This window comes from Artemia sp. Qi Xiang Cuo, chromosome 5, assembly GCF_049724085.1.
Source record: "Artemia sp. Qi Xiang Cuo chromosome 5, ASM4972408v1, whole genome shotgun sequence".
NCBI classification, from domain to species: domain Eukaryota; kingdom Metazoa; phylum Arthropoda; class Branchiopoda; order Anostraca; family Artemiidae; genus Artemia; species Artemia sp. Qi Xiang Cuo.
In genome coordinates, this window is record NC_142798.1 from 36,275,013 (window position 1) to 36,419,191 (window position 144,179).

General features: G+C 36.0%; 2 protein-coding genes across 3 annotated transcripts in view; one reads left to right on the forward strand and one right to left on the reverse strand.

Moving 5' to 3' along the window:
* The first annotated feature begins 4,161 nt into the window (after positions 1 to 4,161).
* On the forward strand, positions 4,162 to 68,170 carry LOC148952097 (arfGAP with SH3 domain, ANK repeat and PH domain-containing protein-like). Its single transcript, XM_089089134.1, has 11 exons — positions 4,162 to 4,219; positions 5,358 to 5,485; positions 7,886 to 7,982; positions 24,579 to 24,810; positions 26,528 to 26,708; positions 31,079 to 31,348; positions 39,341 to 39,490; positions 41,376 to 41,565; positions 42,077 to 42,328; positions 59,104 to 59,489; positions 62,582 to 68,170. Exons 1-11 carry the CDS (start codon positions 4,162 to 4,164, stop codon positions 62,771 to 62,773), a joined length of 2,136 nt encoding a protein of 711 aa, XP_088945260.1. The 3' UTR covers positions 62,774 to 68,170.
* A 1,624-nt stretch (positions 68,171 to 69,794) lies between these two features.
* LOC148952098 (EF-hand domain-containing protein 1-like) overlaps positions 69,795 to 144,179 on the reverse strand; it is a 174,624-nt gene continuing 100,239 nt past the window's right edge. For both annotated transcript variants that reach the window (XM_089088845.1, XM_089088846.1), the window contains exons 4-7: positions 89,553 to 89,758; positions 74,897 to 75,120; positions 70,346 to 70,451; positions 69,795 to 70,030 (exon numbers count right to left, since the gene is read on the reverse strand). In XM_089088845.1, coding sequence (XP_088944971.1) covers positions 69,961 to 70,030; positions 70,346 to 70,451; positions 74,897 to 75,120; positions 89,553 to 89,758 — 606 coding nt within the window. In that variant the 3' untranslated portion in view covers positions 69,795 to 69,960. The remainder of the gene's footprint in view (positions 70,031 to 70,345; positions 70,452 to 74,896; positions 75,121 to 89,552; positions 89,759 to 144,179) is intronic.

Genomic DNA, 144,179 nt, shown 5'->3' on the forward strand with positions numbered 1-144,179 from the left:
TTCTACGTCAACGCTTTCTAAAACACCTTATATGCCCCCAGGGCATAAATTACAACCCATACCCTAAGGGCTGTGAGGGGGTCGTCATCCTCAAAGACCTTATTTCCAGAACTTTCAACTACGTTAAACAAAATGACTATCTCAAAATTCTGATTGGATGTGTTTGGGGAAATGGTGGGCGTGAGAGGGGCGCTAGTTGGACGCCCATCACCTTCGAGTGTTAAAAAAGCCACTGATCCCTTCAATTTTCAATCGAATGAACCTTTTTGAATTTTCTGCGACAGCACTTTCAATAAAAACCTAGTATGCCCCCAGGGCATAAGTTAAAATCCTTGCCCTGACGGCTGGGGGGGGGGGTGTCATCCTTACATACCTAATTTCTAGAATTTTTAGCTCTGTTTAAAAATTTGGCTATCTCAAAATTTTGATGGGTTGCGTTGGGGGAAATGTCGAACGTGAGAGGGCGATTAGTTAGCCTCCACTAAATGTTGAATACCGAAAAGAATTCGAGCCCTCTCGGTTTCTAATTAAAGAAGCTCCCTCTTAGGTTTTTACGAAAATGCGATCTATTGAAACCTTAATTACCTCCACGATATAGCTGAGCAACTTTGCCCTGACTGCTCTGGGGGGTTTGTCATCCTCAAATACATAATTTCCAGTTTTTTCAACTACGTTGAACAAAATGGCTATCTCTAAACTTTGATTGAATGTGTTTGGGGAAATGGTGGGCTTGAGAGGGGGGTAATTACTCTCCATTCACTTTTGAACATTAAAAAGGGCACTAGCCCTTTCAATTTCCAATCAAATGAGCCCTTTTTGAAATTTCTACAACAACTTTCTATATAAACCTTATATGCCCCAAGGGCATAACTTACAACCCTTGCACTAAGGGCTCTGAGGGGGTTATCATCCTAAAAGACCTAAGTTCCAGAACTTTCAACTACGTTGAACAAAATGGATATCTCAAAATTTTTATTGGATGTGTTTCGGGAAATTTTAGGCGTGAGAGGGGGGTTAGTTGCCTTTCAATCAATTTCGACTATTAAAAGGGGCACTAGACCTTTCAATTTCCAATTGAATCAGCCCTTTATGAAGTTTCTAAAACATCGTTTTCTATAAAAAACCTTATATGCCCTCAGGGCATAAATTACAAACCTTGCCCTAAGGGATTCGTGGGGGGAGGGGTTGTCATCCTTAAAGATCTAATTTCCAAAATTTTCAACTACGTTGAATAAAATGGATATCTAAAAATTTTAATTGGATGTGTTTGGGGAAACAGTGGGCGTGAGAGGGGGGTTACTTGCCCTCAAATCACTTTCGACTGTTAAAAAGGGCATTAGCCCTTTGAATTCCCAATCGAATGAGCCCTTTTTCAAGTTTCTACGGCAAAGATTTCAATAAAAACCCTAAAGGCCCCCAAGCATAACTTATAACCCTTGCCCTGAAGACTGTGGTGGAAGTGTCCTGCTCAAAGGTAAAATTTCCAGAACTTTAAACTACGTGGAACGAATTGGCAACCTCACAATTTTTATTGGACGTGTTTGGGGAAATAGTGGGCGTGGATGGGGTGTTAGTTGCCTTCCAATCACTTTCGACTATTGAAAAGGGCACTAGCCATTTCAATTTCCAAAAGGATTCCTTTTGAAGTTTCTATGATAACGCTTTCTATAAAAAACCTTATATGCCCCCAGGGCATTACTTACAACCTGTGCCCTGAGGGCTGTGGGGAGGGGGGAGGGGTTGTCTTCCTCAATGACCTAATTTTCCGAATGTTCAACTATGTTGAACAAAATGTCTATCTCAAAATTTTGATTGGAGGTGTTTTGGAAAATGGTGGGCGTGAGAGGGGGGGTTAGTTGCCCTAAAATCCCTTTCGACTATTAGAAAGGGCATTAACCCTTTGAATTTCCAATCGAATGAGCCCTTTTTGAAGTTTCTACGACAATGCTTTCTATAAAAGAAACCTTGTATGCCTTACAACCTTTGCCCTGAGGGCTGTGGGGGAGTGTCCTCCTCAAAAACATAATTTCTATCTGGAAATCAACTACGCTGAACAAAATGGCTATTTCAAAATATCGATTGGATGTGTTTGGGGAAATGGTGGGCGTGGAAGGGGCGTTAGCTGTCTTCCAATCACTTTCGACTATTAAAAAGGGCATTAGCCATTCCAATTTTCAATCAAATGAGCCCTTTTCGAAGTTTCTACGACAACTCCTTCGGTACGAAGTGCCCTGGTATGGAAGAAAACAAAACAAAAATAAATAATACATTGTGCCAACATTGTTATTTACTTAGGCAGCGCTATTGTGCTGCCTATGATATTGCGAGACACAAACAGCTATGCTAAAGTTTACATGAAAATGCGAGGAGTGGAGGATGATTTAATTCAACCCGTTGCTTCACTTGCTTGTACTAAAGCTGTGCCTTCTTAATGGCAATATTTTGTCCATGCTATTGTATGCCAGTGAGTGGTGGAAGCTAGATGTTGAAACAGAGAAAAGACTCAGAGCATTCAAAAGTATGTGCTTGAGATGCATGCTGAATATCGGTTGGCGTCAAAGAGTTAACAACATTGAGGTCCACAGAAGAACTGGCCAGCCGCTTATTACCGAAGTGATTAAGAAGAAGAGATGGTGCTATCTTGGCCCTGTCCTTTGGATGGAGGACTCCAGAATCCCAAACCAGGTTCAGCAATAGCATCCTTATGGGCATTGACAGAGGGGAAGACCAAGGAACACGCTCAGATGCACATACAATTGTGATCTATGCAGTGCTCACGCATCACTAGGTTTATTTTGAGGGGGTGAAATTACACACCAAAAAAATTGTACAACAACAAAATTGATGTATAAAATAGTGTAATAGGTCACGGTGATTATGAAAATCACTTTTATTTGAACGTAAAATTAAAGCTTTGGTTTTTTGAGGTTGAGGTTGATTTTCAGAAGGTGAAATTCATGCTTCCATGTAAAGGTGCAATATAACAAAATTTATGTCTAGAATAGGGTATTAGATCGTGGTGATGATGAAAATCACCTCTATATGAACGTAAAAAAATTGGTTTTTTGAGGAGGTGAATTCGTTTTTACATATAAAGGCGTATAAAGGCGTACATATAAAGCAACAAAATTTATGTCTAGAATTGGGTACTAGATCACGGTGATTATGAAAATCATCTGTATTTTAACTTCGAACTAAAACTTTTTTTTAAATGTACCATCAGTAATAAACCATTCTGAGTATCAAAGAAATTGGTTTTAAAATGTAGTGTTAGAATTATCACCAGTCGTTTTTACAAATAGAGGTGTACAAAAAAAAAAATTATGTATAGAATTGGGTACTAGATCATGGTGATTATGAAAATCACCTTTATTTTAATGTAAAATAAAAAATTATGTTTATTATCACCGTGATAAACATAAAAATATGTTACATGTTCATTGACAGCTGGAAACTACCAATCCCGACGTGTTTGACAATTTTCAGAACGGAAGATTTGTTCTCCGCAGAACCGAACAGTATTGGGCGGGTCTGTCGTCAGATTTTGTCCTCATGCGCTTGTTGAAAACTAGCCATGGTCTTACAAGGGGGAGCGGCATGAATGAGTGTCAGAGGCTGACTTAGTCACTTTCAGCACCAACTTGTAGTGCAATTTATTTGTCGATGCAAAATTTTGTTAAGGTCCAATACGAGACAAGCGAACAGCACAATGAAGTTACAGAGTCGAGGATTGAACACGACAACCATGAAACTAGCAAGCTTGTTTGGTTTCTTGCTGAGAATACCCCTTTTGCAGAAGACCCGAGCTTGCGAAACATTGCTTCTGGATTTACGGCTGATCAAAAAGTCAACGTGGACACAGCTAGATCCGTCGGACAAGAAATCATGGATAGCATGACAGGGGAAAACGTCAACACGTACAAATTCAAGAAAAAGTCGGTAGCCGTAATGCTTGCTGATAAAGCTGCACTAGTTATTAATGGGCAGTCAGTTGCCGTTGGACATCCAGTATTGATGTTTCAGTGGCTGGTGACAAATGCTGAAAATAGCCACAATAATTTGGAGTCATACTTTGAGTATGAATTGTGCTAACAGCCTCCGTCACCTTTTGAAGCAAACGGACTTCCACAATTAGCCGACAAGCTTACCCTCACCGATGCGATGTGGCGTTTAGTTGCAGAGCAGCAGCCAAAAACTGGAGGCTTCGTCAAAGATTTCAGTGACAAGCATAATTTCTCCGGTCCAATTAAATTACGACCTGTTCCTATATAGATAGAGGAAGGCAACCTATTTCATGTATAGCCGTCTAAAATATGGGATCAGGCATATACTCATGGTGTTTTTTCGAGGGTATGGATATGTTAAACTTCAAAATAAACAGAAAAAGGCGAATCATGTCAAAAATTCAAAATGAAACTGGAAAATTCCGAGATTTTGGGCTGGGGTACGAGTTTTAACCCCTTCAACCCTCTCATGGTCACCCATCTGGATAGGATGATATGGATGAATCTGGATAGCTAAAGGCCTACAACGACCTTTGATCCCATCTAAGGCAATATCTTTGGATTGTTGATAAACAATTTGTTCTTATGGCATGTGGGTTGTGGTCAAACATTCCCACATAAACATCCACAACACCGAAAACGGTATTGCTGCCGAAAATAGTTGGTGAAAAAGTCGATTAGGTGAGAACGTCATACGCAAGGAAACTGGGGTCACTCTAAGCTGCAAAAGCCTTCTTCTGCCTAGCTTGATCATCCCACTCAGCAAGTCTTGCATTAGACCTAATGCTAAATATGAATGCCTACTATATGCTGGTGATCTGAAAATACTATTGCCACGTTTAAGAAGATTAAAAATAGGGCCAATAGGGTAGGTTTAGTGGTTATCGTTGACACTCCAGTTTCTTAGTGAAATGTTCGATGTAAAGACATTAAGGCACACAGCTTGGTTAAATTATTTTAAGGTTGACGCACTAAGAACTGAGTACTTGAAGAATAACTTTGTTTGACGGTACATTTCGATGTGGACCGATCTTCCTGGGGACGTTTTCCCTAATAGTTTCTCTGCCGACAGCTTCAAAAGAAGATCAAATAGACAATTGCAATCACGTTGTTAAACGTGTTAAAAAAAAAAAAAAAAAAAAAAAAATAGCGACTTATCAGGTAAGTAAAAGTGCCTGGTACTGTGAATTTGGGGGGGGGATTTAAGGTGATAATAACGTCCATTTTTTTTGCCATATTGTTTCACAGCATTTTTCCTATGCCAAAAGTATCAACACTAATGAGTTGCGAGAAATTGGATTTAAATGCTTACTTTTTAAGTGACTGGTGAATGTGAGCTTTTTTCATTTTTAGACAACCGTACCTATCATTTTCAGACAGAGGATGACAAGGATCACGAAAGATGGATATCTGTTTTAATGAATAGTAAGGATGGAGCCCTTCAGAAAGCTTTTGACGACAACGGACGAATAGGTCCTAAGGTTTGTCTATTCGTTACTCTTCTTCCTGTTTTATTTTCGAGGAAATATAGTCCTGTCATATGTCATTATGTATAAACAATCATAAGGTCCACGGCCTTGAATTAAAATAACTAATTTAATGGAATTACGGTAGTTTTAAGTACCGTTTCTTAACTTGTGAATAAAACGATCTTTTAGTTATTTCTATAATCACTCAGCAATAATGTTTGCCTAGGTATATGATCATTAAAAATGTTTTTGAGATTACGAGCGAAGAAAAAATTCTTAAATCTCTAATCTCTTGAAATTACGAACAAACATTTATGTATGCTTCTTTTGGAAAGCTTTCTCCGGCATACTTTCGTTGCCCGTCATAAATAGCTGAAACTTTCTATTTTTCAAGGCTGATATCGGTATAAACATCAATAGTTAAAGATACACCTTGGTCACCTGACCTAACTAGCCCCCCCCCCTCCCCTCTTACCCCCTATAAACCAACAAGTAACGGCTTTTTAGTGGAAGAGGGAGATAATGACTCAGCGTTGTTTGTTCTTTGTCGTTATTTTTTTGGCTATGTTAGTTCTCAACTTTTATTCTTAAAACTGAAGTGTCTAATATTGCAGTGTGAACTGATGCATACAGAAAAAAAAGAAAAAAAAAAGACGAATTAGTCATGTGTCAAAAATATACGGGAAACAGGTGTTATATACTGAGATTTGGAAGACCATTCTCTGTGTCGTCAATCAAAGCAAATAAGCTCTTCCAATGGGGATCTATGGCAACCTGAGAGATATTGTGGTTTACTTTGCGGTCGTTGGATTTTATGATTGCATGTTAGATGTCTACTCCTAAAGAATTTGTAAATTGTTTATCCTGGGAAAGGATTTCCGATTAAAAACTTTGACCGTGGATTAAATATATATATATATATATATATATATATATATATATATATATATATATATATATATATATATATATATATATATATATATATATATATATATATATATATATATATATATATATATATATATATATATATATATATATATATATATATATTCCTTGTTGGTTAACCATCTAGGGCCGAACAAAAAACAGGTGATCTCCAAATGAGGTAGGAGGATGTTGTAAGGAAAGATTTAAGGGAAATGGGAACTGCTTAGGAGGATGTAAAGAGGGGAACTTTGAATAAATTGGGATGGAGGAGGAGTGTTTGTAGCTGTGTTGGCCTCAGGCCACTTTTGCTGCTGTGAGTTGTTAGTAGTAGTAGTAGTATAGACATTTCAGCTGTCGCGCATAACGGGCTTGCAATAAAACCCAACCCAGGTAGTGTAAATCCTGGTTGTTTCTGAACAAAGTATAGTCGATATATTTGGCTTCTCGAATCGCATTAACAGGGTCGTAGATATTGCGAGCCTATTTGATGTGCTCATTTTGAATAGTTCAGTTTATCCTTTTGTTGGTTACAGCATAAATGTAACTAATTAGAACTTGTCTACAATAATGAAAGGCCTAATTTTCTAGGGGCGAACTGGTAGGATTTGTTTTGCTCAGGTGTATTTTGACATTTGCCTTCCTAGGATCATTTAGAATGCAACAAATATTGTTAATTTATAACTTTAAGTGCGTTTTTTACCGGTTGCCTTTCAAAATATTTGATCACAGTATGTTTAAAGCAAATACAACTCGAAGCATTATGGAAAAGAGAAACGAAAAAAAACTTGTTCTTCGAGCATTCGTTCTTGAAGCGTAGGTCAAAGCGCAATGTAAACGTTCGGGGTTGTGATTAATGGGCAGCAGGCTCCCTAATATATAGAACAAGTTATGTTTTGTTTTAATTTTGATGACGCCCTTTAATTTTCTTTAAAAAAATACCTTTAGTTTCCTTTGAAAAATATATTTGTAATAGGCCTGCTACCAACAACTAACCGTAGCACCAAACCGCCTGAGACCAACACAGTTGCGCACACTCCTCGTCCGTCCCAGTCCATTGAAAGCTCCTTTCTTTACATATATATAAAGAAGGAATAACATAGGATAATGTCTTAATAACTGGGAATCGAAATACTTTACCTTATGTGAAGGCTCGACGAATATGAGGGTTGGATGAAATGTGTTCTTACCTGGAATTTCTAACGTTTTCACATTTACCACCCTTTTCAGTTTTTTAAGATTGGGAAGGGGAATTTGGACCTCTCGCTCTGAACATCAAAAGGGGGACGAAGTTTGTGTTTCGATTTTGTTATGTACCGAAAAGCTCACGAAGATACTTGCAATCGTGCCCCATCCTTTAAGATGGTTTTAAAAAGAAGGTATTTCTTTCTTAGTGCTTTAATGATATAGGCTATATGCTGACAAGTTTTTCATATAATTGTTTTCTCTTTAGTTTTTAATAATGCTGTTCTTATGAAACAGGTTAACCAAAATTTGGTAGAACTCCAGCAAGCAATCATCAAATTCATTAAAGGATTACCTGGAAATGATCGTTGTGCAGATTGTCTCTCTGCCAATGGTATAGTATTATATTTCGTATCTCTCATTTTATTTATTTTTTTTTTTTCATTATGATGGCCGTCAGCTAGTATTTTTAGTAGTTTTACTACAGGTTAAAAAGGAAAGAGAAGACATCGAGCTGACTATTACAACTGCTACCAACAAACTGAAGCGTTAAGTCACAGGCTAGGGAACACTTCATCTTCAGGCCACCTTGTTAAAAGATTCCATTTTGTCAAATTTGGAAGAAAATATCAAAGACTTTGTGACACAACATCCAACAAAACGAGAGTTCGACAAAATCAACGAAACATTTATTTTTACTTAGTCCTTCGTTTTTTTTTAGTCTTGAAAGTTAAGCTTGACGCTGCAATTTTACAAATAAAGACTGCCTTTAAGATGAGTTGGGCTATAGTCCCTTAAATTCCCCACTGTTTAAGCTAAGACTTCACTTACGCTTTAATGAAATGGATGTTTTCAAACTTGTTCTTTTTACCAAAATATTCTGAAATGGAATCTGCTCAATAAGGTGTATTTGCAGTCGCATCTAGGGTTTTTTCAGCATAACACAATCTGAAACGGCAAATTTATCGTCCCGTGATTGACTCTAATCCAAACAAGATGCAACGTGCTAACCTTTCTGGTGATCTCTAAATCAGTCCGTGGTATGAACTAGAATCGTTTTTACTCTGAGCCAGGTCTTAGGTCGTTTTTGCTCCGAACTAGTCTGTGGCTTGGACTTCACTCGTTTTGTACGGACAATAAATTCTTTGCATGATTCTGATTTAAATAAGGTGCAATAACCCTGCTTTTCTTCTAAAAAGCTAGAAAGAAGGGGGGGGGGGGGCTGAATTGGTGATGGACCCAATTTATACCTCCAATGGTTCGCATTTAAGTTCGTTGTATGATTCCCGTTTTAAGAAGGTGTAACATTTCAACTTTTTCTACTAAAATGTTCCTGTGTAGAATTGGCCAATTGCAAAATTTGGAATTGGGCACTCTCCTTGCCCTTGAGACTGTGCGGATTATGTCTTATCTTCCTGGAGGCGCATGTTTTGGACCTTTGATCATTTTGATGAAAGCAACAATATCAAAATTCCGGCCGGATTGTAAAAAAAGGGTTGAGGGATTCCCTGGAAAAAACGCCTAAGGGGAGTTGCGTTCCAGTCACATTTAACCCTTGAAAAGGTCACTAGAATTTTAGTTTCCAACCGAATAATCCTACCCTCAATTTTCTGCGACTGTCTCTTTTATACGAGAAGTCAGGAAAAAAAAAACAACATATAATAGGGGAAGCACACCTCTGTTTACCTAGCCAATCCAAATGCGTTGACTTGGATGTATTATTCTCAAACTTCTGTTTTGTCTAGAGATTCACTTTCTATGGTCAGTTGATACTCCTTACTTGCTGCAAATTACCATGAACTGTTTTATTGCTTATACCAAAGTTTTTTCCCAAAGACAATTAAGTGAATTATAAGGCTCTATCTCGGAAAACATAGATATGTCTTTCGGGGGGGGGGGGCAACAAGCGTAAAAAATTAAGAATAATTGCGCTGTGTTAAAAATTTAAGAAAATTAGAAGCGACCGAAAAAATATCAACGTTTGGGGAGGCAAAAACCCCTGCCCCAGCGTGCACGCCTTATCTATCTACTCTATAATTTTGCAGATAAGAATCTTCAATTCAAGCTAAAAATTATCGAGTCTGAAAAGAAAATTCAGGAGGCTATATACTCCTTCCTGTACTCTTCTCCCTCATTGAAAGGAGAGATACAATACTGGTTGTTTTATTCCTAATGTGATTCAGCATTGGCATGGAAAATTTAAGTCCAACGCTTCGTTGTTTAGAATTGATGTACAAAACTTTCCATTGCAAATTCAGCTGATGAGTTTTCTTCTAAAACGGCCGAATTTTCTGTCAAATCCCGATGGAATATGGAGAAGTTATCAGAATCCTGACAATTCTGTATGAAATTTCGGAAGAGGTTTTGAGCTCCATTTTTTCACCTTTCTAGACTTTTCTAGACACCTTTCTTCATCTTTTGAAGTAAAAGTTTGAGATAAAGAGCTTAAAATCTTCAAATAAATTTCATGAAGCTAATGAACTGCTTCGTATTTGAACATCGTCGTAATTACGATTTAAAATGTCGATCCGTAATATTGCTTTTGTTTATAAAATTGACACCTGAAATTTCTGTTGATTTTGCATAGTGTATAGTTGGCGGTGAATCTACGACTTTTGGGGGGGGGGGCTTATCGTCTGAAATACTATGGCGTTTTTCTATGCTTTTTTGCCTAACTGATTGTAGGCTAAAATATTGATTTTTTGTAACTGCCCCCATCCCAATGTTGAAATCCGTGAGAGCATGGTCATCTTAGTCTGGTTAATCTATCTTTACAATTTGAAGCTAAAGATGTTTTTCCATTTTGATGGTTTTAAGCTCAGTAATAATTCGAACTGCACAGTAGTAGCTGCCCGCAATCCAAAGTTGAAATCTGTTAGTGCTCAGGGTAATCTTAGGTTGGTTAATCTATCTTTACATTTGAAGCTCAAAACGTTCTTCCGTTTTGAAGGTTTTAAGCTCTATAATAATTCGAACTGCACAGTAGTAGCTGCCCGCAATCCAATGTTGAAATCTGTTAGTGTGCAGGTTAATTTTAGGTTGGTTAATCTATCTTTGCATTTGAAGCTCAAAACGTTCTTCCGTTACATTTATAAGCTTCCCACATTTTTATTCTATACATATTTGCGAAATACTTGTTTGGGAAAATCAATTTGTGTTAATCTTATTTAAAACTATGTACTTATCCAGTTCTGCTAGAAAGAAGCATGAAAATGCATGCCATTCTTCCTGTTTACACAGAGAGAAACAAGATGAAGCCGTAGCAATGCATAGCCTCCATATAGCAATGTAATTTTTACACATCTTTTTGTCCAACAAATCCCCAGTTTTTTTATTGCGTCAAAATCGTCAGACAAAGAGAATATTGTTGAATAGCGAAGGCAGAGAGAAAATCAGATACTTGTGCCTTTACCATGCCACTTCGCTTTACGATGTCCCTCCATATCAGATCGATCAATTTATTGCTGGCTGTTTAAGAGTTAAAACATAAATACGCCTAAGCTGTGGCGTGTCTGAAGGCCCTTGGATCAGAAAACAAATTCTTTCAACCTTCTGCATTTCCGTCTTTATTGGTTTATGCTTAGTTGAACCCATTTACCTAGGAGACAACGCCAGTGGTAAGTCTTATCTAGGTTGGAAAAGTATTACTAATATAACTCTAGCTGGTCATTTTATGACCAAAAAGTGCCATAAGGTCTCAGTCATAGTTGTGTATGTCCCTGTAGAACCGACTGACGAAGACAGTGGTGACTCAGATGAATTTTACATACAATTACAGGGACAAATGGACAGGATCCTAGGTAGAAATATGATATTTTTATTGGGGTTTTCAATTCCCAGCCTGGTAGAAATAGAGATAAAGGGTATTCTAGTCTTGGGAAGGAAAGTAACGATAGTTGTGTACTGCTGCAACTTTGTAGGTGTAATAATCTACTTGTAACCTATACGGTATTTGGTCATAAAATAGGTCATAAGTTAACTTGGTAACATTATGGTTAGACGGCCAGCATTGTTGGTTATGTTATTGTGAATTAGAGACGTCAGCATCTGGTAGTGTCTGGAGTTAATCTAATGGGAAGATTACTACCCTCTGGGTCATGGATAATATTACCGGTGATCTGAAAGATGCACCCAGACGGTATAATAGTAAAATATTGTATTGGGTTGTTAAGGAACTGAGAAGAAGTAGTCACCGTGGACTTCTCCCAGTTAAAGATAGGAGCGAGGCATCAGTAGCGACAAGGAAAGTGTTAAAGAAGGATGGGCAGAACAGTTTGAGAATCAATTGCACCGTGATAAAGCTGTAGGAAAGGATATAGAAAAGAATGCACAACTTTTTTGGCAATTAAGATGGAAAAGAAGATCTATTTTAGGAGCAGGAGTTGGAGACAGTTTAAGATGATCAAAAGATAATAAGGCCTCTTTGCTGATTGTGTAGTAAATGAGTTTTGAAATGTGGTGACTGCAAAGTTAAAGACAGGTTACTGAAGATCGTGAGCATAATTTTTGGAGAAGAGAAATGCCTAGTGATTCCAGGAAAACTTTGATTGAACCCCTTTTTAAAAAAGGTGATAAGGTGAGTGTGGTAATTATAGAGGCATTTGCTTGGTTTCTGTAGTAAGTAAATTACTTAGTATATTGATGCTTATTAGGCCGAAGGTGGAGGAAGAGTACTCGCAGTTTTATTGACCTTCGGCGGTTTTGTGCTGCCGTGGATTGTTTGTAGTAGCAGTAGTTACTGCAATAATTGCCTAGATAGTTTTTATTGAATCTCGATATTTGCCTCACTATCATGTTAACATCCGTCATCCCGAAATCTACCTGGACAGAGAATAAGATCAGAAACGAGGGTTTTAATAGCTGGTACGAAGATATTTTTGTACAGATAAGTAAAGAAGTTTGCCTACCATCGACGAGTGACATGTAACAGACCATAATATTGGAGCCAGGTTCCAATGTTGCCGTTTCACGTATATTTGACTAAATTGTTGTTTAACTATCGGTACTAAGTACTCCAAATAAATTGTACTTTTTTCCTTTTCTTTTTTTTTTTTTTTTTGCATGGTAAAGAAGGATGTCTAAATGAACTTTATATCTTTAGTAAAGGCAAATGGAGGTTTGACCCGAAACAAATTGCAACAGAAATGATTCTTACACAATCTTGTAGAGAAAAAAAACTGAACAGCATATCCATTTTCGCATATTCTGAGTCGACGCAAAATAACCGTTTTTTGGCTTTTAATGCGATTTTTTTTAGGTTTTCCAAAAAAAAAATAATATAATTTTAGTATCCGACCGTTTTTCTTGAAATGAAGTATGATTCTAATGGAGAATGACAAGCTGAGACAGAAAATGAAGTCAGATTGGGTGTCTGGTGCAAAACAAAAAAGTTTCACTATCATCAATATGCGTTGCGGTAATTTTTGTAAAGACATTCAATCGGCACTTGTTATTCAACAAATGATCGGTTGTTCGTAAAAATTCCTGAACTAGGCACTAGTATTAGACACTTCGAAGACTACGTAATGCAATAAAAATGAAAATCGTCACATTCATTACTCAGTGTTTTAAAGATTTCAAAGTTTATTCCCAAGATTTGACTGAGAAATCAATCAGACGAAGACCTCAAATAATGCCAGAAAGTCGAGTAGAAAGCTAGTTCCGGTCAGTGACAGTCATAACCTTTATTTAAATTCGCCATCTACCCCGAGGAAAAATTACCTCGAGAATCCCCGAGGACAACTGGTCTCTGACCTTGTGTTTTGACGAAAACGACAGGCAATCCAGATGACCACCAAGCAAAGTCCAAGCGGAGACTGCAAACGACTAGACCCGACTCTTCTTTTTCAGAGGTTTATCATGATCGCGAAAAGGATCAATCTAACGGAAACTGAGTACTTTCAACACGAACTGTGTTCCTACCCAATGGCACGTTTTGACAGCTCCTGCAAGCCCCGGACGACGAACAAACAAGAACTTGTAAAGACTATAGCCCAGGTATGCAGTTTTGAGAAGTATTCATGTCCCCTCCCCAAAAGCACTCGATAGATCTTAGACAGTTGAGCTATTTTGTATAGGATACCATGTACAAACATTTAAAGATACCTGGAGATTCTAAACCAATATACAACTTACGTGACAGGAAAGTATGCTTCTGTCACTATTGTTTTTGACCGCTACGATGTTGGGGCTTCCATAATAGATATAGCTCACTCGCAGAGGAGTCGTACAGTTGGCCGTGAGATCTTCTTCACAGCAGATATGCAGCTCAAGGTGAAGAAAGAATAGTTCTCATCTTGCAAGAAAAACAAAGCCAGGTTTACCTGCGCTTTGGCTGATCATCTCCGTGCAAAGGGTGTCTCTGTCTCCCAGGCATCAGGTGTCGCAGATGTCTCGATTGTGGAAGCTGCTGTTGCCTCTTCACGGTATCACGACACTTCCGTAGTTGGGGACGATACAGATCACCCTTCATTTTCTCCCTTTTATTTTACTGAATGGTTGGATTTTGTTTTTCTAGGGGGTTCTCTTATGCTACCACTGTGACTTGTCAAGCAAGAAACTATTCTTCGCACCTGAGCCAAAGTCGAATAAAGCACCCCGAATATGGGACATACACACCCTGAAAGAGAAGCTGGGACAAGATACTTGTCATCTGATCCTTTTTGCTCACGCCCTGTTAGGCTGTGACTACTTCGCGAATCCACGGTGTGGGAAAAGGTCTTGCACTGAAGAGGCTGATAGAAGACAATGATTTCCGAACATCAGCTTCGGTGTTCATGCAGAACTCCGCTTCGAAGGAGGAAATCAGACCGCTGGTGAAGACGCGCTGCTGATCATATACGGTTCGTCGAAAGGAGGGAACTTGAACAAACTTCGCAGAGAAGTTTTTGAAAAGAAAGTGACAAGGGCAAACTCTTTTGTTCACCCAGAACATCTGCCACCAACTTCTGATGCAGCCAAGTTTCATAGCTATAGAGTTTTTTTTATCAAGTTCAGGTATGGACCGGGGAGCCTGATCCGGAACTGAAAGCCGAGGAATGGGGATGGAAGAATAAAGATGACTTTTTGTACCCATTAACAACTGACCTCCCAAGAGCCCCGCGTATGCTCCTAAAGATCGTGAAGTGCTCCTGTCGTGTACAGTGTAGTTCAGCGAGGTGTAGCTGCTTTAAAAAAGGCTTAGTTTGTACTTCAGCATGCAGAACCTGCAAGGGAACAATGTGTTCCAACTACCCAAAAATCGACAGCAACAATGATGAAGAGAAACTAGAACCCTAGTCGTTAATCCATTACAAATGAAGAAGTTGTGAAACTAGTCGGAATCTGATTCTCTATTTTGTATTTTTTATAAGATTGATTCTATTTAATAGACTATGAAGATTAGACACTATGGGTTGACCCTAAATAGTACACGAAGAGTGTTTTAAGTGTAATTTACGATACTGACCCCCGAAAACCAGTTCGGTTTGTAATTCACTTTTCCTAATTATTTTCTAAAAAAAATATAGATCATTCATTAATGATTACGATTTTTTTTTTCTGGTTCAGTGAAAAAACTGTTTGATTTGATTTTCGGCCTCAACTTATGATTCCACGTCAGACCGACACTTTTGTTCAAGACAATTGGACTACAACAAAAATTGTATTTTTTAGGCAAAAAAAGTCGAAAAAATGCGTTTACTTTTTGTATGGTTCATCTTAGGCTAAGTCTAACTTCGTTTTCGATCTCGCCATGTTATTTTGGGTTAGAGTCATACTTCAGTTCAAGAAAAACCGATGTCCACGAAAATTGCGATTTTTATTCGAATAACAGAAAAAATAGCATTAAAAGCAAAAAAAACGGTTATTTTGCGTCGACTCAGAATATGCAAAAATGGATATGTTGTTCAGTTTTATTTTCTCTACAAGATGGTGTAAAAATCATTTCTGTTGCAATTTGTTTCGGGTCGACCTCTTTTTGGAGCTCATTTTCCTATACTACTTAGGAGCTATATCTTAAGTCTGAAGAGAAACTGCTTTAGTTGCCACTGCTTCCAGTGGAGGAGTGAAAAGGAACTTTGATTTAGTTGCACCTCCCGCAAAACAGTTTCAGCCATGTTATAAGAACTTTAGTATCAATAAGAAAACACAAAGAAACTGGCATCTCATTTATTGCATCACTTACACCAGTACAAACTTTCATAGCGGTTTTTATTTGGCGAACAGGCGGGTGACGTAACAAGCATAGCTATCTGGTGCCAATTAGGCGATTGATCATGCATTAGGGAAAATTAAACAACTGAGGTATACTTTTCTTACTAGTCTTCTTGCACAAGTGCGAACAGTGTCTACCCAAAGCGTAATTACTATGATAAGGAAAGAACCGCACTGGTTCGTATTTTAATTTTGCCGCCTCTGAGCTAGCCGTTTAGTATTTCTGAATATTTTTTCTACCAGTTATACGATAATAGTTCGCTACGTAAACAGGTTAAAATAAGCTTACGTCAAGACCGCCAGCAATTTTGGGATGAGGTTGCTTTAGAGATGGAAAAAGCAGCCAGAAATAATGACACAAGAAGGCTGTATAGAACCCTCAAAGAAATAACTGGAATAAAGTCACCCATCTCTGGTCCCTTAAAAGACGCTCAAGGAAGTGTGATCCCTGACGTGCAAGATAAACTTGATCACTGGAAGAATCACTTTAAAGACCTGCTTAATCCAAGTACAGATGGTCAAGATGCAACGCCGATGCTGCCACCAACAGCTGAAAGATCACCATATGAAATCGACATGGCACCACCTTCATCTTCAAAGATACTAAACATGATCAAACGGCTTAAAAATAATAAGTCTCCTGGAAAAGACGGTCTGCCTCCTGAGGTATACAAGGCGTCGCCCTACGTTGTAACGGAATAACTAGAAACCCTTTTTAGTCTGATATCAGAGAAAAAGACCTTCCCGTCTGATTGGAGGGTGTCAGTAATAATCCCAGTATTTAAAAGGGGGACAAATGCGACATCCGCAACTAACGAGGGATATCACTTATGGATACGGCTACCAAAGTATTTGCGATGATTTTGCTTAAAAGGTTCGAGGAAGCAAGGGATGAGAGGACACGTGAAAATCAATGCGGATTTCGAAGAGGGAGAGGGTGCATTGACCAGGTCTTCACTCTTTGCCTTATTCTCCAGCAGTTTAAACGCTGCAAATTCCCCATAAGTATCATATTCTTTTAATTTTTGGCTTATTTCAACTCTGTAGCCCGCGATAACCTTTGGCGAATCATGTTGGAGCATGGCATACCAGTTGAATTCATGGAGCTGTTGAAGGCCTACTATAAGCATTGCAAATCGACAGTAAGAGTGCTGGGCGAAGAAACTGAGCCCTTCAATGTTGAAAGTGGTGTGAAACAGGGGTGCATATTGTCTCCTGTTTTGTTTAACTAATGTATAGACTGGATTCTAGAGAGTGCACTCACGAGTCTTGATGGTGTTGTTATGGGATTGGGCATTAACTTGTCTGACCTGGACTACGCGGATGACACCGACGCTCTTGCTGCTGACCCAGCAACTGCCCAAGCAATGTTAAATGAAATAGCACATTTCTCTCAGCTACTGGATATGAAAATCAACACGGCCAAAACTAAAGTCATGGACCTAAACATGCAGTCGGATTATCAACTTGTACTTTACGGACAAGAATAGGACACCTTCGATAACTTTAATAATCTTTTCTCAATATCGTAGATGGTTTGACCATGACGTGCAAAACAGAATCAATAAAGGCAAAGTCATCTTCTCTCAAATCTACTGCCATCTGTAGATTTGGCGGGAGATCAGCATGAAGAAAAAACTTTCTGTCTATAATACGGCTGTTAGATCTGTTCTCTTCTATGCAGTCGAAACTTGGCCACTGAAGGCGATTCATCTCCATGATTTGTCTTTGACCACCGCTGTCTACGAAAAATCCTGAGGATTCGATACTTCAATAGAATCTCAAATGTTGATGTGCGCCACCGCTGCTGTAACATCGAACCTACCGCCATAATTGTCAAACAGCGAAGACTGCGTTGGCTTGGTCATGTCCTTAGAAGACTCAATGACCGCATCATAAAGCAAGTGCATCTAGCTGCCCCGTCGCTAGATTGGCTCAGGAGACCTGGCGGTCAATTTAAAAATTGGTGGACAACTGCCTGCCAATAACGACCATAGCCCCACTCGTAGATTTCAAAAATTTGGCACGAATTGTAAGAACTGTTGCATCCGGCTTGCTGAATAGATGGCACATGATCGCGACAAATGGAAGTAAATCATACGTAGTCTTCTAGATGGCAGGCGAGGCGTCCACATCTGTTCCCGCAACAAGTACAAACAAGTATACGGTAATAAGAACATTTTTAACTGTCTTTTTATCTGTGGGTGACTTTTGGAGAGTTTGAGATAGAGCTGTACTTGGTATTTAAGTGTCGACAAGTACAGAAAAAGTATTTAAGAATGCACCTAAAGCACTCTTTAAAATACAATTTAAGTTTGGATTTAAGTACCTAGGAATGTACTTAAGTAGGTCTCTGACATTGGAAAAAATATCCAACGTCAGATCCCAGGAATTTATTTCAAAGGGTCAAAGGGAGGGGGGTGTGGGAAATTAAAAAACAACAATTAACTATCAAATTTTACAGAAACTATTACGGATTAAGGGAAAATTAAAAACATCTTTAAAGGGGAGGGAGTAAAATAAAAAAAATCAAGAATAAAAACGAGGATAGTTTCAGCCGGTGACAAAAGGAAGAATAGTATGCAAATATTTCGGTCGAGACCTCCACTCAGCTGTTCTCTGTGGAAAAATGAAAATAATGAGTAAAAAGTACATATACAAGTAATCAGGACAAAATTAAAACAAAACTAGCAGTAAATTAAAAGAGGTCCTCTCAAAGTAACGGTGAAAGGGCAAATAAATGATAGTATTAGACGATGAATGGCTATTCAAACATGGGAAATTATTATGTGTAAAGCGTTTTGGAACACTAATCGTTTACCAGGGGTGATTTTTATCATATATGGCTTGTGAAATAGCTGTTTGTGGATACAAATATATAAAGGATAGGAATTTATAAGTTTATTATAACTGGGGTTTAGATAAGTTTCTCCGGTATCATAGACAGCGCAATGGCGCTGCCTAAGTAAAGAGGTAAGTGAGCTCTATGTATTAATTTTTTTTTCCTGTTGACAAAGGCACTTCGTTTTGAAGCAGTTATCTTGAAAGGAGGAGTTGCCCCCCTCCCCCACAACCCTTCGGGCAATAGCTGTGAGTTCTGCAATTTGCCCATTGTGGGTTCTGAAATTCGCCGTATTGAGGGGAGTGTCGAATTAAATCAAAACACACTATGTGCATGCAGGTTGTCAAAAGGGGATACTCTCAGGGACGGCTTAGGATATTAAGTTGGAAACTTCCAGGGAATGATGAGGAGGATCAATTGACCAAAGGGCAATACGTGCAGGCTACTACTTTAAGTACTACAATTGCCACTTCAGTTGCTTTTACTACTAAGGCTAAGGATATTAAATAAAAATTCCAGGGAATATTTCAGGGAAGTTGAACTAAATCCAAATACCCTGTGTGCATACAGGTTGTCAAAAGGGCGTGTCAGCAATATTTTAGGGATCGCTTAGAGTATTAAGTTGAAACTTTCAGAACACGATGAGGGGGATGTTCAACTGACCAAAAGGCAATATATCCATACTCTTACTGCTGCTACTACTGCTAAGGCTAAGAATATTAAGGTGAGAGTTTCAGAGAATATTGGCTGGGGGAGTAAAACTAGATGAAAACACATTATATTCTCGCAGGCTGTTACAAGGGCGTATCAACAATGTATTAGGAATGGCTTACACTATTACCATTATTGTTACTACTACTAATACTGCTACGACAACTATTACTAGTGAGTCGAAGGGTGTTAACGTGAAACTGTAAAGGAATGTTTAGGGGCATGTTAAACAAAATCGAAACACACTATCTGCATGCATGTTGTCAAAAGTGCCCATCAGCAATTTCTCAGGAGTAACTTAGAGTATTAGTCCGAAACTCCCAGGGCATGTTGAGGGGAATGTCGAACTAACCAAAACTTACTATGTCCATATTGCTACTACTGCTTCTCCTACTATGACTAATGTGTATATTTGATGGTTAGTTTTTTCATTTTTGTTTTTTTTTTGGGTTGTGTTGTGTTTTTTTTTTATTATTCGGGAGGGTTGAATAGTATTGAAAGGTAAGAAAAGAGTAAGTAGAGTGAATGAGTTTGGTTTATGATGAAAGATTGTGTGACACTGCTCAAGCCACAATAGTGGCTTAATAAAGCATCACACGTTCCTACCATTTTCTAAGGTTGATTGATAATGTTCTTCAGAAAAATGTGATAAGTGCCAGTTAAGTATGATATAATTATTAATTGAAAATAAAACCCATCTCATCTCAATGTTATTAATGAGGCTTATGGTATTAAGTTGAAACTTTCAGGGCATGTTTAGGGGGATGTTGAACTAACCAAAAAGCACTGTGGGTATTAAGTGCTGAACCTATGGGTATATGAATCTATTAGAATGTTTAGGGACATGTTAAACTAAATCGAAACCCACTATGTGCATGCAGGTTCTCAAAAGTGCGTATCAGTAATTTCTTAGGAGCAACTTACAGTATTAGTTTGAAACTCTCATGGCATGTTGAGGGGGATGTTGAATTAACCAAAAGCTACTGTGTCGATTCTGCTACTACTGCTTTTACTACTATGACTACTATGACTAATGCTATTACTGAGGCTAAGGGTATTAAGTTGAAACTTTTGGGGCATGTTTAGGGGGGTGTTGAACTAATCAAAAAGCATTATGGGTATTAAGTGCTGTGCATCTATGGGTATTAAGGGGAAACTTTCGGGAAATGTTGAATTAAATTGAAACACACTATATCTATGCAGGCTATCAATAGGGCGTAACAGCTATATCCCAGGAACAGCTTAGAGTAATAAGCTGAAACATTCAGTGCGTGTTGAGTGGGATTTTGAGCCAAACAATCGGTACTATATGCATGCTGCCACTACTATTACTAATGATATGTGTATAAAGGTGCAATTTTCAGGAAATGTGAAGGAGGATGTTGAAATAAATCAAAACACGCTATGTGTATCCGAGCTGTTAAAATCGCATATCAGCAATGTCTCACGAACGGCTTGTAAAGTTGAAACTTTCCAGGGCATTTTGAGTGTGATGTGGAACTAGTAAAAAGGCACTATGTGTATGCTACTACTACTTGTTGCTCTACGATTACTACTGCTACCAGTACTGCTATTACTAAGACTAATGGTATAAAGGTGAAACTTTCTTGGATTTTTTTAGGAGAATGTTGGGCTAAACCAAAACATACTATGTGCATGCAGGTTATTTAAAGGGTACATAGCAATATCTCAGAAACGGCTTAGGGTATTAAGTTCAAACTATTAGTGCATGTTGAGTGAATGCCGAACTAACTAAAAGGCACTATGTGAACACTACTGCTGCTACTACTTATAGTACTACTGTTATCACAACTACTACTACTCTCGTGTCTCCTACTGCATATACTGCTTTTACGAATACTACGATTGCTAATGCTAAGGATAGCCTATTAGGGTAAAATTTTCGGGGAATGATGAGTGCTGTTTTGAACTAAATCAGAACACACTATGCATGTAGGTTTCAAAAAAGTGTACCAGACGTATCTCAGGAACGGATTTGAGTATTAAATTAGAGCTTTTCAGTAAATTTTGAGGGGGATTTTGAACTAAATGTAAAAGGGGTGTATCAGCAATATCCCAGCAACACCAGAGGGTACTAAGCTAAAAACTTCAGGACTACTAATATTACTACCACTTGTTACCACTTGTTACTATTTTTATTACTACCACTGTTACTACTGAAAAAAAAAAAAAAAAAGTTTAAATGAAATCAGGTTGTCAAAATTGCATAAAAGGGAACTGGAATAGGGTATAAAATTAGAAAATTTCAAGGAAATTTTATGTTTGTATAAAACTAACTCTAAAGGTACTATATGTATGCTGGTTGTCAAAAGGACGTATCAGCAGTATCTAAAAAAATGGTTGAGGGCAATAAGTTTGAACCTTCAGGGCTGCCACTATTGCTACTGCCACTACTACTGTTGAACTAAATCAAAAGGGGTTAAGTGCATCCAGTTTGTCAAAATGGCGTAGACACAATGTCTCAGGAACAGAATAGGGTATAAAATTTATTTTTAGGGTAAGTTGAGGAGGGTGTAAAACTAAATCAAAAAGTGATATATGTATCCATATTGTCAAAGGGACAGTGCAATATACCAGGAGCAGCTTACGGTGAAATTTTCAGAGCGTTTTTGTGGGGATGTTAAACTAAATCAAAAGACACTATTTGTATCCAATTTTGTTCAAAGGGCATTTTTTTTTGTGATATCTCAAGAGCGGCTTTGGGTATTACGATAAAATTGTCAGGGCTTTTTGAATGGGAAATTTAACTAAACCAAAATGTACTATATGTATCCGAGGTTGTCAAAAGGGTGTATCTGCGATAAGTCAGGAAATGTTAAGGGAATTAAATTAAAGCTTTCAGGGCATGGGGGGGGGGGTAGTTTATTAATATTTGTCTATACTCTATACTTGTCTCTATCTCATACGATTACTTTTTACCAGTAAGGATCTTTTTTACCGTTAATTACGTGTTCGACTTCTTAATGCTACTATAACTGTAGCTGCTAGCTCCGGCTCCTTCTTGGAATTTTTTGTTTTTTTAACGACGGTAAAAAGTGCTTTTCGAATGACATTCTGTAGATATGTCAAGCTCCTTTTCCGTCTTCTCCTATGTAGCAAAAATGTGGCATATCGAAATATTACCATAATACAGACCCGTTCCGAGCTTGAAACAAGGCTATTAAAACTCAAAGATGATATCATTGAATCTGAGCATTCGTTGACTAGCCTTATTTATGTTCTGTTGAAGTGCATAACATTATTTCTCCTTTTCTCTTCTATTCCATCTTCTATATTTTGTTTTTCTTGGCGGGTAATAAAGGAAGAATAATATTCCTAGCAACGCCTAAAATTGCTTCCCGGGAAAATTAACCTCATAAATAAATTTTAGACCCAGCAATACCCCCACCCCCTCCTTCCGTGAGAAAAATAAAATTTTGAACGTTAGTAAACATTGGAAGTTATTGCTTAAAGTGATTTTAGGTTTGGTTGTAATAAGGTTCATGCCTTTTTTTTTCAATGAAGAGAGAGTAAAGCCACAAACTAGAGTAATGTAATATATCCTTGAATTCATGTGAACATTTGTAACTTGTTACTTTCTTAGATACTGGGAGATGTAGTTCCCCAAGGATAATATTTGCCTATTGGTAAAACTTGAAAGGCATTTTCAGATTGCCATATAAAGGATGAAATGAAGTAGAGTGGGATAGTGCTGCGAAACCGTTGAAAATTGGGAGATAGAATAGTTATGTGTGAGAATGGCCCCGTTTGAATGATGAGATAGCAAGTTATCACCGAGGGACATTCGATTGATCGTCAAGGCTGAAATGTTTGGAATAGTAGGCTACAGGCAACTAATAGCTAGGCTATACCCAGGATTTTTTTTCGGGGTGGGGGGGTTTTCTAAAAAAAAATTGGGAGGGGGGGTTACACAAAAAAACGCATACAACCTTGGTTTATGTCCATGTTTGTTACGTTTTTACGAGTCAGACAAACATTTCGGGGGGCGGGGGGTCAAACCCTCTACCCCCAACCCCTGGATACGGCCTTGGCTAAGACACTAGTGTAATTAGAAAGTTTAAGTGTATTTTAACTAGTAACCAAACATAGCTCAAGGCTCTTAAGAAAATTAAGAGCATACAAAAAATGAGTTGGAATGCTATGAAGCATTAAATAGACTAGTATGTAACGGGAATTGAATTATACGTATGTGGGCCAGATGTAATGAATCGGCAGTTGAAGTAACTTTTGCTTGGGCATCACTGACATGCTATGGACCGAGACCTTTCATTCACATCGCTTAAAGCTGCTGGAAAGCGGCAATAATCAAAATGAGCTATGAGGGCCTAGTAAAATTGCCATAAAAAGGTGGGATACAAACAAACAGAAAGGGATTCTGAACTTTAACCACACAGTGACTAGACATATTTTACGACTTAATAGGTCTGAAATATGAATGATTATTGAAGCGATTGCAGGTATTGAGAATGTTGCAAATTATCGCTTCGAATTTCAGAATCATCGAATAGGAAGGGCTGACTCTCCGGTTGGTCGAAAACGTGAGATGGCCGGGGAAGCAAGAAGGCATCTAATAGAAGAATGTTCGACCGAGATTTGATACCGATTGGAGGTATTGTCTTAAGCCAGTTGTTAAGCTGGGGGACATAATTGGGATGACAATGGCTGACAGCTTGCAAAATAAAGGGAGATGGGGAAACTGAACTTTAGTTCTCCCCGCCACTGATTAGGTTTTTTCTGTGTGGAGTCAATTTGGCTTTGTGGCCTGACCTTCTCTAGTTTGATGAGTCAGGCCTTGAATACATTGTCTACACTGTGTTCTAGAAAAAAAGTTCATAAAAAAAAAACATGATTCCTTGAAAAATTGGTTTTATACTTTGAATTTGTATTTTCTTTTGTAGACTTGGTCTTCTTTGATTTGAAGCTCTCCTATTTCAGATTAAAAAGAATGTGTTCTAAATGATACTAGTTGTGGTGATATTATTCGATCATGTATATGATACATAATTATGTGGGATTCCTTATGCAGCAAGATTTCCCGATAAATGGGATAATCATTCTTGGATGGACAAGCAAGATAATAGATGTCTAATTATCTGATTAAGTTAGTGGCTTTAAGTTTATTTGCTGTAACCACAATACGCTGGCATAGGTAATTATTATTTTGTCGGGATTTAGTTCGTAAAGTCCCATCAATTATGCTAATTATTATAATTGGTTTTCAAGATGCAACATGGCTATCAACTAATTTTGGAATCATTGTTTGTATCGAATGCTCAGGAGTTCATCGAGAGATGGGAGTTCATATTTCACGTATTCAATCACTGACACTTGACCATGTCCCGCCTTCGCAATTGCTTGTTGCATGCAATATGTCAAATCGAGCATTTAATGAAGTATATGAAGCAACGAGGCAACGAATTCCTAAACCCTCAGCGGAAAGTTCAATCCATTCGATGTAAGTAGTTCTATAATGACATTACTGGCCCACTAATCAAAACCATGCGAGCATCATATGCATTACAATATGTGCATTAATATATAATAAATTAATGAATATAATATCTGCATTATAATGAAGCTTACATGCTACTTTTTGAGTTTGATAGGTGGACGCAGGAGGGAGTGATGGGCCGCAATGGGAAGTGGCTTTTTTCTGCTCTGAAATTTCTCATTAAACGCTCATGTCTGGGTTGTGTTGAACCGCTTTCCTCCCCAGTTATTATTTTTGCAAACAAATAATTATATTTTAATTACTGTTTATTATGACACTGTTGCCAATCAAGTTCTTTAACGCCGTGTATCGCTTTTTTTTTTTTACTGCAAAGTGTGAGCAAAATGAATGGACTTTTAGAAGTTTTGCGAGTTCAGAGTGCTAAAATAAGTTTGAAAATTAATGTTAAGAAGACTGGTCACTAAGGCTAGGAATAAGTGAAAATAAAAAGGTGACGTTGGGTAATGAAAAGATTGATCAGGTGGGCAGCTTCACTTACCTTGGTAGTATTATTAGTAAAGATGGTTGGAGCAGAGAAGATATTAAAAGTAGAATAGCCAAGGCTCAGGGTGTTTTTCACAAATAAAAAAAGTTTGGAAGAATAGGAAGATAAGTCTGCTAACCAAGATTAGAATATTAGAAGCTACAGTGATGATAGTAGTCAAATATGGCTCTGAAGCAAGGGCGCTTCCAAAAGCGTATGAAGATTTGCTATATGTTTTCCAGAGAAATTTTGCTTAAGGATTGTTCTGGGTACCCGGCTGACTGACCGTGTTTCAAACAATAGGCTGTACGAAAAATGTGGTTCAACACCGCTCTCTAGGGCTACAATGAAAGAAATTTCGTGGTGACTAGGGCACGTTGTGCGGATGAAGGATGATAGATTGCCGAAGATTGTTCTTTTTGGCCAACCCGTCTAGGGCTAAACAGAAAGCAGGTCGTCGTCATCTGGGGTAGAGGGACGTCATAAAGAAAGATTTAATGGAAATAGGAACTTCGTGGGAGGGTGTAAAAAGGGAGACTTTGAATAGATTGGGATGGAGGAGAAGCGTGAGTAGCTATGTTGGCCTCAGGCGGCTCGGTGCTGCGGTGAGCTGTTAGTAGTAGTAGTATTCAATGCAAAGACTTTTAGATTGTACAATATTAGTTACCTGGCTTGTGGTATTATAGCTTGACTGGTTCCTCGTGACACATTTGGTATGATGCCGAAAATATTGTTCTACAAAATGTTTACTCACTAATTTCTTTTCGTGACTGCTAAACTTGTGTTATTACTACCATTACGTACCCAGAAATAAAAATTGGCACGTTCAAAGCTGTTTTACTATGTCTTTAAACTCCTAAGTATTTGGGAGTTTCATCGTACACCTCCAGGCTGTTAATATATCGTCCAGACATTTTCAGCCCTCAAAAAAAAAAAAAAATCAAAAAAATCTGGAAAATGGTTGTACAACCCTTTGGTGTTACAATAAGGATTATATTTCTGAAGAAGATTATATTATAAATATAATCCACTATTATCTAGCTGGAGGGGGAATATTTCAGCCCTTTGTTTCATGTTTCATGCAATTTTTTTTCCGGTTTTCCGGTCGAACATCCTGTTGTAATAAACACAGTGAAGGTTATCAGTGACATAGCTTTGAACTTAGTTTGCTGAAAACAATCTTTTGATCATTTACAGGGAAAAAAGACACGAATATATCAGAGCAAAATATATAGATAAGAAGTTCACTATACGGACCTGTTCGGATGACAATGATTTGGAAAACGATATTCGAATGGCTCTGTCTAATGGGGATTTGCTTCAATTGTTGCAAGCCTATGCGGAAGGGGCTGACTTTTCGCAGCCTTTCTCTAGTCAGGTAAGTGATTTTCAGCTGCCACTTATGAAACAGTGCTTTAATTTTGAATACCGCTTATAAGACAGTGCTTTATACTTGTCCATGTTGGCTCCCTGGTATCTCCCGGAAAAGTCATATAAAATTGAATTCTTCCAACAAACAGCCCTGCAAATAATTTTCAAAGAAGATAAGGTTTGGGCGCAGGAGAGGCATGTTGCGCCCCCATTATGAAAAAGATTAAAACAACATTCCGAGTTCCTCTCTTTTTGTTAATTGTATAGGCTTTGCCTATGTTTTGAATATATCCGCTTGCTTTCCTTCCTTTCTGCATTTTTAATTTACATATATATCGTTTTGAGTTTTACTTGTTGTTAATCTTTTGAGATGTTATGGCTCATTTATATTTCTTAGGGCTTGGAATTAGTCCCTAAAGTCCCTTTTTTGGAAGGTTCCTTCCAAGTCCCTTTTTATGCAAGAAGTCCCTTAGCTCCCCCCAAAATCCCTAAAATTCCCTGTTTGAGGGCATGTTAAACCTGAAGCATGATTTATTTGAAAGACCCACTTTAGATAATATGGCTTCTCCACAAATCTGGTTGTACTGTTCTCGTGGTTACGCTGGTGCAGCTCAGAAAGAAGCAGCAAAACAGTGGGAAACTATGTCTGTGGCCTAAGTGTCTACTGTTGTAAACATTGGCAGCTAATAACAGCACAAAATTGGCCTATATGATTGGGGGGGGGATAGATGGGTCATATTGCCGTACTGCTCAAGGATAGAGAGTAACGTTGGCCTGTAGGATGGATGGGATGGATAGCTTCATAAAATGAACCATTCCAGTAGGATTTTTTTAATTGACTTATGTTCCATTGGTAAAAACTATATATTCTTTCACTCTAAATGTTACTTTATAAACTAATAGCAGGTTGAGGGAGAAGAGGAGAGTACCACGAGGGGAATATTCAGATGGCAAAAATCTTATACTCAGTGTTTTTTCTTCTTTGCTTAAACCCACTTGTCTTTCAATTATCTCAAGTTTATTTAGGAAAGACAATGGGCCACTGCAAATTTAGTTGCTCCTGGTTAACTAAAGAAGACATGAGTGGCAGAAAGAAAAACAATGGTGTAGAATTGGTGATGATGAGTTTTCTTTTTACTGCAAAATATGCAAGAAAAACTTACCTGTTGTAAAGGCTTTTGCACCTTGAGTCAGCATGTTTTGTTCGACAAGCACAAAAAACAGGTTGCAATCCATCTTAATCCGGTACGGTTGCAATCTGTTGTGTAGATCTGCTTGGCAATAGTCTCAATCAGAAGAGCCATCAGCTAGCAATGGAGGTATAACTATTGAGATGTTTTGTGGTAAACATGTTGTGTACAAAGCAGATACCATTTGGGTACTCAAGTCCTTGGAAGCTTTGATGTCTGCAGCTTTGTGTGACGGAATCATTGACGTCTTTGAAGGCATGTTCCTTGGTAAGCTACCATCTGGGATGTTGATGAGTGTGAAGAAAGCTATGTCTTGGTAACTGATGCACTTCAACTGTAAACGGAATCTTATGAAGGGCAGGGTTGAAGCTCACTTTGTTCTTGAATATGACGAAGCTACAAACAGTGAAGGAAAAAAGGAGCTACAGATTAGAATGTGCTTTTTGTCCTCTTTAAGAGATCAAGTTGTGAACCGCCATCTGGTGACGTATATCATGGGACATGCAACTGGTCAGGATATTGTAAAAAAGCTGATATCATGCATTGGCAGTGAAAATTTGCATCTTGAAAGGCGGTTCATTCCTGGGCCCTCTAAATGATAGACAGCGATGGGCCTAATCCCAATAGATATAGTTGCAAATGAATGCATTAAAGAAGAAAAAGTCTTCAAAAGAGCTTGCAAACATTGGCATATGTAACATCCATGTTGTGCACAACGCATTCATGAAAGAGCTCCAGGAATTTGGAGAGAGGCATCCAACTTCGTTGTCATCTTGATGCGTTTTTCCTTGGCTGGCCTGCAAAATGTGAGGATTTTCAAGAATGCCAGAAAAAGGTGTCCCATACAATAGTTTCGTTCAGCACATCTCAACAAGGTGGCTGACGTTGGGTCCTGCTGTTTGCTGAGCAATTGATCAGTGGCCGGCACTCTTGGAGTATTATTCGTATTACGTGCCATCAAAGAAACATTTGAAGAATGTCGCGTCGTCAACAAAGCACCTCAAGATTGTAAGCTACCTAAAACGGAAAGATATGCTTGCAGAACTCGAATTTACGTATCCATTGTCTGAGCTTTTTACGAAATTTGCAGCAGCGTTTCAGAAGAATGAACCCCTTTATCACGCTCTTCACGCTAATCTGAAAAACTTACTTCTCACTGTGTTGGCGAGACTTCTGAAACCAGATATTCACATGTCTGTTGATGAAATTTCTGCCAGTTTGCTTGAACTCGGTCAACTGTTTGCAGCACTCTATTGTAGGAGAGCAGGTTGAGCTTGCGTTAAATGCTCAGAAACTCACCTTGGGAGAAAACAACGGTTCTATCATAATACATGAAGGCATTTAAATGCAGCTGCCAAACACTTCATCAAGAAATGCCCCATCTCTTCTAATAGCCTTCTAGAAACGCTTAGATGCCTGGATCCCACGGGAAGGAAAAGAGCTAGATATCTTTTCAGATATAGTTGTGCAGGCCCAAGATACCCCAGTAGAAGTAAGTGTTGACGGTGTTAGAAGTCAGTGGATATTGCAACAAGCCGAGAAATCAGTAGAACCAACGCCATCACGTGTCGACCATTGCTGGCATCAAATCTTCTCTAAGACGAATGCTTTTGGTGGGCAAAAATATACGTTTTTGTCAAATCTTGTAAAAGCTGCGTTGACATTATCGCATGGCAGTGCTTATGCAGAGAGGGGTCTTTCGCTCTCGGGAAGACTTCTTCTGTCGGATAGAGTATCTATATCAGAAAGAGTCCTGAATGTGAAGCTGTGTGTGATTGACGAATTGAACACATATGGAGGCAAACCCAAAATGTTTACTATTCCCAAGGAGTTGTTGACTTTGGCTAGGTTGGCTTTGTCAAAATATCAAGAGTATATGGAGAGCAAGGCAAAAGAACAAGCTGCTGAACGAAGCGTCCAAGACCAAGAGATAGAAAGGGAGCTGAACCTAGTTGACATTTCGAGCAAAAAAAAAAGAGCTAGATAGACTTGAAGAATCATTTGCAGGGAAACGGGGACTCTGAAAAAGAAAACAGAACAATTGTTCATGCCCTCTTGAAAGATACCAGCGACATCTTAGAGACAGCAGTAGTTTCTAAGGATTCCGTGGACATCACTTTGGCAAATTCCCTACTAGAGAGTGCCATGAAAACAACAAGAAGATGAAAAAACGAAACAGATAAAAAAGAGTGGGCTGAAAAGGATATAGACAAGAGGAAGTCGGACCTGATAAACAGGTTCACTAATCTCTCAAAGAAGTTGAAGAAGTGAATGAGTTAGCTTGCAAGCTGAAGCCTTATAAATCTTTTTACTTGTTTCTAGTTTTGAAGTTGCTTTTCTTTTTTTCTTTTTTTTTAAATAAACATAACGGAAAGTTTGAACAAAAAGAAAATGGAAAAACAACGACAACTAACCTGTCTCCACGGAAAATGAGTTCCTTCCGAGGCTCATGAATATAATGATTCTTAGGGTGATATGGCCATTGCTTCTGATTCATGAGCAAATGAATGTTTTGACCATGAATGGTAATCAAAATCTCTTCCTACTTTGGTTCCTTTTTTCAGCCTCCCTAAAAGTCCCTTGACAGGTCGTCAAGTCCCTTTTCTAATGAGCAGGATTCATTCCGAGCCCTGATGAATCTGATAAAATGACAGATTTAAATAACGACTGATGAATGATTTATTCATTGTGTCAATTCAATTTTTTATTCGTTTGCCAGTTTTGCATTTATCGTTGTTTTTCAAACTTTTTTTTGATGTTTTTCTTTTTTTTCGAAGATCGAATTCGGCTTTTGTGACAGTGATGTTTTGAAATTAATAACTTATTTTACCCTCAATTAAATATAAATATGCTTTGGACATTAATAAATTTCTCATATCTGTTCGTCTTGAAATGTCACGATATAATAAACTACTGGCTGCTAGTTCCTTCTAGACGTTTTTAGGCTGTCAGTAATATACTTCCAAGGATAATAGTAATTCTAGGTAGCCAATGTAGTATTTAATTATAGAATGAACGAATTTAAGATATGAATAAAATAGGAGAATCAACACAGTGTAAAAAGCAACCAATAATAATGCGAATAGAGATAAGTGTCAGTGGTCCATGTTTAATGTAAAAGCAGAAGGATATTTTGATTTAGTGTCAGAAAAATACTATTCTTAATTACTATTATCAACTTCCTTAGGATCAAAGTAATGGTGAGACACCTCTACACCTTGGAATTCGTTTGGGAACCAATCTGCCGGTGTTTGACTTTCTAGTGGAAAACTCCAAAAACTTGGATATAAAGACCTCTGACGGTTTATCACCGCTGCACTATTGTGCCATTTATGATCATCCAGAGCATATGAAATTGCTAGTGCGATCTGGAGCAAACGTTAAAGCAGAGACGGAGGATAAAAAAACTGCCAATCAATTAGCATATGAAGTAGGGCATCATGAATGTCGAATTCTAGTAAGTATTCTTAGAAAATTAAATCTTAAGACTAGCTATATTCAAGAATTCTTTATCTAAGTTATGAACAATTCTATTATCTGAGTTATAGACAGCACCAAGGCAAAACTGCCCCCGCGGGTCTTCAGCCATCTTAATTAACGAATTAGGGCCTTTCCCATGCAAATGTAACCTTGACTCCATTCATTCGGTTTCATCACTACGGTCGGCAGCTCAAGCCGTTGTCCTTGTACGCTTGTTTTTATGATTTTACATTGTCAGTTTGTTGGTCTCTACTTTTTAGTTTATAGTTAGTATTTATGTGTCCCATATAATGGTTCCAAAAGCATTTTATAAAACCTTTGACGTTTCTAGCTCAATTAATTTACCTTATCTTTCATTGAAAATAAATAAGGGTAAGTTCTGAGTTCTTTATTTAAAAATCATAAACAAAAAACTACTTCAACAAAATCTCCCCCATAAGGCTCCATGGCCGGGAAAGAAATGGGGAGAAAAAATACCAACACAAAAAAAAATATAAAAAAAACCCCAAAAAATTCAGTCGCCCACCTTAATAATCCTCAGAATGACAAGCTAGGCAGGGGGTAGCACATGATTTCACCAACTCAAATAACTATCCAAGTCAATCCAGAAACATCGACTCCAAGGGAAACTGGAAAAAATTAATTACTAGCTAGAAACTCTCTAACATAATTTTTGAACATACCAAACGAGTGGCAGCTTCGTGCAGACACAGGGAGCGTGTCCCAAATCCTGTTGCAAGTTGTCGGAGGGTTGAAGTCAGACCTCATCGATGGAGTATGAAGAATCTGTAAATTGCTGGAAGTGCGGAGATGATAAGTCGATTGATCAGAAACGAAAGATATATTATTTCATAGAGCAGCAGGAAGATGCCCGTGCAACTGTAAAAAAAATGAAAGAAGAACAAGAAAGAAAATAGAAAGATTTCAAATCAAGCAAGGGTTTAAGTGACGATCGGTTAGTTTCCTTCATAAGAGTCCTTACTTTATCATAAAGTTTTGAAAGGGGCATCAGAGAAGAGGGAGAAGTTGACATCCAAGTAACAGAACAATATGAAACATAAGACTGAACTAGGCTGTAGAACAAGATTCTAAGAATCGACACTGGAAATATATGTTTAAGCTTTCTAAGGATTCCAAGACTCTTGGAGACTTTCATTTTAATCGGGTCAATATAATGCTTGAAGGAAAGATTTTCTTTAAGCAGGATGTCTAGGAATTGAACGTAATGATCCTTAGGTCTACTTAGAGAACCTCTTGATACGTGTATTACATTTAAGTCAGGGCAAGCCTTTGAGACTCTAGAGCAAATGAGAAAATATGACTTCCCGACATTTAAGGCAAGATAATTTACATCAAACCATTGGATAACTCTTTCGAAAAGGGCTTTCATCTTTGAACGACGATCAGACTCAGTTCTTCCTGCTGTGCCAAGAGTACTGTCATCAGCAAAAGCAATAAGTGTATCCGGTAAGGACGAACTCCTGTCTCAATTAATGACGGATGCTGGTTGACAAAGACGTCAGCAAATGGTAGGTTTTCAATTTTGAACCACATTAATAAGGTCATTGACGTAGATTAAAAAGAGTATCGCTCCAGTGACAGGTCCTTGTGGAACGCCAAACTCTATTCCAGAAGGGTTAGAAAAGTGAGGATCAACTGAGATGACTCGACCAGATAAATATGATAGAAACCAAGAATGAGTATTCCCTCTTATACCAATATGGGACAGTTTCCAAAGAAGAATCTTGTGTGTTAATGAGTCGAATGCTTTTCGTACATCGAGAAAAAGAGCAGCAGGTATCAGACCAGAGTCAAGAACTGAATATAAATAATTCAAAAGAGTTGCGCATGTATGCTCAGTTGAGTGCTTCGCCCTAAAACAAACTGAAAATGCAATAATGTTGTTTTTAACTATTACGATGACCAAAATAATTTGCGCAACAACCCCTTAGCTAGCCCTGATAGCCCCTTAAGCCATATTAACTATGAATATCTCGACACTTTTGATTTTGTAGAAAATGTAAAACCTAAGCTAATGGAAGAGATCAAACTTAATATGATCTGCTTTAACATCAGAAGCATAAGAGATAAGTGGAGTAATTTTAAAGATTTGATTTTAATTAACGGTTACTGCCCTTTCGACGTAATTGGAATAACGGAGACATGGCTTTCAGAAATTGATGATACTAATGAATTTTCCCTCCCTGGCTTCCAAGCTATTCATATTGAAAGAAAATTAATCAAGTCTTCTTGTGGCATTTCTCTTTACATCCGGTCAAGTCTAAAATTCACCAGGCTATTAAACTGTGAATCCTTATTCTCGCAACCTATAAATAATAGATGAATTTATTCAATAATTGTTGATATAAGTGTTGACTACAATTCTTTTATTTTTTCATTGTTTTATAAACCACCCTCATTTCCGACACATTTCTTTTGTAATCTTTTTGATGACTTTTCTAGTTTTATTAATTTACCACAAAAGAAGGCAATAGTTTTTGGGGACTTCAATTATAATTTACTAAATGTTAGCAATAATATTGATTGTGATACCTTCTTTGAAACATTTACCTCAAGTGGTCTTCTTCCAACAATCCTTTTTCCTACTAGAGTTGATCCTATGAGGTCTACCGCTACTGTAATTGATAACATTTTTGTATCCACTTCCCTAGAAAACCACCTGTCCTCCATAATACTATTCTCTGACGTGTCAGACCACTTTCCGATCTATCTCTCCCTACCCTTCCAATCAACTACTAAACACCCTAGAACTAAGACCCCTACGTTTAATAAAATATATAATTTTGTGAATATGAACCGGTTCATGGATCGTTTGAAATCCTTTGACTGGTCCAAGGTTTTGGATTGTCAGGATGTTAATTCAGCCACAAATGGTTTTACACAGGGACTGAGTGATCTTATATCAGTTCAACCTATCCAGTCTGTAAATCAAACCGAAAAACTACCTATATACACCCCTGGATGTCCAATAGCCTGATAATCTCTTCATACTGTAAAAATGACCTATATAAGTTAGCTTGCAAAACCAGCAGCGTTATTGACTTAACTAATTATAAAAAATACAAAAACTTATATACCAAAATCATCCGTGAAGCAGAAAAAATTATTATTATTCAAAAATCACTCAATGCAAAGGGAACTTGCCAAAGATTGTATCCACATTTAATAAAATATTTTAAAAAAAAAGGAATTAAAGATCTATCCATATTAACCTTAAGGATATTAGTGACAGATAAATTGACCCAATCTCATTCCTAAGTGCTCTTCGGGATTATTTCATCAATATATCACATGCTAACTCCTCGTCCCCCTCCGAGTCAGTACACCCTAGCAAGAATCCTAGATCCATGTTTTTCTCTCCAACTGATAGTAATTTGGTGCTTCAAGTTGTCGAATCTCTCTCTAAAAGTAGTACACCTGACTTCTTTAGAATGTGTAAGAAGTTTCTTAGAATCGCATCTTACTATGTTTATCTTCCAAATGAGAACACAGCAAACTTGTCTATGATTAGTGGGGTCTCCAATTGAACATTTAGGTCAATACTTGTTACCTTCATTCATAAGAAAGGCGTTCCACCTAAGATACTTAAGTATCATCCAATCTCGATTCTCCCAAATATTTCCCACGTGTTCAAGAAAATTATCTTCCGATGTCTTTCTTCCTGTTTATTTGGGATTAATCCTTCAGGTTCGTTGATTTCTTCTCATCAATATGGCTTCCGTTCTAAATTTTCAACTGCTCATGCACTAATCGACGCCACACAGTTTATCCGTTCCCAACTTAACCTTAAAAATACTGTAATTGGCTTATTTGTGGATTTTTCTAAGACCTTTGACATGGTTGATCACAGTGTTTTATTAAGTAAACTCAAGAACTTAGGGATTCGTGGAATTCCTTCCTCATTGTTCGGCTCTTGTATCTCTAGTCGAGTACAGAGTGTGAGTCTGGGTGGCATGACCTCTCATCCCCTATCTATCCGGAGGGCGTCCCGCAGGGTTCTGTTCTTGGTCCAATACTTTTTATCCTTTATAATAATGATTTGGTTACAGGCCTGGGTCCATCAGTGCACCCAGTACTTTTTTCTGACGATAGCAACTATTTCATCACCGGCCCTAATTTACCATCCGTCGTCACCTCTGCTCAAATCCTTCTGAATAGAGTACAGGAATGGTCTCTCGTTAACTGCATGACCATTAACAGCATGAAAAGTCAGGTTGTATTATTCCGAACCCCTTACAAAAAAAATGAAGCTCAGCAAGCACTTGGCCTAAAATATTCCACCAATCTCTTCCCGCAGGTCGAAGTTGCCAAGTTTCTTGGTGTCCACATAGATTCCTCCCTATCATTTGCAACTCATGTTTCCTACATCAGAGCCATAATCTTGGGACAGGTAAGTATAATTAATCGTGTGAATAATTTTCTTCACCCTGATATCCTTGTCACCCTTTATTACTCTTTTATTTACCCATATATCTCATACTGCGGATCTGTTTGGGGCAACACTTATCCTTCAGTTACCAATAAATGAAAATATGTCCAATACCATGCCGTCAAAGCAGTTTTTTGACTGCTCAGGCTGTATCCACCCAGTACTTGTTTCCAATTTCGGTATTATCCCTTTTGAATAAATCATTCGAAAATTAAATCTATCCCTTGCATACTCCGCTTACCATAAAAATCTTCCTCTCCAATTATTATCTTATTTTAATTGCAATAATTCTGAAGGCCTATGTCTCCGCTCATCCAACCGTTCCTTTGTTGTCCCCAAGTGTGTCTCTAGCTCCTCCCAGCGATCCCCCATTTATAAATCTATACTTCAATGGAATATAATACCCTCCAGTATCGAGCTATCCACAAGTTTTCGCACGCTGTATAACAATGTTACTAAACTTTGATATTATAAATCTCTAAATTTTTAATCAATTTGCTTTAATTTACCCGTGTTTTCTCTTTTTTCTGTTTTTTCTTTTTTTTTTCTCTCTTGTTCATTTTCAATTTTTTGTTGTTATGGTCCTCAACAAGTTCGCTTCCAGGATCCTTATTATTATGTGTGTTATGTTTCATCTTTTTTATTTCAATAAATTGAATTGAATTAAAATCATGAAAAAAAGTGGTTTGAATTAAGAAAATCAAGAAGTCAAGAAAGCATAACTTTTTCAAAAATTTTACAAAACACTGATAAAAGGTATATGGGACGATAATTTGCAGGATCATTCCTTGATCCACCTTTAGAAAGAATAATAACGCGAGCACGCTTTAAAGCACTTGGGAAAACACCATTTTCAAAGGAAAGATTGATCAAAGGAAAGAAGTCTCGTGAGGGCAGAAACGATGACAAGAAAAATGAACTTTACAACCTTAGTCGAAATACGGTCTGGGCCAGAAGATGAAGGACCTCAAACCATTGACAATTCTGGCTATTTTAGCTTCAGAGGCAGGTTCCAATGCCATCGATTTAGGACAAGGCGGTCCAAGGTAAGACCTAAAGTCAGGTAGAGAAAAAGAAGGACTTACAGAAGAGGCTGTAGTTTTGTCGATATTAGAAAAATAGGAAGTAAACGCATCTTGAACTTTTAGCTCACCCTCTACATTTTCGCCTTCCATCACAATACTTGAAGGGGCAGAAGGAGGCAGAGAAGATGGCCTGATAACAGAATTGATTACTTCCATGCCTTCCTAATGTCTTTACCACATGCAGAGAATCTTCTGTAATAAAATAACAATTTGGCCTTTCGGCAAAGCGAATTGTAAACTCTTCTATAAGCTTTGAAAAGTTGAAGTCGAGAATCACGATAAGATGGCTTAGAGGACCTGTAAGCCTTCCAAAGATTATTTTTCTTCCTCCAACTTCTAAGGAGTTCCGGAGTCATCCAAGGATTCAAAGAGGTTGTTCTTTTCGGTGCCGGATTCGACTGGGGCTTATCACATGTATCCAAGATAACTTCTTTCAATGAATCATAAAACGAATTAAACAAAGAATGTATCAGATTCCTTTTCAGAAATACTTCAGAAACAACCCACCAACTGTGACCTTAGAAGATGCAAACTCTGATCATTAAGTGTTAATGAGGAAAATCTAGTACAACCAATCTCTGGATTTTTTGTATATTGATAAAACAAATAGATACAAATAACTAAACATACAAAAATAACATTAAGGCCCCATTCACAATGAAATTTTACTAATACCAAGATTACTAGTGCTAAGTTGAGTAAATCAGAATTCCTCATAGAATTTTTCAGCTAATCAGAAAACTCAAGATCAAATCAGAAGATCGGGTTGGTTCAGATTACCGCCAGGTATCAGCATAATCACATTGTGAATAGGCCTTTAGATATGTGGGTGAAACTTTGCGCTGATATGAAATAAAAAAAAAGAAACTTGCACAGTAAAAATAAATAATAAAATAATGTGATCACAAAGCAACAGAAAAAAAATATTGTTAATTATTTATTCGATATGAAATTTTTCTTTTAATAAGTATAAATGTATCAATAAATAAAATCATAAAACAGAAAAAAAATACAAAATGTTAATCAATCTGATTCGAAGGTACATTTAACCCAAAATTCAGCATTCAATTCAGACACAAATTGATTAAAATTATGTTGCTTCTTAATGTCTGAGCTAAATTCGTTCCCCTACTCTTAGGGCCCCCGTAAATGGTAGAAAAAGCAGTCCTGCTTGAAACCACGTTAGAACCCTTAATATCACCGCTTATCCGAGCATCTTGATGATGAACGTTATTCCTCTCAAAAAATGCTCCCCTAAAACAATCAGGCAACCATTAAAATAATTGCAAATAAGACCCATCGCATAATAACCACGTAAGCCATATGCCATGACGTTAGTTTCCCATATATTGATCTCATGGACTTGAGTCTCTATTCCACAGTATCTTCCAATAGCATCATTCTGTAATACAAATATATTGTCGAAGTATAGAAGGAAAAGCAACAAGCCATATTGATGAACATTACGAGGTATACGGTACTTTTAACGAAAAATATGGTAATTTTAAAGCCAATCAATTAGAACATGGTTTAACGTAAGGATTACCCCCCCCCCCCCAAAAAGTAAATAATACTGCATTGGACTTTAAAGTCCCTACCGGCGGTGCTGATCTCCGTTTCTTGGCCCTTCAGCCAGGAAGTACAATGAGGGGTTGGAGGCCAACCATCCTGTGCTTTCGCACACCCTTCCTGTTTACCTTCCCCAGATTTCTTCAGGTACCCATTTAAAACTGGGTCGACTCTGGCTGAGCTTACAGAGTCTCGCCACTGACCCCCGGCCCAAACCAAATAATTGAGTAAACTAGGATTCGAACCCTCGTCCTCTCGGACAAAGGATCCTAAATCCAGCGCACCAATCCACTTGGCTAGGATTACCCCAAGATCCCGCGATAATACTTAAATAAGCGTCAATAATAAGTCCAGAGTCCTTAATTAACCTAGCACGCTCAATAATTTCATTCTTAAAAGGTATACCTGAGCTGTTTTGGATCTCCGTATACCAGAGCGATTTGCAGATTTTAATTCGTAAAAACTACGGAAAGTCATCCTCGCGGGCTCAAGTTCTTCCAACATTACGTTGGACCAACATGAAAAAGCCAATGCTTCCATGCTCTTCCCGAGATCAGAAAATGTTAAATTTTCCCGCTAAAACGCTTAAAGCTTGAATTTTACCTATCTGAAAGGTGTGGAAATATGAACCAAACATCTTTGTTAAACATGGGGGGGGGATTGAAAATATAGACAAAGATCTGTATGAATAACTTTTCTTTTTGTTGTATTGCTCGTTATAATTATTCTGACTATTAGTAGAAAGGATGAGATTCGAATAACGTGTTTTTCCTGTTTGTTTTGTTCGTTTTACAGCATTACGTCCTTTCGTTTTGTAGCATTGTGTTTTCTTGGCTGTGTTCATTCTTAATTTCTGTTTTCACAGCTAGACAAATTAATGGGGTTGGAGCCATACAATAATTTGACTGCCTCTGATAAGAAGTTACTTGTGGACAATATTCTTTATCCATGGAACTTGTCTCAAGATGATGGCTCTACCGACTTCTCTGAGGATGAAACAATTGTTGAAACTCCGGTATTGTATTGTTGTTGTTATTTGTATATTTGGTGGCATATAATCAGGGGGAGTAACCAAAGGGGTAAGGGACTGAAGCTCCCTCCCTTCGGGGCCTTCGTGTTACAAAGTATTGTAGTTTCTGAAATACTACAAGAAACTTTGCGTTTTTCTAACTGTAATAGTCTACTTAATTTTTACGTAATAAACGTCAAATGATTATAAACATGAATATATTTTTCTTTAAAAATGAGGAATATATTTGTATTGTTGCTCCACAAATTCAAATGAATATAAGACCAAAAACAAAGCAAAGGTAAGGGAAAAGCAAAGAGAGAGAAATTTCAAGATGAAGACAAACGGGACTACGGCCAGTAGAAGGGAAAAGATAAAAAGATTAAAGCGACGCGGATATTTCGCCTGTATAAAACAAGGCCTCTTCAACGCTAAGAAACAAAGATAAAAACTAAAACAGCGTAAATCAAATAAAATCCAAAACCAAGAAATAATAAAAACAACAACAAATATATACAGTTGTCGCTACTTTGGTTGAGCACCACATATGCTAAATAGAGTTGCTCCAATGAGAACACTCAAGCGACTGGATCAAATAAAATGAATACAAAGTTAATTATTATGTTGCGGAATAATCCTCTTGCCTGCTACCACTGCGTTAATTCTCCCAGGTCTTGTATTAAAGCTACTCCTTTGGTGATTTTCTAAAACCTTACTACCCTCATTAGCTATTGGTTCACTTCCTTAAGATTTCCTTTTCTCTTTGTTTTTGTCATGGCTGGCCAGTTAGGCTTCAGAACTTTCATTTTCGAAAAATAAGGGGTCCCCTCCCCGGCTTCCAAGACCTAGTTTACTTCTAAAAGTTTGAATGTATGCCTGCCAATCGTTTAAATTGCTTTTAATGTAAATTAAAACAATACAAAAGTAAGAGGAAAATGATTTTGTTCCCTGGTCCCAGAGACAAAATTACTGGATACGCCCTAAACCAGCGTATCACAGACCTTCCTGACCCTGGCTCGGTAAGAGGTTTTAAGATTTTTCAAGACGGATTATGAAAAAGGCACACATTTTTTTAGAGAAAAAATTATTGTAATGAAAATTTAATTATTTATTTGCCTATTTTATACGCAGGAATTTCGAAATAGTTAAATTATAAAAGAAAATACAAGCAATTGAGAAGTTAACAATTATATTCACATAAAACCCTAGTAAATGAGCACACTTTGTTTTTCCTTTTGTTTTCTTCCTTCTGAAAAAAGAGGCGATAAGCAAAGATACCATACTGTAGGGGCATAGATATGGGCCAGGAAATATTTAAGCTGGGAAATGGATGGGAAGTACTTTGTGGGAATTCCAACACCTAGTAATGTTATAAGCACAACTCATGGGTGCTGGCAATAAAGTTTTACGAAAGAGTAATAATGCACGCAAATGGCGTAAAAAAAACGATTTGAAAAAGAAAATTGCTTTTACATTTTTGTTACGCCCAAGAAAATTTTCTATGACCCAACGTCGGGATGCTACCCACACTTTAGGAAATGCGAGCATATGCCGTTTCATAATTAAACTTGTTTTGTCTAAACTGTGTTTTGGAAACTCCTCCTATCAGAAGTTATTAGCTCTATAAACAGTTCACAAGCGATAATAATAGTAAAGAAGACCATCTGTTTTTCCCCTCTTCTAGGATTTCGGGAAAATAGGAGTAGAATATTCCAAATATGGACAAAGAAAGACGGAACAAATAGAGTATAAAAATATGTGTAAAAACTCAACATTTTTATTTTTCGATTGAAGGATAGGATAATTTTGTTTAATTTATGTCATCTTTTTTCAGTTTCTGTGCATTTTTTTTCTCTTATTCATCCTATAATAGGTATTGGTTCCCAAATAGGTCTTGGAAAGCGGCTCTACTCCGTCATCAAGACCTCGACCTTTAAATATACTTGGAAAAGTATCTCCACGAGCAAGAACTCGCTCTTCAACCTCTGAAAGTCTCCCTGGCTCTAGTCCGCCCGCACAACTACTCTGCCCTGATTTTGGTCCTGCAAGTGCGCCGTCTTCCAACATTAAAAAGGCTATAGGTAAGAATTTTATTTGCCGGAGGTGGTTAACTGACGGGGATGGCTCTGATCTTTGAAGGTTATAATAGATATTCTTTGTTTTAACAACTGATGAAAATCGGCTAAGAACATTAATCCTTCATTATAAAATAGAAGAGAGAATCTAAAAGTTTAGCCAGTTACTGCATTATGACAAAATTTTGCTCGGCTAATTTTGACTAGTTTCTCATTCGTTTGTCCGTTTAGGCACTGATATTAAAAGAAAGAAGTGAAACTCTAAGATGCCTCAAATTCTGTCCGTCCAAAATCAAAAGACTTTAATTCAAATTTGTAGCGTAATTTTTCCCGCCCTCGTCTGTCTTGAGAAGGAGAGTTTGGGTGAAAGTACTTCTTCTTGAATATTTGCCTATTTAATGCATTTGTTCAAGTATTTTGTCTAGCTAAGGGATTCTTGATTAAGAATATTTTTATAATATAAAAGCTTTTGTATATTTGTCTCCAAAACGTGTAGAAATGCTTTTTTATTTGATAGACAATGGACGACACAAGCGGCTGGCACCGAATCCACCACCAACTCAACTTAGTAGAAAAGGAGAACTTTATCCGCTCAACACTAGTAACAGCACACCCCATATTGGTGGGCATCAGAGAAATCAATCTGATGCTGGTGTGCAGAGTCTTAAAAACTTTGGAGCCAAATCAACGGGAAATGATATTGTTCGGACAAGAAGTACTTCCGCAATGAGTCATTCAAACTTAATGACCCAGTCCCTTTACCAGCCAGGTATTGTTTTTTTTTTTTTTTTTTTTTTTTTTTTCTCGCTGTAGCAAGTATTTCGACAAGATTAAAAAAAATACAGATTTTGTGTTTACAGAGAGAGAGAGAGAGAGAGAGAGAGAGAGAGAGAGAGAGAGAGAGAGAGAGAGAGAGAGAGAGAGAGAGAGAGAGAGAGAGAGAGAGAGAGAGAGAGAGTTTATTGCACACAAAAGATAATACAAAACAAAATTTAAGCAATGCTTTGATTGATTAAATACTCATGGTTTATGCACACATACGTGTGTTTAAAAGCCTGTGGCCGTATACACGGAAACAAAAAAAAAACAATATTACTCAACGAATTTAAGTCATTGTCTTCCGTGCCTTCACGTCATTCTTTATAAAACATCCTAACGCAATAGTCAAGTCTCTCGAAATAGGCCTGATTACAATTTAAAGTAAAATTACCGACTATAGTATCTTACGCAGTGGTCTATATTTCGCCCGCGCCTGCAACCGATACTCAAGGGTCCTCTTTGTTAGGGTCAGTTTCAAATGAAACTTCTCTCCTTAAACTTCTTTAATCTGGCCAAATAACGTAGGCTACTCCTAACCAGTTAGCCAAACCTGTATCTCGTAGTAATACAAACTTACCGAGGAAATCAGCTTACCGAGAGGACCCTGACTCTCATTCCATGCCCACGAGACCACCAGCAGAACTACCGTGATCACTCGTATAAGTTCTAAAAAATAATTCACTTGATCACGAAGCCATTTATTATTGACTGATTATATAGTGGGGCTATAAAAGCTGGTTACAAACTTGTATTAGAAAGTATGTGACCACTCTTTGGGAATTTGAAAGTTAAAATAGCGACATTTAATTGCAATCCATGATAGTACACCTTTTAAGTATATCATTATTCTTCTCGTTTATTTTTAATACTTAAATCTATAAAAACTAAAAAAAAAAAAAAAACTCAGCCAAAAAAACTTTTAAAAACCCAAAGTTTCAAAAATTTCCTTTTGCGCTAAATTATCTTAAACGGTTGTGACACCAAATGTAGTTAAACTGTGAGATAAAACGTCACTTAAAAAATCAATAACCTGTGTCGAATTTGCCACGCTCCAGTACAGGTTACACTTACTGAATCTTCATGTTCCTAAAAGGTATATTTCTAGTTTATCTTCCACCTCTCGACAATAGCATGGATTGGTCCTTGGGTGTGACTCCGGTCGGAAATCATGATACACCTTCAATAAATCTTGTGTGATGGAGCTTTATGAACTTGTAGCATTCCAGACGAGAAAAGGAGAACTTTATTGTAATGTCTGAAAGTTCAATATTAAATCGACTAGATATTGTTGATTCTAAACTACTGATAAAAGCTCATGTAATGATCGAATTTCTCATCATTTTATGCTTCGCTAATTTGGTTCGATCATGGCTCTCAGCAATATTTTTAGCATAAATTGGAAAGTTTAGTGTTATTTTTTTCCCATAAACCTTTACCTTAGACCTTAGTTCCTCCGGTGCCTCGAGAGGCACACAGGGCGTCAACGTGCAATCGTCTCTCAAGAGAACTGCTGCGTAGATGTCCTCCGACTCTGGGATGAGACTCGTCTGAAGGATTTTTCTCTCACGTTCGTACGTCTTACGGAGTGTGTTCTTTGGTCTTCCTCGGTGAGGGGTGCCTTCCAGTTGCCAGTGGAGGAGCATTTTAGGAAGTCTGTGATCTGGCATACGGAGGATAAGTCATTAAACTTTTCATTACCGAAGACGTCGAATAAGAAAAAATAATTTCATTTACAATTTTAAATGATCGTTGAAATCATGTTTCTGCTATTATTACATAGCCCCTTATGAGTAAAAATAAAATAAAAATAATAAAGATTTACCTTAACTTAGAACAAATATTCTTATATCTTCAATCACTTCCATGTATAAGACATTTCTATGTACGTTGGAACTTATAGATTATGATTCTGAGCAAGTGTTTGATTCAGCTGACAGAAGAGCTTTATCGAAGGTCGTATCCTTGTATGGTATACCATATAAATACATTAAAGTGATTAGTGTTGTGTACAAAAACAATACTTCAATGGTTAAGCTAGGAAATGGGGTTAGTAGCTGGTTTCGTATCAAATCAGGAGTTATGCAGGGCTGTGTTCTATCCCCAATTATATGGATCACTGTGATGGAGTTTGTCTTAAGGATTGCAGGAAAGGCAATGGAAGAAAACAGAATCAAATGGGGAAGTAAAACTTTCCTGGATTTAGATTATGCTGATGATTTAAGGATCCTAGATGGAAGTGTGAGCAAAATGAATGGACTTTTAGAGGTTTTGTGATTTCAAAATGCTAGAATAAGTTTGAAAATTATTGTTAAGAAGACTAAGTGGTGCTTGTATGATATACCCCGACCTAATATTCTTCTAATATGTTTCTCTGACGCTCAACCCTAATGAAATATACCTTAGTATGATAAAAATAACACTTTAGAAACAAATTTGGGCTATAAATTTGCACATTAAGGAAGGCGGGGGGTAAAGTACAGCGGGTCTGCATGCGTAATGTGTTAGGTACAATTGTTCTGCATATTTTATTTATTTTTATTTATTTTATTACCTGTCGAAAAAAGGTACAAAAGACGGTGTATCACCAAAAAAGAAAAAACACACACAAAAAACAAATTACAACACATTACACATAATCGAACAAATTACAAAGACGAGAAACAAAAACTCAATTATACACTGTACTGCAGGTACGTAAGAAATTTTTCTCTTTAAACTCCCAAGTACTGAAGAAACATAAGCAATATGATTGATAACTTCAATTCAACTAACCAAACCTACAGCAAAATACTTGATAACTTCAATTCATAATCGACGGACTCAATCAACTAGTCTAAATATGATAAGAGACGGTAAAAAGACTAAATATGACAAGAGATGTGCAAATAAAATTAAATGGACAGCGATTTACTGCCTTAGCAAACGGTACCAAGGGTGGGAAGAGACTTTCTCGTTGTACCGTTTAATTTGTTCAATTATAGCTACCGTTGGGTCCGCAATTTTAAAATTTTTAACAAGGTGCGAATTTCTTGTCCACGGCGGGAGCCGCAACAAGAACTTCACATACTTAAAAAACGTGGATCTGAGCTTTCTTTTCTCTGGCTCGGGAAAAATTCTCCAAAACGGGCTTATATACAGGAAATGGGGAAGGGATACTGCGTTATAAAGTCGATCCAGAATTAAACGGTCGAAACGGATTTTAGATGAAACTACTCTATTGTAAGCAAAAGCCAGGCGTTTACGGAGATGATCAATAAGAAGGGAGCGGGTAGTTTTGAGATACTTTCCAATTGGTAAACCAAGGTATATAATTTTCGAGACAGGGGCTACAGACAGTTCTCCCAGCCTCAGAGACGAGACCTCTTCTTGGCGCCAGTTGAACAGAAGAATATCCGACTTCTGTGGGTTAAATTCAAGACCAATGTGACTGTAATTTGATTGTAGTGTGGAGAAGGTGGTCTCTGTACCTGCGACTGTGCGGCTGGGGTTCAGAATGTCATCGGCGTAGGTTATCATTGTAACGTCTATGCCACGAGCTATGTATGTTGTCTCAATAGTAGACTGTGGTTCAATAATACAATTATTAAAGGCACAAGGAGATGTGACCGATCCTTGTCGAGCACCCTTTTTTACTGGGACTATAGGATTCCCTCGGTAGGACAGCATCACGTCTGGTGTATATTCAGTGAGGGATCGACCATGGCCAGGAAGTAGGAGTTCAGTCTGCAGGTGGTCGTACATATCTTTAATGGGTAGTAGGATGTCCTTCTGTACACCTCTCTTTCCCATATCCAGAATGAGTTGGTCGGGGACTAGTGAGTCGTAGGCAAGGCGGACATCATGTAGACCTATAACAACGGATTGCTATGATTCATGAGCGTCAATAAAGACTAAAGCCGAAGCAGAAATGGCGTGGCCGCAACCAAGACCCCTCTGGAACCCAAACTGGGAAGGGGGAGTCCAGCATTTTTCCTGGATTTCATCAATGACCAAAAGTTCGAAGATTTTGCAAAGCGTTGGTGCTACTGTGATCGGTTTGAACGAAGCACATTCTGAAGTACTTTTTCCTTTCTTCAGTACTGGCCTAAGCGACCCAGTACTGAATGCTGATGGTACGAGTCCAGTAGTGAAGATCATGTGAAAGAGAAGATTTTGGTGGCCCGTGAAAGTCGGGCGGCAATGGCTAAGGTGAAGGGCGGATACACGGTCAATGCCAGCCGACTTTTTTTTTTTTAACCTTTGGACCGCAGATGCAACCTGTGATTGGGTAACTATAAAATCTCTATCTGGAATTGATGAGAGGAGGGATGAAAGCTTTTCTTGAAAGGAAATGTTAAGATCCTTTTTTGGGGCTGAAAACTCATCAAGGTAATAGTTTATCCATGTTAAAGACGGGATATCTGACTCGGGACCCGCTGACTCCTTGTTATCAAACATTTTGCATAGCATATTAGGATTTTTAATTACTTTTTCAGAAAGCTCAGATTTCAACTGCAGACGGTGACGAGCAAGTTCCTTCCCAAACCTACGCTTAGATGCAACTCTAATCTCTTTAACTACTCCTGAGTGTGGTCTACCACATTCTTTCCATATCCCGTACCAGAAGGTAGCTCAGTCGCATGCTAATTGTAAAAAAGAGTTAGAAGACTATCCTTTTTCTTGAGTTTTTTATCTGGCACGAGACTTGAGTACTCCCTGCGATTCGGCAAACAGAAGAGCATGGGTCAGTTGGGCGTAATAAATATTAAGACGTAGCCGCGCATCTCTTTCATCACGATGAGAGAATTTCATAAGTAGGTCAAGCGGTACGCGAATTTTTGACAGAACAAGATCACAAGAATCTTGAAAATTTTCTTTATAAATTTTACGCCAAACCTGAATCTCATGCCACCTCTGAGTGAGTAACGACGAATTATTCACAGTCGAAAACGAGGTAGGCCTACTGATAATACACTGAACTGGAAAATGATCTGAAGTGAAACTATTTGGAAGGACAAGAACTTCACGTACTGGCAAAGAACTAGAACCAAAAACATGGTCTAGATTGGACGTAGAGCAAGATTGGTGGATACACGAAAAGTTCTGGTTCTTCCGGTGAATAGTAAAACGGTTCTCAAGTATCCCTATTAGAATGCGACAATGACTATTTTGGGCACTAATATTAACTTCTAAATTACAGTTAAAGTAGCCCACTATTATGCGTTCAAGGGGCCCGCTTTTGGGTTTTTTAAGGCAGTGGCCTAGTTTGGCAGCACTTAAAGCAAAAGCACATCAGATTTGTCGTCACGGGAATCAGTTGGAAGGTACACATTTATAACTAGCAGGTTATCTAGTCTAATTGCAAGAAAATTGTCAGTGTTCTCGTATATTTCGCACGCGAGACGATTGCTAACCAACGTGGCAATTCCGCAAGACGGACGGCCCCGCGGAGATGAACGTTTTGCAGGCATGGGGAACACACAGTAGGACGGCCAGAGATTTAGTAGGTTTATGCCTGCATCTCTGATTAAAAGTTACTGCAGGCATATTACATTATAATTATTCACAAACTGGTCAACCACAACAGACCACTCGGAAAGATTTCTATTTATATCCCAAGAAATTAGTGAAATGTTAGAGATTCCGTTATTCATCATGTTAATGCAGTAAGAATATTATGTAGTAAGAATTGTTTTCTAGCTTCACACTGTCCAAAAACAGATAGTCAGAGTTAGAGGAAAATCTAGCATAAGCTTTTTTCCGAATTGTTCAAAAATGATGTCATTTCACTTTTCGATAGATAGTCTATCATCCATCCATCCTAGGGCAGAACTAAGGTAGTTAAATTTTTCTGAACATTTTAGTACCTGAAACATTTCTGTTGCTCAAATTCCGGGTCAAAACCGTTTTTTTACTGGACTATATGTGCAACGTGCGAACCAAGGTTAGAATATTGGAAGCTACAGTGATGTTAGTGGTCAAATATGGTTCTAAAGCATGGGTGATCCGAAAAGCGGAGGAAGATTTGCAAGATGTTTTACAGAGAAATTGTGCGGACTTTTTCATGTACCAAACTGACTGACTGTATTTCAAACAGTAGGCTGTACGAAAAAAAGGGGGGGGACGGGGTTAATCCCAGTCTCTAAGGCTATAACGAGAGAAAGCTTGAGATGGCTAGGACATGTTCTGCGGATAAAGGATGATAGATTGCCAAAGATTGTCCTTTCCGACCAACCGGCTAAGGCTAAACGGAAAGCAGGTCGACCTCGGTTGGGATGGGAGGAAGTCGTAAGGAATGATATAAGGGAAATGAGAATTTCCTGGAAGGGTTTAAAGTGGGAGGTTTTGAAAAGACTGGGATAGAGGAGGAGCATGTATAACTGTGTTGGCCTCAGGTGGCTTGGTGCTGCGGTGAGTTGTTAGTAGTAGTAGCAGTAGAAGGAACGCGGTCATGTTAATCGCAGAAACGCAGAGATGGAACCAATAGTACGTATTCAAGAATCTTCACGTTCACATTTGTCTTGTACCATTCAAATAATGATGTATCCCATGTAATGATTCATTTATATGAAAAAATGATATATTGAACGATAAGGATCTGTAACATCATTTAATGATTTAATGATGTTTTCTAGGGAATGATTTATTTAAATCATCCATTGAGGTATACTCATACAATCCAAATAATTTCTGAGGCTACACTGGATAATTAATAATATTCGACCTTCGAGCTTCTATTTTTAAAACTGGGATTTTTTTTGCTGAAGAAGGATGACGGATGCGTATTTTTTTTTATTTCTTTTTTTTTTTTTCAAGGGTAATTGTATCGAATAAATGGCCCTAGAACATCTGAAGAGAGCTCATTCGAACGGAAATTAGAAATTGTAGTGCTTTTTTTAAGTGATTAATTAAAAAAAAACTTTCCTAAAAATAAGTTTTTAAAAGAAAATTAAAGGCAATTTTAAACTTATGCTCAGGAGATACAAATACCTGTTAAAATTCAAACTAAAAACGACCAGAAAATACTATTAAAGAATAAATGAAACTTAAAACGAGCAGAAATTAAATAAACAATCAACGCAAACAAACATAAAATAGATATTAATGAAAACTAATAAATAAATCTAAAACGACTGAAACTTAAATTGAATACGTAAATCAAGCTTGAAACGAACAAAAATCACTTAAGACAAGAGTTTGGGTATCGCCTCCTTCTCTCACTGTAAAAGTCTAAAACCTACAGCGTCATTGGCGCTTTTTTGAAAACAAATTTTATTACAAATATTTTCTTTTGTAACTAATAATTAAAATAAACACTCGAAATATAGTAACATTTTGAACTGATGAGCTTTCAGCAATTAATATCATTATACATCAAATATTCAGTTTAATTTATTAGTTCTTTCTAAAGCTGTTCAAGACGACTACAGTTTCTCTACAAACAAGAGTTTGGATACTACCCCCTTCCTTAACTGTAATATAAAAACCAAAAGCCTTCTGCGTCATTGGCGCTTCACTGAAAACGAATTATATTAAAAATATTTTCTTTTCCAGTTCTTACAGCATTGAAAAAAAAAATTAGATAGAAATAAATTCTTTAAATGATGTATCTTTCAAAGACTAATATAATTATTTATTAAATATTCAATTGGATGTTGTTTTTACTTTCCAAGACTGTTCAAGACGCATATAGTTTTCAATAAAGCACCAATGACACGGAGGGTTGTAGGCTACTATAATGAGAAAAGGAGATAGTAACCAAACTCTTGTTTGTAGTGATTTTTGTTCGTTTCAAGCTTGATTTACATATTCACGCTAAGTTTCACTCGTTTTAAGATTTATTTATTCATTTACATTAATATCTATTGTATGTTTGCTTGCGTTGATTGTTTATTTAATTTCTGTTCATTTTAAGTTTCATTTATACTTCAGTAACAAAACTTTTTTTTCGTTTTAAGCTTGATTTTCATATTCCATCTAAACATTACTCGCTTTAAGATCTATTTATTCATTTATATTAGTACTTGTTGTATGTTTTTTCCTATGATTGTTTATTTAATTTCTGTTCGTTTTGGGTTTCACTTATTCTTTAATAGTAATTTCTAGTAGTTTAGAGTTTGAATTTTATAAGGTATTTGTATCTGCTGAGCTTAAGTTTAGAATTGCCTTTAATTTTCTTTGAAAAACTTATTTTTCGGAAAGTTTTTTTTAATTAATTTTTGTTCGTTTTGGTTGTAAAAAGTTTCAAGTTTTTAAATATTCCTTATTTCAAAATCAAACTTAAAAAAAAAAATCAGATGTTCATCAAAGTATCTAAAATGGTATCAAAGAAACAATATCAAAGTGAAAAAATTTTGCCCCCTCTGAAATGAGCCCCCTTTGAAGTTTATACGACGACCCCTTCTATAGGAAGTGCGTCTGGGATTCAATTACAACTTTCAATTTCCAATCAAATGAGCCTTCTATGAAGTTTATGTGAGGATACCTTCCATAAGAACCATATATGTCCCCAGGGTATAACTTATAACACCTACCCTAGGGCCCTGGGGGGCTGTGTCGACGCCGGAGTTTTTCTTATCTGAACTTTGAACTATTTTTAACAAACTGTCTATCTCAAAAATTTTATCTGATGCATTTAGGGCGTATAGGGTGGGGGGGGGGGCTAGTTGCCCTCAAATCTCTTTCGACTCTTAAAAAATGAACGAGAAATTTCAATTTCCAATCAAATATACCCTCTCCGAAGTTTATTCAAGCATCCCTTCCATAAAAACGATATATCCCCCCAGAGCATTACTTACAACGCCTGCCTCTGGGCCCTGGGGGGTTGCGTCGACACAGGAGTTTTTCTTATCTGACCTTTGAATTATTTTTAATGAAATGGCTATTTTAAAAATTTTATCGGATAGGCTTGGGGAAAAAAGGGTGTGGTTGTGGGGGGGGGGGGGGGGGTGTGGGAGTAGTTACCCTCGGATATCTTTTGACTCTTAAAAAGTGAACTAGAACTTTCAATTTTCCAATTAAATGAGCCCTCTCTAAAGTTTATACTAGTTTCTCTTTCATAAGAATCATATACGCCCCCAGGGCAAAACTTACAAAGCCTACCCCCTGGGCCCTAGGGGGTTGTGTTGACACCGGAGTTTTTGTTATTCTAATTTTTGAACAATTTTAAAAAACTGGATTTCTCAAAGCTTGTAGCGGATGGGTTTGGGGAAAAAAGGGCATGGGGGGTCTAGTTGCCCTTAAATCTCTTTACTCTGAAAAAGTGAACTACAACTTTCAATTTGCAATCAAATGAGCCCTCTATGAAGTTTATACGAGCATCCTTTTCATAAGAACAATACATACCCTTAGGGCATAACTTAGAACGCCTTCTCCCGGGCCTTGGGGGGTTGTATATACACCGGAGTTTTTCTTATCCGACCTTTCAACTATTTTTTTTTTTTTTACAAAATGTCTATCTAAAAATTTTGATCAGATGGGTTTAGAAAAAGAAGGCGTGGGGAAGGGGGGCTAGTTGCCCTCGGATCTCTTTCGACTATTAAAAAGGGAACTCGAACCTTCAGTTTTCAATCAACTGAGCCCTCTCTGAGTTTTATACGAGTATTCGTTTCATAAGAACCATTTATTTCTCAGGGCATAACTTACAACACGTGCCCCCAGGTCCTCGGGGGTTGTGTCGACACCTGAGTTTTTGTTATCTGACTTTTGAACAGTTTTTAACTTAATGGCTATCTCAAAATTTTTATCGGATGCATTTGGAAACAAGAGGGGCGTGGGGGGGGGGGTAGTTGCCCTCAAATCTCTTTTGACTCTCAAAAACTGCTATTTACCCAGCTTTTTTTCTTTTATATCCAATTATTTATTATTGCTATTAAGTAGTCTCATTTTCGGCTTTTAAGTGTATTTATGGACTTGAAAATGTTAAAGTACCCTTATTTAGCCCCCTCTGAAGTTTTTACGAGCATACCTTCCATAAGAACCATATAGGCTATTCCCCCGGGGCATAACTTATAACGCCTGCCTTCAGGCCCTGGGGGGCTGTGTTGACCCCGGAGTTTTCATTATATGGTCTTTGAACTTTTTTTTTTAAATGGCTATCTCAAAGCTCTTATCAGATGGGTTTGAGAAAAAAGGGCGTGGAGAGGGGGGGGGGACTAGGTGCCCTCCAATCTCTTTTGACTCTTAAAATGTGTACTAGAACTTTCGATTTTCAGTCAAATGAGCCCTCTTTGAAGTTTATACGAGCATCCCTTCCATAAGAACCATATATGCCCTCAGGGCATAGCTTACAACGCATGCCCCCGGGCCCGGGGGGGGGGGTGTGTGTCGACACCCGCGTTTTTTTTATATGATCTTTCAACTATTTTTAACAAAATAACTATCTCAAAAATTTTATCAAATGCATTTGGGAAAAAAGGGTGTGGGGGGGGGCGTACCCTCCAATATCTATGGATGCTCAAAAAGTGAACTAGAACTTTCAATTTCCAATCAAATGAGCCCTCTCTGAAATTTATACGAGTATTCCTTCCATAAGAACCATATATACCCCAGGGCATAACTTATAACCCTTGTCCTGAAGACCTTGGGCGGAGAGTCATGCTCAAAGATATAATTTCCAGAACTTTCAACTAAGTTGAACAAAATGGCTATCTCAAAATTTTGATTGGGCGTGTTTGGGTAAATGGTGGGCATGGAAAGAGTGTTAATTACCTTCCAATCACTGTTTATTATTAAAAAGGGCACTAGCCATTTAAATTTACAATCGAATGAGCCCTTTTTGAAGTTTTTACGACAAAGTTTTCTATAAAAACCTTATATGCCCCCAAGACATAACTTACAACCATTGCCCTGAGGGCTGTGAAGGGTTCGTCATCCTCAAAGACCTAATTTCATGGCTATCTTAAAATTTTGATTGGATGTGTTTGGGGAAATGGTGGGCGTGGAAGGGGTGTTCGCTGCCTTCCAATCACTTTTGACCCCTAAAAAGGGCATTAGAACTCTCGATTTCCAATCGAATGAGCCCCCTTTGAAGTTTTTACGACGACCCTTTCCATATGAAGTGCCTCTGGGAAAAAAAAAATTATAAATAAATAAATAGTAAAACATTGGAGCCGTATGGCCTTTACTATAGGCGACGCTATAGCGTTGCCTCTGACCAAAAAGATTGTGGGCAACTAGCCCCCCTCCCACTCCCATTTGTTCCCCAAAGACATCATATCAAAATTTTGAGATAGCCATTTGATTCAGCATGGTTCAAAGGTCCAGTAACTATACCATTGTCCCTGGGGAAAAGGTTGTAAATTACGCAATTTGCCCATCGTTCTATATATAGTATTTATTATTGGAGAATACCTACACGAATTTTTTTTTTTTTGGGGGGGGGGGGATAAAATGCTAGAGGGGGGGGTTCCATATGGCGAATTTTCCAGATGAAATTTTACATGGTGGAGGGGGGGGTATTTCTTGGAATGAATGAAAGATGGTAAATAAAAAGCAAGTGTTTTCAACTGAAAGCAAGGAGCAACATTAAAACCTCAAACGTTTTGAAATTATTTCATATATAAGGGGACTGCCCTTTTTCAACCCTAGCTCTAGACGCTAAAGTTTGACTTTTTGTCCTAATTCTTTATGAAAGACTTCTCAAACACAAAAGTCGTCGAGTTTGAATGAGAAGTATTTTTAAATAACTTTAAGACTTTGGCGTAAAGAGCAAGAGTTGAGGAAGGAGCATCTATCCTCATATACGGAATAATTTTTGCTCGTTTTAAGTTTCAATACCACTCCTTACTTTCAGTTGAAAATGTTTTTTTTTTTTTTTTCATTTATTTAACTACTCATAATAAATCAGATAGGTATCTCACTACGTATTGTAGAAATGGTTACTGCTTCCTACAAGATATTACGGTAACGGTCATGGGCGCCCATGAGCTGAATTTAAGGGGGGAGCTTACCTGGTCTAATTCGCACTTCCAATGATGTATAATAGAAATCTCAAAACAAAAATATAAATAAATAAGGCAGCATCATTCAGCGTCCCCTGCCCTCCCTCCTTATGGGTGCCCATGGTAACGGTTCTAAAAAACCTGAATTATAAGACAAAACAAAAAATCTGTAACGATGAAAAAAATGATGATGATCAGAGCCAGTGAAAGGAAGAAGAATAAAATACAAATATTTCAGTTGGGATCTCTGCTCAACCGCCCTCAGTGCAGAGTTAGGAATAAAAAATAAAAAATTCAGATAAAATTCCACGGGACTATAAAAAGACAAGCAAACACTACCGTACGAGAATAAAAGGCCCTTTCTAAGCAACGGTGAATGAGCAGCTTTTTTATGCTAGTGGTTTTTAAGGTTGATCTTTTTATATTGTCGTGTTGATCTTTATCATTCCTTTTTTCCTCATAATTACATAAGGACGGATGATCAGAGATCTTGTTCGAAATATTTGCATCGTGCACTTCTTCTTTTCACTGACTGTGATTACCCTCGTTTTTTTCTATGTTACGATTTTTCGTTTACGATTTGCTTGAAACCTCTATAGTAGGATTCTCTGACAAGGCCGTATCCAGGGGGGGGGGTTCCCCCCGAAATTTTTGACCGAGTTGAAAATTAGTCTAAAAAATACCTATCAACACAAAACCTTGCCAGAAAAAATATGCTCCCACACTTAATCTTATTGTAGTTTGTGAGTAAAAGGTTCTGATCAGCTTACGCACTTAGGTAACTTTAGGTAACCCATGTTCACCTGACCTTGCATAGTAAATTAGGGTTAATAATATGCGCTCTGATCAGCCTACGCAATTAGGTAACCCCATGTTCACCTGACCTTGCATAGTAAATTAGGGTTAATAATATGCGCTCTGATCAGCTTAAGCAATTAGGTAACCCCATGTTCACCTGACCTTGCATAGTAAATTAGGATTAATGGGCGCTCGAGGTATGGTATAAGAGAGTGCAAGATTGTCAGTTCAGTTCAGTTCAATTTCGGACTTGGCTAAGAGAGGAGCGATTTTCAACATGAAGAGGAAGTGTGGCATTACGTCGTTTTTCGCGCCCAAGCGGACCAGGGATGTTTATGACAGTGGCGTTAGCGGGACGTCTGCGGAACATTCATCTGCACCTGTGGATCTGAAGGGCAGTGGAGCTATCATCGAAGCTTCTGAATCACGCACACTGGAACCAACCACGACGCAACAAGCACCTGCACCAACCCAGTCTTTGTCGTTGTTTGCAAATGACATCAGTCGTTTTGTCAACAAATCATCCAGTCGCGATTCAAATTCTAAACTTCGTTTGCTGAAGAACCCTTGGACTCCAGATGTCTCCTACATTTTTCCAGTATCCGAAAAACGGAAGCTGAAGTTTCAGTTAACTTGGCTCGCTCTTTTCAGTTGGTTGTCCTACTCTCCGCCTGAGGACGGTGCTTTTTGCAGATTTTGTGTTCTGTTTTCGTCAGAGACAACTGGTAATGGCTACCACAAGCACTTGGGGACTCTAGTCACCAAACCATTTAAGAACTGGATAAAAGCAAAAGAGAGATTCACAGCTAACCAACAAGCACAGTTTCATAGAAACTGCATCGAATCGGCTGAAAACTTCATTTCTGTCTCAGGGAAAAGGCAGGACAACATCGTGCATCAACTAGACGCGGTGAGGAAAGCGCAGGTTCAAGAAAATCGCCAGAAGTTGCGACCAATTGTTGAGACGGTGATATTTTGTTGGTGGCAACAGCTTGCCCTTCGTGGTACCAACGATTCCAGCCCCATTTCGGTCTCGGATCCAGAACCTTCTCACAATGATGGCAACTTCCGAGCACTACTGCGGCTGAGGGCAAGACACGGTGACGATATCCTGAAGAACCACCTTCTTTCTGCGGCGGGAAATGCCACATATTTGTCTCCCATCATCCAGAAGGGTATTATCGCCGCATCCGGGGAGCTTCTTCAGCAGTCTATTGTGGAAAGAGTAAACACAAGTCCATGCTTTTCGGTGCTTGCCGATGAAACGGCGGACGTTTCGAATACCGAGCAGCTGTCTGTTTGCGTCCGCTACACTTTCAAAGGGAATTTGCATGAGGACTTCCTTGGTTTTACCCCAGTTTCTGATTTGACTGGGCAAGGTCTGGCTTCATCAATCCTACAATTTCTCTAAGGCCTGGGTCTTAATCTGGACAAGATGGCTGGTCAGGGATATGATAGTGCAGCAGCGATGAGCGGGCATCTTAGGAGTGTCCAGGCTGATATACGTGAAAAGTATCCGAAGGCGCTTTACGTCCATTGTAGTGCGCACAGTCTCAACTTGGTCATCTCTTCTGTATGGTCTATTCTGGCGTTTAAGAATTTCTTCGGTGTCTTGTCACTAGTCTGCAGTTTTTACCATACTTGCCCACTCAGGACACAGAATTTAAAAGAGAAGATCAACGAAATACTACCGGATTCGAGGAAACATACTTTAACCGGACTCTTCGAAACAAGCGGGGTGGAGCGCCACTATTCAGTCGTGTAGTTTCTTGACTTTTAGTAACCTTTCGTGCGATCCCTTGAACCTGTTGAAGAGAACGGGAAGGCAAAAACTTCGATAGCAGTGGCGCAGCTGTAGGACACGATGAGTCAGTCGACATGTTTTGTTTATCTCCGTTTAGTGAAATGGTTTTTCTACCTTACGCTTCCATTATGCAAGACTCTTCAGTCAATTGACTGTGATTTGGCAGCTGCATGCAGGCATGTGGAAACTGTCCTTTCAAAACCAAAGGAAATGCGAGGAAATGCTGCTATTGCTTTCACGTCTATTTTCAACGAGGCTCAGCGTTTTGCCAGTGACTTGGGACTTGGGATGACTCGTCCAAGAACGAAACGTGGCCGGAGTATGCACGCAGACGATCCAGACCTTCTCAACCACTCGAAAACCTTTCTCTTTAGTTCTTTCCTGGGCAACTTCAACTCCGAGTTGAAACAACGATTCGTGCTTCACCAGAAGAAACGACTGTCAAATCTCAATGTTCTTTTTCCTACCAAAATTGTCTCTGTCGATCTGAAGGCATTAAACCTGGAGTCATTGGTTGAATTGTATGGCGATATTCTTCCAGAGCTAGACTGTCTGAAGCAAGAAATTGAGCTATGGCGCATCAAGTGGGAGAATGTTCCGGTATCAGAGAGGTCTACTTGTGCTGTGTCTTTGCTTCAGGCATGCGACGCTACCTTTTTTCCAAATGTTTTTCTTCTTCTGGCTGTTCTTGCGACGTTACCTGTTAGCACTGCTACTCCGGAAAGAAGTTTCTCAACGCTCAGAAGGCTCAAAACCTGGCTGAGAAATTCAACAGGAGAAGAACGATTGAGTGGCTTAGCCCTCCTTGCAGTCCATAGGGACGTTGACATCTGCCCTGACAAGGTCATTGACATTTTTGTTGGGAAGAAAAATCGTCTCCTGGATTTCGTTTTATAGATATTCGCCCTTACTTTTAGCTAAAAAAAAACTAAAAAATATATAGACTACTTCTAGCCTACTATTTGGCTTCTTTTTGCGCAAAAAAAATAGCTTGTAGTATTTAACTGTATGTAAATACTTGTATTTTTTTTGCGTTACTAAGAAAAAAAAAAAAAAAAAAAAAAAATCGTATCTATAAGCCCCGTATAGATACGAAAGTATGCCTAGTGGACGCGTCCTCGTTCGCAAGGGGCGGACTAACGGTCTCGAGCTAACGTAATGTTGCTCGAGGATGTTAGACAAAGTCCACGGTTAAAAATCGGGTAAACCCCCCCCCCCCCCCCCGAACAAAAATCCTGGATACGGCCCTGTTCTCTGATAAACTGAATCTGGTCGTACAATTTTTATTAAGATAGCTTTTGATGGGTAACGCTAAATTAAATGAGTATTCTATGTTTGGAGTCAGCAAAAAAGCTAATTCATTTGATGTATATTTTGTTATCGAGATTCAGTTTTTCAGAGTTTAGGTCACTACTGGGCCGAGTCGCTCATTACTTACAGTTCATTACAACAAACTGTTTGATAATGCATTTTGTCCTGAATAAAATTTTTAATAAACATTAACACCAATATAACGAACCATTTCTTGTTTTTGTTTTGCATTTAACATTACAACAAAGTATACAGTTAAAAAGTTTTACAAGGTGTCTTAATTATGTTTTGCCATGAGGTATGACAACTAAAAATGAAAGTGTCAACTTATGTGTTTACTAACTTTCAGTGAACCACTTTGGTTATCCAGGGCGTGAGCAAACATTTTCATAGGATATAAAAAATTAAAATAGCTATAGACAAATCCAAAACCAAAGCTATAGAAATATCAAGGGGTGTGCTAACTCATCAGCAGTGTCAGGTAAATCGCATGAGCCAGGGTGTAGTCTCTCATGGAAATATTCAACAGTTATCTGCTCCATAGACTAGATATTATCATTGGACTATATTAAAAGTCATTGTCAAATTTGACAAAAAAAATAGTAAGATAAAAAAAAGAGAGAGATAGGGAAAAAAATATTTCATAATAATGTAACTTAATTGAATAGTTAATAAATACCTCTCTTCAAAATCTGTTGGGGTTTTAACAAACTCGAATCCTGAGTGTCTGAACTGAATTGTAAAAATAAGTTTATTTTTATTTGTTTATTTATCTACTTCTGTGGAAAGAATAATGTCAATAAGTTTCAATTTTTATTATTTAGTTGCTGTCAATTACCCCTCGATTAATGAAACCAGTTTTTTTTCGAATTGTTGGTTATTTTTTTCTAGCCGTTGCCGGAGGGATGCTTGTGTTGCCTCGCGGTGACCCTCCGCCTCTTAGACCGGTGAATTACTTAAACCTAGAGAGACCTCTTGAAAAACCAATGACAATGCCCCGACCAACGAGTCTTTCAAGGCAAGGCGACTTTCAAAGGTCAACAAGTGTCGTTGACAATCCGAATTATCATTATCAGACTCTTGGCCACAGTGGTGAATGTACTCGAAGTAATGTGGTTGTACTCAACACTAATCCTGGAGTCTTGAACACAGGGAGTCTTCAGAGGCCCAAGAATCCACCCCCTCCTACTCCCTTATTGTCTAGTAGAGTTAACGGAAAAGAGACCATACCTCCAGAGCAACCTCGAAGGAGCATAGAAATAGATACCAGACCAAAGGTAAGCTGCATTTTGTAACCTTTTTCTTTCTGTTAACGATACAATAAGAAAATAGATGAAAATTCTGTTGTCACTTCTTCGGCTAAATGCCGGGAACCTCTTGTTTGCGGTTGGGAGTCAAATCAGTTTGTATTTTCGCTGATGTGTTTTCTTAATATATTTATCATTGATTCAGTATGTGTTTGGATTAAAGTTGTAGTAATGCATTTATTAATGGTATAAGCAAATAATCTGGTTTCTTTCAAAATATGAAATTTCTGTGCCAGTGATATGCGGCGGCCAGTTCTTTTTCCAGACTATATAGGTACTGTAGCCTTTTAACCGCAAGGAAGCCTATCGAATCTGATCCGCTGTTCCCAAACAATGTCCTTTTTTGTGATGAAACAAAAATTTACACGATAGGAGTCGCAGCTAGAATAGGATTGAGGCAGTGTAATGGACAAGTGTCTCACTCACATTAACCACATGTGATTGGTTGCATTTTGGAATGAATCGTCATTGGTCACGAACAGTGGATTTCGCTTTATTAACTCCTCTGCTATCTCATGGAGGAATTAACGGGCTATCGCAGTTCCAGTTGTCTTGAATTTTGGTCAGATCTTTTGGTTTGCGTCAAAATTGGACTTCTGGCGTATTAATTATCCGCAACGTTTTCCCAGCTCTCTATTATGTTTTTTTCCGCTGAGAAATACTCGTTCCGAACGTGGTTTGTGTCTTTCTAAGCCTTTTGCCTCATTTTGAAAGGTGAATTTGTTCAGGTTAGTTCCAATTTTGACGGCAAAACGTGGCTCCGTGTTCTGATATATTTTCATTCTTAGTGTGACCGCCACACTTTTACTTAGGGCTAGATGTACATAATCCAACAGATTGAGAAGTCTGACATGGTTCTCCTGACTCACCTAACAGTCATCCCGCTCATAGGGACCATCCCTCACCCCTGCCTCTTAATAAGAACAAGTCGGTTTATATACTTATTGATAATGTGTTCAAGTAATCTAAGGACATTTGAATATGTAGAAACTCTTTTTAATCTGATAAACTTCTGAGTTACTACTTTATTTATGCCAAAGACAAGGCCAAATTCAGCGGGCGGGTGTAGGATGTTTGAGCCCCCCCCCCTCCCCGAAATGTTTGTCCGATGCTTAACAATGTAACGAAAATGCATATGAACAAGTTATGATGTTTTTTTAAGTTCTTTGTGTAACCCCCTTCCCTGAACAAAAAACATGGGTGTGGCCCTGACCTAGAATGACTTTTTCATGTAAAGTATTGTGTTGAGTAGTATCTCCTTTTTTCTTCAAAAAAATTTGGGGCGGGGGGGGGTTCACAGATGCTGGCCATTTTCACAAGTTTGGCTGACAATATACAGACAAACGGCCGTTTTTTCGGTTTTAATGACTTTTCCCCTGAAATATGTTTCTCTGTTGTTTGTTTTAAGCATGATAGCTATCAAATAAGTTATTAAATCGAGTAAAACTTACCTATGTCTTATTTACTTTGTGTGGCTGTACTAATTTTATATATATTTTTTTCTTTATTTTAAGAGTGCATGCAATACTTTAACGATTAGTAGCCTACAAATTTTTATAGTGTAATATAGTATAATTAAATAGTATAATAGTAAAAAAAATATATAGACTTACATTTAAGGTTTTGTGTTAAATTTTCTTTGGGTCGGGAACCGTTGTTTCATGTGTGGTTTTGGGAACTTTTACACCCTAACGTTTACGGCTAACTGAATACAAGCACACAGAGAGGAGAGATAAATATCCTATAAAGTGTTCGCCCCTAAGATCTCCCCGCCCCTCATTGGAAATTTACCTGATCTTCTTCATACTCGTGACTGGTTTCGACAAGAATCAAATATTTATTCACTAAATTTTCTTGCCTTCATTCCGTTTGTCTAATAAATGCCGCCTGAGAAATTTTTCATAAAATTTGGAACATTTTTAATAGCGTGCCTTTTTTAAATCAATTTTGATGGAATTTACGTCCTGTATGTTAGGTTGAATCGACCATGTCTACTTTTACAACTATAAAACAAAAACAAAACAAAATAGAAACAAAACAAATAGAAAGGAAAACGAAAACATAGCGTTTGAAATTGCAGCTAATCAAGGAGGCACACTTGTGCCTCTTTAAAGAGGCGACCCACCACAATGTTAAGCGATTTCCGGTCCTAGCGGTCACAGAGAGACGGTGGTGATCGCATTTTGTAGCTTATGCTTAAACTAAGAAACATGCAAAATTTCATCCCCCTCCGACTTTATCTTCATGGGGGAAAGGGGGCCGGAAGTTTCGACCCTCCCACCACAGCCCCCCTTTAACGTTGTCCAATCAGGCTGAAATTTAGAGGATAAGCTTTCCTAGGGCCTGGGAGCTTATATTCAAAATTTCAGCTCAATCCGATCACTCCTTCCTGTTTTCCGAAAACCAAATATAGCCACTTATTTTTATTATTTTTTTTTATCAGCCACGCCTACAGGCCACAGTTGGCAACGGATCCGGGTGAATGAGGACTCATTCGAAGCGGAATTCAACCTGTTAGGGCCTTTTGATATTTTCAGACCGAAAAAATTATCGCCCGAATTTACATTTATGAATTACGAAAAAAGGGGCTGCCCCCTCCTCAACGCCTCGCTCTTTACGCTAAAGTTTGACTATCTCACAACTCTTTTTTTGTTAAACAATAAAAACTTTAGTGTAAAGAGCGAGGCGTTGAGGAGGGGACAGCCCCTTTCATACACGGAATAATTTCTGTTTGTTTTAAGTTTTAATGTCGCTCCTTACTTTCAGTTTAAATTTTTTTTATTTAAAGGCTGCAAAAGCAGGGGGTTTGGGGGCGGCAGCCCCCCAGTAACTCCTAATCCCTCTATGTTTTAAGGTTCGAACTTGTGACTCAGCCTCTTTAACTCTTTAGAAAACGTAGTTTTTTTCAAATAATAGTCTATAAACTTTCAAACTACTGCAACTTTTTCTCTTTAAATAATTTCTCCTTTAAGAAAGAAACCTATTTACAATTACCTAAGTGTAATACAACGATAGTTCGTTAACCGAAAAGGATAATTCATGTATATTTATTTTATTTAAAGGTTAAAAGATGTCGGGCGCTTTACGATTGTGAAGCTGACAATGATGATGAGCTTTCTTTTGAAGAAGGCAGCGTTATAATTATTACTTCTGAAACAACAGAAGATGAAAACTGGATGGAAGGTTATCTGGAATCTTCCCCGCACAAGAAAGGAGTATTCCCTGCAAGTTTTGTCACATTATTGTCAAGATGATAGATATGTGCATTGCCAGTTATAACGGATATTTAAACCCTGTTTTCGTTTGTGACGATGGGTTGACTGCCTATATGACTCTCCGAAATTTGGGTTTTTGACAAAATCCAGCTTCACGTCTTGTATACAATTAAAGTTTGTGATTGATTTTCCTTTGCCATCTTTGCTTAAGATCTAGATTGCGAAAATCTTCTGTCATACTTATCACTTGTTGGACTTTGTAGCTTACTAATTATTATTTGATTTAATGGTTCCTTAATAGCTAGTTTCCTTAATGAACTGTCAGTAACGTTATCTCGTCCTCCACTGGGTCGATATTGTTATCAGTATTTGGGCGTAGATATTGGGATAAGAGCAATCCGCCCTCCCTCACCCCTTGGCTAATCAAAAGACTCCCCGGGAAAATTTAACGAATTGCTGTCTAAAAGAAAACTGTTATCGCAATATGTTTTACCCGAAAAATCCAGTGATATAACTCTCCCTAAAGCTAACGCATGTATGTGTATCTAATTTAGATTTCGCTGTAATGGTATCAAAAGACCTAAAAATTTGATTTCTATAGGGTTAGTAATGAAGTTCACTGCTTTATTTCAGGGACTTAAGGGGAAGCTATATTTCCCAGAGGAGTTAATGCGCCATATATACTCGAATTTCAAATACAGTCAGATTTTTTACAATGGGTGTAAAATGGTCACGTGGTCGAAATAACGTTAAATTAATACTTTGAAAATTAATTGAATAACTTAAAATATCCAAAGTTTAATACTATACTTGAATTGTTGCTTCAGTTGATTATATTTTTGTGTCATGTACAAAGAATTGATGTTGTGGTTTGGAGGAACTTCAAATGGTGCTAGTAGATGCTAAGTAGTTAATGATCATTTAAAACGAATCATTGCGCACAAAATTTGTTCTATTTGGATTTTCTTGTTCTATCTCATGTTCAATATAGATTGTTCTGTGTTTAATATCGTTTAGTGAAGTATACTCTAGTGTTTTGTGCGTATTGGTATCAAAATTACTCGTGTTTGGATGTCTCTTTTCCTTAGTAAAAAAAAAGTATATGTGCATGTAAAAAAATTAGCGTAGAGTAACTATAAATTTGGCATGCCGAAATTTAGAACATTAAAAAGTGTCCATGTTGTACGACTATAAGATTATCCAATGTCACCTCTTTCATCACTAACGATTATTCTTAGCGCCTTGTAGATGGGTGACGGCAGTTTCCTTCTTACCTTCCTTGACCCAGCACTATTTAAATTATCCTTGCTGTCTTTGACAGATCGGATTAACAGACTCATATCAATCTTGACAAAATAACACTTTTTGGAAAGACAGTTAGATTTAGTTTTTTTTTTTTTTTTTATCAGTTTAAGTAAGCTCCAAAAGAAGCCTAGGCATTATCGTTTCCATCAATAAATACATGCAGACCAAATTTTATTGTTGCCGAAACGTAATACACTTTGAATACTTCCGACGTTTTAATGCGTTGAAACGTATTGCGTTTGATAGATCCTATTGTAGAAAAGGCTGGCTATAAAACTACCCAGACGATCCCCGTATTTCAGTAGGCAATGTAGATGTCGATTCTTGGATATCGATCATAAGTTTTTCGTTCGTAAGAAATATGGGTTGATCTTTATGAGCAATGTAGCTGTACAAAATCTAATGTCAACATAATTTTTAAGTTTAAGTCAGGAAGAAGAAGGAATATTGAATATCCAAAGAATATAACTTACGCTCGTGTTCTTTTCTTTTTCTTTCACCTGTCTCACAGTAATTTTTTTACTTATTCTTCATCTCTTTCTATGCACAATCATGCTAGATCATCAATTCTAGCTTCTTTTTCCCCCTCTTTCTCTTTCTGTCTTACTCCCTCTTTCTGTCTCTTCGTTATATATTTTAGATAATGCTTTAATTGTTTACCTTGAATAACGCTGATGTAATATCAACAGTTATTACACATCATCGAATTACTGAAACAGTGAAAGATACATTCAGGCAGTAATTGCCAATACTGTCTCTGTATTGTTGAAATAATTTAAATACTAGTCAGACCATTAAATAAATCCATACACAGTAGGCATATATCATGATAGAGTCGAAATTTTGTTTTAATCTGTGATAATATTATATTTATAGATTACTTCTTGTCATTTAATCATTCCTCAACTTCATGCTAAGTTTTGACAGTAGGCAAGTTTGTCAGCAGCTGAATTTCATGTTGCCCAATGAAAGCAAAATACCTCCGCAAAGGCGAGTATTCGGTTGTTTTCTATTTAGAATCAATCTTAGAACAGATTTTATTGCTTTGGCTGGAAAAAAATGTATTTAATATAAATAGAAGCACTTTGTTTATGCGAATATTAAAAATATACTATTGATATTCTTGTTTTTAGATAGGTACCAAAAGGTGTTAGGTTAATATTCTAGGATGACTTGAAAATCTTGCCTTTAAATCAGACATGCGATCCGGAATTCAAAAAGTGACGCAACCACTTGGTGGTTTTCGCTGGACAAAATCTACTGTCTTCTGTTATAACTTAGCTTAATTCTTCTCTTCGCTTATTTTCCTTTTTACACTTCTATGGCTTCTATTTAAAGTTTACTCCGCATTTTTATTTTGTCCTTTTGCGCGTCATTTTTATTGAATAGGGAAAGATCATGATAGTTTGTTTTCCGATTATTGTAGTTGTGAATGCTAAATAATTTTGGGTATCTTTGTTACAAGCTTTTGAGTGTTGATTTTACAAATGGAACTGTTCATAGTTCCTGCATTGTTTACGTTTGGGAAAAGATGATACCAGAACTGCCCTTTGGTGTGTTTATTTCTTTCTTTTTTTTTGTGGAGTAGGAAATAGTATTAGGGTAAACGGATAAATAAAATGAATAAAAAAAATTGTAGTTTTCTTGCTGCTGCTTCAGTTGATATTCTTACTCAAGTATAGCTATATTGATTTGAGAATATTGCTGTTTTATAAGCTTTTCATTTCAAAATGTTATAAGTCCATGGGACTTTCCAAAGTCTTGATCCTTTTATTTTAATGTTAAATGAGAATTATAATATATGATTGAGTATTAATAATAAAATGGAACAGCATTTGATATAATTTATGTACAGTATGGCCAACATAAAATGTTGCAACTCAGGTCTTAAAAATAAGCTTCTTGGAATAGGGCGAATCCAGGGTTTTTTCAGGGGGGAGGGGTGAATTAAGTCTTTGGGACTTACTAAATTTCTGGTCCCTTTTTTTGAAGTTAGATATGAATTTTTTGAAACTTTGAAATATGATTGAATCTTACTAGTAAAATTAACAACATTTGAGATAATTTACGCATAGTATGTCCAAAATAAAGTGTTGCAACTCAAATTTAAAAATAAGTATCTCGGAATAGGGTGGATCCAGTGTCTTTTCAGGGGGGGGGGGGGGTGTAAAAATAAAAACTTTAGGGAATGTACCAAAAAAAATTTACATGGATTTTTGTTATGTTTTTACGAGTTGGACAAACATATCGAGAGGAGGGGGCGGGTTCAAATTTGGTTAAATTTAAGGATGAAAATGAAAGCACTAAAACTTTGGGATAAATTTCAAGAGTTTCCAAAAAGTTTTTGGGCAAAGCCTTTCTAGATTGCAAAAATTAGGCATTTTGCATTTGGTGTCATTTGGAATTTTAAAGTTGATGGGGACACCTTCCAAAAATATAATCAGGGAAAGCATTTTGATTTTTTCCCCAGTAGATTGATTCTAAATCGGTGACACTTTGATGGATTTTGCCATTTGAAGCTCCGGAGTAAACTCTGGTACCCCTCTAAAACGGTTTTGTGTCCCATAAAAGTGATACTATCACCCTTCCCTCTAAGGTCAACGAAATAGAAAGACTTTCTCTTGCTCCAATGATTCATTTTTAAAATATTAACTTGTAGTAATTTTGTGTGGGAACCCCATTTGGCGTAATACCCCAATTTAGTTTTTAAACTTGACTATTTTCTTTAATGTGTTTGCAGTTGAGCTCGTTTCTGTTGAAAAATCGATAAAAGGCTCCTGGTTATCTTGAGGTTGCATTCTTTGTTAACTTTACATGTCCATTTTATATGTAGTCTATGATTTTTATCTAACCTTTTCTTTATTTGGTCATGTTTTCGTTTGCTTTTTCGCAAAGGTTTTAACTGAAAATTAAGTACAATTGGACTAGTAAGAGTGATTCCCTTTACTTCTGTTGTCACTTTAGTAACGTTTACACTTTAGCTTAAGATGTTAAATGCAGTTTGAAAAACAGTAATTTCCATTTGCTTAATGGATACAATTTTTAAGTTAAGCAATCAATTCTAGCACCCACTACTTATTATTTTTGTAAACAGAGAATTGTAGTTTTCCCCCATGCTACTATATAGCCACCTAGCCACAAAATGGTTAGCAAAAAGGGTAATACGTCAATCTTCTATCCTTCAGTAACTATACTTATCCTTTTCTGATTTTGTAACAGTTAAAACCTACAAGAAGTGTGGAATTGAAGATTCTGCATCTATTCCGATAAAGTTCTGAATTCATTTAATTAGTGGAAGCAGATTTGGCTCATTAAAAAATAAATAAAATTAGCAATTGTGGCAAATCTGTAGCTTTAAGAAAATATGAGGATAAATCATCCATTCGACGGCCTTGAAGTATTTGACATATTTGTAATCTTAGTATAGCAAGTTTTTTCAAACGTGTTTAGCTTGTGTTTTTGCTTATTAGTAGCAGAGGTATTAAGATTTATCTCTTGCTAGCATTAAATCAGTACTGTTAAAAATCTAAAGGTAGATTCAAAGCATATTCCCAACGTGTAATATTCTTTTCCATTTTCTTGAGAAATCTAGTAATTTAAATGTTATGTCCAATCACATCGCTTATTTGTATGCTACAAAGTCTCTGAACTTAATGTTCATATAACAAACAAAAGTTTTTTTTGGGGAAATGAGTGTAGACACAACACATATAGTCATAAAACACATGTATTTTTAATCAGTTCTTCTTTTGTTATCGTTCAATTATGTAATTTAACTATTTTGTGAGTGACTACAGTTATGTGTAAACAATATGCCTATTTGCTTAACCAGGGATCTGATTAATTCATAGAATTAGTTTTATTATTTGGCCCTTTTTCTTCTGAGGTGTTTCTTCAAAGTGATTTTCTTTTTTATTACAGAGCTTTACCCCTAATCCATATGTCAAGGGTTCGTTTAGATCTAGTTGTGTTCATTAACCAAAATGTAGCATAGCAAGCATGTCTTGTTTATAGATGGTATTTTTGTCCATGACAATATTATATTTGAATATTTCAGAAAGATATTATTGATAATTAGTTGATTTTTTGATTAATATTATATATTGCGATTGGATATTAAACAGATTTATGTTCATGAGGCTCAGTCTCCATTGAGTAGTGTTTTGTTTGTTTTTAAGTAAGATTCCTACGCTAGTATGTAATAGTAATCGACAAGATGCTAGTCATTACGATTCCTTCTACAAACATTTTTTTTATGTTTTGCCTTGTCAGTTTCTTTTCTTCGATTTTCAAGGAAATTTCGTGTCCTAGTCTACATGCATGGTAATTAAGATTCGGCTAGTTCAGACTTCTTTGACAAATTTTTTGTTTAATAGCCAACCCAAAGAGCAAATGCAACTTGTAAGAGCATAAACTGGCGCTATTACTGATTTAAAAAAAACACCAGTGTCATCTAGCGTTTGGCGTTTCTTGGCATTTTTTCAAGCTTCTTAAATCTGTTCTTCTCAGAAACTGAGATTAGTGATTTTGCGATTTACACTTATTACGCTGATTTTGACAAGAAAGTCAATTGATGGCATTTTTTCAGTGCGTTAAGAAAACAAATTTAGCTTAATTAGTGTAAATGGCAAAATCACTCATCTCAGTTTCTGAAAAAAATACATTTAAGAAGCTTGAAAAAATGCCAAGAAAGGCCAAAGGCTAGTGATTTTCTTGCGCACACTAGCGCCAATTTCCACTCTTATAAGTTACCCCTATTCTTTGGGCTAGCCTTTAGTGGTTTCTTAGAAACAAATTAGATGAAGCCGTTTTGATTGGGAAATATGCTCAAGCTAAAAAGCCTTAATACACCTGTATGAAAATTTAAATTTTGGCAGATACAGTGAAAACCAAGCTTTAAATGAAATAGTCTTGACTTTGCTGACTATACCGATTGAATTTCTGTGGCACAGGTAATCCTGGTTAAAAAGGCTAGTAACTCGGCATTTTCTGCCTGCACGTAAGTGTAATTGAAAATGGTGAATGAACCTTTCAGAAGGCAACCTGCTCAAGTCCAGATTGTACGTACTTTGTTTGTTTATCCCGTCAAAGCACTTCATTGACTCTTTAACTTTGTGGGTTCATAAGGGCTTACTTTAAAATTAAGCTTTGGTTCTTGAAAACGAAAAGTTTTTGATGTTTTCTTTCATATGAAAGCATTAGGAAGATATCGCTTCTATTTACTACATTTACAATGTAATTCGAATAAAAGACAGAATGCTCGTATAGAGATGTTCAGCTGAGTTAATTTAAAGGCTGTTTTGGCTAAATCACCTACACCTTCATTGGTAACACAGGCAGAGGAGAGATGTATTGGTAATGGTAACACAGGGCAGAGGAGAAATGTCCTGAAGGCCTCCATAAAATTTGCCGACTCTCTAGTTATCGAAGGTGCTATAGCTATCATGAATTGTCCGTGATGTGAATGGCCCATAAAATTCGCCGACCCTATAGTTATCGAAAGTGCTATAGCTATCATGAATTGTCTGTGATGTGAATGGCCCATAAAATTCGCTGACCCTATAGTTATCGAAGGTGCTATAGCTATCATGAATTGTCCGTGATGTGAATGGCCCATAAAATTCGCCGACCCTATAGTTATCGAAAGTGCTATAGCTATCATGAATTGTCTGTGATGTGAATGGCCCATAAAATTCGCTGACCCTATAGTTATCGAAGGTGCTATAGCTATCATGAATTGTCTGTGATGTGATGTAAAGTTAGCGGAACATTTTATTTATTCACTGGTTAAGTTCTGCAAAATATACAAAAGGAACTGAAATAACCACTAATTGTGTTGTTAGATTTATTTCTGTTCTTTTTATCGAAAGAGCAACACACGCTGGACTGAAGAAGGTATCGAAGTATAGTCAGGCGTAGCTTCAAAATCGAATGCCAAAATGTTCTTCATAAAAGTTACGTGTAAACGCATCACAGTCGGTAATTTTGAGCCTAAAAACAAAAAGAAAATGAATGCTTTTCGTAGCTTTAAAGGCAGGATAAGAAGCATAAAATCTTCATGAAATTATATTCTACGCCATAAAATTGTATTTTACACTGGCACGTCTTTCATCGGCACCGCGTCGCCAGTGAATTGACGTGGCGTGTACTCTCTAGACTCGTACTTTTATAGAAAATTATTTGCTCTCTCTCTCTCTCTCTCTCTCTCTCTCTCTCTCTCTCTCTCTCTCTCTCTCTCTCTCTCTCTCTCTCTCTCTCTCTCTCTCTCTCTCTCTCTCTCTCTCTCTCTCTCTTGCTTTTACTCACCTTTTTCCGTATAACTCTATAGTTCTTCCAAGTTGAAAATCTTCAGGGTCATAGTGATCAAAGTCTTCTTCATCCATAAGTGAGGCACAATTAGAATAGGAAGAAGCTGGAAAAAATTCAAGTAATGTACTTTAACAAGATAAATTATTAGTAAAGTTCGTAATCTGTTTAAATTGGTAGATACATTCTAAGGCCACACTGGCTATACAGGACAAATGAAACTCAGAGAGGAAAGACATTAATAAAATGAAAAATAAAAGAAGTTGAAAAAACGAGGATTTTGTCAGCCAGTGGCGAACCATGAAGACAAAGAAAAGCAAATATTTCAACAAAGACCTCCGCCAAGTCGTCCTCAGTGCTAAACAAAAAAGAAAGAAAACAACGAAAAACAAACCTTTCGAAGTTTGGTTGACAACGACAGAACAGAAACTAAATAAGAACCAGGTTCTATCTTATCTAGTTTTGATGCAGTTTCTATGTACACTTCTTGCGATGTCCCAAAATGTTAGCAGGCCTTACAAAGCAAATTAGAGGAAAATTCAGCTTGGTCAGATTACATAAATCAGGAAATTGATACAATAATGACCCTTGTCCGTCTTTGCAACAAGTTCTCCTCGTATTTTAAGTTCCGAAAAAAAATTTCCTTCAAATCATGGGCCTGTCCATGGGCACTGTTTTGTCTCCTTATTTGACAAATTTTTACATGGATTTCATAGAACAATCTGTTTTGAATAGTTTCTACTTATAACACTCTATCTGCATTCGTTTCGTTGATGATATCCTTTCTGTTTTGGAACATGGACAAGACTCTTTAAGAGATTTTTTGGCAAATTTGAACTCTTTTGATCCGAATCTTCAGTTCACAATGGAACTCGAAGATTCAGGTAAGCTGTCTTTCTTCGATGTCTTCATTATAAAAACTGCACCTAGTCTTGAATTTTCTATATACAGAACGCTGATCCATAGTGATCAATATCTAAATTTCTCTTCATATCACCCTCCTTGTTTGAAAAGTGGGATAATAATCTCTTTAGTCGACAGAGTTCTAAAAACCTGCTCTCGTAATCATATAAATTCTGAATTAAACTATATCAAAGATATTCTGTTCTGCAATGGCTACCCAATAAAACTTATTGAAAATATCATAGATAGACGATTAAAAAGATAAAACAAGAACATAGGGAGCCCGTTCCCCTTGATTCAGTTACCCCAGAAATTTAAAAAAAAAAACTTCCATTACTTTACTATACGTCCCAAAACTTAGCGATAAACTTGGAAAAATTTAAAAAAAAAAAAAAATAATCTCTCTGTTTCTTTCAAAACTGAAGAAAAAGTAGAACATTTATTCAACTCAGGAAAAGATAAAACTGACCCTGTCCTGGGTAGTGGTGTCTAAAGAATTCCGGGTTTAAGTGTGAAATTTTAAATTGGTAGGACCCATTAACAACTGGGTGAACGTTTGCATGGACACAAAATTTCAATAGATATGTCCCTGAGATCGGAATATAAAAATGATAACTTTGATTCGGCATTGGCCCTGCATATATTTGAAAATCGGACACATCTGGTTCTTTTTGATGAGGCACCCTTAATATATACTGTAAATGGCCTACCACAATCTTTTAAAGAGGTAATTGAGATCCAAAAATACATAAACTGGAATTTAGCAATAAATAGAGACACTGGAGATATTTCATTAAGCCCAATTTATAACAATTTGATTTTGAAAGACTCAATCAATATTTTCGCCCAGTCTAACTTGAGAGAACCTATTTGCACATCAAATGATGAACAAATTGGTAGACCATCTAAAAGTATAGCAAAACAAGGGTCTATTGCTCAATCTTCTTGGTAAATTTCTTTTTCATTGATTACAACCTGGTTCTGAGTTAATTATTGTGTCATTGTTGTAAGGCGAACTTCAAAAGGTTCGATTTTCGTTGTTTTCTTTTCTTTCTTTTTTGTTTAGCACTGAGGAAGACTTGGCGGAGCTCCTTGTCGAAATATTTACTTATTTTCTTCGTCTTCATGGTTCGCCACTGGCTGACAAAATCCTTGTTTTTTCACCTTTTTTATTTATTTTTCATTTTGTTATTGTCTTTCCTCTCTGAGTTTCATTTCAATTGGTAGTTAAACGTTTATGTAAAAGAGTAACTTAAACCTCTAAATTATGAAGAATTACAAACAAAGAAAATTATTGTACATATGAATGGGGCTGTCCCTTGCTCTTTATGCTAAAGCCTTAAAGTTCTTCAGAAATACTTCTCATTCAACTTCAACCACCCTTATTTGGGTAGTCTTTCTTAAAGAATTAGGACAAGAAGTCTAACTTTATCGTAAAAAGCGAGGGGTAAGGAAAGGGCAGCTCCCCGCATTTACGGAGTGATTTATGTTAGCTTTAAGTTTTAATATTGCTCCTTACTTTCAGTTGAAAAACCTGGTTTAAGAAAAATTTAATTTTTGACTGTTTTTCAAATAATGTCAAGAAATCTGCCTCCCTTTCCTGTGTAAGACTCCCATTGAAAACTTCCCTCGGTAACTTTCCTCCCCACAAAAAGTTCTCCTGAAAAATTACCCCCGCAGAAAATTACACCCAAAAAATTACCATACCTAAACACTGGGCAAATTGCATAACTAATAGCCCTTTTCCGAGGGGCTGTGGGGGGGGGGCTCATGTTATCTACAGAGGCTTAGTTATTGAACCTTTCGACTCTGTTGAGTAAAATGGCTATTTCAAAATTTTGATCAGATATTCTTGGGAAAAAAAGAGCGTAGGAGGGGGGTTAGTTGCCCTCTGAACTTTTTTGGTCACTTAAAGACGGCACTAGAACTTTTAATTTCCGTTCGAATGAGCCCTCTCAGCCCTGTCTCGATCTTTTAGGACCATTAATTCGATACGATCATCCCTGGGGAATACAAAAAAAAATCGGTGATCGGTGCTCTTTCTTCTGGCCAAAAATACAGAATGCCACATTTCTGTAAATAAGACCTTGAAACCTCTGTAGTACAGTTCTCTTGTATGCTGAATCTGACGGTTTGATTTCCATTAAGATCACTTGACTTTTTGGAGGTTTTCCCCTTTTTTTTGTAAATTGGGAAAATTTTCTCAGGCTCGTAGATTTTGACGAGTAAAATTAAACTTGAGTTTTATATATGTGTGATGAGCATAAAAAAATCTTTTGATGCATTAAATTGTTTTCAAAATTCCTGTTTTTAGAGTTTCGGTTTCTATTGGGCCGAGTTGCTCCTTATTTAAGTCCTTTGCCACGAACCGTTCGAAAATGCAAAATTTTTGCTTTTTTCCTGAGACGGCCAGTTACGGATGAGTGTTTATTTGTTTGTTTTTCTATAGTTCTTTTCACCAATGGTGACTGTGTAACAATTGACTGTGTAATACAGAAAAGGGAGATTTTTGAAGGGAAATTCAAAGATCTAGTGGCATTTATAAATCAGGAAAAAGGTTGTTTGAAAGCTAAGTTCTAATTGTTACCACTGTGTGCGGTAAAACGACAGTTTGCACGATAATGGCTAAGGTCTATTGAACAAAAATTCTGAGCGAGCCAATCGGTTTATAACTATAGAAAGCTATTTAACTATCTTCCCAGCATAATACCATAATACCACGCGATAGCGCATTAGCCTTAAAAATGTTGGCAGTCTCCGGAAAATAAAGAGTTTTTACCGAACGTATATGTATTATTACAGACGTTTTTACGATAGTGTATAATTGCACACGAGCTTTGGGAAACGGTAGGCGAGTAAAACATTTTTTGTCAAGAAAGAGCACCTGAAAAAGTACAGCTTTAAGCCCAAATTTTTCAACTTCTTTGGGACGTCCCTCATATCAGTATGGAGGAAGATTTACCAGCTAACTTTCCTTCGTTTCTTACTATATGTCCCATACGAATGCGAGGGGCGTTATACCTTTCTCTCATTGCAAAAAAGGGTTGATTGTGAAATAAGAGATACTCTCAACCGTATAGTTGCAGACATCAAGACAAAAAAAACTTATTTTTTGCTTTTAGAAGCCTTGCCCCCCCCCCAAAAAAAAAACAACCAAACACGAAGCTCTACTTCGAAATAATTTTTATTTTCAAAGAGTTGTTATACAAATTTATGCTGTAGCGTTAAGAATTGGGTTTTGAGAGGTGGTGGGAGGGCAGTAGCCAGTTATGAACATGAAATGAAGACGGACAGTAATTAAGTACAAAAGAAAATTCAATAAAAGCCAGAGGAAATGTTGAAACTCTTTCAGTTTATTTTATTCACTGTCTTAATTAAGTTTTACTCATTATTGGTGAATTTTACTGTTTGATTTTATTAGTTCAACTTATGAAAATTCTAAACAAAACAATATATTTGAGAAAAAAATGAATTCTGACTTGCAGCCTGCAGTTTAAAGGTAGTTGATTAAGCCTTATCAACAAAAAAAAAATAATTAAATTACTGAAAAATAATTGGGGGAAAAATCAACAAGCAGCTTATGAAGTCGTTAAAAAAATTACGTTGTTTTTATGTTATTATTAACAATCCTGAAACTGCCTCTAATACCTTTTTTTACTCGCTGTCTTTTTATGATGATCTGCTCTGATAGCAGCTGATTAGGGCCGAAAGGGTTCCTTTCAGATTTTGCTGATGGACTATAGCTGCTTTCTTTTTTCTCTCTTCGGACTTCAATTGTATCATCTGCAAGAAAATAGCTCAAAACACATGGCTCACGCGCTTCCTCTGAATTAAAGCATCCTTCGTAAGTTCTATCCCAGATGCAGGAAAACCTAAAACATAGAAAATGTATGCCTCATGTATTTTGAGGGACCTAGTCAAGTGCATATATATATATATATATATATATATATATATATATATATATATATATATATATATATATATATATATATATATATATATATATATATATATATATATATATATATATATATATATATATATATATATATATATAATATATATATATATATATATATATATATATATATATATATATATATATATATATATATATATATATATATATATATATATGCATATATATATATATTTATATATATATATATATATATATATATTATATTTGTATAAATATATGTCACAGTGAATGTCCAAAATCTTCCCAATGTCGACTTTCGCCGATTAATGTCCGAAATTCCTCGTTCTCTGCTTGGATTCAATAAGCTTTGCGAGTCAGCTTTTTTAGCCTTACGCATGCTATGATGGTAAGAGTTAAAGTTAGGTTGGTTTAGGTTAGATTAAATTTGCAAATAAATATCGGAAATGGGTTAAAAACCTAACTTAACCCAACCAAACCTAATGTAATTTAGCCTGTCATCATCAAACCTTGTATTAAACTGAAAAAGTTCACTGACAATGCTGACTAAATCCAAGGAGAAAAAAAAATATTTCGGAAATTCACCGGTAAAATGATGTAAAATAAAAAATGATAAATACAGACTATTTTTGATGCGTTTTTATTGTACCTCCCCCCCCCCCCATAAAAGTCTTGCTTTTTCTTAACAGGATGTGGTTGCAGCGGTAGCTGCAACCTAGTAAAGCACTAACGTCGACCATTTTCGAGGGTTTCCATGGCCACGTTTGGAAATTCCCATAAATTTGTTTTCAAAATAACGTTTACTATTAAGACTAATTGAAATAATAGTTATTATTCCTGAATCAGTGATAAAGTGTAATTTTTTCCTACCAGACATGTTTTTTAAATGCGTTTTTAAATTTTTGGCTACTATGGACCGTGGTTCTTTTTTTTGGTTACTAAGTTGCAGTATCCGCTGCGACGATAATTTCCACATCAAGCAAGATGCATTTTGTTTTGGGAGCAAAAAATATATTTGAAATTAGAATAATGAAAGAAGTAGAAAATGGAGGGATAATTACTTAAGTTTACCAAGTTCATTGTTTTCTTTTTTCGAAGATTTAATGCTTCATCATAGACGGCAATCAATATATATCAGCGCATTCGTGAAGCCAATTATATTTGGCCACTTCCAGAGAAACTCTGTCAGTTGCAGAGAGACTTTGAAGATGACGTATATGTTTAGTATTGAAACAAGTCTTTTTTTCTTAAAACTTCATTTGCTGAGAACAAGACAGTTGAAAATAACCCCTGCTGGCTTTTACAGTTTTCATATGGCTTGAAAGTCAAAGCTTTTAACCGACCATGTATAATTCAGCCACGCTGATTAGAAAGGTATAATGTTATTTTACAGATAAAAAATTTGACAGAATATGAAAAAAAACTTTTGATTCCTTTAAGGTTTTTAACGGTTATCGACGACCAGTTGTTTGTACGAAAAAGTTTTTTGGACATCCAGAAACAGTGAAAGAACTGACACCAAGATCTTGAATTTCAACTTGTAAGAGCAAGAGATGCGGCGCATTTCCGTGAAACTTCTTAGGTTCTAGGACAACCTATTGAAGGGGAGGGAAACTTAATGGACCAATCAATTGAGCTTGCTGTATTTAAGTGGAAGATCATTCCATCAGAAATGTCAAAAATACAATCCCAAAAATGACGCAAAACACATCATAGATTACAAATACCATTTTCAGACATAACATCAAGTTCAGGCCCTTTTACCTTGAGCAGTTTTTAAAAACTGCTAAAACCCGGGTAGGCGCAATCCTGGAACACCTAGCAAGAGATGATAACTTTGGAAGTAAGCAGACAAGCAAAAAAGTGGACACTATATAGGTAGTTAATCCATGAACGCGGTAAGAAGATCGCTTCCTTGGGTACCAAAAGGACGTCCGTCCCGGTCTAGGAAAATCACGTTTTCAAACATCTCAAATATTCAATTTCCTGCTTCTGCTTTAGTCTCTTCTTACAGATTTCTGGTAGGATTGAAATTTTGGAAACTGAAACTAAAATTTTGTGTAGAAAACAATTTTGGCAATAACTATTGTTAATTAGTTAATTGAACCCGAATGCAAGCATTCATTTACATGACATCAGTGAATGGGAAATTTGGATTTCCACAAATTTGTTGGCTTTTAATTTATTAAATTGAAAGTAAACCCAGAAAAAAACTAACCGGCAATTAAATATCTTCATTTTCGACTGAAACCAATAGTAATGTGGAAAAACCTTACTGTTTTTTTCTGTAACTTTATACTTATTTCTAAATTACGATTCCATGTGGCTGGAGCTGGACACATTTCACAGAATTTTCGGTGGTAGAAGAGCCAATACGTTTTACGATTCGCTAATCCTTTTTACGGATCGAAGTCATATTTGGTTAAATTGTGCTAAAATTACAATAGGCTGCTTCATGGCATAATACTTGTGACTTTCTGTCTTGCTGAGCACATAGGTGGGTGGGGAGACGTCTCCTTTAGATGACACATTTGTCCAGCACATAGGTGGTTGGAGAGACGTCACCCTGAGATGACACATCTGTCCAGCACACACATGTGTAGGGAGACGTCTCCCTTAGATGACACATCTGTCCACTGTTCACCATTACAAAATTGAAACAAGGTTTATTGACTTTTAGCAAAGTACAAAAAAATCTTTGCAAAATGATTCTTACAAGACAGTCAAGATGAATGCTAAACTTGAGAGTTTAAAATTTGATAAAGTGGAAGATGGTTGGAATAATTTTAGAAAAATAATTTGTGAAGTTGCTGAAGGTGTCGTAGGGAAGAAAGCTAGAACTGCAGCTAAGAATATTAGTGAAAAAGCTTTATGTTTAATAGAGAGGAGAAGGGGCTCGCACAAGAATTATCTGGGGGATAGATCATATAAGAACAAAGGGAATGTAAAGAAAGTGGAGAAAGAAGTAAAATATGAACTAAGGTGGTGTGAAGTGGAGGCTCTGGATAAAATTGCTGAGGATCTGGAAGATGCCGCTAGACGGTATAATAGTAAAATATTGTACTGACATGTCAATAAATTGAGAGGAAGCAGTCAATCCGTACTTGGCCAAGTTAAAGATAGGAATTGGGCCACAATTAGCGATAAGGATAGAGTTAAAGAGAGATGGGCAGAACATTTTGATAATTTACTAAACCGAGATAGAGTTGCTATTAAAGATATAGAGGAAAATGAAAAACTTCGTGGTACCTTGGATGTGAGGGAAGATTTGTTTTGCGAGGAAGAATTAACGACAGTAATAAAAGGATTAAAAAATAATAAGGTTTCAGGTGCTGATAGGGTAGTAAATGAATTTTTTAAATATGCTGGCTCTGAGGTTAGAGATAAGCTACTGAAGATTATGAATATGATTTTTGAAAAAGGGGAAGTACCTAACGATTTTAGGAAAACCTTAATTAAACCACTTTATAAGAAAGATAATAAGAGTGAGCGTGGTAATTATCGAGGCATTAGTCTGGTCTCTGTAGGTAGAAAATTACTTAGTAATAAGATACTTTTTAGACTGAGATATGCCGTAGACAAAATTTTAAGAGAAGAACAATGTGGTTTTAGAAAAAGTAGAGGTTGCGCCGAGCAAATTTTCACTCTTAGGTTAATAATAGAAAAGTGCCTGTGTTGTTAAACACCTTTGGTCCGTAGTTTTATAGATTATGAACAAGCGTTCGATTCTGTTGATAGAAGAGACAGTGCTTTCATTCCACTGATGTGGGAATACGGTATTTAAGTGCAAAAAAAAGAGTAGAATTATAGTAGGACACAATCCAGAAGTAAATATTTTATCGTGACTACTGTATGAATAGTAATCTTAACAAAATTGATTCTTACGCTATATTACCAGTGTTTCACTTCAATTTTTTTCAGTCCCTAAAAGGCTTGTGGAAAATCCCTAAAAGTTTCCCCCTTTTCTGACTTCTTTCCAAGTTACAAAGTTAAGACTTATTAGGCTGACTTTTATTGTTCAAGACGGCTGATTTCGCAACTCGAGACCTTTTACGTGTACCAAAATATCTTGTTTTAACGTTTAAAACAATGCTTTGTATTTATCGACTAGTTAAGTTCGGTTTTGATTTGAAGATTCCGAGTCCAGTTCTCAGATTCTGGACCATTTGAATATATTTTATTTATTTGTCTTTATTTGCAATTATTTTTTCCTTCTCTATTACTACTTTTGCAACCCCCTCGTTTTTAATTGAATTGGTACGAAGGATTGGCATGAATGATATCCAACCGGTCGCGTTTCAACCGATTATTTTTGTTTGAATTTTTTTTTTTTAAGTTTTTAATTTGAAGCAAAGTATAGTAGCAAAAAGGAATCACTTAAAGCTTGATTTAAGGACAGCGCCTGTATTTTGATCTTTTGAATTATTTGATTTTAACTAGTGTAGACTGGTACCTGCCTCCCAGTTTTCCAGAAAATGCCGAATATAGACGCACTTTAATTTGAATTCAGAAGAATTTAATGAGAATTACCAAATAATAAAATTTATGAGGAAACACCAAATACTAAAATTAATACCCCGAGTCATCGTTGTCGTCCTCATCCCCATCGTCTTTCTTAATGCCTAAAAAAGCGACGCATTCGGACGCAGTCGCATCGGGTTTCACTGACTTCATTTTTTCTTTAAACTCTCGGCGAATGTAGGGGGCCTTTACGCTTCATCCCATACTTGACAGAAATCGTCGCAGTCAAATTTACGTTTTTGATCTTCTTCCTCTTTTCATTTTTTACTGTTTTCAGAACGCTGAAAAGTCTTTACACAAAGACATTTCAGCAGGGAAGTCCAAAAATAAACCGAATGACATGAAGAACGCTAGTGAATTTTATCACTCCACTTGGCGTCTTGAAGGACGCCATCCAGTTCCAAAAATCAAACCTTCAGTTCTTCCCCATTGGTTATTTTGTTTCAAATTTCGCGGGTCTATCCAAGTCCGACAAAAACAAGAACGTTTGTCAATCGCTTTTGCCGAAATCCCGCCGTTGTATCCAAAATTCCTATTTCCGTAATAAAAATTCATAGGCTCGGCAAGGAAAAAAGTGGAAAATCCAAATTAAAATTAGAAATAAAGTACTAAAGTAGGTCTAAAGATATTAGATGAGAAACATTCAAAATAAAGTAGTCTACTCTAAATTAAAGTAGAAATGAAAGCACTGGAAGAGCTTTAGCAAAGGTTTTATCCTTGTATGGTATACCAGACAAATACATTAAAGTGATTAGTGCTATGTACGAGAATAACACTGCTGCGGTTAAGGTAGGAAATGAGGTTAGCAGCTGGTTTTGCATTAAATCAGGAGTTAAGCAGGGCTGCGATCTATCTCCCTTTATATGGATTATTTTCATGGATGTCGTATTAAGGAGCACAGGAAAGGCAACGGGAGACCACGGAATCAAATGGGGAGAAAAAAGTCTCCTGGACTTAGATTATGCTGATGATTTAAGGATCCTAGAGGAAAGTGTGAGCAAAATGAATCAACTTTTAGAGGTTTTGCGAGTTCAGGGTGCTAGAATAGGTTTGAAAATTAATGTTAAGAAGACTAAGTCACTAATGCTAGTCACTTATTAGTAAAGATGGTGGGAGCAGTGAAGATGTAAAAAGTAGAATAGCCAAGGCTCAGGGTGATTTTTCACAATTAAAAAAAGTTTGGAAAAATAGGAAGATAAGTCTGCAAACCAAGATTAGAATATTAAAAGCTACAGTGATGACAGTAGTCAAATATGGCTCTGAAGCATGGGCGCTTCGAAAAGCGGATGAAGATTTGCTAGATGTTTTCCAGAGAAATTGCTTAAGGATTATTCTGGGTACCCGGCTGACTGACCGTATTTCAAACAATAGGTTGACGAAAAATGTGGTTCAATCCCGATTTGTAGGGCTATAGTGAAAGAAGGGTTGAGGTGGCTAGGGTAAGTTGTGCGGATGAAGGATGACAGGTAGCGGAAGATTATCCTTTTCGGCTAACCGTCTAAGGCTAAACGGAAAACAGATCGTCCTCGTCTGGGGAGGGAGGATGGCATAAAGAAAGAGTAAAAGGAAATGGGAACTGGTGTAAAGAGGGAGGCTTTAAATAGATTGGGGTGGAGGAGGAGCGTGCGTAGCTGTGTTGGCCTCAGGCGGCTTGGTGCTGCGGTGAGTTGTTAGTAGTAGTAGTAGTAAATTGTATTTCAAAAATAATATTTAAACTTCAAGGTACCGAAATCGAAACGGTAGATTATATGTTATTTATTTCTTGCCAAGTTCCTAGGAAATATAACAAAATCAGAAAAGTAAGGTAAAATTCAACTTCAGAAGACTATCAAATATCGTAAATGCTTTCTCTTTCGAATCAAACTAATGAGAAGCTAGCCAGCATTACATATCTAAAGATAAAAGATAAGAAACCTGAAGTACAGATACACAAATAGTTGGGCCTTGTTGCGGAATAAACAGAGAAGTTGAAGTTGCTGGGACTAGAGAAATATGCATGCCGGACTCCCCTAAAGAGCTGACTAAGAAAATGTATATTTATTTTTTTAGCGACAATGACCGCTTCTACATCCGAAGAATACGTTTACTCCGAAAATTAGTAACCCTAACAGTAAATTAGTATTCTTCTGTTTTCTTTTATCTTGGTTGTTCACTATCAGACATAACGCTATAGCATTGCCTATAGTAAAGGCCATAAGGTTCCAATGCTTATTATTTATTTATTATTATTTTTTCCCAGAGGCTTCGGAGGGGGCAAATCGAAAGTTCTAGTGCCTTTTTTAAGAGTCAAAAGTGATCGGAGGGTAACAAGCCCCCTGCCCCCATGCATTTTCCCCCAAAAGCATCTGAAAAAAAATTCGAGATAGCCATTTTGTTAAAAATAGTTGAAAGATGATATAAAAAACTCCAGGGTCGACACAACCCCCCGGGGCCCGGGGGCAAGCGTTGTAAGTTGTACCCCGGGGGAATACATGGTTCTTATGTAAGGGGGGCTCGTATAAAATTCAAAGAGGGTTCATTTGATTGGAAATTGAAAATTCTAGTTCACTTTTTAAAATTCGAAAGAGATCAGAGGGTAAATAGCCCCCCCCCCCCACACACACATTCTTTTTTCCCCAAACCCATCCGATAAAAATTTTGAGATAGCTATTTTGTTAAAAATAGTTCAAAAGTCAGATAACAAAACTCCAGGGTCGACATGACCCCCACGGCCCTGGGGCAAATGTTTTAAGTTATGCCCCGGGGGCATATAAGTTTTTAAGTAAGGGGTGATTGGTGGTTGTATAAACTTTAGAGGTGGCTCATTTGATTGGAAATTGAAATTTCTAATTCTCTTTGTTTGAGTCAAAGTGATCGGTGGAGATCTAGCCCCCCCCCCCCCCCACACACACACACCATGTTTTCCCCAAATGCATCCGATCAAAATTTTGAGATAGCCAGTTTCTTTAACAAGTCCAACGATTAGATAACAAAAACTTCGGGGCCAGCATACCCCTCCCCCAGAGCCCGGGGGAAGGGTTGTAATTTATGCACGGGGACATATAGAGTTTCAAACAGTTCGTGGTAACGTACTGTAAGTAAGGAGTGACCCAGCTCAATAGTAACCAAAACTCTAAAAAAACGGAATTTTGATACAAGTAGATACATCAAAAGAATCGGATTTTTATGCTAATTTTAAATATTAAAGTCTTAGTTTCATCAAGTTTAGTCTTACCTACCAAAAGTTATGAGCCTCAAAAAATGTGCCTTATTTTTGGAAAACGGGGGAAACTTCCCCCTACAAGTGATAGATCTTAATGAAAATTAAACCAGTATATTAAGCGTATCAGAGAACCCTACTGTAGAGGTTTCAAGCTCCTACCTGCAAAAATATAGATTTTGCATTTCTTACCAGAAGAAAGATCACGGATGCGTATTTATTTGTTTTTTTTTCCAGGGGTGATCGTATCGATCCATTGTCATAGAATATCGCAAGAGGGCTCATTCGAACGTAAATTGAAAGTTCTAGTGCCCTTTTTGAGAGACCAAAAAAATTGGAAGGCAACTAGGCCCCCTCCCACGCTCATTTTTTCACAATGTCTTCTGATAAAACTTGTGAGACAGCCATTATGTTTAGCATAGTCAAAAACCTGATAGATATGTCTTTTAGGATGACTTAATCCCCCACAATCCCCGGGAAACGGGATCCAAGTTATCAACTCTGCCGATTGTTTACATATAGCATTTGTTATTTGGAAGTATGCAGACGTTTTAAGGAGGGATTTTTTCTGGTGGGGAGGGGTGTCAGAGGAGGAGGCTACGAGGGAGGATTTTTCCATGGAGGATATTGTCATGGGGGAAGGGGAATTTCTATGACGGGGCCGCCGAATTTCCCAGCATTATTTAAAAAAAACGTTCAGAAATTAAATCAAGTTAAAAAAAATTTCAGTAAAAAAAAAACAAGTTTTTTAACTGAAAGTAAGGAGCGACATTAAAACTTAAAATGAAAAGAAATTATTCCGTATATGGAATGGGCTGTCCCTTCCTCAACGCCTTGCTCTTTACGCTAAAGTTTTTTTTATTGTTTTAACAAATAGAGTTGTGAGAAAGAGTCAAACTTTAGCGCAAAGAGCAAGGCGTTGAGGAAGGGACAGCACATTCCTCTGCTGCACAGGGCGCAGCAGAGGAAGGGACGTCCGACCAAAGTTGTAATATGGCCATTATATTCAAAAGAGAACAAAGATCATATAATAAAAACTCCAGGGAAAACACGACCCCAAGAACCCGGGTACAAGTGTTGAAAATTGTGCCCCGGGGGCATATAAGGTTTTTATGTAAGGGATGGTCGTATAAAATTCGGAGGGCTCATTCGATTGTAAATTGAAATTTCTAGTGCCCTTATTAAGAGTCAAAAGTGATCTGAGAGAAACTAGCCCCCTCCCCCCCAAGGTCCTTTTCCCCCAAATGCATCGTATCAAAACTCTGATGTAGCCATTTCGTTCAAAATAGTTTAAAGATCAAGTAACGAAAACTCCAGGCTCGACACAACCCTCTAGGGTCCGGGGGGAAGTGATGTACGTTATGCCCTGAGGGAATATAAGGTTTTATGTAAGAGATGGTCGTACAAACTTAAGAGATTGTTCATTTGATTGAAATTAAAAGTTCTAGTGATCGGAGGGCATCTATCCCCCCACACCCTCTATTCCCCCAAATGCATCCGATCAAAATTTTGAGATAGTCGTTAGGTTTGAAATAGTCCAACGATCAGATCTCAAACTACTAGGGTTCAACATACCCCCCCCCCCAACCCGGAAGAAGGGTCGTAACTTAAGCCCAGGGGAGATACAAGGTTTTTATGGAAGAGTTGCTCGTATAAACTTCGGAGGGGGCTCAAATGATTAGAAATTGAAAGTTCTAGTTCCATTTTTTGAAAGGCAACGCTATAGCGTTGCCTATAGCAAAGGCCATAGGGCTTCAACGCTGTATTATTTATTATTTTTCCCAGGGATACTTCATATGGAAGGGGGGATCGTAGAAACTTCAGAGGGGGGTTCATTTGATTGGACATCGAGAGTGCTAGTGTTCCTTTTAAGAGCCAAGAGGGATCAGAGGGCAACTAGCCCGCCCTCCAGCGTCGTTTTTACCCAAAATGCATCTGATAAAAATTTTGAGATAACTGTTTTTTTTAAAATAGTCCAAAGATCAGATAAAAGCTCCGAGATCGGCACAACCCCCCAGAGTCCAAGGGCAGGCGTTGCAAGTTATGCTCTGGGGGCATATATGGTTCTTATGGAAGGGATCCCTCGTATAAAATTCAGAGGGGGCTCATTTGATCGAAAAAATGAAATTTTTCCATTTTCCCCCATGCCCTTTTTTCCCAAACCCAACCGTTAAAAATTTTGAGATAGCCATTTTGTTAAAATTAGTTGAAAAATCAGATGAAAAAAACTCCGGAGTTGACATACCCCCCCCCCCCCCCCCCGGAGCCTCGGGGCAGGCGTCGTGTAAGTTATACCCGGGGGACATATATGGTTCTTATGGAAGGGGTGCTCGTATAGACTTCAGAGGGGGCTCACTTCATAGAGAAATTGATAGTTTTAGTTCCCTTTTTAAGAGTCAAAAGAGGTTAGAGGGCCATTAGCCCTCTTTTTCCAAATCCAAATTCCAAATCCATTCGATAAAAATTTAGATAGCCATTTTGTCAAAAATATTTTAAAGATCAGACAAGAAAACTCTGAGGTCGACACAACCCCCTAAAATCCGAACAGGCATTGTAAGTTAAGCCCTTGGGGCTTATATGGTTGTTACGGAAGGGGTGCTTGTATAAACTTCAGGGGGGCTCATTTCATACGAAATTGAAGGTTTTAGTTCACTCTTTAAGAGTCAAAGCAGATCGGAGGGCAACTAGCCCCCCCCCCCATGCCCTTTTCCCCGAACCCCTCCGATAAAAATTGTGAGATAGCCATTTTGTTAAAATTAGTTGAAACATCAGATAATAAAACTCCGGGGTTGACACAACACCCTAAAGCCTGCGGGCAGGCGTTGTAAGTTATGCCTTGGGGGAATATTTGGTTATTATGGAAGGGGTATGAACTTCAGAAGGGGCTCATTTGATTGGAAGTTGAAATTTCTCGTTCCCTTTTTAAGAGTCAAAAGTGATATGAGGGCAACTAGCCCCCCCCCCCTCGTGTCCCCACGTTTCCCAAATGCATCCGATCGAATTTTATATACAGCAATTTTGTTCAAAATAGACCAAATATCACATAACAAAACCTCCAGGGAAAACACAGCTCCCTAAAACCCGGGAGCAAATTTGTAAGTTATGCCCCGGGGCATATAAGGTTCTTATGGAAGGGGTGGCCACATGAATTTTGGAGGGGGCTCATTCGATTTGGAATTGAAAGTTCTTTTTAATTCCCAAAGGAGGGGGACGGGGGGGCACCAAGCTTCTCCTCCCTTTCACGCCGTCTTTTCCTTAAATGCATCCAATCAAAATTTTGAGATGGCCATTATGTTCAAAATAGTCAAAAGGTGAAGTAAGTAAAATAATTATGCTTCGGGATTGACATAACCTCCCACTACCCCCAGAGTAAGGGGTGTAAGTTATTCAAGATGTCCTTTGTTCATGTATAAGGTTTTTATCGAAGGGGTAATTGTATAGACTTCAGAAAAGGCTCTTTCGATTTAAATCGAAAGCGTTAGTTCCATTTTCATAAGTCAAGAGTAGTTGAACGGCAAGCGTCCCCCATGTCCTTTTTTCTAAATGCTTCCGACCAAAATTTTGAGTTAGTCATTTTCTTCAAAATCGTCCAATTGTCAAATAGCAATGGTTCCGGATTTGAACCCCCGTTCCTCCAGCCCTGGAGGAAAGGACTGTAAGTTATACTAGCAGCCCATCGTTAACATGTAAAGCTTTTATGGAAGGCGTGGTCGTATAAACTTTGGAGGAAGTTCATTCGATCGGAAATCGAAATTTATCGTGCCCTTTTTAAGAATCCAAACTGATCAAAAGTAAACCCCCCCCCCCCTTGTGCCTTTTTTACTCAAATGCATCTTACCAAAATTTTGAAATAGCCATTTTGTTCAAGACAGTCCGAAATTTGAATTACTACCGAGGGGTTGAGAATTCCTCCATATCCCGCCGGGCAAGGATTGTAACTTATGTAAATGGCCCATTATTAGAAAATGAGTTTTTATGAGGAAAGGATGGTCGTTAACCTTAGATTAACTTTGGAGGGGACTCATTTGATCAGAAATAAAAAACTTCTAGTTCTTTTTTAAGAGTCAAAAGTGATCAATTGGCAACTAGCCCACGCCCCACTTTCCCAAAGGGTATTGGGTCAAAATTTTGAGATAGTCATTTTGTTCAAAATAGATCAAAGAGCAAATAGCTTTGCTTCCTGGTTTGAGCCCCCCAACCTTGGGGAAATGGCTCTGAGTTACGAAACTTAAGTATTGTTAATTTGATTTTTCGTCTACTTTGATGCTTGGATTTAGTGATCTACGTGACAACTTAGGTTTATGGTGCAAAGGCTATAAGTCATGCAAGTTGCTTATTGTTACATTGATACCTTGTTTGCTTTGATGCTTTATTTACTTTGATACTTTGGTATTGTTACTTTGATACTTTGATGAAACTTTGATGTGTAAAAAAAAATTTGATTTTGAAATAAGGAATTTAAAAAACTTGAAACTTTTTGCAATCAAAAACGAACAAAAATTAATTAAAAAAAAAAACTTTACGAAAAAAAAGATTTTGAGACGAAAGTAAAGGCCATATTAAACTTAAGATCAGCAGATAAAAATACCTGTTAAAATTCAAACTCAAAATGACCAGAAATTACTATTAAAGAATAAATGAAACCCAAAACGAACAGAAATTATATAAACAAACATAGCAAAAAAACATACACCAGGTACTAATTTAAATGAATAAATAAATCTTAAAACTAGTAAAACTGAAATTGAATATGCAAATCAAGCTTAAAACGAAAAAAAAATTTCTTACTAAGTATAAATGAAACCAAAAACGAACATAAATTAAACAGACAATAATAGCAAACAAACACACAATAGGTACTAATATAAATGAATAAATAAATGTGAAAATAAGTAAAACTTAAATTGAATATCCAAATCAATCTTGAAACGACCAAAAATTACAACAAACAAGAGTTTGGGTATCGCCTCCTTCTCTCACTGTAAAAGTCTAAGACTGATATTATGGACTGAGACTTGGATTATGCTGATGATTTAAGCATCCTAGATAAAAGCGTGATCAAAATAAATGAACTCTTAGAACGTTTACGAGTTCATGGTGCTAGAATAGATTTGAAAATTAATGTTAAGAAAACTAAGTCACTAAGGCTAGGAATAAGTGAAGATGAAAAGATGACGTTGGGTAACGAAAAGGCTGATCATGTGGACAGCTTCACTTATCTAAATAGTATTATTAGTATAGAGGGTGGGAGCAGTGAAAGGGTTAAAAGTAGAATAGCCAAGGCTCGGGGCGTTTTTTCACAATTTAAAAAAGTTTGGAAGAACAGGAAGATAAGTTTGCAAACCAGGATTAGAATATTGGAAGCTACAGCGATAACAGTGGTCAAATATGACTCTGAAGCATGGGTGCTCCGAAAAGCGGATGAAGATTTGCTAGATGTTTTCCAGAGAAATGGCCTAGGGATTGTTCTGGGTCCCGGCTGACTGACCGTATTTCAAACAGTAGGCTGTACGAAAAGTTTGGTTCAATCCCGCTTTCTAGGGCTATAACGAGAGAAAGGTTGAGATAGCTAGGGCACGTTCAGCAGATAAAGGATGACAGATTGCCGAAGATTGTCCTTTTTAGCCAACCGTCTATGGCTAAACGGTAAGCCAGTCCGTACGCGGTTGGAGTGGGAGGTTGTCATAAAGAAAGATTAAAAGAAAATGGGAACTTCATGGGAGGGTGTAAAGAGGGAGGCTTTGAATAGATTGGAATGGAGGAGAAGCGTGCGCGGCTGTATTGGCCACATGTGGTTCGTAGCTGCAGTGAGTTGTTAGTAGTAGTAGTAGTAGTAGAGCTTCAAGCTCAGTTAGTTACTGAATATTACTGAACTTAACTTAAAGCTAAGTAGTAATTACTGAATTTGAAGTACGGCTAAAAAGTCGTAACTAATAATGATTGTGAGAAAAGGGTGACTTTTCTCATAAAAAAGAATCAAATGAGGATAAGGTACTGATCTCGTTTAGTGTCCATTTTACAAGTCGATTTCTGTGTGACTGTGCGTGTCTTTTGTTTCAGGTCTTCAATTCTTATCTCCTAACTTCTCAATCTTTTCTACGAGCCGCCTGTTTTCTTTACGCTAGAGGTTACTTTTGAGGTTTTCCCATTTGTTTTCAATGAAAACGGCACACAAGTATATTTCAGCGTTTCAAAAAGACATTTTGTTTCATAGTCTTCATGTGGTTTGATTTTTGAGGGTCGACGTCGATCGAGAATTTTTTTAAACTGCATTATAAAATGTGATTTTATTGTTTTATTTACATATTCTGCGCAATAGCATAGACTTAGTAAAGAATTATTTGTCAACAAAACAAACAAAAATCAAATTAATAAAAAACCAAAAATACAGGACATAGAAATTAACACATATAAGAGTAAAACTTCCCGCGCTTCAAAAAAGGAAAAAGTCTTTCTTTTTTGAAAAAGAAAAAAGGGTGCTCATTTGCCTGTGCTTTGGTTTTATGTTTCATTTCTTCACTCTTGTTAATTTATACTACTTTGTTGTTCGCAATAGATTTTGTCTAGATTAAGTTCATTCGTATTATATTTTAACATCACTTATTAGTTTTCACTAAAAATTCTTTTAACTTATTTAATACCTCAGAACATGCCCATCATGTTCTAAATACTGCCGCAGTTTATATTTTCGAGATGAACTTCCATTGGACTTGTGACTATGGCTTTCAGGGGAGACACTACTGCGCTGGGGAGTCGCAGGACGATGCTGGCTAACTTGTCGCTCAATTAAGGGACTACTACGTGGACGATTAAAAGGGACGTCGATTCCAGCCTTTGCATAAAAGTCCTGGAAAGAATCGGACTCATTTAGCTAAAAAACAATAGGACTTACTCTAAAATTATCTGTAACAAGAGAGCTAGGACAAGGATCTAAATATGAATTCAAAAAGTAAGTGATAATGATAATTCATTTCCATTTCACAAGGAAGTAAAAATGATGAACACCGTTCACTTCTTTCGCTTTAGTTGCACTGTAAACAATATTGAGCCGAAAAACAATTAAAGAAATGGGTGTACATTTCATGGGAAGAGTGTCCCTACAGTTACAGATGACATTTCATGAAATTTTTAGTAGTAGTTTTTGATTTAGTTCAAAATACCCCTCAACATTCACTGAAGTTTCACATTTGACCATCATTCTTTTGGGACACAAGCAGGTTGGAACATTTTGCCCTTTCCCAATAATAAATCTTGTGTATAAACTATCGAAAAATTACGTAATTTATAAATTGCCAAATAATTTACCTAAGATAAGCGTAGTCTTTCTTGTCAATGTTTATCAATTATCCTCACATTTTTTCTTTTATTGATTCTTTTTCTTAATTTAATCTTTCCTCAACTTGACCAAAGGCTGATGTTGAGAACGGGATGAAATTCTTCATGTGTCCACTTTTTACCTTTTTTTGCGATTTCTTCTTTTAAAATCAAGTAACAACTCGAAACCCTGCTATTCAAATTTTGAAGAGTCAGGTAAAGGACCGCCTTCTGAACCCGTTTGTATTCACCAAAAGATAACCGCTTATAGATTCTTCGCAGTATGTTCTCTTCCCCCTGTAGAATGTATATTCTGTCTAATGTGGTCCTCTTCTGCATATCTAATTTTCGGCAATCGTAATGTCCAGCCTAAAACACCCCTAAGCTCAGTAAACTCGAGAGGATATATTCACGAGTTGATCAGGGCCTTGACATAATTCTTAACAGATCAGGATGACATCGTTTCCTTAGAATTTCCTTTGATAAGTGTAATCACCAAAGCAATTATAACTATACATTGATAATATCAAGCGTTCAACCCGCTTTGTAATAAAAATTAATTTAAAAAAATCTATTTCCACAAGACAAGTTTTTCAAAGAAAATTAAAGAGCTCCATTAAGCCAAGAATGAGCAACAATAAACACTATGAATACCACAAAACACTATGAATAAATAAAGGAAACTAAAAACGAACAGAAATTATAATAAATAGCCGAGTCAAACTCAAAACAAGCAAAAATTAACATGAGTAGGGCTGATAACCCTTATGCATTCTCAAGACCAGAACACAATTTGCGCTTTACTAACAAAATTTAACTTAAAAATAAATGAACAAATGCCCATAAATAGTGTGCTATACTTACATACTGGGCGTACATCTTATAAAGCATATAGCCTACCAAACACGTTATATTCGGACTATAATGGTATATTACATGTTGAACAGAACTATTTTAAATTTTAAACCAGTCTTAATAACCAGTTTTAAAAGTAGAAAAATCAGTTTTAGAGTAAAAATTATTTTGGACCACTCAATAATGGTCTTAACTAGGCACATACATATTCGGATAAAATCAGGCGACAATAATAAGAATATTTTTATATGGATTGAATGAAACAGGTAAAGGGTTAAAATACCTTACCAGCTAAAGTTAAGTCTGAGGGAATGGTAACTCCCACGCCACGTGACATAAATAACAGAATAGGATTAGAATATATTTATCTTTCACAAGTCGATTGATTCGATTGACCTAGCTTAACTTCTTGGCTATGGTCCCTATAATACACAAGTACCAAATGAGGAATGTAGCCAATATAAAATATTGTTTGGTATTGGAGTCTGCATAAAGGTGAAATTAATAAAGTCATAGGTGCAAAGAAAAGAATTTTAATATAGAATTCCAGAAAGATTCTTAGAAATCCAGTACAATCCTTAGAAATCAAGTAGTCAGGTGGCTATGGATTTTAACCCTCAAGGACCCCCATCATCAAGAACCCCAACCACCAAGGACCCCAACCTCCAAGAGCCCCCAATACCCTCCCCCCCACTAATTTTTGGCCCCACCCCTTTTTTATACTTTTTTTTAAGTTTATTTTTTTAACATTTTTATTTTTTATTTTTGTATTTTTATTAACATAAATTTTTTTAAACTTTTATTTACATGTCTTGGAATGACAAGAAACATACATAAAACAAAAAAAAATTCATAATTTCGAAATACGAAATTAGAATGATATAGATGTGTTAGTCCAGACTTTTACTATTAGAAAAATAATGCCTGTAGTAACACCTTTTTTGGACTGAAGTTTTTTGGGACAACTTATTTTTTTCATGGATATGTTTTTCCATGGGTAATTATTTTTCATGGGGATGTTTTTAATATATCGATAAACAGAGGTCTTTTTCGAAGTCGTTTTAATTTTACTTTTCAAATGAATCATTTTTACAAGGGTTTTTTTCATGGATATATTTTTCCATGGGTAATTATTTTTTCATGAGAAATTTTTTTTAATATTACGTAAAACAGAGGTCCTCTTCCAAGTTGTATTGGATATATTTTTTACTTTTTTCGGACTGAACTTTTTTTGGACATGGAAATTTTTCAACTTTTATTTGTTTTTTCATGGATATATTTTTACATGGGTATTTATTTTTAATGAGTATATTTTGAATATATCGATAAACAGAGGTCTTCTTCCAAGTTGTTTTGGTTATGTTTTTCAAATGAATAATTTTTCCAAGGTATTTTTTTTAGGATATATTTTTCCATGAGTAATTATCTTCATATGGATGTTTTTAAATATATCGTAAAACAGAGGACTACTATCAAGTTGTCTTGGGTATATTTTTCAAATGAATCATTTTTATTAAGAATATTTTTTTTCATGGATATATTTTTCAATGGGTAATTATTTTTCATGAGGATATTTTTAACATATTGATAAGAAGAGGTCTACTTCCAAGTTGTTTTGGGTATATTTTTCAAATGAATCATTTTTCCAAGGTATATTTTTGTTCAATAATATATTTTTCCATGGGTAATTATTTTTCATGAGGATATTTTTAATGTATCAATAAAGAGAGGTCTACTTTCGAGTTGTTTTGGGTATATTTTCCAATTGAATCATTTTGTTTTGGGTATGTTTTTTAAATGAATCATTTTTCCAAGGTAAATATTTTTGTTCAATTTTTTAATATATTTTATATACAGACATTTATTCAAATTTTTTCGCATATCCTAGAAAGACATGAAATATACTTCACACAAAAAATTCTCATTTAATATTTTCGAAATACAAAATGAAAATGATATAGATATGTTAATCGTGACTTATACTATTAGAAAAATAATGTTAGTAGCGCTTATCTTTTTTTGACTGTATTGTTTCTTGGAAATTTTTCTACTTTTATTTTTTATTATTTTTTTTTCTTTATGCGGCTGTATCGATGGTACTCTATGTCCACTCATCGACAATATCCGGCTGTCCCAGTGGTATTCTATGGTTTGTTGTTGATACTATCTAGTTTATTGTATGTTCTAAATCAGTAATTTTCGTACAATGGAAGAATAAACACCTGCATCATATTCTTTAAAAAAACGAAAATTAATTATTTGAAGAAAGTGTGTACACATGATATAATCATTGTTGCGTTGAATGCTGACAAAAAATATATTTGATTTATGAAACAAGTAGTAGTGGTAAAACTATTGGAAACGTATGCGTGCGTTTTAATGAGAGTGAGAGTTTATATTTCTTGGGAGTATCGAAGAGATTCAACATTGTTGATGATGGATATACTAGAGTATCATTTCCATAGATGATATTGCTCAAAGAGATTGCAAACATGAAAACAATTGTCGAAAACAGGGGATAACTTCTTGCTACTGTTTGTGATAACACGTAACCTGTTGATAGATCCCATCACACAACTTTTGGTATTACCATCCTAAGATGACAAGAAGAAGAAGGCATACTCCTGCACTAGTGTCATTTACCATATCTTGTCTACGTGCAAGAACTGCTACCTGTTTTAAAATAATGTCATAATAGACAGTGAAATCACACGTAAAGTAAAAAGGGCATTGGTAGACAAAATCACCTATGAATGTAAAGCTGAATTGATGGAAAATAAAGCAAAAGTGAAAATTATTATTACTATTGATCAGATTTTCAATGAACCTAAAAATACCAAAGATGCAACGCATATTGAACCTGCAGATGACGCCCCAGTAAAAATAGTGCATGACTCAAAATGGATTAATGCTTATTCTACTGTTTACAAACTAAGGGAAGAGAATACCTACACTATCAAGGGAGAATATGGTGAATGATTTCATGAAACAGATTCAAAATGTCAAAAGTTGTTTAATGATATTAATAATGTATAATAATATATATGTAAAATATTGCTCTGTTAATATTTTACATGTCGTTATTTTAATAATAAAATATTTTATGCATTACTTTCTTATGTTTCAATTATTTTTAGGGTACGCTAGCAAGTCAACGTTTAACATGATTCTGATTGGCTGTCAAGTCAGTCGCACAATTGATGTCTCTAACCTTTGGAGTTTAGATAAACTGTTTAAACATGTCACGGTAATATCATTAGTTCTCAAGTGTCTTTGATTTCAAGATCTTTAGGATCTAGTAAAAAAAATTGCAATACAATTGGTCTATTTGATAAGGAATTAATTGGACTAAAACATTCATCTTGTGGCCTTATTTTTTAAGCTGCGTTCATGCTGCTAGAAGAATATCGTAAAGAAATTGACTGTTACCATTCGGACATAAAATACAATATGTATGAACATGATAGAAGATTATGGGGTCCTATATTACATAACATGAACCAAAATGGGTTTTAACAACAAGTGATTAAGCCATAAAATGAAAGTGGTATGGGACTGAAGGTTGTTAAGGAAGAAGTGGAGGAAATATGTAACTTTTTTAGGGTTAAGTTCGTAAAAGGTAATCCACCTACGTACAAGATTCTAATTGAAAAGTATGAGCCTGACATTCCAGTATTTAAGTTAGAACAATTTAACTGTCCAAGATTTGAAGGCACATATCATCTGCAAGAAGATGAAGTGAGATACTTTGCACAGAGGATACCTGAACAAATACCTAAGAATGCCAAGTGTATTCAATACAATAAAAAAAGTGTGCTAAAGCAATATTATGGAATCCTAATTTATGAATGAGTAATAATGACATTTAAATATTGTTTTTGATGTTTAAATATGTGCATTTTTCCAAATATTTTTCTTTGTTGAATAAATTTTTAAGCAATAAACATGTTTTAGCTTAGTCTTCTTTTCCTTTTACGACTTATAGGACATGCGTCTAGGGGCTCATTGACGAGAATATTCAAAGAAAAAGAAAACAATTAACTGAAATCTACTAAAACCTAGATCTCGGAAGGTCATTATGTTATTTCTTATTTTTATTAACCTATTTCAATTGAACAAACGAGAATATTCAATGAAAAAGAGGACATTTAACTGAAATCTACTAGAACCTAGTTCTCGGAAGGTCATTATATTTTTTTATCATTATTAACCAATATCAGTAAAATTAGCGAGAATATTCAAAGAAAAAGAAGACATTTAACTGAAATCTACTGATACCTAGATCTCGGAAGCTCATTATTTTATTTGTATTATTATTAAACAATTTCAATCAAATAAACGAGAATATTCAAAGAAAATTAAGACGTTTAACTGAAATCTACTGAAACCTAGATCTCGTAAGGTTATTTTTTTATTTTTTATTATTTTTAAACAATTTCAAGCAAATAAACGACGATATTAAAAGAAAAAAGGGACCCATTTTATATTACTGTTATTAAACAATTTTAATCAAATGAACGAGAATATTCAAAGAAAAAGAGAAGAATTTTAACTGAAATCTACTGAAACCTAGATCTTGGAAGCTAATTATGTTCTTTTTTATTATTATTAAACAATTTCAGTCAAATAAACGATAATATTCAAAGAAAAAAAAAGAAATTTAACTAAAATCTACTTAAACCTATATCTCGGAAGGTCACTATGTTATTTTTTTGTTATTAAACAATTTCTATCAAATAAGGGAGAATATTCAAAGAAAAAGAAGACACAGTTTATATTATTATGAAACAAGTTCAACCAAATAAACGGGAATATTCAAAGAGAATCTTCAAAGAAAATGAAGACAGTTAACTGAAATCTACTGAAACCTCGACCTCGGAAGCTCATTATGTTATTTTGTATTATTATTAAACAATTTCAATAAAAAAAACGAGAATATTCAAAGAAAAAGAAGAATTTTACGTGAAATCTACTGAAACCTAGATCTTGGAAGCTCATTATATGATTCATTATTATTAAAGAATTTTAATCAAACAAACGAGAATATTCAAAGAAAAAGAAAGATATTTAACTGAAATCTGATGAGACCTAGATCTCGGAAGGTTATTATGTTATTTTTATTGTTATTTAAGAATTTCAATTAAATAAACGAGAATATTCAAAGAAAAAGAAGACATTTAACTGAATTATACTGAAACCTAGATCTCAGAAACTCATTATGTTATTTTTCATTATTATTAAACAATTTTAATCAAATAAAGGAGAATATTCAAAGAAAAGGGGAATTTAACTGAAATCTCCTGAAACCTAGATTTCGGAAAGTCATTATGCTATTTTGTATTATTATTAAACAATTTCAATCAAATAACATCTTTTCAGCTCCACTTATAGATGTCATCACACCTTTTCATCTCTACTTATAGATGGCAGCCCACCATCTCAGACACACAGGCAGAGTAAGAGTAGAGCTGAAAGATGTTATTTGATTGAAACTATTTAATAATAATAAAAAATAACATAATGACCTTCCGAGATCTAGGTTTCAGGAGATCTCAGTTAAATATTTTCATTTTCTTTGAATATTCTCATTTATTTGATTGTAATTGTTTAATTATAATAAAAAATAACATAATGACCTTCCGAGATCTAGGTTTCAGGAGATGTCAGTTAAATATTTTCATTCTCTTTAAATATTTTCATTTATTTGATTGTAATTGTTTAATAATAATAAAAATAACATAATCACCTTCCGTTATCTAGGTTTCAGTAGATTTAAGTTAAATGTCTTCTGTTTCTTGGAAAATTCTCGTTTATTTGATTGAAATTGTTTAATCATAATAATAATAATAATAAAATAACGTGATGAGCTTCCGAGATCTTTTTCTTTGAATATTCTCGTTTATTTGATTAAAATTGCTTAATAATATTAAAAATAACGTAATGAGCTTCTGAGATCTAGGTTTCAGTAGATTTCAGTTCAATTGCCCTCTTTTTCTTTGAATATCCTAGTTTATGTGATTGAAATTGTTTGATAATAATAAAAATAACATAATGAACTTCCGAGATCTAGGTTACAGTATATTTCAGTTAAATGTCTTCTTTTTCTTTGAATATTCTCGTTTATTTGATTTAAATAATTTTATAATAATAAAATGAATAACATAATTAGCTTCCGAGATCTAGGTTTCAGTAAATTTCACTTAAATGTCTTCTTTTTCTTTGACTATTCTCGTTTATTTGATTGAAATTGTTTAATAATAACATAAAATAACATAATGACCTTCTGTGATCTAGGTTTAGGTAGATTTTAGTAAAATGTCTTATTTTTCTTTGAATATTATCGTTTATTTGATTGAAAATTGTTTAATAATAACAAAAATACCATAATGACCTTCCGAGATCAAGGTTTCAGTAGATTTCAGTTAAATGTCTTCTTTTTCTTTGAATATTTTCGTTTATTTGATTGAGATTGTCTAATAATAATATAAGAAATAATATAATGACCTTCTAAGAACTAGATTTCAGTAAATTTCAGTCAAATGTCTTCTTTTTCTTTGAATATTGTCGTTTATTTTATTGAAATTGGTCAATCATAATAAAAATTAATATAATGACCTTCCAAGAACTAGGTTTCAGTAGATTCCAGTTAAATGTCTTCTTGTTCTTTGAATATTTTCGTTTGTTCAATTGACATTGGTTAATAATAATAAAAATAGCATAATGACCTTCCGAGATCTATGTTTCAGTAGATTTCAGTTAAATGTCTTCTTTTTCATTGAATATTCTCGTCAATGAACCCCTAGACACATGTCCTATAAGTCGTAAAAAGAAAAGAAAAGTAAGCTAAAACATGTTTATTGCTTAAAGATTTATGCAAAAAAGAAAATTATTTGGAAAAATGTATATATTTAAACATCAAAAACAATATTTAAATGTCATTATTACTCATTTATAAATTAGGATTCCATAATATTGCTTTAGCACACTTTTTATATTGTATTGAATATATTTAGCATTCTTAGGTATTTTTTCAAGTATTCACTGTGCAAAGTATCTAACTTCATCTTCAAGCCAATGATATGTGCCTTCAAATCTGGGGCAGTTAAATTTTCTAAACTAAATAGTGAAGTGTCAGGTTCACACTTTTCAATTAGAATCTTGTCTATAGGTGAATTACCTTTTACGAATTGTACTTTGACTCCAAAAAAGTTACATATTTCCTGCACTTCTTCCTTAACAACCTTCAGTTCTATACCACTTTCATTGTATGGCTTAATCACTTGTTCGTAAAACCCATTTTGGTTCATGTGATGTAATATAGGTCCCCATAATCTTCTATTCATACATATTGTATTTTATGTCCCAATGGTAAAAGTAAATTTATTTACGATATTCATCTAGCAGCATGAAAGCAGCTTCAAAAATAATTCAACGAGATGAATGTTTTAGTCCAATAAAATCCGTATCAAATAGACCAATTATATTGCAGTCTTTTTTTCTTGATCCTAAAGATCGTGAATTCTAAGACACTCGAGACCTACTGATATTACCGTGATATGTTGAAACATTTTTGTAAATTCCCAAGGTTAGAAACATCGATTGTGCGACTGACTGTACAGCCAATCAGAAGCACGTTAAACGTTGACCTGCTAGCGTACCCTAAAAATAATTGAAACATTACAAAGTAATGAATAAAATATTTCTATTGAAATAATAACATATATAATATTAAGAGTAAAATATGTTACATATATTATTATACATTATTAATATCATTGAACAACTTTTGACATTTTGAATCTGTTTCATAAAACAATTCATAATTTCGTCTCTTGATAGTGTAGATATTCTCTTCTCTTAGTTCGTAACCAGTAGAATAATCATTGATCAATTTTGAGTCATACACTATTTTTACTGGGGTTTTATCTACAGGTTCAATTTGCGTTTCATCTTTGGTATTATTAGGTTCATTGACTATATGATCAATAGTAGTAATAGTGTTCACTTGTACTTTATTTTCCATCAATTACATTCATTGGTGAATATTGTCTACAAATTCCCTTTTAATTTTGCGTGTGATTTCACTGTCTATTATGACATTACTTTTACACAGGTAACAGTTCATACACATAGACAAGATATGGTTAATAACACTAGTGCAGGAGTATGCCTGTCTTCTTCTTGTAATCTTTATAATGCTAATACAGGAGGTTTTGTGATAGGATCTACCAACAGGTACCATGTCATCACTAAAAGTAGCACGAAGTTGTCCCCCATCGTCGACAATTATTTAATGTTTCATCTCTGGAATCGATACTTTCATCTCTGGAAATGATACTCCAAAGAAATTTAACTCTTGCTGTCATGACAGTGTACGCATACGTTTACAATAGTTTTACCACTACTACTTGTTTTATATTTCAAATATATGTCTTTGTCAGTATTCAACGCAACGATGACTTCATCATGAGCATACGCTTTCTTCGAATAATTCATTTTCATCTTCTTTTTTTTCGAAGAATATGATGCAGGTGTTTATCCTTGCAATGTACGAAATTACTGATTTAATACAAACAGTAAACTAGGTAGTGTCGATAACCAACAATAAAGTACTACTGGAACAGTTACGTAGTTTCGATTAGCGGCCATAGAGTACCATCGATACAGCCGCATAAACAAAAAAAAATAAAAAATTAAAGTTGAAAAATGTCCGTCCAGAAAAACTTCATTAAAAAAAAAAAAGTGCTACTACAAACATTATTTTTCTAATAGTAAAAGTTACGACTAACATATCTGTATCTTTCCCATTTTGTATTTAGAAAATATTAAATGTCAATTATTTGTTTTAAGTATATTTCATATCATTCTAGAACATGTAAAAAAAGTTGAAACAATTTTTAAGTTAAAAAAAATATATTAAAAAATAGAAAAAAAATATATACCTTGGAAAAATGATTCATTTGAAAAATATACCCAAAATAAAATGATTCATTTGGAAAATATACCTTAAACAAGTTGGAAGTAGACCTCTGTTTATCGATATATTAAAAATATCCTCATGAAAAATAATTACCCATGGAAAAATATATCCTTGAAACTAAATATATACACTGGAAAAATGATTCATTTGAAAAATATACCCAAAACAACTTGAAAGTAGATTTCTGTTTATCAATAAATTAAAAACATGCTCTTGAAAACCATACTTTGAAAAATGATTCATTTGAAAAATATATCCAAAACAACTTGGAAGTAGACCTTTATTTATCGATATATTAAAAATATCCTCGTAAAAAATAATCATCCATGGAAAAATATATCCATGAAAAAAATATACTTAGACAAAATGATTCAGTTGGAAAATATACCCAAGAAAACATGGAAGTAGACCTCTGTTTTAAGATATATTAAAAAAATCCTCATGAAAAAATAATTACCCATGGAAAAGTATTTCCATAAGAAAATACCATGGAAAAATGATTCATTTGAAAAATAAAACCAAAAGAACTTGGAAAAAGAACTTTTTGTCGATATATTAAAAATGCTTTCATGAAAAATAATTACCCATGGAAAAATATATCAATGAAAAAAAAAGTTGAAAAATTTCCCAGTCCAAATAAAATTCATTCCGAAAAAAGGGAAAAATATACCCAAGACAACTTGGAAGTAGACCTCTGTTCTACGATATATGAAAAAAATATCCTCATTTAAAAATCATTACACATGGATTAAAAATATTCATGAAAAAAATACCTTGGAAAAATGATACATTTGAACGATAAAACCAAAACAACTTGGAAGAAGACCTCTGTTTATCAATATATTAAAAATATCCTTTTGAAAAATAATTACCCATAGAAAAATATATCCATGAAAAAATACCTTAGAAAAATGATTTATTTGAAAAATAAAACCAAAACAACTTGGAAGAAGACCTCTGTTTATCGAAATATTAAAAATATCCTCATGGAAAAATAATCATCCATGGAAAAATATATTCATGAAAAAAAACTTGGAAAATGATTCATTTGAAAAACATAACCAAAACAACTTGGAAGTAGACCTCTGTTTATCGATAAATTAAAAATATCCTCGTGAAAAATAATTATCCATGGAAAAAATATATCCATGAAAAAAAAAATAAAAGCTGAAATTTTTTTAAGTCCAAAATACATTCAGCCCAAAAAAAGAAAAGTGCTACTACAAAACTTATTTTTCTAATTGTAAAAGTCACGACTAACATATCTATATCATCCTCATTCTGTATTTCGAAAATATTAAATGTGAGTTGTTTTAGTTTAAAGTATATTTCATGTCATTCTAAGACATGTAAAAAAGAAAGTTGAAAAAATGTCTGTTAAAAAATATATATAAAAATTAAAGTTCAAAAAAAAGTTTAAAAACTAAACTTAAAAAAAAACTATAAAAAATGGGGAGAGGGGCCACAAAGTATGGGAGTATTGGGGTCCTTGGAGGTTGGAGTCCTTTGTGGTTGGCATTCTTGATGATTTGGGTCCTTGATGGCTGGGGTCCTAGAGAGTTCAAATACATAACCACCTGACCACTTGATTTCTAAGGATTTTACTAGATTTCTAAGGATTGTTCTGGATTTATATATTAAAATTCTTTTCTTGGCACCTACGACTTTATTTGTTTCAACTTTATGCATACTCCAATACCAAACAATATTATATATTGCCCACATTCCTCATTTGGGACTTGTGTATTATAGAGACCACAGCCAAGAAGTGAAGCTAGGTCAATCAAGTCAACCGATTTGTGAGAGATAAATATATTCTAATTTTATTCTGTCATTTATGTCACTCTGCGTGGGAGTTACCATTCCCACAGCCTTACCTTTAGTTGGTAAGCTATTCTAACCCTTTACCTGTTTCATTCAATCCATATAAAAATATTCTTATTATCGTCATCTGGTTTTATCCGAATATTTATGTGCGTAGTTAAGACCATTTTTGAGTGGTCCAAAATACTTGTTACTCAAAAACTACTTTTTCTACTTTTACAACTGGTTATTAAGACAGGTTTAAAATTTAGAATAAATCTGTTCAACGTTTAAGTTCTGGAAAACATACCATTATAGTCCTAGTATAACGTGTTTGGTAGGTTTTATATGATGTACGCCCAGTATGTAAATATAGGACACTACTGCCATCTCAAAATTTCTATCATATACATTACGGGAAAATACGACGCTTGGGGAGTGGGGGTTATCCGCCCTTCGATCACTCTGAATCTTAAAAAGGCCAATAGAACTTCTGATTAACAATCCAATGAGCCCCCTCCGAAGTTTATACGATCACCCTTTCTATATATGGTGGCCGGCGTTTACCCCCTCCCCCCACTACGGCGATTACCCCCCCCCCCTAAAAAACCGGAAAATACCACCGTGGAAAATACCACCCCCCCCCCCAGAGAATATCTCCACGGAAAATACACCCCCCCCCGAAAATAAACTACCGCGAAAAATAGCCCCCCCTCCCGGAAAATACCCCCGCGGAATATACCCCCCGTGGAAAATGCCCCTCCACAGAAAATACACCCCTCCCCCCCAAAAAAGAATAGCCCACCGCGGAAAATAGCCCCCCCCCGGAAAATACCCTCTCCCCACCCCATGGAAAATAAGGCTTTCTAGATTGAGAATTTTATTTGAATTTTATCTTTTTAATTTCCGTAGGGGAAGGAATTTTGGTACTTGTGGATTATGCGCCACTCACTCAAGTTTAAGCTGTGTATTAAATTTTAAAATTCGAGAACACACCGGTTTTTTCGTTAGTTTTCTGTTACTCTAGAAATAAATTTGGGCTATAGATTTACCTATTAGGTGGGGGGGGGGTAAAGTATAGCGGGTCTGTTGCAAAATGTGTTTAGTAAAATTATTCTGTATATTAGATAGATAGATGGATAAGTGTATTTTAAAGCTTTTACGGCATAAATGAAAGGCACAAATAACATAAATTTTGATCAGCGATCATCATAAAACACTTAATGAAACACTACATTAACCTAATAATAACTTAATACTTGGAGAAACGGTCATAGAAAAAAAAACACTTAAACTTGGAAAAAACCCTAATAGGTAAATCTATAGCCCAAAATTATTTCTAAAGTACCGAAGAAAGTAACGAAAAAACCGATGTGTCCTCGAATTTTAAATTTAATGCACATCGTAAACTTGAGTGAGTGGCGTATTAATACACAAGTACCAAAATTCCTTCCCCCTGCGGAAATTAAAAATATAAAACTCAAATAAAATTCTCAAATTTGGAAAGCCTTATTTTCCACGGGGAGTGGGGGGGGGGTATTTACTGGGAGTGTATTTTCCACAGGGGGATTTCTGGGGGGTATTTTCCAAGGGAGTGTGTGGGGGGGAGGTATTTTCCGCGGGGGAGGGGGGTATTTTCCGAGGGGGGGGGGGATAATCGGCAGATGGTAAACGCCTAGAACTTCTATATATACCCTATATGCCCCAGACCATAACTTACCTTGCCCTGTGGGCTGTTCGGGGGGATGTCATCCTCAAAGACATAATTTTCGGTCCCTTGAATTACGTTGAACGAAATGACTATCTCAAAATTTTTATTGGATGGAGAAATGGTGGACGAGAGACGAGGGTTAGTTGCCTTCAAATCACTTTCGACTATTAAAAAGGGCACTGGCCCTTTCAATTTGCAATCGAATGAGCTGTTTTTGAAGTTTCTGCGAACACAAACGTCCGTCTCAAAATTTCTATTAGATGCATTTCGGGGAAATATGAGGTGTGGGGGGTATCCACCCTCCAATTACTTCGAATCATAAAAAGGGCAATAGAACATCTGATTACCAATCCAATCAGCCCCCTCCATGGGGCTCAAGTGTATACGATCACCCTTTCTATATATACCTTATATGCCCCTAGGGACCCTTCCCTAGAGGGGTATGACGGGGGGGGGAGGTGTCATCCTCAGGGACATAATTTCGGACCTTTCAATTACGTTGAACAAAATGACTATCTTGAATTTGGATCGGATGGGCCTGGGAAAATGGTGGGCATGGAAGGGGGTTAGCTACCCTCAAATCACTTTCAACTATTAAAAAGGGCAATATCCCTTTCGATATCAAATCAAATGAGCTCTTTTCGAAGTTTCGATGACAACAAATGGCAACCTCAAAATTTATATCAGATACATTTCGGGAAAATACGAGTTGTGGGGGGAGAGCTATCCACCCTCTGATCACTCTGAATCTTAAAAAGGGTACTAAAACATCTGATTACCAATCAAAAGAGCCAATTCCGGAGTTTTTACGATCACCCTTTCTGTACATACCTTAAATGCCCCAGGGCATAACTGATAGCCCTTGCCCTGAGAGCTGTGGGGGGCTAGTACAACCCCTCCCCCCCGCAGATAATACCCCTGATAAATTTCCCCCCATGGAAAATACCCCCCCCCCCATAAAATACCCCCCCCCCGCGGGAAATAACTCCCCATGGAAATTGACCCCTGGAAAATACCCTCCCCCGGGCAAAGATCCCCCATGAAAAATACACCCCATCCCCCGTGGAAAAGACCACCCGGTAAATACCCCCGGAAAATACCCCCTCCCCAAGGAAAATAAGGCTTTCCAAATTTGAGATTTTTATTATGCGCCACTCACTCAAGTTTACGCTGTGTAAAATTCAAGAACAGAATGTTTTTTATTAGTTTCTTCGTTAGTAGAGAGGGGGGTACCAGTCGTGACGGGGCATAATTTATGCATGTTTTTATGGTTTTTGTCACTGAGAATGAAAAAACAGGATTTTTCTCACTTTGATCTATTTTCATAGTTTATTGATTCTAATGGGGTCAATGACACCTCTTTCAAGGTCGATTTATTTGTTGTTTCCATGTGTAATGACACTGGGGGTGATTTACATAATCGATGGGGAATGTATTGATCTGGGACTCGAGGGGGGAAGTGAATTTCCAAGAACTTGATTTACATAAATGAAGGGGAGAGGATTTCCGAGAAATTGATTTGCATAATCGAGGGGAGAGAATTTCCGAGAAATTGATTTACATAATCGAGGGGAATTATTGATTTACGAAAGGGGAATTAAGAAACAAATATGGCTTCTTTGATCGTAGGTCTGAGGGATAAACGATCTTTAGCTCAGAGAGAAAAATTGATATTCTATTTTAAATATGGCTTCATTGATCCTTAGTATCAGGAATTAGATATTAAATCACTTTTTATCTTGGAATTATGAGAGAGTCTAAAGAGATAGAAAAAACCTTTTTTAAATACGGCTTCTTTGATCTTTAAGTCAGAGGGATAAATTGATATTCTATCGAAACCTTAATAGTGTAGCTAGGAACATCTATGAGATGAAGAGATTAACGCAGGAAAGGGTTTCCTAGGAATTTCAAATGTGACAGCTCAGGGATGCCAAAACAAAAGGAACACGCAGAAAGTACTTTAAAGGGATTATTTGGGCGAAACAGTTCGAGACATTTTACAAGATGATTTGGGTGAAACAGTTTCATGCATTTTAGAAGATGATTTTAGAAGATGATTTAGAAGAAGATTTGAGGGTGAAACTCCGTGGTCATTATAATACGCAAGTTCCATTTGAACAGTGTTGTGAGGTCCTCTACCCCAACCCCAAAGGGCCCCCCTACCCCAACCCCAAAGTGCTTGTCTTTCTCTGTTTGCATGTCTGATTCTATTTGATTGCATGTCTGGGTTGGTGTTTGCAAGTCCAAGTATTTGTCTTTGTTGGTTTGTATATCTAAAGTGCCTGTCTTTCTATTTTTGCATGTCTGATTCTATTTGTTTGCATGTCTGGGTCGGTGAAGAAGAAGAAGGATTTATTGAAAAAAAAACATATCAACAAAAAATTATTGCTGCCTCCCCAAAAAAGCAAAGCTTGTCCGTGGGGGAGGTAAAGAAAACAAAATCCTTAAAACAAAGAATACTTGGCCACCGACACCACTAATAACATCACACTAAACAATAAATACAAAATAATATCATGTATTATACTTCCTCTGGGAACATCATATCAACAAAACCCCCACAATAAATAAATAAATCAATCAGTCAAAACTCATATTCAGCAAAAAGCAGTTCCCTAATGATTTTTCTAAAAATATTGGGGTCACCAATAGTCTTAATATCACTATTCAAACTATTCCATTTCCGCTTACCTCTATAAAGAACAGAAAAACATGAACGGGAAGATATACCTTTAGGTACACAGAAGTTCACGCTACCCCTTGTATCATGAGAATGAACAGTAGACCTCATGGACAATAAATCACCAAAACAACGAGACTGAACATCCTGCTGCAGTCCAAAAATAAACCACAATACATAGAACTCACGCAGGCCTGCAGCCGGCAAAATTTTTAAAATTGGGTAAATTTCTCTAACAGACATACGTGGAGATATACCGGATAAAATTCTTACTGCATGATTTTGTAGAACTCTTATTGGTTTTAAGGTAAAAGAAAAAGTAGAGAGCCAAATACTTGAACAATAAAGTATATACGGGTGTATTAAAGAAAAATAAAGATAGCAAAGGACAGACTTGGGAAAACAATGTTGGAGTTTCTTCATTATACCGAGATTTCTTGCCAGAATTTTGCTAGTTAAAGTTACATGTTCCTTAAAAGATAGGGTTTCATCTATTACAATCCAAAGGTACTGAAAAGATGTAGTCCGTTTTAGAACGCAATTGGGCATATCTAATTCCTTCATCCATGGGTAAAAGTTTGATGATCGTAAAAAAATAATAAAGTTAGACTTAGCCATGTTAATCTTTAATTTATTTACCCTCAGCCATGCTGTAATTCTATTAACTGATTCCTTCATGGAAATCTGCAGCAGCTCCGCTGTCTTAGCTGTGCTAATGGCTGTTGTGTCATCAGCAAAAAGTGAAACTGTTTCATTAGTCGGGTTTACCGTTAGTTCATTTATTCTATAGCGAACATTATTTTGACAATTTGGTAAATCATTAATAAATATAAAGAATAATATAGGACCAAGAACTGATCCTTGCGGAACACCTATTTCAATACACTTTTTTCCTGAAGAAGTATCATTTAGTTGGACATACTGATAACGATTACTTAAAAAACTTAAAAAAATTTCCCCCTCAAATCATACACCTCACACTTCTTAAGCAGGAGTTCATGATCCACAGTGTCAAAAGCTTTCACCAGATCTAAAAATATAGCACCTATTTTGAAACCTTTATCTAATACATCATTAATAATAGTTGTCAAATAAATCATCGCCTGTTCCGTTGTCCTTTTTCTACGGAACCTAAATTATGTCTCTACCAGTAACGTATGATCCTCCAAAAAACTCATCGTTCTAATACTAACAAACTTCTCTAAAACACAGAAAATGATGGAGAAAACAGATATCAGTCTTTAATTTTCTGGGTCATTTTGAATGCCACCCTTATGACTTGGGGTTATACGGGCAACTTTAAAACAATCTGAGAATTTTTCTTGACGAAAACACTCATTAATTAACCCACATAAAACTTCAGCTATATCAGGAAAAATACATTTAAGTGTTTTTAGAGCAATGTGATTGCTACCAGATGAATTACAACCCAACCCATAAATATTTTGTTTTAATTTCATCAACTGTTAGAAGTCTAAGGTGAAGAGACACATCAATGGGGTCCCTCAGTAAGGACTCGGACGTTGGGTCACCACTATCAGGTACAACTGACATAGCTAAATTCAGACCAATATTCCAAAAATAACTCTCAAATTCATTGCATATGTCCTTTTCAGAATTCAAAGTCTTTCCCATTACACTAACTAATTCATCAGGTACACTATTTATTTTTAATCCAATCACTTCTTTTATTAGTCCCCAAGTTTTCTTAGGGCATCCTTCGACCTACTTAAACTTTTTCTCAAAATATTTCTTTTTTTCATTTCTTGAAATTGCATTCAACCTGTTTCGATAAATTTTATATAATTGCTTATTTTCTTGTGTCGGGTTAATTATTTGAGCTCTAAACAATTTATATCTTACATTTATTTGCTTCAAAATCACAAGACCAATCCAAGGTTTTTTACTTGAGTGCTTTCTATTAAACGGTTTCAATATGACTAATTGACTTATCAAACTCTGCAACTTTTCATAAAATAAAACAAACTTTGAATTTTCGTCCTGAACTTCGCCTAGAACATCGTACCAATCCACCTTTTCTATATCATTTTTAAGTTTTACCATCGCACTTTTACTGATCACTGGAATCCTTGATTTTCTGCCTTTAACCACCTTCGTGACAGTTCTAAAGCTAGCTGAAACTCCAAAGTGGTCAGATACATCGTTGATAAGGACCCTGGGAAGACTCAAGGGTATATTAGAAAGGATGTTATCCAGAATCTTAGATGATGTTCCCGTAATTCTTGTAGGGATATTTATACAAGGATGAAACCCATTGGATAAACGTCTATTAATAAATTCAGTGCTAGCAGATGACTGATCAATAAGGTCAATATTAAAATTCCCCATAATAAAACATGGCATAGAGTTAATCAGAAGTTTCATTAATAGTTCTTCAAATAGGTCAATAAAGTCTTGGAGCAGGCTCTGTGGAGGTCTATATACTACAACAATACAAAAATTCAAATTCTCTCTAGTTATATGTAAAACAAAACACTCGCAAACTTTCTCTCTATATATTGTTAGATCTTCTCTTATTGAAACCTTATAATCAGCCTGAATGTAGGCTGCTAGGCCTCCATGTTGGTAATACTCGCGATTCCTTACATATAAATTATAACCAGGGATATGTAGTAATTGCGAGTTATTATCCTTTAACGACGTTTCAGTTAAAGCGATCACCTGAAAGACATTAGTATTTATTAATTACGATAAAAAATTATGCGCAGAATTCAATCTCTGACAATTCAAATGAAAAATGTTTAGGCCAAAATGGCCCCTATCACAAAACAAGGGTAGTGCTTCTTCTTTAAAAATATACCTTGATGGTTCATTTGTGAAAATCTCAGTGGCATTAATATCTAAATTTCTATTTATCCTTTGATTAAACTGGCTGGAAAAATCAACCCTTCGACTTTCAAGTTGCAGGACATTACTGTTCCCAGGAGGAAAAGCGATATCTCTAACCATCATAAATAAAAGTTAATGTATGTGACGGTAGAGGGTAGCGGTGGCGAAAAAAATCATTATCTACTAAATATATACCTAGACCTAGATAAATACAAAAAAAAAATAACAAAATATATTCCGGCAAAGCGGACATACAATTTAAAAAAGCACATTATTGCAAGCTTCATGGCACAAAGCAAAACCATTCAAAAAAACATCAGCCCGCTACCACCCACTCAAAATAATTTCACATTAACAAACATTTTAAATTATTTACTAAAAAATTAAAATTATCATTAACCCAAACATTTCAAACTCATCACTATCAACTTTTCCATATCTATTTGATTAAACCGAGTGAAAAAGAAAAGATAACTAACCAATAAGTAAACTAAACACATTCAATAAAACACTCATTTTTTAGCACCTCTGGAAGCTGTGGAGGGAGGAGGCTTATGTGCTAGTTCCTCAATCCATTCATCACACGTAAGCTTTATTTTCGTACCACCCGGACGTTCAAACTGAAGATATGGTGGAACTGTGTTTGATACCCATGAAATTATACCCATCGTTTTAAGACACAATTTTTTTTCATATAGTTTTTTTCTTGCCTCTCTCACAGAAAATGAGGCATCATCACTCACATAAATGTTTCCCTGGTTAGCTATATTTCTTCCTTCAAGCTTCTTCCCATTTTTAAGGATTTCAATCTTGTTTCCACGGTTTTTTACATTAACCTTAAAATATTTCTTATCCTTTTTTATTGCAACAACTGAAAAATGGGGTATCACTGTTAAATTTAGTCCATCCGTACATATCTCGGTAAACATACGTTTGGCTTGATCTTCATCCTCACAGACTGCATTCCATACAACCAAATTATTTTCGTTAGGCTGATACTCTGCAGCCATAAGCCTATCAGACATACATAGGGTCTTTTCTTTAAAATATTTAACTTCTGACTGCAGGTTAAAATTATCATTTTTCAACAAAGGAATGTCATTTTCTACAGCATTTGTACAATACTTAATCCCGGAGAATTCAGACCTTAGGGCTAATTGCTCTGATTCAATTGCTTTTATTCTATTTTCTACTACAATGAATCGCTGTTCAATTGATTGGACTGAGCTTTGAGTTTCACGCATAATGTCCATCATCTTTGCAAATTCCTCTGATAGGGTCATTAACGAAACCTGAGTTGTCACTAGCTTCCGAATATCCGGATTTCCTGACGTATTTGGGGTACTTGTGGCAATATCCTCGCTAGAATCAATATCTGGACGACTCCTTTTATTTTTTCTCTTGCCCATCTTAACTTAGTCATAGCTAAAATCGACTTACTGGCAAAAGAAGAAGCCACAAGTCCTAAATCAGTACTTTGTCCCCAGTGTACTAGTACTTTAATATGACATCACGAAGAATTGTAGCCTTAAATCACTGTTGGGGAATATCGGCTAATGATTTCCATTGTTGAGTTTTATTTAGGGAACGGCTTTTATTTTCAGATTTTGTATTATAAGATTGTACAAAGTTTTCATTATATCACAGCATACAGACAATTTAGAAATAATCCATCGTCATTCATTTCATTACGTGATTCATAGAGTGGGCGATAGCAAGCAATACGGTCTTAACCGGTTGGAAAGTCCAAGTATTTGTCTTTGTTGGTTTGTATATCTAAAGTGCATTTCTTTCTCTGTTTGCATGTCTTATTCTATTTGTTTGCATGTCGGGGTTGGTGTTTGCAAGTCCAAGTATTTGTCTTTGTTGGTTTGTATATCTAAAGTGCCTGTCTTTCTCTGTCTGTGTGTCTGATTCTATTTGTTTGCATGTCTGGGTTGGTGTTTGCAAGTCCAAGTATTTGACTTTGATGGTTTGTATATCTAAAGTGCCTGTTTTTCTCTAATTACATGTCTGATTCTATTTGTTTGCATGTCTGGGATTGGTGTTTGCAAGTCCAAGTATTTGTCTTTGTTGGTTTGTATATCTAAAGTACCTGTCTTTCTCTGTTTATATGGCTGATTCTAGTTGTTTGCATGTCTGGGTTTGTGTTTGTAAGTCCAAGTATTTGTCTTTGTTCTTTTGTATATCTAAAGTGCCTGTATTTCTCTGTTTGCATGTCTGATTCTATTTGTTTGCAAGTCCAAGTATTTGTCTTTGTTGGTTTGTATATCTAAAGTGCATGTCTATCTCTGTTTGCATGTCTGATTCTATTTGTTTGTATGTCTAGGATGGTGTTTGCAAGTCCAAGAATTTGTCTTTGTTGGTTTATATATCTAAAGTGCCCGTCTTTCTCTGTTTGCATGTCTGATTCTATTTGTTTGCATGTCTGGGTTGGTGTTTGCAATTCCAAGTATTTGTCTTTTTTGGTTTGTATATCTAAAGTGCATGTCTTTCTCTGTTTGCATGTTTGATTCTATTTGTTTGCATGTCTGGTTTGGTGTTTGCAAGTCCAAGTATGTGTCTTTGTTGGTTTGTATATCTAAAGTGCCTATCTTTCTCTTTTTGCATGTCTGATTCTATTTGTTTGCATGTTTGGGATTGGTGTTTGCAAGTCCAAGTATTTGTCTTTGTTGGTTTGTATATCTAAAGTGCCTGTCTTTCTCTGTTTGCATGTCTGATTCTATTTGTTTGCATCCCTGGGTTGGTGTTTGCAAGTCCAAGTATTTGTCGTTGTTGGTTTGTATATCTAAAGTGCCTGTCTTTCTATGTTTGCATGTCTGATTCTATTTGTTTGCGTGTCGGGGTTTGTGTTTGCAAGCCCAAGTATTTGTCTTTGTTGGTTTGTATATCTAAAGTGCCTGTCTTTCTCTGTCTGTGTGTCTGATTCTATTTTTTTGCATGTCTGGGTTGGTGTTTGCAAGTCCAAGTATTTGACTTTGATGGTTTGTATATCTAAAGTGCCTGTTTTTCTCTGTTTACATGTCTGATTCTATTTGTTTGCATGTCTGGGATTGGTATTTGCATGTCCAAGTAATTGTCTTTGATGTTTTGTATACCTAAAGTGCCTGTCTTTCTCTGTTTACGTATATGATTCTATTTGTTTTCATGTCTAGGTTGGTGTTTGCATGTCAAAGTATTTGTCTTTGTTGGTTTGTATATCTAAAGTGCCTGTATTTCTCTGTTTGCATGTCTGATTCTATTTGTTTGCAAGTCCAAGTATTTGTCTTTGTTGGTTTGTATATCTAAAGTGCATGTCTATCTCTGTTTGCATGTCTGATTCTATTTGTTTGTATGTCTGGGATGGTGTTTGCAAGTCCAAGAATTTGTCTTTGTTGGTTTGTATATCTAAAGTGCCCGTCTTTCTCTGTTTGCATGTCTGATTCTATTTGTTTGCATGTCTGGGTTTGTGTTTGCAAGTCCAAGTATTTGTCTTTGTTGGTTTGTATATCTAAAGTGCATATCTTTCTCTTTTTGCATGTCTGATTCAATTTGTTTGCATGTCTGGGTTTGTGTTTTGCAAGTCCAAGTATTTGTCTTTGTTTGTTTGTATATCTAAAGTGCATGTCTTTCTCTGTTTGCATGTCTGATTCTATTTGTTTGCATGTCTGGGGTGATGTTTTCAAGTACAAGTATCTGTTTTTGTCGCTTTGTATATCTAAAGTGCATGTCTTTCTCTGTTCGCATGTCTGATTCTATTTGGTTGTATGTCTGGGATTGGTATTGCCTAGTACAAATATCTTTCTTTGATGGTTTGAATAACTAAAGTAGCTGTATTTTTCTGTATGCTTGTCCTATTCTATGTTTACATGTCTGGGTTGGTGTTTGTAAGTCCAAGTTCCGTCGTTGTTAGTATTTATATCTAAAGGACAAGTCTTTTTCGGTCTGGGTTGGTGTTCGCAAGTCCAAGGCTAGATTAAGTTAGGTTAGATTATGTTAGGTTAGGTTAGCCTACATACGCGTGCTTACGTTTTGCTACAACCGCAAGCATGCATAGTGAGAGAGAAATACAAAGTCAACCTGCGGGGGTTTTTCGGCGAGTATGGTTAGGTTAGGTTAGGCTAGATTAAGTTAGGTTAGGTTAGGCTAGATTAAGTTAGGTTAGATTAGGTTAAGTTAGGTTAGCCTACGTACGCGCGCGTACGTAGGATAACCTAACCTAACTTAACCTAACCTAATCTAACCTAACTTAATCTAGCCTAACCTAACCTAACCTAATCTAGCCTAACCTAACCATACTCGCCGGAAAATCCCCGCAGGTCGAATTTGTATTTCTCTCTCACTATGCATGCTGGCGGCTTTAACAAAACGTACGCGCGCGTATTTAGGCTAACCTAACCTAACTTAACCTAACCAAATCTAACCTAACTTAATCTAGCCTTGGACTTGCAAACTCCAACCCAGACATGCAAACAAATAGAATCAGACATGCAAACAAAAAAAGACAGGCACTTTAGATATACAAACCAACAATGACAAATACTTGGAATTGCAAACACCAACCCAGACATGCAAACAAATAGAATCAGATATGCAAACAGAGAAAGACAGGCACTTTAGATATACAACCCAACAAAGAGAAATACTTGGACTTGCAAACACCAACCCAGACATGCAAACAAAAAGAATCAGACATGCAAACAGAGAAAGACAGGCACTTTAGATATACAAACCAACAAAGACAAATACTTGGACCTGTAAATACCAACCCAGACATGCAAACAAATAGAATCAGACATGCAAACAGAGAAAAACAGGTAATTTAGATATACAAACCAGCAAAGACAAATACTTGGACTTGCAAACACCAGCCCAGACATGCAAAAAAATAGAATCAGACACACAAACAGAGAAAGACAGGCACTTTAGATATACAAAGCAACAAAGAAAAAATACTTGGACTTGCAAACACCAACCCAGACATGCAAACAAGTAGAATCAGACATGCACACAGAGAAAGATAGGCACTTTAGATATACAAACCAACAAAGACAAATACTTGGACGTGCAAACACCAACCCAGACATGCAAACAAATAGAATCAGACATGCAAACAGAGAAAGACAGGCACTTTAGATATACAAACCGACAAAGACAAATTCTTGGACTTGCAAACATCAACCCAGACATGCAAACAAATAGAATCAGACATGCAAACAGAGAAAGACAGGCACTTTAGATATACAAACAAATAAAGACAAAAACTTGGACTTGCAAACACCAAACCAGACATGCAAACAAATAGAATCAGACAAACAAAAAAAGAAAGACAGTCACTTTAGATATACAAACAAACAAAGACAAATACTTGGACTTGCAAAACACCAACCCAGACATGCAAACAAATAGAATCAGACATGCACACAGAGAAAGATATGCACTTTAGATATACAAACCAACAAAAACAAATACTTGGACTTGCAAACACCAACCCAGACATGCAAACAAATAGAATCAGACATGCAAACAGGGAAAGACAGGCACTTTAGATATACAAACCAACAAAGACAAATACTTGGACTTGCAAACACCAATCCCAGACATGCAAACACATAAAATCAGACATGCAAACAGAGAAAGATAGGCACTTTAGATATACAAACCAACAAAGACAGATACTTGGACTTGCAAACACCAACCCAGACATGCAAACAAATAGAATAAGACATGCAAAAAGAGAAAGACAGGCACTTTAGATATACAAACAAACAAAGACAAATACTTGGACTTGCAAAACACCAACCCAGACATGCAAACAAATAGAATCATACATGCACACAGAGAAAGATAGGCACTTTATATATACAATCCAACAAAGACAATTACTTGGACATGCATACACCAACCCAGACATACAAACAAATAGAATCAGATATGCAAACAGAGAAAGACAGGCACTTTAGATATATAAACCAACAAAGACGAATACTTGGACTTGCAAACACCATCACAGACATGCAAAAAAATAGAATAAGACATTCAAACAGAGATACACATTCACTTTAGATACACGAACAAACAAAGACAAATACTTTGACTTGCAAACATCAGCCCAGACAAGCACACAAATAGAATCAAACCTAAAAACGCAGAAAGACAGGTACTATAGATATACAAACCGACAAAGACAAATACTTGGACTAGCAAACATCAACACAGACATGCAAACAAATAGAATCAGAAATGCAAACAGAGAAAGACAGCCACTTTAGATATACAAACAAACAAAGACAAATACTTGGACTTGCAAACAACAACCCTGACCTGCAAATAAATTGAATCAGACATGCAAACAGAGAAAGAAAGGAACTTTAGGTGTACAAACCAACAAAGACAAATACTTGGACTTGCAAACACCAACCCAGATATGCAAACAAATAGAATCAGACATGCAAACAGAAAAAGACAGGCACTTTAGATATCCAAAGCAACAATGACAAATACTTGGACTTGCAAACACCAACCCAGACATGCAAACAAATAGAATCAGACATTCAAACAGAGAAAGACAGGCACTTTAGATATACAAACCAACAAAGACAAATACTTTGACTTGCAAAAACCAACCCAGACATGCAAACAAATAGAATCAGACACCCAAACAGAGAAAGATAGGCCCTTTAGATATACAAACCGGCAAATACAGATACTTGGACTTGCAAACAACAACCCAGACATGTAAACAAATAGAATCAGACATGCAAGCAGAGAAAGACAGGCACTTTAGAGATACAAACCAACAAATACAAATAATTGTACTTGCAAAAACCAACCCAGACATGCAAAAAAATAGAATCAGATATGCAAACAGAGAAAGCAGGCACTCTAGATATACAACCTAACAAAAACAAATACTTGGACTTACAAACACCAACCCAGACATGCAAACAAATAGAATCAGACATGCAAACAGAGAAAGACAGGCACTTTAAATATACAAACCAACAAAGACAAATACTTGGACTTGCAAAAAACCAACCCAGAGATGCAAACAAATAGAATCAGACATGCAAACAGAAAAAGACAGGCACTTTAGATATACAAACCAACAAAGACAAATACTTGGACTCGCAAACACCAACCCAGATATGCAAATAAATAGAATCAGATATGCAAACAGAGAAAGCAGGCACTCTAGATATACAAACCAACAAAAACAAATACTTGGACTTACAAACACCAACCCAAACATGCAAACAAATAGAATCAGACATGCAAACAGAGAAAGACAGGCACTTTAGATATACAAACCAATAAAGACAAATACTTTGACTTGCAAAACACCAACCCAGAGATGCAAACCAATAGAATCAGACATGCAAACAGAGAAAGACAGGCACTTTAGATATACAAAGACAAAAACTTGGACTTTCAATCACAAACCCAGACACTCAAACAAATATAATCAGACATCCAAACAGATAAAGACAATCAATTTAGATATAAAAACCAACAAAGGCAGATACTTGGACTTGCAAACATCGACGCAGACATTCACTCAAATAGAATAAGACATGCAAACAGAGAAACATAGGAACTTTTGATATACAAACCAACAAAGACGAATGCTTGGACTTGCAAACACCAACCCAGACATGCAAACAAATAGAATCAGACATACAAACAGAGAAAAACATGCACTTTAGATATACAAAGCAACAAAGACAAATACTTGGACTTGCAAACACCAACTCCGACATGCAAACAAATAGAATCAGACATGCAAACAGAGAAAGACAGGCACTTTAGATATACAAACCAACAAAGACAAATACTTGGACTTGCAAACACCAACCCAGACATGCAAAAAAATAGAATCAGACATGCAAACAGAGATAGACAGGCACTTTAGATATACAAAGCAACAAAGACAAATACTTGGACTTACAAACACCAACACAGACATGCAAACAAAAAGAATCAGACATGCAAACAGAGAAAGACAGGTACTTTAGATATACAAAGCAACAAAGACAAATGCTTGGACTTGTAAACACCAACCCAGACATGCAAACAAATAGAATCAGACATGCAAACAGAGAAAGACAGGCACTTTCGATATACAAAGCAACAAAGACAAATACTTGGACTTGCAAACACCAACCAAGACATGTAAACAAATAGAATCAGACATGCAAACAGAGAAAGACAGGCACTTTAGATATACAAAACATCAAAGACAAATACTTGGACTTGCACACACCAATCCCAGACATGCAATCAAATAGAATCAGACATGCATACAGAGAATGACATTCACTTTAGATATTTAAACCAACAAAGACAGATACTTGGAATTGCAAACACCACCCTTGAAATGAAAAAAAATAAAATCAGACATTCAATTATAAAAAAACATTCAATTTCGATTTTTAAGGCAACAACTATAAATCATTTGACTTTCTAAGACCAGCCCAAACAAGTAAAAAAATAGAATCGAACATAAAAACGGAGAAGGACTAGTACTTTAGATATAGAAATAGACAGTGACAAATTCTTGGAATTGCAAAAACCAACCAACACATGCAAACAGATAGAATCAGACATGCAGACAGAGAAAGACATGCACTTTAGATATACAAACCTACAAAGACAAATTCTTGGACTTGGAAATACCAACCCAGACATGCAAACAAATTGATTCAAAAGTATTTTAAAAAATGTGGGGGCCCGGGGGCACTTGGGGGCCGGGGGGCATTTGGGGGCCTTGGGGCATTTGGAGGGCGGGCCTTTTGGGGCTCGGAGGCATTTAGGGGCTCGGAGGGCCCTGGGGGCGAGCATTGGGGTTGGTGGGGGGGGGGGGGCTTTGGGGCCCAGGGGGGCCTTGGGGTTGGGGTAGAGGACCTCACAACACTGTTCAAATGGAACTTGCGTATTATAATGACCACGGAGTTTCACCCTCAAATCCTCTTCTAAATCCTCTTCTAAAATCATCTAAAATACCTCAAACTGTTTCGCCCAAATCATCTTCTAAAATGTCTCGAAATGTTTCTCCCAAATAATCCCCTAAAAGTAATTTCTGCGTGTTCCTTTTGTTTTGGCATCCCTGAACTGTCACATTTGAAATTCCTAGGATACCCTTTCCCGCGTTAATATCTTCATGTCATAGATGTTCCTAGCTAAACTATTAAGGTTTCGATAGAATATCAATTTATCCCTCTGACTTAAAGATCAAAGGATTTTTCTATCTCTTTAGACTCTCGCATAATTCCAAGATAACAAGTGATTTCATTTCTAATTCCTGATACTAAAGATCAATGAAGCCATATTTAAAAATAGAATATTAATTTTTCTCTCTGACCTAAAGACCTTTTATCCCTCAGACCTAAGATCAAAGAAGCCATATTTGTTTCTTAATTCCCCTTTCGTAAATCAATAATTCCCCTCGATTATGCAAATCAATTTCTCGGAAATTCTCCCCCCTCGATTATGCAAATCAATTTATCTGAAATCCTCTCCCCTTCATTTATGTAAATCAAGTTCTCGGAAATTCACTTCCCCCCTCGAGTCCCAGATCAATACATTCCCCATCGATTATGTGAATCACCCCCAGTGTCATTACACTTGGAAACAACAAATAAATCGACCTTGAAAGAGGTGTCATTGACCCCATTAGTATCAATAAACCAGGAAAATACATCAAAGTGAGAAAAATCCTGTTTTTTCATTCTCAGTGACAAAAACCATAAAAACATGCATAAATTATGCCCCGTCACGACTGGTACCTCCATCTCTACTTTTGTAACTTTAGAAATAAATTTGGGCTATAGATTTGCACATTAGGGGGGGGGTAAAGTATTGCTGGTCTGTATGCAAAATGTCTTTGGTATAATTATTCTGCATATTAGATTAGATAGATAAATAAGTGTATTTTAAAGCCAAATATATGGCCATGAACACAGTAAAATAACATAAATGAATATAGTGAGTGGGGGTGTTTAATCTCCCGGAAAAAAAACCCAACGCGGAAAATGCCCCACTGAAAATGTCCTCTCACAAAAATACCCCCCACACGGAAACTAACCCCTGCAGAAAATACCTTTTCCTTAGAAAATACCCCCCCCCCCCCGGTGGAAAACAATGTTTCTAAATTTGAAACTTTTATTTGTTTTTTGTTTTTTTAGTTTTGTTAAAAAGTGCTAAGGAACGGGAAAAAGAAGAATTTATAAACCAGAAGTATCTTAAAAACTCAGAAAAAAAACACAAATCCATTTGTGTTGAAAAGATATCCATATGAACTTTTGCAATTTTTGGCAGTAGCAGGTGCCAAGGGGGGGGGGTATTTACCGGGGGGTAAAGTATTTGGACAGTCTGAAGTCAGAAAATAATTCTTTCTGGGTATATGGTCACTAAAAAATTACAGAAGAATAGCGAGGTATCCTGAAATTTTGCTAACTAAAAAAAAAAGAAAAAAACGGTATACAGTAAATGTAATGTTTCATTTAAGTGTTTTTTACAAGTGTTAAATGTTTTTATTTTCAATGACCGTTGTTCCAAGTATTAAGTACTATTATTAGGTTAATTTAGTGTTTCTTTAAGTGTTTTATTATGATCGCTGATCAAAGTTTATGTTATTTGTGCCTTTCATTTATGATATTTTACTGTGTTTATGGCCGTATATTTGGCTTTAAAATACACTTATTTATCTATCTATGTAATATGCAGAATAATTGTACCAAACACATTTTGCATGGAGACCCGCTATACTTTATCCCGCCCCCCTCCTATTGTTCCAATCTGTAGCCCAAGTTTATTTCTAAAGTAACGAAGAAACTAACGAAAAAAACGGTGTGTTCTCGAATTTTACACAGCGTAAACCTGAGAGAGTGGCGCATTATACACAAGTACCAAATTTCCTTCCCCCTATGGAAATTAAAAAAGTAAAACTCAAATAAAATTCTCAAATTTGGAAAACCTTTTTTTCCACGGGAGATTATTTTCCGGGGGATATTTACCGGAGTAGGGATGACCCTATTGATCCGGTACGAACACATGTGCTGCCATCTACAATTGAGTCTAACTCCGTACGAACACCATATATGGGCATAGACTCCCTAGGGAAAATGGATTTCCAAGAAATTGATTGCGTAACCTAACCTAATATCTCCAAACGGGACTCCATATATAGGCATAGACTCCCTAGGGGAAATGTATTTCTGAGATATTGATTGCGTAACCTAACCTAACCTCATGAGTTCCGGAACGAACTCCATATATGGGCATAGCCTCCCTAGGTGAAATGGATTTCCGAGAAATTGATTGCGTAAACTAACCTAACCTCATGAGTTCCGGAAGAAACAGCATATATGGGAATAGAATCCCTAAGGGAAATGCGTAATCGAAGGGGAAGTGAATTTCTGAGAAGCGGGAGAGGATTGCAAAGAATTTAAGGAAAGGCATTTTTCTACAGTTTTTATTAGCCTGTGATGTGAATTTAACGGAGTGAGAACAGTTTTAATTTACTTAGTTAGATATATTAGCATTGATGATGACTAGAATGTTTACCCTATCAGAAGTTGATAGTGGAGTTGGTAGCAGTAATACAAGAGCACCAAACATTTCGGTGGAAATCACGAAAGGACCACGGCTTTGTCTGGAATGGGATGAGGTATGTGCAAGATATGTGATATCCTTGAGCAAATTTAAAATGGAGGATCAATAATGTTTCGCTGCAAAAGTTGATATAAGATATGTGAATAGACTTCAATGTGCTTTAAGTGCATTAGTGAAACATATCGAAGACAATAAAGAGTATCACTAATTGTATACGCTTAGTATTATTGTTGTAATTATCCAATAAAATTGTTTCGAAATCAAAAATGTTCCCTTTCCCTTTGTTGTTAGAATTTTAGGCTAACAAATCATGGTCAGTCTAGAGTCAGCAGTCAGAGTGAAAGGATTGAAAAATGAATAAGTTTGAGAAAGACAGAATTAGATTGAATCTTGTGTTTATGGAAAAACATTTGATTTTGGATGATGATTTTCTCGGGTTATCTCTTCAACGCAGGATATTCTCTCGGGGAACACTTGACATTATAATGAAAACTAATTTTCCCCTATTGGACTATTGTATGATGCTTTGTCGATGTGACTCTAATGCTTATACTCAATTTATTGATATATTAATTGGAACAAGGCAGAATAATATCGTGGATACACTTTTGAAAACATTGCCAATAGATTCAATGTAGATGGCTCCCCCCACCATTCGAAAGAGTTGACGTCACAGAGTTACTCCTCTCCCATTCATCCACCCTGAATTTATCCGTCAGCAGGGACGAACAGTTTTGTTTTAGCTGTGAGAGAGAGTTGACATCGGAAACCGAAAAATGTTCTATACATGTCCACTATGCATGTACACTCTTGGCAGTTGGACTCAATGTGAGAATTTTACAATTATTGATGACTATAGTGAAAAGTGCAAATTATGTAATCCTTGTAAATTACATAGAGGCTATGCAGTACAAATTAAAGGATGTAATTCATGTCTTGAAGAGATTTGTGACTCTCACCCTAGAGGACATCTGTGCTCCAATTGTCACTATGATAAATGTGATCAGTGGGAGAATACTTACCCCGGTATGATTGGAAAGAATCCCAAACGTGATTTTAGTTTATTTCTACGAGATTGGTATCGTCTTGGATTTAAATTATTCTGGGAGGAAGAATCTGGTCTACGATTCAACTGTTGGGGAAACAAAACAATTTTGTTTCTATGTCATCGTTGTGACAACACTGCCTATTATTACTATAAGTGAACTGATTTTTATTTGGCAGTTACTGAATGTGATTCACCATTTGAAAATACTGTCTGCGATATTGCTTCAAATAGATAGATTGAATCTCGTGAATTTCATAATATGAATGAAAATAGTATCATTGACTATACAAGGAGATATGACAAGAGTGAAATTAAATTATACTGTAGAAAATGTTACCCTGACTTTGCAGCCAATCAAGACCAATATACAGTGAATCCAAATGATTTACCGACATTAGTGGTTCACGACAGTTGCCTATACATCGAAGAAGAAATCTAAAGTGAAGATTTAAAGACATTGTTATGGAAGAATTTTCATATATCATTTAACGACAAATCTAATTATTGTTATGCATAATGAGTTTTATATTGTAATCATGCAATAAATTTGTTTATACTATATTTATTTTCTCCTACTAGATATGTATAGAATAAGGATACCATCAGAGACTTCTGTACATGAATAGTTCAGTTTGATTAGATCACACAATAGAGTCCTATCAGTCCACAGCCAAGTTTTCTATCAAAGATAAAAAATAAATCATTCTTCTAATCATTTACTCATTTTGAAATATCAATATTTACAATGGTTTTTAAATGCACAATGTCTGGTTCAGTTATCTCAACATCACTATCATCTTCCTCCACTACCACTATATCTATCAGAGGGGGTGGTATACATTCAATCTCATTATCATTTATTGATATATTGATCAAAGGAGACATCCCCTCAAATAAATCTTCACGTACTCTAAGTGATGATAAACCTGGTGCCAATCGCTCGTCATCTTCAACACACATTCTTCCCGAAAGCCCCCTCCTCACTAGATCTTCTGACGTATATGACAGACCATCCTCCTCCGTATAATGTACTTCTACCACATCGTCAGTAGCATCAATTGCTGTACTAGTACAAAGAAGAAGCTCCTCCTCCTCAACTGTGAGCTCCCACTCGCTCCATACATCCTAAAAAGATTGAGAACACTATGATCAAAAACTAGAGTTTACGGTCAAAAACCTTTATTCGTTCAGATTTTACGGAAAGTTTCACATTTGGGTTTTCAAATGTTTTTAAATATGTTTAAGCAATAAATATCTTAAACCTCAGCCTTTTTTTTATTCTTTAGAATAGTTCATCGCCATAAAATAATACTTTCAGATTCAGCATGTCTGGGAACACACTTTCAGGTTCAGCACGCTAGAGAACCCTAAATGATAAATTAACTCTAAAAGGTTAAAGAATTTCTCTGAAATCACATGATAAGTTAACTCTAAAAGGTTAAAGAATTTCTCTGAAATCACACTTTCAGATTCAACATGTCAGGGAACACACGGGTGAAACTCTGTGGTCCTTATAATATACAAGTTCCATTTGAACAGTGTTTTGAGGTCCCATAGCCCAACCCCAATGGACCATTTGACCTTCTTGTATATACTCCTCAACAGTGAGCTCCCACTCGCTCCATGCATCCTAAAAAGATTGAGAACACTATGATCAAAAACTAGAGTTTACGGTCAAAAACCTTTATTAATTCAGATTTTACGGATAGTTTTACATTTGGGTTTTCAAATGTTTTTAAAAATGTTTAAGCAATAAATATCTTAAGCTACAGCCTTTTTTTATTATTTAGAATAGTCCATCACCATGAAACTTATGCTTTCAGATTCAGCATGTCAGGGAACACACTTTCAGGTTTAGCACGCTAGAGAACCCTAAATGACAGGTTAACTGCAAAAAAATAAAGAATTTCTCTGAAGTCACACTTTCAGAATCAACATGTTAGGGACCACATGGGTTAGACTTTGTGGTCATTATAACATCCAAGTTCCATTTGAACAGTGTTTTGAGGTCCCATAGCCCAGCCCCAATGGGCCATTTGATCTTCTTGTATAAACTCCTCAACTGTGAGCTCCCACTTGCTCCATTCATCCTTAAAATATTGAGAACACTTTGATCAAAAACTAGAGTGTACGGTCAAAAACCTTTATTAGTTCAGATTTTACGGAAAGTTTCACATTTGGGGTTTCAAATGTTTTTAAATATGTTTAAGCACTAAATATCTTAAGCCTCAGCCTTTTTTTTATTATTTAGAATAGTCCATCACCATGAAAATTATACTTTCAGATTCAGCATGTCTGGGAACACACTTTCAGGTTCAGCACGTTAGAGAACCCTAAATGATAAGTTAACTCTAAAAGGTTAAAGAATTTCTCTGAAATCAAACTTTCAGATTCAACATGTCAGAGAACACACGGGTGAAACTCTGTGGTCCTTAAGGGAACACACTTTCAGGGAACACAACCTTAAGTTAACCCTAAATGGTTAAAGAATTTCTCTGAAATTACATTTTCAGATTCAGCATGCCAGAGAAGTCATACATTACTTTTCAACTTCCTTTATATCCCAATACCAAATTTTCGCAATGAAAAAGAAATATATTACAGATCAACTCTAATTTTTTTTCCTGAGAAAATAAACAGGTTCCACTTCAGTTTCAATTTTTCTCAAAGAGATGAAAAATTTAAAGTCTTGTTCCAAATTTTTTCATAGAAGATAGAAAAAGTTATACGTTGATCGTGAATATTCATCGTGAAGAAAAGAAGCTCCACTTTAATTCTGAGTTTTCTCGAAGAAGTGCAAAATGTTCAAAATCTCTTCTGAATTTTCTTAAAGAAGAGAAAAAGTTAGCTCAATTCTAAAATTTACCAGAGGAAATGAAAAAAGGCTTCCACTTCAGTTCTTAATTTCTCAAAGACAGAAAGAATTTAAAGTTCTGTTCCAAATTTTTCCATAGAAGATAGGAAAAATCATACTATAATTGTAAATATTATCCATGAAGATAAAAAGTTTCACTTTAATTCTAAATTTTCTTAAATTCTTTTCAGATTTTTCCCCAAAGACATAAATTTAAAGTTTTCATCCAAATTTGTTTGTAGAAGATATAAAAAGCTACACATTGATCGTGAATATTTCACTATGATAATAAGGAGCTCCACTTTAATTCTGAGATTTTTCCCAAAGACATAAACAAATTTAAAGTAGTGTTCTAAATTTTAGTGTAGAAGATAGGAAAAGTTATACTATGAATCTGAATATTTTCCAGGAAGATAAAAAGCTTCATTTTATTTCTAATTTTCTCAACGAAGTGAAGAAAAGTTCAAGTTCTCTTCTGAATTTTCTCAATGAAGAAAAGGAATAAGTTAAAGATCAATTCTATTTTTTCCAGAGAAAATAAAAATTTTCCACTACAGTTCAGATTTTCTCAAAGAGATGGAAAAATTTAAAGTACTGTTCCAAATTTTTCATAGAAGATAGAAAAATTTATACTTTGATCATGAAAATTTAACTCAATTCTGAATTTTATTAAAGAACTTACAATTCAATTCTGTTCTATTCTGAAATTTACCAGAGAAAATGAAAAAAGGCTTCCACTACAGCTCTTAATCTGTCAAAGACATAAAAAATTTAAAGTTCTGTTACGACAAGAGAAAGAGAAAGAGAGAGTTAAAAAGCTATTTAAACTCACATCAGACATTGAAGAATTGACGACTACATTTGAAGTATTCATCACTATATTTTTATCTATATTTCAATTTGCACTGGTGTTAAAACTTTCAAACACCTAATAATAAACAGTAATAACGGTTAATATATTACGAAAATCATAAGGGAGAGGAATCTGGAAGAGTCACTGTCCACCATTCATCATTTAACCCCCATGGGAGAGTTTTCGAGCAGAAATACACATATTTCATCATTCAGATATCTAATTCTTCTCTGAAACGTCACCTATAGGATATAGGATAGGATAGATTAGGTTAGGTTAGGTTAAGTGGCGCGCGCCATTTAACCTAACCTAATCTAATCTAACCTAACCTAACCTCCCAACTTTTACTGGCTTTATGTATAAATTTCATAGTGTCGCGCCACCCCAACTTTTACTGGCTTTATGTATAAATTTCATAGAGACGTGCGCCACTTAACCTAATGTAAGTTACTAATCTAGTCTAACATAACCTAACCTCTCAACTTTTACCGGCTTTATGTATAAATTTCATAGTGGCGCACGCCACCCCAACTTTTACCTCCAAAATTTTACTTTATAAGCTTTTTTAAATATTTCTAAAGCGCTAAGACATACAGCGCTACAAACATAAGAATCGACTTTACATGACAATTTATGTCATGGGAAGATGTTTTTGAAATCCTCCTCCCCCAAACTCAAAAATTTTCCAATATTTTACTTTAGAAGCATTTTTAAATATTTCTAAAGCGCTAAGACATACAGCGCTACAAACATAAGAATCGACTGCGGGCCGAGGGGCACCACGGGATCCGCTGCGGAATACGGCCCCGCTGCGGCAGGTTGGGGAGCGCCACGGGGTCCACTGCGACGGGCCGGGGAGCGCCACGGGGTCCACTGCGACGGGTCAAGGAGTGCCGCGGTTGTGGCTGCGCGCCACAAAACCTAATATATATAAAATCCATCGCTAAATTGATTAGACGATTTTGGATTGGAAATGGGTGACGTGGGAGGAGTGGGGGTCCTCTCACGCATAAATTATATTTCTCAATATCATTTAATAGGTTAATTATCCTAACCTAACTATACCCAACTTTTACTGGCTTTATCTATAAATTTCATAACTTATAAAACGTTTCCCCGGGGGCTGAAGAAACCTTTCCCATCACTTTTTCCATTTTATCTCTAAGGACATAGTTATTGTGCCTTTCATCATTGTTGAAAAAAAAATCCATCTCTAAATTGATTAGACAATTTTGGAAAAGGTGACGTTTCGGAGAAGAATTAGATATCTGAATGATGAAATATGTGTATTTCTGCTCGAAAACTCTCCCAAGGGGGTTAAATGATGAATGGAGGACAGTGACTCTTCCAGATTCCTCTCCCTTATGATTTACGTAATATGTTAACCGTTATTACTGTTTTTATTAGGTGTTTGAAGGTTTTAACTCCAGTGCAAATTGAAATATAGATAAAAATATAGTGATGAATACTTCAAATGTAGTCGTCAATTCTTCAATGTCTGATGTGAGTTTAAATAGCTTTTTAACTCTCTCTTTCTCTTGTCGTAACAGAACTTTAAATTTTTTATGTCTTTGAGAAATTAAGAACTGTAGTGGAAGCCTTTTTTCATTTTCTCTGGTAAATTTCAGAATAGAACAGAATTGAATTGTAAGTTCTTTAATAAAATTCAGAATTGAGTTAAATTTTCATGATCAAAGTATAACTTTTTCTATCTTCTATGAAAAATTTGGAATAGTACTTTAAATTTTTCCATCTCTTTGAGAAAATCTGAACTGAAGTGGAAAATTTTTATTTTCTCTGGAAAAAATAGAATTGATCTGTAACTTATTCCTTTTTTCATTGAGAAAATTCAGAGGAGAACTTGAACTTTTCTTCACCTCGTTGAGAAAATTAGAAACAAAATGAAGCTTTTTATCTTCCTGGAAAATATTCACATTCATAGTATGACTTTTCCTATCTTCTATACTAAAATTTAGAACACTACTTTAAATTTGTTTATGTCTTTGGGAAAAATCTCAGAATGAAAGTGGAGCTCCTTATTATCATAGTGAAATATTCACGATCAATGTGTAGCTTTTTATATCTTCTACAAAAAAATTTGGATGAAAACTTTAAATTTATGTCTTTGGGGAAAAATCTGAAAAGAATTTAAGAAAATTTAGAATTAAAGTGAAACTTTTTATCATCATGGAAAATATTCACAATTATAGTATGACTTTTCCTATCTTCTATGGAAAAATTTAGAACAGAACTTTAATTTTTTTTTGTCTGTGAGAAATTAAGAACTGTACAGGAAGCCTTTTTTCATTTTCTCTGGTAAATTTCAGAATAGAGCTAACTTTTTCTCTTCTTTAAGAAAATTCAGAAGAGATTTTGAACATTTTGCACTTCTTCGAGAAAACTCAGAATTAAAGTGGAGCTCCTTATCTTCACGATGAATATTCACGATCAAAGTATAACTTTTTCTATCTTCTATGAAAAATTTGGAACAAGACTTTAAATTTTTCATCTCTTTGAGAAAAATTGGAACTGAAGTGGAGGCTTTTTATTTTCTCTGGAAAAAAAAATAGAATTGATCTATAATATATTTCTTTTTCATTGCGTAAATTTGGTGTTGGGATATAAAAGAAGTTGAAAAGTAATGTATGACTTCTCTGGCATGCTGAATCTGAAAATGTAATTTCAGAGAAACTCTTTAACCATTTAAGGTTAACTTACATTATTAGGGATGAGCATTTAAGGTTCTCCAATATATTGAACTTGAAAGTGTGTTCCCTGACATACTGAATCTGAAAGTGTGATTTCAGAGAAATTCTTTAACCATTTAGGGTTAACTTACCTTTTTTAGGGATGAGCATTTAGTGTTCCCTGACATGCTGAATCTGAAAGTGTGATTTCAGAAAAATTCTTTAACCTTTTAGGGTTAACTTACCTTTTTAGGGATGAGCATTTAGGGTTCTCCAACATGTTGAACCTGAAAGTCTGTTCCCTGACATGCTGAATCTGAAAGTGTGATTTCAGAAAAATTCTTTAACCATTTAGGGTTAACTTTCTTTTTTTAGGGATGAGCATTTAGGGTTCTCCAACATGTTGAACCTATTGGCGATGAACTATTCTAAAGAATAAAAAAACGGCTGAAGCTTAAGATATTTATTGCTTAAACATATTTAAAAACATTTGAAAACCCAAATGTGAAACTATCCGTAAAATCTGAATTAATAAAGGTTTTTGACCGTAAACTCTAGTTTTTGATTATAGTGTTCTCAATCTTTTTAGGATGTATGGAGCGAGTGGGAGCTCACTGTTGAGGAGTATATACAAGAAGGTCAAATGGTCCATTGGGGTTGGGCTATGGGACCTCAAAACACTGTTCAAATGGAACTTGTATATTATAAGGACCACAGAGTTTCACCCGTGTGTTCCCTGACATGTTGAATCTGAAAGTGTGATTTCAGAGAAATTCTTTAACCTTTTAGAGTTAACTTATCATGTGATTTCAGAGAAATTCTTTAACCTTTTAAAGTTAACTTATCATTTAGGGTTCTCTAACGTGCTGAACCTGAAAGTGTGTTCCCAGACATGCTGAATCTGAAAGTATAATTTTCTTGGCGATGAACTATTCTAAAGAATAAAAAAAAGGCTGAGGCTTAAGATATTTATTGCTTAAACATATTTAAAAACATTGGAAAACCCAAATATGAAACTTTCCGTAAAATCTGAACTAATAAAGGTTTTTGACCGTAAACTCTAGTTTTTGATCATAGTGTTCTCAATCTTTTAGGATGTATGGAGCTAGTGGGAGCTCACAGTTGAGGAGTATATACAAGAAGGTCAAATGGCCCTTTGGGGTTGGGCTATGGGACCTCAAAACACCGCTCAAATGGAACTTGTATATTATAAGGACCACAGAGTTTCACCCGTGTGCTCCCTGACATGCTGAATCTGAAAGTGTGATTTCAGAAAAATTCTTTAACCTTTTAGAGTTAACTTATCATTTAGAGTTCTCTAACGTGCTGAATCTGAAGGTGTGTTCCAAGACATGCTGAATCTGAAAGTATAATTTTCATGGTGATGGACTATTCTAAAGAATAAAAAAACGGCTGAAGCTTAAGATATTTATTGCTTAGACATATTTAAAACATTTGAAAACCCAAATGTGCAACTTTCCGTAAAATCTGAACTAATAAAGGTTTTTGACCGTAGACTCTAGTTTTGATTATAGTGTTCTCAATCTTTTTAGGATGTATGGAGCGAGTGGGAGCTCACTGTTGAGGAGTATATACAAGAAGGTCAAATGGTCCATTGGGGTTGGGCTCTGGGACCTCAAAACACTGTTCAAATGGAACTTGTATATTATAAGGACCACAGAGTTTCACCCGTGTGTTCCCTGACATGTTGAATCTGAAAGTGTGACTTCAGAGAAATCCTTTAAACCTTTTAGACTTAACCTATGATGTGATTTTGGAGACATTCTTTAACCTTTTAAAGTTAATTTATCATTTAGGGTTCTCTAGCGCGCTGAACCTGAAAGTGCGTTCCCAGACATGCTGAATCTGAAAGTATAATTTTCATGGTGATGGACTATTCTAAAGAATAAAAAAAAGGCTGATGCTTAAGATATTTATTGCTTAGACATTTTTAAAAACATTGGAAAACCCAAATGTAAAACTTTCCGTAAATCTGAACTAATAAAGGTTTTTGACCGTAAACTCTAGTTTTTGATCATAGTGTTCTCAATCTTTTTAAGATGCATGGAGCGAGTGGGAGCTCACAGTTGAGGAGGAGGAGCTTCTTGTCTGTACTAGTACAGCAATTGATGCTACTGACGATGGGGTAGAAGTAAATTATACGGAGGAGGATGGTCTGTCATATACGTCAGAGGATCTAGTGAGGAGGGGGCCTTCGGGACGAATGTGTGTTGAAGATGACGAGCGATTGGCACCAGGTTTATCATCACTTAGAGTACGTGAAGATTTATTTGAGGGGATGTCTCCTTTGATCAATATATCAATAAATGATAATGAGATTGAATGTATACCACCCCCTCTGATAGATATAGTGGTAGTGGAGGAAGATGATAGTGATGTTGAGATAACTGAACCAGACATTGTGCATTTAAAAACCATTGTAAATATTGATATTTCAAAATGAATAAATAATTAGAAGAATGATTTATTTTTTATCTTTGATAGAAAACTTGGCTTTGGACTGATAGGACTCTATTGGATGATCTAATCAAACTGAACGATTCATGTACAGAAGTCTCTGATGGTATCCTTATTCTATACATATCTAGTAGGAGAAAATAAATATAGTATAAACAAATTTATTGCATGATTACAATATAAAACTCATTATGCATAATAATAATTAGATTTATCGTTAAATGATATATGTGAACTCTTCCATAACAATGTCTTTAAATTTTCACTTTAGATGTCTTCTTCTTCGATGTATAGGCAACTGTCGTGAACCACTAATGCCGGTAAATCATTTGGATTCACTGTATATTGATGTTGATTGACTGCAATGTCAGGGTCACATTTTCTACAGTATAATGTAACTTCACTCTTGTCATATCTCCTTGTATAGTCAATGATACTATTTGCATTCATATTATGAAATTCACGAGTTTCAATCTATCTATTTGAAGCAATATCACATACAGTGTTTTTAAATGGTGAATCACATTCGGTAACTGCCAAATGAAAATCACTTGGTTTATAGACATAATAGGTAGTGTCGTCATAACGATGACGTAGAAACCAAATTGTCTTGTTACCCCAACAGTTGAATCGTAGACCAGATTCTTCCTCCCAGAATAATTTAAATCCAAGACGATACCAATCTCGTAGAAATAAACTAAAATCACATTTGGGATTCTTTCCAATCATACCGGGGTAAGTATTCTCCCACTGATCACATTTGTCATAGTGACAATTGGAGCATAGGTGTCCTCTAGGGTGAGAGTAACAGATCTCTTCAAGACATGAATTACATCCTTTAATTTGTACTGCATAGCCTCTATGTAATTTAAAAGGATTACATAATTTGCACTTTTCATTATAGTCATCAACAATTGTACAATTCTCAAATTGAGTCCAACTGCCAAGAGTTTACATGCATAGTGGACATGTATAGAACATTTTTCGGTTTCCGATGTCAACTCTCTCTCACAGCTAGAACGAAACTGTTCGTCCCTGCTGACGGATAAATTCAGGGTGGAGGAATGGGAGAGGAGTAAGTCTGTGACGTCACCTCTTTCGATGGGGGGGGAGCCATCTAAATTGAATCTATTGGCAATGTTTTCAAAAGTGTATCCACGATATTATTCTGCCTTGTTCCAATTAATAAATCAATAAATTGAGTATAAGCATTTGAGTCACATCGACAAATCTTCATACAATAGTCCAATGGGGGGGAATCATTTTTTATTATATTGACAAGTGTTCCCCGAGAAAATATCCTTCGTTGAAGAGATAACTCGAGAAAATCGTCATCCAAAATCAAATGTTTTTCCATAAACACAAGATTCAATCTAATTCTCTCTTTCTCAAATTTATTCATTTTTTAATCCTATCACTCTGACTGCTAACTCTAGACTAACCATGATTCGTTAGCCTAACATTCTAACAACTAAAGGAAAGGGAACATTTTCGATTTCAAAACAATTTTATTGGATAATTACAACAATAATACTAAGCATTACAATTAGTGATACTGTTTATTGTCTTCGATATGTTTCACTAATACACTTAAAGCACATTGAAGTCTATTCACATGTCTTATATCAACTTTTGCAGCGAAACATAATTGATCCTCCATTTTAAATTGGCTGAGGGATATCACATATCTTGCATATACTTCATCCCATTCCAGACAAAGCCGTGATCCTCTCGTGATTTCCACCGCAATGTTTGGTGCTCTTGTATTATTGCTATCAACTTCACTATCAACTTCTAATAGGGTAAACATTCCACTCATCATCAGCACAAATATATTCAAATGAGTAAAGTCAAACTGTTCTTCTCACTCCTTTGAATTCAATTCACAGGTTAATAAAAACTATAACAAAAAGCTTTTCCTTATATTCTCTGCAATTCTCTCCCGCTAATATGTAACCAGTCCTCTGATTGGTTTAGAAGGAGACACGTGATCATGTTTCCCGTTCCTGAATCAAAACATTCCCCCTCCGATTACACAATCAATTTCTCAGAAATTCACTTCCCCTTCGATTACGCAATCAATTTCTCAGAGATCCATTTCCCCTAGGGAGTCTATTCCCATATATGGTGTTCGTTCCGGAACTCATGAGGTTAGATGAGGTAGCGAAATCAAGTTCTCGGAAATCTATTTCCCCTAGGGATGCTATACCCATATATGGTGTTTCTTCCGGAACTTATGAGGTTAGGTTAGTTTACACAATCAATTTCTTGGAAATCCAATTCCCCTATGGAGGCTAGGCCCATATATGGTGTTCGGTTCGGAACTCATGAGGTTAGGTTAGGTTACGCAATCAATTTCTCGGAAATCCATTTCCCCTAGGGAGTCTATGCCCATATATGGAGTCCCGTTCAGAGATATTAGGTTAGGTTAGGTTACGCAATCAATTTCTCGGAAATTCATTTCCCCTAGGGAGTCTATGCCCATATATGGTGTTCGTACGGAGTTAGACTCAATTGTAGATGGCAGCACATGTGTTCTTACCGGATCAATAGGGTCATCCCTACTTACCGGGGGGGGGGGGGGGTACTTACCACGGGGGGGGGAGGTATTTTTCTTGGGGGGGTATTTTCGAAAGAGGATATTTTCCAAGGGGTATTTTCCACGGGGGGGGGGTATTTTCAGGGGGGATATTTTCCGCGGGGGTATTTTCGGCCGGGAGTATTTTCAGGGGGGTGGGTGGGTATTTTCCGCGAGGGGTATTTTCCCGGGGGTATTTCCAGGGGGTATTTTACGGGGGGTAATCACCGGGGGGGAGGGGGTAAACGCCAGCCACCGTTTTTAAAATCGTGTCAAGAAATCTACTTTCCCCTACCGTGTAAAACTTTTTTTTGGAACGTTCCATTATGAAACTTTCCTCCCCATGGAACATTCTCCCCATGGAAAAACCACTTTCTCTGAAATCCCCCCTGCAAACTTTGCACACGGCCTTTCCCCAGTTCCTGACGGGGGGGGGGGCAATTTCATCCCCAAACGCATATTTATTGGACCTTTCAACTATGCTGAATTATATCTATACAACATATCAAATCTATGCTGAAAAATCTATATCAAAGGTCTTAGGGAAAAAGGGACATGGAAGGGGGGCTAGTTGCCCACCAATCTTATTGGTCACTCAAAAAGTGCACTAGAACGTTTGATTTCGAAAGGGCCTTCTCCCGATCTTCTAGAGTGATTGGTTCGATATGATCATCCCAGGGATAGTAAAAAAAAATAAATAAAAAAATTCTGCAAATGTACATATGCACAAAATTCATGCACATGCCTGGCCAAAAATACAAAATTCCATATTCCCATATAAAGGGTTTTCTGCCCAGAAGAATCCATACAGTATGGTTCTCTGATACGCTGCATCTGATGGTGTTATTTTCATTATCCTCGCTTGACTTTTTAGGGGTCTTTCCCCCTTTTTCAAAGAGCAGGCAAATTTGCTCAGGCTTGTAGCTTTTGATGAGTAATATTAAATATCTGGTATATATAAAATAACTTAACGAATTTTATATATCTTGAATTATTATATATTATTATTATAATATCTGGATAACTATTGTTATCAAAAGGAGTTACTTGGAGTTTTTGGAGTTACTGTTACTTATTAGCCAAATAGCTCCTTACTTACAGTTTGTTACCACGAAATATTTGGACTATGACTTCTAAAAAGTTTAAAAGTCCTGGGTTCATGGTAAATTAGGGCTCACGCTAGAATTATCAAAAAAAAGAAACGAAAATAGAGCCAAATAATTTATTCCTGGCAATTAATTTTCTATTTGACTTAATAGAGTAGGAGAAAGTTAAGGAAATAGCAATGGAATTAAAATTGTATTGTTTATAATATTTTATTGACATATTTAGTCAGAAGAGGCAAGTGTAAGACAGACGTCTTAGTGAATAGGGAAGGCCGATTCCTAAGACGTTAATAACATTAGTTTACTGATAATTCAATCAATGCTTATTAATTTAAGTAATATTTCAAAATCATACAATTTTTAACTTTTCAAGGTATACTTAGTGAAAAAATTTTCAAGAACTGTTTCAACATAAAATTTTGTTTCCCCTATAAGAAAGAAACATGGATTTTGTCTGTACAACTGCACCTTACTGAATTTTGTAATCTGAATGGATCTCGAACCAGCACTTAGGACAGTCGTATAAAAAAAAATGACCACAGTCAAAATTGTAAGTACAATAAAAACAAATTACTAAGTGAAATTTCAAACCGATAGGATGGACAAAAGGGATCGTCTGTCCCCTCTCGTCTTCTCATGCAAGTGCTCAAAACAGATACCTTTCATTTTCAAAACCTATCTGTTGCGAATCCATATTCCTTACAAAATAATTTTATACTCTACCGTTTTCAAAATTCGAAAATAAAACGATTCCTCTATCATGCTTAAAAATGTGAAAAAGTATAGCATATTGTATAAACGACAGTACATATTTTTTAAACCTTAGAGTTCCAGAAATGTGAAAGATTAATTACAGTGGGTTTTTTTTTACAATTAGCAACAAAAAGACTCATATTACCACGGAAATTCTAGTAGATATTAAAAATGATTATGGTAAAAGTAATTATTGGATACGGAAATACACAAAGGAGTTTATTTCAGTGAGGGACTCAATAAAGCACCAAAAACAGATTAGTTAAAGATATTTATAGGGGGGAATTATTGAGGTTCCCCACTTTTTGGGGAACCCATTGGCAGACTCCAAGACACCTACATTCATGAATGATTTGGCACCCCTCCTGAAATATATTTGACTATTGCTGAAACAGAACTCTGGGTACGCCCACGATCTTAATTGAAATAACAATTGCTATTATGGATTCTACTGCGGGTTTTAACGAAAGCGTATATATAAGCCAAGCGTATAAGAAACCAGACCTATACATGGTATAATTAAGATCTCAGATACAATTATACAAGATCCAAAAAAGGAAAGGTATATGAAATAAAAATTGTTGCTTAATCTCCGGTCTCATGGACTTCGTTTATACACATGGCTTTATATGGTAAGGTATCTTACATTAATTTTAGGAAAATTAATTGTTATTCGGAAAATGGTATTCGAACGGAGCTTATGATAAAAAGTTTAGCTTTCCAGACTTAATAAAAAAAAAAAAAAAAAAAAAAACTGGAGTAGACCCACCGATATATGGGAGTGCAGAGGGTGTCCACAAAGCACTGTCTTTTGTCAAGTATTAATTTAAACAATTTTCCAAAAAGAAGTTTTTTAGTCATGGAGTGGGACAGGTGATTGATCCCAACTTGGCGATCTGGGGTCTGAAGTTTGATCTCAGCTGCCATTGCGCCAATACAACAACCGTTGTAGTCATGAAGCGTCATTGGACTAGACTTGGTTTTACAAAGAAAAGTATAGAGCCTCATTAAAGCAGAAGTAAAGTCGTCTAATAATTCAAGGTAAAAACCAAGAGAAATTGCTATCCATGAATAAACGAAACTTAAAATGAACAGAAATTAAAATGTACAATCACATCAAACATTAAAATGACAGACACTGCAATACATAAATAAATGAATCCTAAAATGAACATAAATTAAAATGAAAACTGGAGTGGAACTTAAAATAAACATTACCATAATTAACATTACCATATTACCCTAATTACCACAGAAATGAATTGGGCTACTGCCCTCTAAACCACCTAAGGCGAGAGCGTCATTTGCAATTGACAGAAAACAAAATACGCTGTATATATATTTTCTCTTACAATTATAATATAAAATAACTACAAGTTTCTGAGACTTCCAGGAATTAATATCCTTGCATGTTAATTAATCAGTCTACATTCATTAGTTCTTTTCAGTAAACTTGATTTTATAATAATTTTTATATTTATCGATGTTCTGACGAACAAAAACCACACTGTTCAATATGTGTATTATGTTCAATAAAACCCAAAGAATACTCAAGCCATTTATAGGGTTTGAGGAGGAGGCACCTCTCTTGTTACTAGACTTTGATTACCCTTGTTATATTTTTTTGATGTCATGACAAATAAAAAACCAACCACTAGAAATACAGGTTGTTTTTGGCGGAGGCCGAATGACGCCTTGGCTATTCAAAGGTAGGGCGGTAATCCTACTCTTTGTTGTAGTTTCTGTTGGTTTTAAAATTGGATTGATTATTCACGTTAATTTCTTTTCGTTTCGTTTGTTCATTTATAGCAGTATCTGTTGTCTTTATTTTTCATGTGATTATTCATTGTTAAGTTCTGGCCATTTTGAGTTTTATTTACTGATTGTAATTTCTGTTATAACCCTGAGTAGTTGGAATGAGTATATGATTTTATTTATGCTCATCTTAGGTTTTAATATGGCTCTTTACGATTTCTTAGAAAACTAATTTTTCGAAAAGCATTCTTTTAGAATTAATGCTTGACAAAAGAACTCGCTTCACGCGCTCTTCGTCTGGAACGCAACAAAAGATCCCCACTCCACTCGAGCAAGATCGTAAACAGCTCGGACCTTTGGCCTTCGCAAATGGCATTCGGTTCGCTCGAGTGGCAGCTCGGGTTTTGGCCCTAGCGAATGAGTTGCGTCTTCACAAACGGATTCCGTTATTCTGTCGTGAGTTTTCCAAATTTTTTCTTACTATTTGTTAACAAAAAGACTGTTCAGCTCATTTTTTTTGTGCTGTTAACTACAGTGTGTATACAAAATCAATATTTTGTATGTATATAAAATATTGGATGTGGTTTTATTTGTTTATAGTTTTTTTTTCTTCTTTTTTCTTCTGTGCTGAAGATGCCTGGTAATGCAGGCGAAATATCAGCGTCGTTTTGGTTTGTTTCATCTTTTCTCTCTACTGGCCGCAGTCTCGTTTGTTGTTTTTCATTGAGGTTTTTTTCTCTCTTTGTCTTTTTTTGTCATGGTTGGCCATGACAAAAAACGTCTCTTTTGTTGTATTTCATTGAGTTTTTTCTCTCTTTGTTGTTTTTTATCATGGCTGGCCAGTTCAGCTTAAGATCTTTCATACAAAATCTCAGTGTTTCGTCCATTAGTTTAGTAGTACATCGTAAATTGTCTAAGCGCATCCTAATCATCTAAGTAGTCTAAGTCCAATGGGATTTTACGTAAAGTAGTCTCTACAACTTAAGGAACTTAACGGAACTTATTTCCTAAGTGGAATTTTGAAAGCCCTTTTGCCATCGTAGTTTTCACTGCATAAAATATTTAGTGTTAAATTGCAGCCCATAAAACTGACACTCGCCTTAAAAGATAAGTAAACCTTATATTTTTGTAAATTTAAAATATTTCACTTGTCTTGCGTGACCATGAATTTTCTGTCAATAGATGTTGAATCATTAAAAATCAATTTGAATTTCCTATTACAACAAGGAAAATACATGCCAAGATGTATCGCAACTCTTGTTTGAATGAGCGGCGTTAGAATTCTTAAAAGGCTTATGCTAAATACAGTTCCTCTTTTAGGTTATGCCCGTCCCACATCATAGTCACATCTATCGATAAACAAAGCCAAATATTAGGATGCCCATGCCACATCATAGTCAAATCTATCGATAAAGAAAGCCACATATCATGATGCCCGTGCCACATCATAGTCACATCTATCGATAAAAAAAGCCAAATATCATGATGCCCGTGCCACATCATAGTCACATCTATCGATAAAGAAGCCAAATATCATGATGCCCGTGCCACATCATAGTCACATCTATCGATAAAGAAAGCCAAATATCATGATGCCCGTGCCACATCATAGTCACACCTATCGATAAAGAAAGCCAAATATCATGATGCCCGTCCACATCATAGTCACATCTATCGATAAAAAAAGCCAAATATCATGATGCCCGTGCCAAATCATAGTCACATCTATCGATAAAGAAGCCAAATATCATGATGCCCGTGCCACATCATAGTCACATCTATCGATAAAGAAAGCCAAATATCATGATGCCCGTGCCACATCATAGTCACATCTATCGATAGAGAAAGCCAAATATCATGATGCCCGTGCCACATCATAGTCACACCTATCGATAAAGAAAGCCAAGTATCATGAATGAAAAGACAATTTTCTTGATTTTAGCGTCACACTTGTATTTAAAAAGCAAAAAATTAAAATTGCTAGAAATTAGTTTAAAGAGTTTGCACCAAAAGTAATTCGTGTCCAACTGTTCTCTACTAATACTAAGTCTTCTTAACTTTTGTCAGATTCCTCTCCCAGATAGAAAAAACGGCTGTTCTAAGTTACCATCTTTTCTAGGTTAAAAAAGTATGCCTTAAACGTTGACTCTGATTTGTCAGTCAAGAAACTTATGCTTGAAAGTTGAACAATGTTCAACTCGAGAACTTACAAAAGGCGGACGAAATTGGCGCTGTAGTCGTGCGAAATTTCGATTTTATCGACAAGTGTGACTACAATGTGGTTTGGGCATTAGACTTATAAAGTCACTATCAGTAAACCTGCATGTCATTACAGATGGAGGGTTTCGCCGATATTCAAAGAAGCTATGAAAAATCTGTCATTAGTATGACTCGAGTGCAGGACCTCCTTCCTTACTAACAGGGCTACCAATTGCGAGGGAGGTCAGTGCCTTCCGAGATTTTATCCCGTTTCCCTAGGTTTAGAAAATATATTTTCATTGAAAAAAGATTGCTTCCCCAAGATTTAGACAAATACCTTTTTTAGTATCTCCGTAAAAGTAATTGAAAAAGTCCTTGCCCTACCCTCCAGAAATATTTGTGAATCGGCACCCCTGTTTAATATGCAGGTATCCTTGGTAACACCACCCTCCCCCTGCCCCTGGCTGTTCAAAATGATTTGTAAGAATTTTGATGCATATCCTTTTCAAGTGATACTGAAAGTAGGAAGGGCATAATATCTCCGAGGCTAACATAATTTATGCATGTTTTTATGGTTTTTGTCAATGAGAATGAAAAAACAGGATTTTTCTCACTTTGATGTATTTTCCGGGTTTATTGATTCTAATGGGTTAATGACACCTCTTTCAAGGTCGATTTGTTGATGTTCGTCTAGGTGTATTGAGTCCTGGGCGAATTTTGCAAATGCGCATTGACGGGGACGATATGTATTGATCTAGGAATCGAGGGGGAAGTGGATTTCCAAGAAATTGATTTGCATAAAAGAAGGGGACAGAATTTCTGAGAAATTGATTACATAAAAGAAGGGGACAGAATTTATGAGAAATTGATTTGTATAATCGAGGGGAATTATTGATCTACGAAAGAGGAATTAGAAATGGCATCACTTGTTTCCTAGGAATTATCCGGGACTCTAAAGAGATAGAAATTCTATTTTTAAATACGGCTTCTCTGATCTTTAGGTCACAGAGATAAATTAATATTCTATTTTTAAATATGGCTTCTCCGATCTTTAGGTCAGAGTGATAAATTGATATTCTATCGAAACCATAATAGTGTAGCTAGGAACATCTTAGAGATGAACAGATTAACGCGGGAAAGGGTTTCCTAGGAATTTCAAATCTGACAGCGCAGGGATGCCAAAAAAAAGGAACACACAAAAATTACTTTTAGGGGATTATTTGGGCGAAACCGTTTGAGACATTTTAGAAGATTATTTGGGCAAAACCGTTTGAGACATTTTAGGGGATGATTTGGGCGAAACACTTTGAGACATTTTAGAAAATGATTTAGGCGAAACAGTTTGAGACATTTTAGAAGATGATTTAGGCAAAACAGTTCGAGACATTTTAGAAGATGATTTAGGGTGAAACTCTGTGGTCGTTATAATACACAAGTTCCATTTGAAAAATGATGTGAGGTCCCCATTACCCAACCCCAAAGGCCCCCCTTCCCAACCCTAAGGAGCCCCAAAGGCCCCCTTTCCAACCCTAAAAAGCCCCCAAAGCCCCCCCCGGGCCCCCAAATGCCCCCCGGGCCCCCAAAGACCCCCAAGAGCTCCCAAAGCCCCCCCCCGGGCCCCCAGGGCCCCAAAGGTCCCCCCATTTTTTTTAACTTTTTTATTTGCGCATTTTGAGAAAACAAAAGGGTCCCATCCCCCCAACTTTTCGGCTCCCCCTCCCACCATTAGTGTTTTGTTGTGGTTTACCTTGTCACAGTTACATTCTCTTGATGTTTCAAAGTTCATTTGGATTTCTTTCTTTGAAATGCAAGAGTTGGAATATTTCAGTAGTTTTTTGTCGTGGTTTACCTTGTCACAGTTACATTCTCTTGATTTTTCAAAGTTCATTTGGATTTTTTTCGTTGAAATGCAAGAGTCGGAATATTTCAGTAGTGTTTCAAAGTTCATTTTGGATTTCTTTCCTTGAAATGCAAGAGTTGGAATATTTCAGTAGTGTTTTGTCGTGGTTTACCTTGTCACAGTTACATTCTCTTGATTTTTCAAAGTTCATTTTGGATTTCTTTCATTGAAATGCAAGAGTTGGAATATTTCAGTAGTGTTTTATCGTAGTTTACCTTGTCACAGTTACATTCTCTTGATTTTTCAAAGTTCATTTTGAGTTTCTTTCGTTGAAATGCAAGAGTTGGAATATTTCATTAGTGTTTTGTCGTGGTTTACCTTGTCACAGTTACATTCTCTTGATTTTTAAAAGTTCATTTTGGATTTCTTTCGTTGAAATGCAAGAGTTGGAATATTTCATAAATGTTTTCTCGTGGTTTACCTTGTCACAGTTACATTCTCTTGATTTTTCAAAGCTCATTTTGGATTTCTTTCGTTGAAATGCAAGTTGGAATATTTCACTTGTGTTTTGTTATGGTTCACCTTGTCACAATTACATTCTCTTGCTTGTTCAAACTTCATTTTTGAATTTCTTTCAATGAAATGCAATAGTTGGAATATTTCAGTAGTGTTTTGTCACGGTTTACCCTGTCACAGTTACATTCTCTTGATATTCTTTCATTGAAATGCAAGAGTTGGAATATTTCAGTAGTGTTTTGTCGTGGTTTACCTTGTCACACTTACATTCTTTTGATTTTTCAAAGTTCATTTTGGATTTCTTTCGTTGAAATGCAAGAGTTGGAATATTTCAGTAGTGTTTTGTTGTGGTTTACCTTGTCACACTTACTTTCTCTTGATTTTTCAATGTTCATTTTGGATTTCTTTTGTTAAAATGCAAGAGTTGGAATATTTCAGTAGTGTTTTGTTATGGTTTACCCTGTCATAGTTACATTCTCATGAGTTTTCAAAGTTCATTTTGGATTTTTTTCATCAAAATGCAAGAGTTGGAGTATTTCAGTAGTTTTTTGTCGTGGTTTACCTTGTTACAGTTACATTCTCTTGAATTTTCAAGGTTCATTTTGTATTTCTTTTGTTGAAATGCAAGAGTCGGAATATTTCAGTTGTGTTTTGTCGTGGTTTACCATGTCACAGTTACATTCTCTTGATTTTTCAAAGTTCATTTTGGATTTCTTTCATAGAAATGCAAGAGTTGGAATATTTCAGTAGTGTTTTGTTATGATTTACCTTGTAACAGTTACATTCTCTTGATTTTTCAAAGTTCATTTTGGATTTCTGTTGTTGAAATGCAAGAGTTGGAATATTTCAATAGTGTTTTGTTGTTCTTTACCTAGTCACAGTCACATTCTCTTGATTTTTCAAAGTTCATTTTGGATTTCTTTCATAGAAATGCAAGAGTTGGAATATTTCAGTAGTGTTTTGTTATGATTTACCTTGTAACAGTTACATTCTCTTGATTTTTCAAAGTTCATTTTGGATTTCTGTTGTAGAAATACAAGATTTGGGATATTTCAGTAGTGTCTTTTTGTGGTTTACCTTGTCAAAGTTACATTCCCTTGATTTTGCAAAGTTGATTTTGGATTTCTTTCGTAGAAATGAAAGAGTTGGAATGTTTCAGTAGCGTTTTGTTGTGCTTTACATTGACACAGTTACATTCTCCTGATTTTTCGAAGTTCATTTTTGAATTTCTGTGGTTGAAATGCAAGAGTTGGAATATTTCACTAGTGTTTTTCGTGGTTTACCTTGTCACAGTTACATTCTATTGATTTTTCAAAGTTCATTTTGGATTTCTTTCGTTGAAATGCAAGAGTTGGAATATTTCAGTAGTGTTTTGTTGTTTTTTACCTTGTAACAGTTACATTCTCTTGATTTTTCAAAGTTCGTTTTGGATTTCTGTTGTTGAAATGCAAGAGTTGGAATATTTCAATAGTGTTTTGTTGTTCTTTACCTAGTCACAGTCACATTCTCTTGATTTTTCAAAGTTCATTTTGGATTTCTTTCATAGAAATGCAAGAGTTGGAATATTTCAGTAGTGTTTTGTTATGATTTACCTTGTAACAGTTACATTCTCTTGATTTTTCAAAGTTCAATTTGGATTTCTGTTGTTGAAATACAAGAGTTGGAATATTTCAATAGTGTTTTGTTGTGCTTTACCTAGTCACAGTTACATTCTCTTGATTTTTCAAAGTTCATTTTGGATTTCTTTCGTAGAAATGCAAGAGTTGGAATATTTCAGTAGTGTTTTGTTGTGCTTTACCTTGTCACAGTTACATTCTCTTGATTTTTCAAAGTTCATTTTGGATTTCTTTCGTAGATATGCAAGAGTTGGAATATTTCAGTAGTGTTTTATCGTTCTTTACCTTGTCACTGTTACATTCTATTGATTTTTCAAAGTTCATTTTTGAATTTCTTTATTTGAAATACAAGAGTTGGAATTTTTCAGTAGTGTCTTGTAGTGGTTTAAATAGTAAATATTAGATTCTCTTGATTTTCAAAAGTTCATTTTTGGATTTCTTTCTTAGAAATGCAAGAGTTGGAATATTTCAGTAGTGTTTTGTTATGTTTTACCTTGTAACAGTTACATTCTCTACATTTTTCAAAGTTCATTTTGAATTTCTGTTGTTGAAATGCAAGAGTTGGAATATTTCAATAGTGTTTTGTTGTTCTTTACCTAGTCACAGTCAAATTCTCTTGATTTTTCAAAGTTCATTTTGGATTTCTTTCATAGAAATGCAAGAGTTGGAATATTTCAGTAGTGTTTTGTTATGATTTACCTTGTAACAGTTACATTCTCTTGATTTTTCAAAGTTCATTTTGGATTTCTGTCGTTGAAATACAAGAGTTGGAATATTTCAATAGTGTTTTGTTGTGCTTTACCTAGTAACAGTTACATTCACTTGATTTTTGAAAGTTCATTTTAGATTTCTTTCGTAGAAATGCAAGAGTTGGAATATTTCAGTAGTGTTTTGTTGTGCTTTACCTTGTCACAGTTACATTCTCTTGATTTTTCAAAGTTCATTTTGGATTTCTTTCGTAGATATGGAAGAGTTGGAATATTTCAGTAGTGTTTTGTCGTGGTTTACCTTGTCACTGTTACATTCTCTTGATTTTTCAAAGTTCATTTTGGATTTCTTTCGTAGAAATGCAAGAGTTGGAATATTTCAGTAGTGTTTTGTCGTGGTTTACCTTGTAACAGTTACATTCTCTTGATTTTTCAAAGTTCATTTTGAATTTCTGTTGTTGAAATGCAAGAGTTGGAATATTTCAATAGTGTT

Bases quoted from the DNA above. Each gene is read 5' to 3' on its own strand.
- LOC148952097 (XM_089089134.1), top strand. From the start codon at position 4,162: ATGTGGCGTTTAGTTGCAGAGCAGCAGCCAAAAACTGGAGGCTTCGTC. The intron at 7,983-24,578 runs GTATAGTATTAT...TTGGTTTTCAAG, and splicing joins AGATTGTCTCTCTGCCAATG to ATGCAACATGGCTATCAACT. The intron at 24,811-26,527 runs GTAAGTAGTTCT...GATCATTTACAG, and splicing joins GAAAGTTCAATCCATTCGAT to GGAAAAAAGACACGAATATA.